The sequence below is a fragment of the Taudactylus pleione genome, unplaced genomic scaffold (assembly GCF_031769625.1).
Source record: "Taudactylus pleione unplaced genomic scaffold, aTauple2 ptg000093l, whole genome shotgun sequence".
In the NCBI taxonomy this organism is placed as follows: domain Eukaryota; kingdom Metazoa; phylum Chordata; class Amphibia; order Anura; family Myobatrachidae; genus Taudactylus; species Taudactylus pleione.
Window position 1 is genome coordinate 33,547,857 of NW_028284495.1, and position 144,179 is coordinate 33,692,035.

Below are 144,179 nucleotides of genomic sequence, written 5' to 3' on the forward strand. Positions count from 1 at the left end.
GAGCCCCCCCGCACATTATAAATACGCCCCTGCCCCCTGAGCTGTTTTGGCTGAGCCACTTCAGGGTATCACAATATAACACCTATTTCAGTGCTTTATATCACTTTTTTTGTTTGTTTATTATTCATGTAACATCTTTCACACATTTATCTCTCACCCCTGTAGCACTAATAATACAAAGTAGCTGCTCTCATTTATCTAATACACTTTAACACTTCACTTGCTTTCTTTCACTAGTGTGGTGTCTTGGGGTGGTTTGGTTGTGCTGGCTTGGGGGTGTCCCACACCCTAGACTTGAACCCATTGAATGTTAGTGACTTACCTAATGATGAGGTTACCTGGATGTGGTGTGTAAGCCGATAACTTTAATTTGATGCTAATTTATTAGAAATTTGTATAGTAATGTTTGTATAGTGCACCTACATTCTATTTGTGTATGTAATAAAAGTCTCAGTATGGTAGCACCTCTCATTACTTGTAGTTAGGGTGTGTAGTCTAGGGCCCCTCCCCTATATAACTTATAAAACCAATCAACAATCGCAAATATATAGAAAAACTCTTCTCTACAACAGCAGTGCAAACTCCCTTCAATACAAACACACTAATGCATGTGTTTTGGCAGTTTTGGGGCATATTTATTGGGGCATCGTGACAACACAGGAACATGTGTGAATTTGAACCAATCAGAAACGTTTTGCAAAGGTGTTGCAATTTGCGTTCAATTAGGTTGAGATTTGTTTTGCGCTTTAAAGTGCATCTGCCTTTTGAGGATTGTTGTGTGAGTTTTGGTGCAACCGGAAATTTGCGAATTCATGTGCGATTTTGGCCAATATGAGTGAACAAACACATGCCACAGTCATCGAATGCCAATATTAAGCCAGAGATGCTTCTTAGTAAATGTGTGATTTGTGGCGGAAACCTTACGGCGAAGAGCTGTGGTTAGTGATTGCACACCAACACGATTCTTAGTACATTTCCCGCTTTTATATAGCAGGCAATATATATAACATACAGTATGTAATAATAAAATAAACAGTCAATAGAGAATGAGCCTGATCGGCCTCGGTTGTGGTTAAAAAAAGTCCAGAAACCTGTATATTCTACTAATTGCTTTGCTTACCTGGTTACAGTATATAATGCTAGATGTACATGGGTCAATTTAGATAATTGAAGAATTGCATCAGGGGGGACAACAATTATTGTAGGTAGTGTCTGTACTGCCTGTGCAGCACAAGCTAATTCTGGTGTTAATTACACAGGATATCAGGTGGTAGTGATGATAAGTCCACAGACCTGATTATCCTAAATGAAACTAGCTAAATAAGCCAGAATATATGGTAGGTGTTTACCTGGGATGGTGTCCGTATTAATATGTGGTGCTTGAGTTCCCCTTCTCCCACAATCATGGTCTGGATAGCAGCGGCGATGGTCCTGCTGCTACTGCATTGATTCTGCCCATTGCCACTGTGTACCTCCTGGTTGCTGGACCACATTATGGAATGCACAGCTACTTCTGGTTCTATGTGCAGCTGTTTCCAGCATTCAGGGTCTCTGCAGTGTATAAGAGTCCTCCAACCAGTGGTTTCTCCTCCATTATCAGACCTCAAGACCTTTAGTTTTTGACTGGTTTGTGTCTCTACTAATCACTTATAATCAGCAATCTTGTTCATCACTTCACTTTTTTCTGTGATGAAGTAGATATGTGTCATTATTGTGAAATCATCGATGAATGTAATGAAGTATCTGTATCCATTAATTGTCCTAACCCCCATTGGACCTCACATATCCATATGCACCAGTTCCAGGGGTGCTTCAGCACTGCTTGATGATTTTGGAAATGGACAAAGTCTTTGCTTACATGTAATACAGTTTCAAAACATGGACTTTTCTGTTTTAGCCACTGATATTCCTGTAACCATTCTATCCAGGAGTTTCTGGACACTGTCATATCGAAGGTGACCCAATCTTCTGTGCCAGAGTTCTATAGACTATAGGGCATACAGATGTGTCCTTACACATCTTTGCTGCAGTCATGCCAAAAAGCCTCCCTCACCACACTGGTTCCCGTGAGACTCTGCTTCCGCCGGTCATCTTTTTTGCATCCGTTTTTACAGAAAATACGTCTAATGCTGGGCATACACTATACAATTATCTGTCAGATATCTGTCCAATCTGGCTGGTTGGAATGAAAATCTGGTAATGTATGGGAGCCAATGACAATCGAACATTAAATAAAACAAATTCAACCTATTTGAACTATCGTTTTTGTCTGTTTTACAGTGTTTAAAACCATATAATCGATTATCATTTGCTCCCATACATTACCAGGTTTTCATTCCAACCAGCCAGATTGGACAGATATCTGACAGATAATTGTGTAGTGTATGCCCAGCATAAGTCAAGGATTCACCAGCAGACTGTGCTGATTAATTTGATATGCAACACTTGTATATCTGCGTGCGAGTGAGTCTCTGAATCTGTATACAAAGTGCTACAATATAGCAGCGGCAGCTTTGTAATTCCAAGTTTTTTTGTGCTTCAAATATAGACAAAGGTGCACATAGATATACAAGAGACATCCCAAGCTAGCAGAATTGCACGGGACCTGGCAGCTTACTCATGCCAGGCAAATCACACTGCGTGGCGTATTGAGGCTGGATGTATGAGGACACATTTCTTCTCTATGCATAACACTGTTGTGTGTCAAGGACATATAACTGACGGCACCAGGTACCTGTAGCTATCACAGGTCCTCTTTTGTTCCAACAGTTTGTAGCTGCGCCTCCTAATTTAGCAAGGTAGCCAGTATAAATCTATCAATTTCACCTGCTCCCAATCACAGAATATTTAAAATTTTAAAGTTTTAGTCTTTGAAAACATAAGTTTGAATGAGCTAGTAACCATTAGGTATCTCAAGATCCTCTTATCTGCTAACCAATGCTCACTGCATGTGTGATGACTGGTAACTTCCAACACTTGCATACATCAGACTCTCAATTGGATTTTGGTATGGGATAGCTCTTATCTTCTCTATTTCATAATCTGTAGTTGGCAACATACTACTAGTTAGTTTTGTACTTTGGTTGACAGGAGTGTACACTGATTTTGCATCTGACATTCCATATTTCACTAGTGCAGTTTCAATATAGTTTTGCTGATTTATACTGATAGTTCCAACTTTTAGGGATATAGGGCCTGATTCAAAGCCGGACACTCTTTAAGAGCGCTCACTCTGAATCAGGGCTTTTTTTTTTGTTGCGGCCTGCTGGCCACTCGCTAAGCTGTGGGTGACCACCCACAGCTTTTGCGAGCGGCTAAGTGATGGTCACGATGGTCGCGACCATCGCGACCATCGGGGCTTGCGACAAGACCCTTGTGGTAGGGTCTTGTCCGTCGCAAGCCACAGGGAGCTTCCTGCTCTGACAGAGCAGGAAGCTCTCCACTGACATCACTGGTGATGTCAGTGGTGCCTCCCACAAACGGCAGGCGTTCCTTCGGGAACGCCTCTGTTTGTGTAGCCACCCCCCCTCCCCGCCTACAAAATGTGGCGAGCTGTCGATCAACATCGACAGCCACCCCTTTTGTAGTGAGTCCCGGAGCAAGAAAATTTCTCTCTCGCTCCGGGGCTTGCACATGCGCACGGCGTCTTTCAAAGTCCATTTCTAGCAACACAGTGTCTAGAATGATGTACCAACATCTGCCACTTTGTTTTAAGCCATATAAAGATTCTTAAGAAGGTATACTGTACTTTTCCTTCTGGAAATAAAGTTTTATCATAGAGCTCTGGTGGCTCCATAAAGATTTCTTCAGCTAGTTCACCATTAATATATGCTGAATCAAAATCTAGTTGGCATAATAGCAAGTCATATAGAGCCGATATACTGTAGCTATTATCAAACATAGGGTACTGTACCTTGCACCAGGGGAGATCACTTTACAGTAGTCAATTTAGGACCTTTAAGTAGATCCCTTTGGAAAATTCCTCACTATACCTTATACCCTTATGATATCAGTAGTTAATACAGTTGTATTTGACTCCAATGCTACTACCAGTAAATCAAATTCTTGGGTCAGGTTCTGCAACATAGCCATAGTGACCTCTTTGCCATTTACCTGGACTCCTGCACTTATTTCTGGGTGATGCACAACATCTTATCAATGTATTCATTCATATACTTGCACTCAGTTTTGTCCCATACAAAGTACATCTGAGATTTATTCTCCTCATAAGACCCTTATCTTAGATGTTTACAGGGCTAAGCATATGTCCTTTGCAGATGCCTTCCCATTAATGATGGAATATACTTGGTATTCTACAGCTACCCCAGTGGTTCCAATGGCTATATCCATGTCTTCAGGATATGGGTTGTTCCCTGGATCAATCATTACGTCCCACAGCATCTCACATTTTAACTGAATTTTTATAGCGATTTTTCAAGTTGAGTAATTTTCTGAGCCTTTCAATTTAATGAAGCTCTTAATTACACTTGAATAATAAATTTTCAACTTCAATTCAGAGTTCTAATCCCATTGAATGTGTAGTTCACAGCTGCAGCAGTGGGTCCATAACCTATTGGCATATGCCTACAAGTTGGTAGGTGCATAGTGTATGTAAACAAGGAGGTTAGTCCACACATTGATTTGACACCAGAGTAGGTTTTATTGAAGATTACAGGATACAAGTGATAGAAGATAAACAGCAGTCAATATGATAAGGCTTCTATCTCTCTTTGGCTAAGTACTGCACAGTTGTACAGCACTGTGATGCTTCAATAACACAGTGACAGGCTTGGACACATGCAAACTCTTTTATAGAGCCAAGTAAACAAGTATTGCACCTGCATGTCTGACACCACATATCTGAGTCTTGTGACTCTTGTGGCATTGAGGCCCACAAAATGAATATTTTATTTATTTTTTTTGTTTGGTGCTTGGCCATGTCCCCTGTCAGATCATGCCCCCTGCAGTACCTGGGCCTGGCACCACTCTTTCCAGCCCTGCATGGGTCAATATATAGGGGACACTCAAATTAATAACTAGCCTTCAGTCCCTCAACCTTTATGATCCCCTTCCTCTAATATATATATTTTACATTTCATACTCACCTGTACGATTTGAACATTGTACTGACACCAATAAGCTGTTTATTTCCAAAGCAACTGGAGTGACACATGTTGCCTATTACTGGGGTGGGGAATAACTCCAAGGACTGCTATGTAAATGGCATTTCCCAGAAATAGATTTTCCTTTGTGAGTGGAGTACTTGAATAATGTATATAGGGAGTGCAGCTTTGGAAGTTCTCTACTTTATATTTTATTTAGTTAGGCTCATTCTCTTTAGGCAAACTATGACCTACTACATATAAATTATTTTGATAAATCTGCCATAAAAAGACAAAATAACCTTATACTATTGATCAGTGGGCCTGATTCAGACCCGCTCGCGATTGCATAGTGCTCGCAAGCTGGTCAATGGCCGGGCAGTGCGCATGAGCGAGCCCCGGAACGAGAGAGAAATCACTCGCTCTGGGGCTCGCTGCAAGATGGGGCGGCTGTCGATGTTGATAGACAGCTCACCCTGTTTTGTAGGCGGGTCGGGGGGGGTGGCTGCACAAATGGAGGCGTTCCCTTAGGAATGCCTGCCGTTTGTGGGCGGCCTTACTGACATCACACGTGATGTCAGTAGTGAACTTCCTGCTCTATTAGAGCAGGAAGTTTACTGGGGCTTGCGATGGAACAGACCCTACCACAAGGGTCTCGTCACAAGCCCAATGATCGCGATAATCGCGACCATCGCCAGGCCATCCGATAAAGTTGTTGGTGGTCACCCACAGCTTAGCAAGTGGCCTGGAGGCCGGGGTAAAAAAAAAATGTCCCACCCTGATTCAGAGCTAGCGCTCGCAAATAGCTACCGCCTCTGAATCAGGGCCAGTGTTCTCAAGCTCCAAGCCTCAGTGAACCCTAACAGTGCATGTTTTTCATACTCTGTGCTGGATCACTGGTGTATTCATTACTGACACACATTTTATAACATTCACAGGTGGTACTAATTATTAACTCGCAATTCTGTGAGGAAATCAGGAAAAGATACACTGTTAGGGTTCTCTGAGGACTGGGTTGGGAGACACATACACTGTTAGGCAGCATGGGGCACGATTCTCCTCTGCTCAGTGACTGATCACATCTTATTACTATTTGGTATGCAAGCACTGGATCGCGATGTGGTATTGAATTCTTGTTTTTCTTATCACATAATTATACTGGAGGTAACCTATGGAATTCTAAAAACTTGAAGTAAGGATAATCACTTATATATCAGCACTCTGCAAAGGCACTTTGCATGAGCTCATTGACATTAAATTTTGTCATTATTACGCAATTTTTTTCCTACTTTTTGGTTACATACGATATATAGGGAATCGGGCAGGAAGTTTAAAGGATACTAAAACTACAGCGCGATTATCTTATCAAGGCACATTTTGTTCTATTTGTTGTATATACACAATTTAGAGTATTATGTTTATTACATTGGTTCATACTAAAATCATACACTAGAGGGCACCATATCTCTCCATCTCTACCTCTTGTTGCCTGCATTTTTTCTCTCTCTTTCCTCCTCTCTCACTTTAGTAATGTCCATACTTGTTCTCTTTCTTACTCTTTCTCTCTTTTGCCCCTCATCTTTCCCCTCATATCTCTGTTATCAGCACTTGATTTTATTTTATATTATCCTTAGCATGACCTTTATTATATTCATATTTCCTATTGTTCTTTTTGGGACAGCCTCACCTTTTCTGCTCTACAGAGTGTTTTTTTCTCCCTGTATGTGGCTTGTGCAGTGTGCCCTTTCCTCTCCTCTATACTGTTATACATATTTGGTTGTGGATAATACTGTGATGTTGTTATTGGGTGATCTTTCAAGAGATGTGGTATGTGATGCGTAAGAATGGTAAATACTTTCGTGCCCATTATGTTGCAGCTTCTAATTTTATTAGCAGAAAGCTTTGGCCATTTGAACATACTGTAGTATGATATCTAAATAAGGGACAACTGCTGTGTTACTCCACCGCTTCAAAAATTGTTACTTGTCTTTGTCCTCACTCATAATACAAGGTTTTAGTTTATGAATACATATGAATTTTTAAGGTATTATTATGCTGAAACATGTTCACATTGTGATTTATTATATTGCTTTGATTAATATTTTTATGAATATAAATATTTATGAATATCAATGTTTTATTTATTAAAGTATGTATTTTTATCATTGATAAGCTTTATTGCAATGTATACCTTTTCTTTATATACTACACTATGGCACTAACCATGTCCTCTGCGGGCTAAACACACCACCACTAATGGCTGGCCACAGTTCCCTAGTGCAGAGGTTCCCAAATGAGGTCCTAAAAGCACCCCAACAGCTCAGGTTTTAGAGATATCCATGGTTGAGTACAGGTGGTTAAATCAAATTGACTGAGGCACTAATTAAATGACCTGTGTAAAAGCATGGATATCCTTAAAACCTGGACTGTTAGGCTGCCTTGAGGACTGAGTTTGGGAACCTCTGCTCCACATCTGATCTGATGTAAGGGTACAACAAGATGATATAACATTTTATAAAAGCCACGGTATACTAATATGTGTTTATGTGAAGAATCAACATATGGTGCACAAAAAGTCCACCCGCATTTCCCTTTAAACTTTAGAAAATTGATATTACCTATTTATCACTTTAAAATGCATTGATCCAGGGATATTTCATGACATTTTTATATAATAAATATAAAGATTTGAATTTGGTTTTTATGTTATGTTAATTTAATATTTTCTTACCGATTGGTGTAGAAATACAGAATTGTTTATTTCTAACAATAAGTATACATTAATGTAAACAGATCACCAGGTATCAATTTACATCCAACCTGCCAAGCTATAATTCTAGAGTTCTGAGAAACTCACTGCTGGGGGTGTATTTAAATATATTGATTTGAATTTATTTAAAATCTGTAAAAATTAATGAACATCAATGTTGTGTTTCTGGGGCTAAATCACACATTTACTAAGACAATTTTTTATTTGTTTTTTTTAAGTATTAGTAAATGTGTGATTTAGCCCCAGAAATACAACATCGATGTTGATTGATTTGTATTGATTTTAAATTGATAAAAATGTAACTTTAGTAAATATATCCCCTGGTGCTTATTGCTTTCAATTTAATTGAATAATTAATGCTACAGAAGAGACAACACACCTCAATCGGGGCTTATCCTGACAGCTGGTTAAACTGCACAGCTTGCAGTGAAAAGTTTTAGGGTTTAGGCAGAGAAAGGAGAGTTGTTACCAGCCATCTAGACTAATGAATTCTGACACTTGCTGTACTTTGCCTATCAATATTAATGCTAATATAACTCCAAAGGACTATTCTGAAACTTCAGAAGTGTGCTCAGGTAAATCTTATATGTATTATGGGCAGGGGGGAAATTGCCTTTTTTATTATCTTCTCTTTAGTGACATTGAATTACATTTGGCTATGAAGTTCAAATTAGTTTTTTTTGTTGCTTCACATCAGCTGTATGTCTGGAAATGGCTTAAGAGATGAGGGTGCTTTTGGCCCACAAGGTAATGTTTGTGTTTGAAGTTCAAAGAAAAACTGCCCATTGAAGTCTATGGTTAAGCTCTTGGCAGTGTGCACATAGCATACAGCACATAGCACACACAATAAGTAAGCCAAGAGCGCTTGCAGCTACTGATTTCAGCTCTTATACTCGTACTCGCTTTCACCTAGAACTGTCTGCCCTATACTATAGTACTATAACCGCTTACTAAATATTTGCAGTTTGATTATTATAATTCACTCTAGTGTCTGACAATTGCCGAAGACAAAGATGACTCCTTTCAAGAACAGCCACTGCTATTGGCACATGAAAGCTGAAACTATAGTTTTGGCAAAGTAACAAACATGGACATTGGTTAGCTGCTTAATGCTCAAAAAAACATTTATTCATCTCTGTACATTTATTTTGGTAGTGTTACAGCCAAAGTCATTACTTTGTATATTGCAGCACTAGTATTTTTTTTTTCCCTTTGCACTTAGACGCTCTCTGTGATTGTCAGAAATACTTTTTAAATCTAATAGCCTGACATTTAAATGATTCTCAATTTAATTGGACTAATGTAATATAGCTATTTTTTTGAAGTGTGTAATCTTGGCAAAATACTGTTAGTCTTGTAACCAAATATTTCTCACTGTAGACCGTTTTTCTGTTCACGCAATGCATAACTGTGATTTAAAGATTAATTTGAAGTTAACTTGCTTCAATTTCTTATTAACTTTTGCTAATATGTTCCGTTTGCGAGAAATGTCGCGACAATACTGATAAACTAATGCTGGCTCTTCAATGATCTGTTTAAAAATATTATCTGCAATGTATACAAAGTGATGCATTTGCTTCATAGCACAGATTGCATCAAACTGAATGTTTAGTTTGTCTTTTAAGTTAAAATACAGGCATTGCAGTATGTTTCATTATTCATGTCACATCTTAGATCTTCTCAGCGTTGCTATCTGGAATTAATATTATAATCAGTGTCTTTCAGAGCAATCTAACCACTGAATCTAAATCTCAGTCCTTGCATTGCTGAATTTATATCTGTACTGTCCCTTGCATTGTGTAATCATGGTATAAAAGCAGTTTGAGTCCAAGGGGACATGTACAATTAATTTCAATATTCTTAAATCCAATGCATTTTCAGATCTCAATACTAGGCATAAGGTCTATATGACATGACCCTTTACTTTTTTCCAACTAAAGCAGTGGAGTTATATAAGAGGAGGGGGCCATGTACAATCTCAGTGCCCTCCAGTCTCTGTGGGTCCCCTGTAAGAAATCATGCTGCTGCACACGCTGAAGACTTTTTTTTTTTTTTAAAGTACCTGGTGATATCTGTCCCACTATCCCACCAGCCGGCCACAGTGTCCCCCATGGTGGGGGAGGAGGAAGCTGTTTGCAGCAAATTTATATTTTGCCCAGCTGTACCAAAACTCACATGCAAGGACAGGAGCTCTGAAAGCAGCTAGCCCAAGTGATGTGTTTGGAGTGAAGTGACTGTATCAGCAATCTCTTCACTCCTCTATCTGGACTCCTGTGCGCTTATGGCATGAGCGGTCTGTTGACACTTGTGCAGCAGCCAGGGCTGGCGTTACAATTAGGCAGCTGCCTATGGCCACTGCTGAATTAGACTACCATATAAACTTGAAGGATGTCTCTGATTGAGGCATCCTTCATCTACAATCTGCTCTCTAACTCAGTCCCGCCAGTCACATAGACTGAGACTATAAGCCTGTACTGTGACTCTAAACACAGACTGCGCTCCTGTCCCCTGCGAGATTCCTTCCCTCCACTTCCTGTTCCCTCACTCCCAGCCAGGCACAGAGTAGCTCTGCCCCCTAGAAGCAACAGAGACTGAGATGAGGAGCTGGCCTGTGCTGATTCATACTGGACAGTGACACACTGGTGGTAAGTGCCATGTGCCTGTGTCAGAAATGTCACCGACATCTGGGGGGAAGGGGGGGTGGGCAAAGTCTGGGCTTCACATTCCATAGCTTGGTAAATCTGGATAGTGCTGGAGGGATGCAGCACAGGAGTGCACTTCTTCCAATAGAAAGAAGAGTGAAGGGTCTCCGTAAGATCACCACTGATTGGTCCAAGGACTTGGGTGTACCTTGAGGGCCCTAGAGAAAAAAATGTGGAAGAGGCCCTATGAAATGGGTGTGGCCTAATGTGAAATGCCATACCCACAAGCCACTCCCCCCATTTTTCATGCTTGGGGCATGCCCACTGTTCCAGGAGATGATAGCCATGCCCCCCATCCCTCTCTCCAGTGAACAAGCACAGCAAGCATGTGAATCAGTATTTTCTTACCTAATTGATTTCTCTGCAGTGGGAAACCTCTGAAGAAATTGATCCTTGTTGGACAGGCAGTTTCTTGAGTCGGTATTCATTATTTATGCAGGAGATCACATGGTCTAGAAGCCGCCTGTTTCTGTAGCAATAAAGCCAATGTCATAAACATGGAACAGATGAGCTGATTCAGACCCACTCACTAGGATGCGTTCGCTCGTAGCTGACCAATTTCCACATTCTGTGCATGCATTGCAGTGCGCGAACCAGTGCGAGAGGTCGCTAAGCATTCGCTAGCTGCGAATAGACAGCCCAGCAGAGTGAGTGACAGGAGAAGTCAATTGTGGGTGGTGACGGGGGAGTGGAGGTGCAAACGCAGGCGTGCCTGAGCGTCTTATCGCCGTTTCAGAGGCATGCATAATTAACAGGCAGTGTCATAGTATATGTCACCTGGTTATATTTCACACTGAAGTGATCACTGTACTTGCGGTAGGGTAGGGTCTACCACAAGCCCTGCAATCGCATTCAATGTTTACGATGGTTGCATACACTTCCTGGAGATGACGTGTGCAAGACAGGCTGGTGGGCGCCTGCATATACAAAGCGATCGCAGGCCAAGACATAGTGGGCGTGCTAATGCCTTGCTGTGCAATCGCCTGCCTTGCTGGGTGTGTGCCAGATTTGCATATGCTAGGTGTGAGCGTACGCATCTAGCGAGCAGGTCTGAATGAGCTCCAGATGTTCACCAGATAATACATAGTAACAGAAGTTTTGGGGCAGCACAAAATGGGAGTTTCCTATATCAAACAATTTTATATTTAATAAAATATATTTGCTCATTTGGTACCATTTGCATCAGAATATGGTTTCATTAAAATTGTTATCATAGTGAAGATTTTCTTCTAATAGTACCAGCGTTCCTACCGTCCTATATGTGTGTCTCCAGCACCACCGCCTTGATGTGTCTCCAACCTATCCCCTCATGTGTTTCTTCAGCACTATCCCCATGCACCTCTCCAGCGCCACCCCCAATTCTCTCTGGCACCATCCACCTGTGTCTCCCCACAGTGCCATCCTCCAGCGTCTCCCGAGCACCATCATCCTGCGCCTCAGTGGCATCCTCCTGCCCTAGCACAGAATAGCCCTTCTTTCTCACACACAAATCATCTCTGCCCCTAGTATAGCAGACACCCATCCCAACAGACAGATCATCATCTCCCAAGCACCTAGTATAGCAGACCCCCCCCAGACAGATCATGTCCCGCATTGCTAGTATAGCATACCCCACTCCCTCCCCCACAGACAGATCATCTCTCCCTGGACTGCAGCCAGTGCCGATTGTCTCCTCTCCACTTTGCCCCCTCCCCAGGCTGTGAAATTAAACTTAAACTTGACACTTCACAGCCTGGGGAGTGAAGACAATTGGGCTAACAGACTGCCTGGGCAGCCCTCCACACCTGCCACAACTTACCTCCCTTGTGGTCACACCAACCGCCACTGTCACCCGTGGCCCATGCCACTTCACTTCTTCTTGACTCCTCCACGGCATATGATGCCGATGGCATGCTGGGCAGGGCTTAAATAGGCTGCCCCTGGCCTCTCTTCTTGCGAGAGAGGCTCAGGCACGGCCAGGCAGAACTTGCAGGCAGCCGGGTGCCTGTGAAAAAACACACAGTGAGTCTGTACAGGAGCTGATGGGTGACACAAATAAGTGGGTGGGGCCTCAATGGAAAAATGGCCCCACAACCAATTGGCCCACCAGGATTTCTCCAGCAGAATATAACTGCCAAAGACAGGGACAAGAGGGGTTGATTGGTTGTAAAATTAATAAAAAATTTTGATTCGGAAGTAAATTTATGAGGGAGGGGAGGCATTTACAAAAATATTTTACTCATTCACATCAGTCCTTGCCCCAGAAGAGTCATTGAGTGCCATGCCTGCTGCTGCCGGGAGTGGATTTTCATCCCAGAAGGGGACAAGGAAGACTACTAGTAGAGCTTTCCAAAACAATTGACTGTTAAATAATCATTTGCAAAGATTCAACTTTTTCCCCACCTGTACAGGGACTTTAAAAAAAACCTAGTTAGCGGCCTCCAAACTGCCGTTATACCCGCTGTCCCCTTAACTGGAGCAAATATGTGGACAAGAGGAACATATCAAATGCAAGATTTCAGATTTAAGGTTTGAGTCTTACGTTGTGTCTTTCTTGAGAATCCTTGAGCACCATGCCTGCTGTTGGGAGTGGATTGTCATCCCAGAAGGGAAGAAGTTATTTCTTCTTCCCAATGGACACAGATCTGAAAAGATGTAAAGTACTGTTGAAGAGCAAATTGTCAGCTCAAGTGGCACGTGATGCAGCAATGGCTTCTCATTCAGTTTCTCCAGCAAGTGCATCTGTTGAGCAAAAAAGAAACTTTCAAAACACCCACTGGTGTTGCAGATGAGTCAACACAACCAAGTTTTGACATCTGGTCAGGTCAGAATTGACTACAATTAATGATTCCTCTATTGTGACTCCATCTGATACAGTCAACATTCAAAGAATGGGTGAGGACTATTTAAAAAAATTTAATGATAGAATGCAAATGGGCATGTCAGACAGTCTGTTTGACTACTTGCAGGAAAAAAGAGCCCTTGCACAAACTGGCTTTGCTTTACTTGAGCTGCCCACCCTCCACCCTCCAGTGTGTACTCAGAAAGAGTTTTCAGCACAGCCGCGAACCTTGTCAGTGATTGGCCTATGAGGCTACTTCCCCAAAATGTGGAAAAGATGATGTTCATCAAAATTAATTACAAATTCCACGAGGAAGACCTTTACCAGCAATTAAGAAAAAAAAATAGAGGCGTCTGTAATGGAGGATTCCAGCGGGGAAGAATTAATATTGTGTGAAGAAGAGGATGTACACACTGTTGGGGATGATGATGATGATGACATTTGATGGATGTGCTGCAGATGACTTAACAGGGTGGAGGTTCCTATATGGTTAAGGTCCCTATCTCAATTTTCTACTAGTTTTGGCTTTACAAATGGTACAGATGCCTTCACAACTGTTGTCAGGATTTGGGTTAAAAAACTTCCACACCCAAGATGTGGCTTTTCTGGTCTTCTGCCCAGGTGTCACCCCAGCCTTTAACCCCAGTTTATATAGTTACCCCAGCCTATACCAGCACCCAAGCCTATATCGTCATCCCATCCTGTGTTGTGTATAAACTACAGCTGGCTCCCTGTTAGATTGGGGATTCATTGTCCACTTTAGTGGATGTGAGCTTCATTTTAGTCCATATCACCACACCCCCTACACGTCTTCTGACCTGGACTACAGGAGGAGCAGCTGCACTCTGGAATATGGTTGCAAGGAATTGCCCCTCTGACTATCTGAAATTCAGGTAGAGGGGCCATGGGTAGGGAGTAGGGACATCGGAGAACTCAGTTTTAGTGTTTTTTTTTTTTTTTTTTTTTTTTTAAAGCCATATCCTCTATTTTCACCTTTTTGAAATTATGTTTATGTGAATCTCAGCTGAGGCCTTTGTGATGTCATTATGTTTAATATATTATGCAAGTTATTTAGCACTTTGTTGTGGTCTTGTAGTTGGTATTATTGACTAATCATTTATTCATGATTGAGGAAAGAAGCAAAAGTTGCATTTTTTTATTGCTAACTTTGTGTTTATTAAATTGTAAAATTGTGATGTTTCCTATTAGTGTCACAATATTTTTTACGAACACACTGCATTTTCCATTTACAGTGTGACAATACTTTTTACAAATACACCCCTGCCCCTGGATGGACACAGCTCGAAACCACTGGATGGACACAGCTGCCACTGCCCCTGGATGAAAATGGCAACAGCAGTCCCTGGATGGACACAGTAACCCCTGGATGGACACAGCAGCCCCTCTCGGATGAAGCACAGCCCTGACAGCCCGGGACTCGGCAAGCAAATGGTGACTATCATGGTGGGGGAGGGACTTTTATACAATCCAAAACCCGCGAGAATCCGACACATCGGGATGATGATGTTTTGCCTCGCTTTGAGATCCGTGTCAGGTGGGAAAACCCGAGCTGGACTCAGATTTCGCCTCGAATCTGCAAGTTCGGGTGGGTCCGGTTCTCTGAGAACCAGACCTGCTCATCTCTAGTATCCATAGGTCCATTCCACTGATCTATACTGCACTTGAAATAACAACTTTGCTTAGTACTGTTTTTAATATATGATTTTGTTGTAACCCTACTTAGGGTTAAACCGGCAAATAGGTGATATGACTATATGAACTGTGTTAAGAATTTAAATAAGTATTATTATATTACCTATACTGTTTATTATTGCACCACAAATATGAATTATTATGTGTACTATACAAAACTAGCTGTTGTACTCGGTTTCCGCCGGGTAGACCTTTAGATATCTACTGTATCCATTTCCATCTCACCACTTCAATAACACATTAATCCTTCACCTCGGCAGTAAAGCATCACTGCTATAGTAAGACATTACCTTCCGTCATCTGTGTACTAACACATTCCACTCTCATCTCTGTAGTAACATATTACCCTCACTCACCCCAGTAGTAACTTATTCCTCCTCCCTCACCTCTGTAGTAACACGTTACCCCCGCTCACCCCTGTAGTAACCCAATTCCTTCCTTCAAGTAGTAACACTTTTGACATTCCCCTCTCTCACCTGTGTAGTAACACATTTTCCTCTTTCACCTCTGTGGAAACACATTTCCTTCCCTCACTATTCAAATAATGGGAGCCACACCAACTGCCGGTTATGTTTGGCAGCACTTAGGATGACAGTTAGTGTTTGCATATGAACTGTGCTATAGCCACAATAAGACAGTTAGGCAGGACATTGCACAGGGGGAGGAAACCATTTAGCTCTTTTCACCCCCTTAGGAGAAGAATTAAAAAAAAATTCCTTCTTAGTGGGCACCTACATCATGGAAGGAATATACTCCCTGCTTTTCATGTTTCTAGATCCAGGGGTTTGGGCTGGGTGTTGATGAACCACTCAGTCATTGAGGAAATTTGACTTTATTATAATGGCACATCCAAGAGCACCTAGGACTTCCGGCGTCTTCAACTGGCGGGCGCCAACCCGCCAAGGATTCCATTGTCTTCGCCTGATGGTTAATAAATTATAAAAAGCAATGAAATTCCATAGATATAAAACCTTAGAGTTTCACATCTCCCATTAAGGCTTCTAAGACATGATCTAAAATTTCTCAAAACATACTGAATTTCCTGCACTTGCACTAAAAAAAAGCAATGAAATTCCGATTCTTGTGGCTGACTCCTTAATGCACGGGTTCCTTGCGTAATACAGATATGGTATGCCATGACACCATGTGGTTAACTGCAGATCCAGAACTCTCAGAGAGTGAGATTGGCGTTACTCACAAAATGGTGAAGCTGCTAATTCACAGAATTGTTAGCTCATTGTAATACACACATGCAGTCTATGCTACTATGAGAGTCTATGAGGTCTGAGCAGATAATAGAGCTGCGCAAATGGGATAAGAGTGGTGTGGATGGTGGCGACAGATAGGCGCGGAGAGTGGGGAAGGTTAAGTAAAACAAATGGAGGGAAGCCAAAGTGATGCAGATGAGTTTTTAAAATAAAACAGTGGTGCGGTTGGGGGGGGACAGAGTGATGTAGATGGGGGCTACAGAGTGGACGCGGGAAGACACAGCAGCGTAGATGGGTAAAGACAGATTGGTGTGGAAATAGACTAGCACAAATGGGAGAACACACAATAGTATGAATTGGGGAATACAGATTGGTGCAGACGGGGGGACAGAGTGGTGTAGATGGACTATGTAAGATTGGAACAGATGAGGGGAAGACAGAGTGGTGTGGCTGGGGGAGAAAGCATTGGTGCAGATGGAAATAAACACAGTGGCATGGATGCAGGAAAACAGGGTGGTGCGGATGGGGAAAGACAGATTGGTGCGGATGAGGGAATACAAACTATCACAGTTGGGAGACCACACAGCAGTAGGGATTGGGGAAGATACAGCAGCATGGAGACATATAGGGGAAGAAAGTGTACATGCATAGACACAGTATGATAGTTTTAGCAATTAGGGAGCTGAATGTGTATCCTGAATGAGATGGATGTATGGAATGAGAAGGATGTTGGAAGTTGGAACCCAGTGGGAAGATTGAAGGCACTGAGTGGGATGTGTGTGCAACATAACTGCTCAGATCTCAGTAGCATAGACTGCATGTGTGTATTCCAATGAGCACACAATTCTGTGAATTACCAGCTCCATCATTGTGAGTGACAGCAATCTCATTCTGTGTTCATTATTTTTTTTAAGTTTAAGTGGCACAAATTCAGCAGGAAATTCTAGTTATGCAGCGATGGCTCTGGTGCCATTCCCGTGAAGCAGAGGCACTCAGTGAGACTTCACATAGGGGCAATAAATCACAGCACTACTCTGTTCTCTTTTGGCAACGTTTCAGTGTAAATAATCAAGACCTACAGACAATACATTCCTTAAATAATCTTCACCCTGTGTGCCTTCACCACACTGTTCCATCCTGGAGAGGGTCCGATGACGTCATCACTTGCTTGTGTTCATCATTAGTATAGCCCTGAAATTTGTGCTACATCTCTATTGGTTTTAGGTTACCTAGGTGATGGGTGTACACACCCCTTGGGATGACGGCCCGGTGTCGCCATCAACCCAAGGGGTGTGTACACCCATCACCTAGGTAACCTAAAACCAATAGAGATGTAGCAAAAATTTCAGGGCTATACTAATGATGAAACCAAGCAAGTGATGTAACATTTAAACAATCCAGGCTCAGAGTCTATACCAGATATATGTTGAGCCATGATCTAAAAGATAAATATGTAAGTCAGCCATATGCATCAAGGATACTATAACAGCTGGATATAAGGGAAACAAAAAAGGAGATCATAGAAAGCAAGACAATTAATTAATTTAATTCAAGCCCAATGGTTGAAGCGTCTGGAGGTTATGTATCCATCTCGACTAATGTTGGAGGAGGATGCGACCTCTGTCACCTCCTCTGATGCTGGGGGGGATCCAGTCTGTAATTTAGCAGTGGAAAGTAGCCAAACCATGTTTATAGTCGTGGAAATGCTTCGCGACCGGCTGATCAACTGGTCTTCCATCCATGGCAGTTCTAATTCTTGACCGGTGGAGCGCCATGCTCTCCTTTAGTTGGCTTGTACATTTTCCTATATACAGGAGTCTGCAAGGGCACCTAATATAGTATATTACATTACGGCTGGTAAACGTGAGGGGGTATTTAATGTAAAGTGTTTTTTTTTTTTTTGCCAGAGCGGGGGTGTACAAAGGTGTTGCCCGTCTCTAGATGGCTACAAGAAATCCAACCTATACATTTGTAATTGCCCATATTTTTAGTAAGGAAATGTTTAGGGGCTTGCTGCTTGTGTTGAGATACATCGTTATGTACAACCAGACCTTTGATGTTACAGCTCCTTTTATAGGCTGGTGTAATGTTGCTGTCCTAAAGCATCTTCAGGGAACGGTCGGTAGATAGGATGGGCCACAGTTGTCTGGCTGTTTATATGATATCATGAGAAGTATGGGAAAACTCCTGTATCCATAATAACTTGTTTTTATTAAATGTTTCCTTTACAGGATTGAGAGCTGCCGTTCTGAAAACCTTCAGTGCTTTCTCCTTAACATCTTTTAAGTAGTCTTGGATTATAGCCTCTGGTTAAGCGTCTTCTGGGTCACTGCAGATATGTACAATTCTCAGAAACTGAATACGGTAAGCCCTTTTTCAGGGCTGGCGGAAGAAAGCTATTTGCCTGCAAAAAGGTGTTTCTATCTGTGGCTTTAAAGTATATCGAAGACTTATTCTCTAGTTTTGTTCGCAAAAGCTGGGGGCCATGCATGACCCCATGGCACAACCAGATTTCTGGATAAAGCATTTACTATCAAATAAAAAATCATTTCTAGTTAATGTTAATTCCAATAGTGTGCTTAGTATCTATTGGTTTTAGGTAACCTAGGTAAGATATGTGTTGTCTGTATATATTCATGTCTTGATAAAAGGTGTGTGTGTATGTATGTATGTGTGTGTGTGTGTATGTATGTATGTATATATATATAAATTATATATATATTTTTTTATTAGAATAATGCGAAAAAGGGTGTTTTCACATTATTTTAGTTTAACTGAAATGTATTAAAGGGTTTTGGAGCAGGCTTTGTGAAAAACTAGTCCAGGCCTAAATCTCTATTGAAGAGCTTCTCCCAGGATGGGAGCCAAGCAAATGGTAGAGATGTTAGATGATGTGCTGCTGTTGGAAGAGCCGCTTGGGTCGGCACGGCATATTATGCATACTAGGTACTGTGAGCAAGCCGTCGCTATGGGTCTCGCTACAAAGGGGATGTGCTGTCGATGTTGAGTGACAGCACGCCCCCTTTGGTGGGCGTGCCGGGGGCGTTGCTGCCCAGATGGAGGCATTCCCATGGGAACGCCTACTGTCTGGGGCCGGCCCCACTGACATCACAAATGATGTCAGTGGGAGTGCTTTTGGCTCTGATAGAGCCAAAAGCACTCCAGGGCTTGCGACAGATGAGACCCTACCACAAGGGTCTCGTCACAAGCCTGATGGTCTTGACCATCGCGACCATCTTTTTGGCCGCTCGCTATAACTGTGGGTGGTCACCCACAGCTATGCAAGTGGCCAGGAGGCCGCTCTAAAAAAAGAGAGGGAGGGCACTGATTCAGAGCGAGCTCTCTGAAAGAGTGTCCGGCTCTGAATCAGGCCCAATGTCTGAGATAGCACCTGTATGGTGCGCTCTCGAATGAAAAATATAAAATATAACAAGTGTTTACAGTTGTGGCAGCATGAGGGGGATGCGTGGCTTAAAAGTGTGCATGTGACGCAAACTAGCATCACGAGCACAATACAGGAGAGTGCACGCCTCAGCATAGTGCGCACGTGCGGCAAGGTGGCATTTTGGAAGGTATTGCTAGGGGTTCACGCACACCACCACCACCCTATGCGGATGGAGATGTAGGTACAGTCAATGTAAAAACCCATAAAAATGTAACAAGTAACTTGTACCCTCTCTTGAGTAGTCACAAAGAAAATGTTTATGATGCAGATGATGAACCTGTTGTTATGTCTGCCATTTCCCATGCTGTACACATGTTAGATGCTCCATCACAACAAGCACGAGTGGTGGCCCCATCTTTATCATTGATAGTACAGGAAGTGTTAACATCCACTGCACCCGTAGTTGTTAACCATATATGTAGCATTAATAGACTAAATCCCGAGCCAGGTAACAAGGTCAAAAGTAGCAGTGCGGCCAGACTGCATCCCATCCGGACAATAACGGTTCCAAATGGAAATGCGGATGCGAACGGTGTAGTGCCCACAAGGGAGGTAGCAATGCATTGTCCTTGGACAAGAGCTGAGCTAAATTCCATAATGAATAATTTCCCTGTCCCTAAAAGGGAATTTGCGAAATGCCAAAGATTTTTTAAAAATGTGGGTAATACTCACGAGCTAACCAATAAAGATTGTCTTCCACACAATACCGAGGTGAAAAAGTTTATCACGGATTGCGTATTGGACGGAGATGGCCCCTTAACAGACGAGGGTAACCAAGGTAACATTACCAGCATAATTCAATTGGGTGTATATTTTCCAGTAGTAGTTAACTGGAGTAAAATTTTGACCATAAAACAAAAAGAGAGTGAATCTTCAGAGGATTACTGTAACCGAGCTCTGCAGGCTATCACCAAGTACACTGGGATAGAGGATATTAAAGATAGCATTCATCACAGGGGAATGATCATCACAGTACTTATGGATGGTCTAAAAGAGAATCTAAAGACCCGAGTTCAGACCTCAGTACCTGGCCGGAGAGGAGTTACTGTAGACACCCTCATAGAATCCGCTATTGAACATGATAAAAACATCCTCAAAAAGAGAGAGACCCAGAGCGAGAAGATAATGGCTGTTAGTACTCAAGCTCTAGAAGAATGAATGTAACAACGCAGCCACCAGACACACCTGCACCTGCACAGGTACATGCCCTCACCAATCCTGCACCACCGCAAACACAGCCCCACCCCACTTATCACACAGCCTCAAAACCCATACTATTCACAACCACCATATTACCTCAAAATCCTTATCCACACCCACAATCTTTCTCTACCACTCAACCCACACAGCAACCCATTCACCCACCCCACTCACGAAGGTGCTTTAACTGCAACCAAGTGGGATATGTAAGTAGGAACTGTAAGGTGAAGAAGGTAGGACCCCCAAACCAGGGAGTACCTGGATATCCACATAAGGGATATACACATAGTACAGGCAATTTCCAACAGTCACCAGCTCCAATTGTGGCCTTAAATGCTGTATTGGAGAGGGAGAGTCAACGCTAGGGGTCAGGTCATACCTGTACTCTACAGATAGTCAGGTTAACTGGAAGTACTAGGGAAGAACCGGTGACGATGGTTGATGTAGCTGGTACTAAACATCCTTTTCTTGTAGACACAGGGGTGACCAGATCAGTGATAAAATCTCCTGCTAATTTACAGGTGACCAGCGAGACCGTACCAGCAATGGGTGTAACGGGTAAAGTGCAACATTATCCTGTAACTAAACCCACAGAGCTTACGATCGGGCCATTGCATACCAGGTATTCTTTTCTCCTGGCAGCAGCAGCTCCTACTAACCTACTGGGAAGGGATTTGTTATGTAAAATGGGATGCATCATATATTGTACCCCTGATGGTATATTTCTAGATATCCCTGAGAAAGTTGCGCACAAAGTGAGGGATATGTTGTACACTCCCCAAAGGATAATGTATCACTCTACCGGTTCAGATAAAAATCTACCTCAGGTAGATCAAATGTTATCCCAATTTCCAGATTCACTTTGGACTAAGGATGGACAGGACACTGGATTAATGGCAAATGTAGCTCCTATAATGGTAAATCTAAAAAGTGGTAGTCAAGCTCCAAAAATTCCCCAGTACCCATTAAAACACAAGGTAGAGTTAGGGGTTTATCCCATAATTGAGCAATTATTACAGCAGGGAATTTTAGTCCATACAGCAAGTGTAGCCAACAGTCCCATCTTTCCTGTGAAGCAGAGTGGTGGGAGGGGTTATAGGCTGGTACAAGACCTTAGAGGGGTTAATAAGGTCGTAGAGAGCCAATGTCCCGTAGTGCCTAATCCAGCTGTCATTCTCATGCTGATCCCACCAAATGCAACACATTTCACTGTCATTGACCTATGTTCTGCTTTCTTCTCTGTACCTCTTTATCCTGACTGCCAGTACCTATTCACCTTTACATACAGGGGTGTACAATACACATGGACACGATTTCCCCAGGGTTTCATAGACAGCCCCAGTATCTTCCCCCAGGCCTTACACGACTGTTTATAATCTTTTCAACCTGCCAATGGATCTGTTCTAATACAATATGTGGATGATTTATTCATTTCTGTCATGTTTAAATTCTACTAAACTTTTATATCTTCATCTCTTGCAAACAGGACACAAGGTTGCTAAGGACAAACTACAGGCATGCCAGTCCAGGGTTAAATACTTGGCACATTGCCTAACCCAGGGGCTACGGCATCTGACAAATGACAGAATCCAAACCATACAGACCATGACACTGCCCGCAGAACCAACAGCAAATTCGTACCTTCTTGGGAATGTGTGGATACTGCAGAATGTGGATGCCAGATTTTTCTATTTTGACCTTGCCATTACAGGACTTAGTCTCTTCCTCAAAGCCCAATCGTGTCATACACACAGAGGAATCAGAGCAGGCTTTCCTTAATCTTAAGGATAGTGTACCTGCATTGGGAATACCTGATTATGAAAAACCTATTTTTGTATTGTACGGAAGCTGAGGGTTGTGCAGCAGGTGTCCTCACACAAAAACATGGTGATGCCAGTAGGCCCGTAGCATACTACAGTGCACAATTGGACACTGTGGCAAGATCACTCCCAACGTGTTTAAGAAGTGTAGGAGCAACTGCTCTATTGGTCAGTAAGAGTGAGGATGTGGTATTAGGCCATGATATGATTGTCTATACTCCCCATGCTGTATCTGCTTTGCTAAACTCTGCCCAAACCAGACAAGTCTCCTCAGCTAGGTTCACAAAATGAGAACTGGCTCTAATAGTACCGACAAACATCACCATAAAAAGGTGCAGTATGTTAAACCCAGCTACGTATTTACCATATGTGCAACATGATACACACAGGGTGGAGAGAGGTGAGTCGCTGGCGAAAGGTGAGTTCTGCAGGTATACTGATGCACATGATTGTATGGAATATCTGAATCAAACCTTTACTGCAAGACCTGACATACGGGATACAACTTTAGAAAATGTAGATGTGACATTTTACATGGATGGGAGTTGTCATAGACAAACTGACACTGGAGAGATATGTACAGGTTATGCTGTGGTAAATGACGAGGACGTTAAAGAAGCCAAACCTTTAGGCCCACCACAATCTGCCCAAGTGGCGGAACTGGTGGCATTAAGGAGAGCGTGTGAGTTAGCAAAAGGTAAATCTGCTAATATCTACACTGACTCTAGGTACGCCTTCGGGGTGGTACATGATTACGGCACTCTATAGCATCTGAGAAATTTTATGACGGCAGCAGGCATACCAATCGCACATTCCAGACATATAAAAGGACTACTGACAGCAATCCAATTGCCAGTGGCGGTAATTAAGTGTAAAGCCCATACATGTGAGGATGATCCGGTGTCACTGGGCAACAGGGCAGATGAAGCTGCAAAATGGGTTAAAAATGAATGTACCAACTGAACAAATTATGACTTTTCAAGCGACTGACATGCAAAATTTGTTTTTCCATCCAGGAAAAGGCAGTCTGGAAGTGGGCAAGAGTCCTCTGGACTCTGGAGAGATGGACAAAGTAAGCCAGTGGCTCCCAAGGCGTACTACTCAAGCCTGGCTGAGGCAGCACATGGTCTGACTCACCTGGGAAAGCAAGGTATGTGCAAATGGGGTGAGAGCATACTGATGTGCATCGGGTTTTTCTTCTCAAGTGGAGAATAGAGCAATGTCCTGTCTGACCTGCTTGAGGAAAAACATTGGGAAAACGATCCCTACCGAACCATCCCACATTCCTCCAAGTGACAGACCTTTTTAGGTAATACAAATTGATTTCATCCAATTACCACCCTGCAGGAATCTCAAGTATGTATTAGTGTGCATGCACTGATGTGTTTTCTAATTAGGTTGAGACATACTCAGCTGCCACTAATACTGCTGCGTTTACTGCCAAGAAAATTGTTCAGGAGTTTGTATGCAGATACCGTATCCCTAAAATTATTGAGAGTGATAGGGGTACTCATTTCACAGGTGATGTTTTCCAAAATATGTGTAAGCTGATGGGTATTAATAATAGACTTCGTACCCCCTACTGACCACAAGCCAGTGCCAAGGTGGAGAAGATGAACAGGACTATTAAAAACAAATTAAGTAAAATCATGTCGGAAACTGGACTGAATTGGCCAGAAGCACTACCACTTGTCCTTCATAGTATAGGGACAACTCCTAGATCCCCTCTCAATCTGTCCCCCTTTGAAATACTGTTTGGTAGACAACCTCATTTGATTATAAGCCCACAGGAGGACTTGAAAAGAAACAACGAGGTCACTGTAAGGTATCTTATAACAATGAGTAAACAGTTAAAACAGCAAGAGCAGAAACTGAAATTGTTGTCACATGATATGCCTGAGACAAACTGTCATGATGTTGAACCTGGAGAATTTGTTATAGTCAGAAATTTCTTGCATTCAGGTTGTTTGACTGATCGTTGGGAAGGTCCATATCAGGTGTTGCTGATGAGTACAACTTCATTGAAGGTGGTGGAGAGAGATAGCTGGGTCCATTCCACTCACTGTAAGAAGGTCAACCAACTGGTGGACAAACAAGGCGGATTTGAGGCAGATAACGTAGACCTGTCAATCGCGAGCCTGTTCTGGGAAGGTTAAAGGAATAAAGTGAGATACCTGAGATAAAGAAATTTGTAGATCAGTGTTTACAGCAATGGATTGGTCTGCTGTGGTTATCTTTGTGTTTTCTCCCAGAGTCCTCATTATCTTGGGTTGTTTCTGGATCTCTGGTTTCTGTGATGGAGGACAGAGAGGGGAGCTGATGGTGATATCAATGAAACAGAGTCGGGAGAAGGGGCAATACAGTCACAAGGGTGGTATCTTATCATACCCAGTACAGTAATTGTTAAGAGATCTGCTATTCTGGATACTTGGAGACAGTGTGAAGGTCTATCGTCTGAAGATTATTGTATGTACTAGTTTTGCGGGTCCTCAGTTGATCAGAATTGCATCCAGCAGTGCCAGCCTAAGTATAACCAGTATTTGTGTGGGTATCCTTTAGAGGATTATCATACAATGGTGGGCAAAGTTTTAAACCAAAGTGACTGTTGGGTGTGCTCTCATGTGCCCCAAGGATAGCATAATGTAGGATTAGTGCCATTCCCATTAAATGACTCTGAAATTTTAGAATTACAAAAAGGGAAGACACTGGATGGAAAATTCTTAACACCAAACCACCCCATTTTAAACTCCACAAGTACCAGGTAGATAAAACACTTTTATACACATCACCAACTCCAATGAACCAGGAAGTTGGGAGGTGACTGGGAATAATCAGACGATGACCTTCTTACTAAGAGCTGATCATGAGCCTATGAATAATGAACTGTTACGCACAATTAGGTTGGGTGGAAGACACTTCCGGTATAAATATACACTAAAACCAAAGAAATGGTTGGCAGAATACCAGAAGGGTACTGTGCCAGGGTGATACAACCAGAAACATGTATTAGCTAGATGGGAGAACCTGATGAGAGAGGATCATTTGTGAGGGAAATGTGTTGGATGATCATGATGCACTCTATTCCTTATGTTCTCCTGGATGATGTATATTTTATATGTGGAAGGAAAGCGTATAAGTAGCTCTCTCCGAGTTCCGAAGGTTTGTGTTATTTGGGAAGAGTACTTCCAGAGCTATTGACCCTTACACATGGTGAAATGCTTGGTATTCATAAAAACACACCATTGCCATCTCTTCACACACAGTATGAACACAGAGACAAAATAAATATGATACCTGGTGATGTACATAAAGCCACACAGTTAATTAGTGAGACAACTGGCTTTCAAGTTTTGGTAGCATTGGATCCCACCAGGATCGCTCGGCGTACACTAAATTTTAGATCTATCCAAGATCTTGCTAAATTAATAGATAATACCACCGAGATGTATGATGACACATTCAGGTACACAGGTAAGGAGTTGCAAGCTTACAAGAAATAATTAATGCAACATAGACTAGTGTTAAATTATTTAATAGCTGTCACTGGAGGGTATTGCGTAACTTTGGCCACCCAATTTGGTGTAAAATGCTGCACTTAAATTACAAATGATACCAGCGATCCCAAGGAGGTGATAGACCGGAAGAAGGATTAAATTCTGCAGCTAAAATGGGAATTTCGAAAGAACCATAATGCTTCAGTGGCTGAAGTAGAGGAGAAGATAGAGAAATGGGTTTATTGGTTGAACCCTGTGAAATGGTTCTCAGGTCTAGGAGAGTGGGTCCAGGAAATGATTGCGAGCATAGGTAAATTCCTCATCCTTATATTGGTTGTCATCTTAGTAATTGGCATATGTGTCAGGTGTGTTCCTAATGTGTTGAAATGCAGAAAGTGTAAAGATAAGGTGAATCAAATGAATGATGGTGGCCAGTAGTAACAATATGAATACTGAGGTAAATGTAGGACCGCATTACAACCCTGAACTAGAATGTACCATCATATAATGTATAAGATTTAGACATGCATGAAATATGTTCTTAAAATGTTATTTTAAACATCTTAAATAATGTAAGTCCCTATTCCCCCTCAAGACTTCCTTTATAGGATTGGTGCATCCCCACATCTTTCCCATGATCTCCCAAGATCCATGGTGTGCGTATAAGGGTAGTTTTATGTCCCCTCCTAGAGACCCATTATTGATTGTTTAAGAACCACCTTGCGCCATCCCATAATATAACATTAAATAATAGGTCATAATGTAAGCCTAAATTAATTTTAAAATCTGAGTATGATAGCATGTTTGCTATCAAAGGGTGGACTGTCAAAGCCGGATAATTGGCTAAGACAGAATCGTTTAAAATTAGATCTGTATGATGCCATGTTGCGAATGGCATTGAGACACCATTTTGCGACTGGCGCCCAGCACCATTTTAATCTCGCACATCATAAGTACATACGGCGATGCTATTATTTAGCGTTGTGCGATTCCCATGCAATAGAAAGATGTTAAAAGTCCTCATCATATAAATACAGTCACTAAAACATATAAAATGATCAACTCTGCAAAACACATACCATGGTGTACTCCACAAACAAGTAGTCGCACAATGCTAACTAGCGTCTTTTCCCAATACTTACACACTGTACACTTACATAAAAAGGTTCCCTAGCATTAATATTCAAGGTTTATTCAGTATTAGTTATGTTGTGAAATAAATGTTATTTGATATCTAAGGTTTAGTACATGGTAAGCATACCGTGTTTGGTGTCGTTCAGATCCACTGTGTCTTTGCAGATTTCCGCAACATGTGTCTGCAAACTATGGACCATAGAGAGTTAAACATTAAAATGTACTCTGTAATGTAGCCAGCTTAGATTTATTATGCAGCGGGAAAATTGACACAAAGGATTGTTGGAGGCTGGATTGTGACCATACGAACTGACCTATGAACTATACTGTAACAGAAGAACCAGGGAGAAGAACCAATGGAATCATGCCAAACTGTTCTATTGTATTACCTATTGTATTATATGTGTGAGCTCTCTGAAACTGGATCTCAGTCTTCTTGCTTTGCTGTTGACGGAAGTTTCTTCTTTGATACTGGGATCTGGGTCCAGAGCGCATGCGTATGTACCTTGGGTCTGTATGATTTATTTGCGCTAACTGTATTTAGATCACAGCGTGTAACTATCTGTTTTTATGTTGAATAATAACTTTTTGTGCTTTGGAACCACAATCAAAGTTTGAAAGCAATTATTTCTTGTGCGACTCAACGCTAAACAGCGCCAATTATTTTACAGTATACAGGTAGGTAGGAATCTGTGTTATATATATGCCACCATTCAAAAGTTTGGGGTCACCCAGACAATTTTGTTTTTTTACATGAAAACTGACTTTTATTTATCATATGAGTTGCAAAATGAACAGAACATAAAATCAAGACATTGGCAATGTTAGAAATAATAATTTTTATTTGAAATAATAATTTTGTCCTTCAAACTTTTGCTTTTGTCAAAGAATGCTCCTTTTGCAGAAATTACAGCATTGCAGACCTTTGGCATTCTAGCTGTTAATTTGTTAATTTGTTGAGGTAATCTGAAGAATTTTCACCCCAGGCTTCCTGAAGCATCTCTCACAAGTTGGATTGGCTTGATGGGCACTTCTTCCATACCATACAATCAAGCTGCTCCCACAACTGCTCAATGGGGTTGAGATCTGGTGACTGCGCTGGCCACTCCATTACAGACAGAATACCAGCTGCCTGCTTCTTCCCTAAATAGTTTTTGCATAATTTGTAGATGTGCTTTGGGTCATTGTCTTGTTGGAGGTGGAAATTGGCTCCAATCAAGCGCTGTCCACGGGGTATGGCATGGCTTTGCAAAGTGGAGTGATAGCCTTCCTTATTCAAAATCCCTTTTACCTTGTACAAATCTCCCACTTTACCAGCACCAAAGCAGCCCCAGACCATCACATTACCTCCACCATGCTTGACAGATGGTGTCAGGCACTCTTCCAGCATCTTTTCACTTGTTCTGCATCTCACAAATGCTCTTCATTGTGATCCAAACACCTCAAACTTTGATTTGTCTGTCCATAACACTTTTTTCCAATCTTCCCCTGTTCAATGTCTGTGTTCTTTTGCCCATATTAATCTTTTCCTTTTATTGGCCAGTCTCAGATATGGCTTTTTCTTTGCCACTCTGCCTAGAAGGCCAGCATCCCAGAGTCGCCTCTTCACTGTAGACGTTGACGCTGGTGTTTTGCTGGAACCATTTAATGAAACTCTCTAATGTACTTGTCTTCTTGCACAGTTGTGCATCGGGGCCTCCCACTTCTCTATCTAGTCTGGTTAGAACCTGTTTGTGCTGTTCTCTGAAGTGAGTAGTACACGCCGTTGTAGGAAATGTTCAGTTTCTTGGAAATTTCTCTCATGGAATAGCCTTCATTTCTAAGAACAAGAATAGACCATCGAGTTTCACATGAAAGTTCTCTTTTTCTGGCCATTTGGAGAGTATAATTGAATCCACAAATGTGATGCTCCAGATACTCAACTAGCTCAAAGGAAGGCCAGTTTTATAGCTTCTCTAACGAGCAAACCCTTTTTCAGCTGCGCTAACATAATTGTACAAGGGTTTTCAAGGGTTTTCTAATCATCCATTAGTCTTCTAACGCACTTAGAAAACTCAATGTACCATTAGACCACTGGAGTGATGGTTGCTGGAAATTGGCCTCTATACACCTATGTAGATACTCCTTTAAAAACCAGACATTTGCAGCTAGTATAGTCATTTACCACATTAACAATGTATAGAGTGTATTTCTGATTAATTCAATGTTATCTTCATTGAAAAAAAACAGAAATATCCTTATTTTTTAAAGAAAAGCACTGACCCCAAACTTTTGAATGGTTGTGTGTGTGTGTGTATAATATATATCTCAAACTACAGCTGCAGCTTAATTTTGTATATCACATCACCTGCATTAAGCTAAATTGTAGTACTATTCTGTGGAGGATATTCCCAAGTGCAATCATCACCTGCAGGGAGCGAACAAAACTATTATTTCATCAATCGTTGACAATTCTATATATATAATATACATCAACTTTCTTCACACAGTGATTTGTTCTGCTAACCAATTTCTCCATGTGAAACATGTAATGTGAAAGTAAAGGAGGATCTAGAAGTTCTGATAGCTGTTTATTTAAGGGTTAATACTTCAGGTGTCATATATTACATCTTTCTGGTCCTCAGTTTAAAGAAGCAAAACAAAAGCACAAAAACAAAGCAAAAAAAAGAAATATATATATATATTATTACATTGTTAGTGAAGGAAGCATATAAATAGATATTACATATTACAGGATAGGAGTCCTCATTCATATTAAAGTATGTAGTTTGAGTGTTATTTACTTCCATTTGGAAGTGTAGATATGTGCTTGTTGTTTGATGTTACATTGTCTAATTAATGTGACCATAATTTTTGTGTGATTATGCATTATTTCATTGTGCGTCCTCTGTGTAACCCTCTTTCATAGGATCTGCATACTGAAGCATTCCAGCCTAATAAAGTCTGAATTCTTTTGTGTCAGATATAAGTCATCAGTAGTCTCTGTCTGTTTTGGTAAATGGGGATAACTTTGGTGGAAGCTGATAGATAGATAGATATCTATCTCTATCACAGGGGCTCTGCACTCACCATAATAACTAACAATAATAATAATAAGCTTATTAAACAGTGGGGTTTTGGTTCATGAATCGATCAATGCATTTAAGCTTGCAGCCCCCGTCTTATTATTATTATTATTATTATTATTATTATTGTTAGTTATTATGGTGAGTGCAGAGCCCCTCTGATTTCTATTTAAACAATGTGGTCACATACCATGTTGCACCCCAAATCTAGGAATGGTGAGTGCCGTGGATTAGTGCTTTTTATAAAATATATATAATCGCTATCCGTCCGTCAGCTGAATCAACTCTGTTCTGCAGTCATTTCTGAAACTTGAATGCTTTTGGAGGCTATACTGATTTCTGTTCTGTAAGTCAGTCTGCTACTGATATACCCCATTCCAAACGATATGAGAATTCACCTGCCTGCACTGTCATTTACTCCTAATTTGCATAGTTTTCCAGGTTGTTGACAATGTAAAAAAATGAATGCTGCAGGTGTACTTCAATGCCAGGTATCCCAGCTAGTATATAATAAGCGAGAAAGTGTGTGTGTGTGTGTGTGTGTGTGTGTGTGTGTGTGTGTCTGTTGGCCAGAGTTTTGTACGAAGCTCCACAAAATTTGGCATGGTGATGTAGTTTTACCAGGAATAGGTTTTTGTCTATGTGTGAAGTTCATCAAGGTCATGGAGGTCTACATGGTGCTTACTATATAGGCCGCGGAGTATCTGATTAAAAATTTTTGTTTAAGCAAGTTTGCTCCGGATGTCTTCCAGGGCCTAAAAACTGCACTGATCTGAAGGCACAAGCTGATATTTACCAGTGGGGAGGTCCAATAGAAGAGCAGTGAGTCGGAGGATCAACTGTCACACTGTACCTGCAAAAGCAGTTGCTATTTTCATCCAAGCACATTTACATATGCCATGTTCTCCAATGTTGGTCTAGAGAGGTTTCTGCTCCGCAATGATTTCTGTTCTGCAATGATTTCTTAAACCGAAGTGATTTGGGAAGCTTCTGTATACTGATTTCTGTCCTGTAAATGAAGGCTGTAGATGGATTTAAGGTCCATTATTCAACACGGACAATGCCGTGTATTCCAGCTGGTATAAAATATTGCAGATTTTTGTGGTATTAAGCCTTTAGTAAATGAATACTGTATATATAGAGTTAGATTAATGGCCATCTTACAGTATTAGGAGGTTATTTTACTAGAACCTTTTGAGATATATCCACTATATTAATTTTCTTTCCTGCCCATAACACACAAATGTTACAAATCGCATAATTGTATGTTTAGTATTGAATATTTATTATTGTCTAAAATCTCTTGGCTGGGTGCACTCCAATTTTCTTCTTGCTGTGCTAAAGATGCTTAAGATTATCTTGTTAACCCCCTAAAATGAGGAAAGATAAAAGAATTATGGGAAATATTCCAATTGCACTGGTGACATGATATAAAATAGGATTCTCAAAACTGAAAGCAATGAAACTGCAAGGAGAATGGTTTTGTGAAATGAGTCAATAATACAGGCCATTTCACAACATACTTGGCTCTGTTCCTGAATGAAAGCACCAAAATTGAATGTTTTGATGAAATAAAATGACCTTTCAGATAGAGTGAAGGTCTGTTTAATAGAAAATAACAGTAATAATTTATCGAAAAAATATTGCTTCTGTCAGTGAGCTAAATATCATGTAATTCAATAGAATCTCTCTAACTTTTATCTTGTAATTTCTTATGAACATTACTTTTTTTTTTTTCCTACAAACTACGTATAAAGGAACTACAGTGAATCTCTTGACCACTGGACGGATTTTGATGGGGCTTTGACTATTCTATACAGCATTGGTCGAGGAAGGTTTAGGTGTATGAACTATTAATCTGTGATAAATGGGAGCTGAGCAGTGACTATCTTAGTGCAGCAAGTGACAGAAAACAAAATCTTGCATCAAGCTGCTGTATAGGAGCTGGCCAGGGTACTGATACAGCAAGAAAACATCTAAAACTGAGGTTTGGAATGAAGCAAGTCACAGAAAACACTGTTGTGTTGTGTGAGTGACTGCTGCTGCAGGGCCATGGCTGTGCTCTGATTGGCTCTCACTGTCTCAGAGAAACAATCAGAGATGTCAATGTGCCCTGTTGCTTAGCAGCAGCTGCCTAGAGATGTAAGGGAGTCAGGGACTGAGCACCATCATGTCTAAGGCAGACGGGGAGTGAGACAACCTCCAACAAACCCATGAAGATTACCTGATGCAGATACAGGGCCTGATTCTGCACTGATTGCAAGTCTGCAATCGCATGCACCCGCACATAGTGAAAATACGCACTATATCAAGACGTCCCAAGCTTATAAAGCTGCCCACTTCCGATTACATACATCCGCAAGTCAACAAAAATATCGGTAACATTGGACCCATACACAGAGTTGTGGGTGAGCTTGACATGCCTCACAACCTGCGGAGCTTCCTGTCACCATTCAGAGCTCTGGCTGTGTATGCCATTGCTGGGGCTTAATTATGCACACCCCTGTAAAGGCGTTTAAATGCACAGACACGCCTGCGTACCTTTGACCACCCCCCCCTCTACCCCCAAAAGGCACTTCCTGTCAATCATTTCTTTGTGTCGCTGCATGTCCACATACCTTGATCGCTGTGGCTGGCTTGCGCGCACACACACTGTGATGCATGAGCAGAACGCCAGTATTGACCAGTTGCGAGTGTCCGCAGCCTTGCAATCCAACCTGAATCAGACCCACTGTATTATTGGGAATTGAAAACAAAACATCGGAACACCATCAAATGAATTCCATTTGATGGTGGAAAACATCGGACCGCCACTATCAAATGGTAAAAACGCTGCCATCGGAACAAAAACATTGTTGGTTAGTAACCATCGGATTCAGATTTCCATACCTACGCTGAATGTGCAGACAGACTTCGGCCACCACTCTTCCATCATAAAGTACTCCCACTCCAGTGTGATGTTCCCAGTGAACAGGATGCACCTCGCATGGAAGTCAGTGCTGTTCTCGGACAGGGGCACCATAGTGAAGAAGCTCAACAGGACAACCAGGAAATACAGGGTACATTGCTCATCAACATGTTCAGCAGCTGGGGATGGGTGCGCATGGAGGCTGCAGAAATGTGCGTAGGTGCCCCAGCCTCAGGGACATGCTGCTGATAATGCTTACGGTAGCTGCGATACAAATCTCTCATCCATGACCCTCCTGCCTTTCATGGCACATCCCAGTGGCTGGGCCTCAGCCAGGTGCAGGGCAACAGCATTGGGGTTGTGATGCAGGGGGCAGGCATGAGAAGCATGGGGTAGTTGTGATATGCAGGGCCTAGAGATGAGACTGCTCCCGTGCGAAGCCGCGGTGGGTCGCTAGTTTTTTATAAATAGACAGCACTGCAGTAAATTGATTTTCTTATTGAATTGTTAGGCAGCATTCCCATGAATAATGCTACAGACTGAAAATGATTTCCTCTACCGTGAGTGGGTGACTTGCACTTCATTTAATACTACGCCTACAAAGCACCACTCCACAACTGCAAGATTTTATTGAATTCCATTTATATATAGTTATACATGTATTGTCTTATTTACAAACTAATCTATGATTTCTGTGCTATGCTGAGAGGCTACCTTTAATTTTTTTAAGGGGAAATGCAAATACCTTATGTATATTACATACATTGGAGTATTGTCCATTTGCATATTTTCAAGTCTGTGGAGCGACAGATGAAATTAGTTTGTCAACATTAATGTTGTCGACAGTCAAAATGTTGATAGTATTATATTGATAGGGTAATGCTGATATGGTTATATAGTTGTTCAAAGGATTTTAATTGTGTCGGCATTATAACTATAAACATGATGATTTACAATCATGATAAAGTTAGAATGCCGAAACAGTTAAAATAATTTTACATTACAAATATTTTGGCATTGTCCCATTGACATAATTATGATGATAATGGGACTGTCATCAGCATGAATGTTAGAAATACATATGTATCACGATGATTTGAGTTGGCACAGTGAAATGATAATGTGGAATTTTTCCTGTACATATATTTTTACAATCTCTTACTTGTCCCTATTCTTATAGAGCTGCAATGCTCCAGGCAATTTCATAATTTGATATAATCAGTCTGAAGCAGCGGTAGTAATGGCTGAACAGACGACCACTTGTTTGGAAGAGAGGCGGTGCTCTTTTCTTATATACCCTCAGCCAGAAGCACCTGCTTTTTCAGGCTATGCCAGCTGATCATAAAGTCTGTGATTATATATTATGACAAAACCTACCCACTGCGAAGTGTATATATTGTAAAAAGGAATGTAACTAAATCTGATTATGCTGTGTTTATGACTTAGCTCTTCTAAACGGGATGCAGGCAATATGTCGACATTTACAATGTTGACAATCATAATGTCAACATGGAACATGTCGACATGCTTGCAATGTCGACATTTAAAGTGTTGCCATTCCACAACGACCTGGAGGGTCAGTGTTAGGCTGCGGCAGTGGAGGATTGGGGTCCGGCTGCAGAAGGGTAGGGTTTGTGGTTAGCGATACTCACTGCCAGAACTTGCCGCTGGAGCAACTGGAAGTCACCGACAGGTGGCCGTTAGATCAGGAAGACCCTTCTGGAGCAGGTGTACCAGGTAAGTCACTGCTAGACCACCAGGAATTGTTTGTCATCATTTCACCAGTGTCTACAAGATGATTTGGAAACAAAGAAATTAGCGCGCCCACTCAGTATTAAATCAGAAAAACGGGAGGCTGCCAATTAGGGGTTAAACCAATTTCCCCCTTAGATAAATCTAATGCAGAAAATACAAATTTAGTGGTGCATAAGACCACTTCTCTACAAATAAAGGGTTATAATAGTACAGTATATATATGTAGAGCAGCTATACAAGTGCTTTTTATCCCAAGCAGGTTTTAAAATGACTAAGATTTCCAATTCCTATAATGGAACAAAAAAAAATATTATTACTATTATTTTTATGTAATTTATAATGTTTTTTTGTTTTTTTTAAATTGCATTATGAGTTCGAAATCGTAGTAACTTTAAAACCTGCTTGGGTTAAAGCACTACAAGATGAATGTCGACATGCTGTATGTCAACATTACAACCACATTGATATTATGAATGTCGACATGATGAATGTAAAAAAAATAAATAAATAATTTTACCGGACCCCTATTAAGCAAATATTTGTTTTTGAAAGGCTCTGTGAACAAGTGCAGCTTTATACAAGTGATGTGAAGCTTAATGCACTAATACAGTATATTCTAAGATTGTCAGCTGTGCTTCCAATCTTAAAGAGAGATAATGGTTCTCTCATATTGGGTGAATTAGTAATGACTTTTTCTCTTATCATACTGTGAGCTGTATAGCATTTTCCTTGTCAATACTGAAACTATACATTTTTTTAACTAAACCTCTTACTTCTAGGAGTACATGGCTGTTCTGAGACACTACGTGATTTATTAGAACTTCCATTCTTTGAAGAAGACCTTTCAGATGTGTATGAAAGTAAGTCAGACTGTATGTTTTAACTGCAATAGCTGAAGGCATTCATTGTCCTGTACCCTTATGAGATGTCATAGAACTACCTGTAACATTGGTTTTTAAATCCTCCAACATGCATTATTGATTTGAGCCATTCTGTGGTTTTGAAGTGAATGACTCCACTATTCACAATCACAACATCCACTGAATAGTTTTTAATAGTTCATACTTAAATGTTGCTCAATTTTGTTGTGAAGTTGGGTCTAACTTAGCTCATGTCTTCATGCATGGCTCATAAATATGTGGAAATAGTTTACTGAATTAATGGTTTTATAAGGCATAAAGATGAAACATATAAGTACATGAAACCCTTTGGGTTCTGCATTTTTTCAAAAAAGACGAGTAAAATGCTGCTCTTACCATTGTTATATACTAACCTGCTATTCATAACTGCATAAATACTTTTCTATTTATAACAAGTTAAGTTTATAATGTGTGATTTTATTTTCTTGTTTCAAGAGATAAATGCCTTTTTTTTTCCATACAGTACCCATGCACTATTGCATGGTTTCTTAAATCTATCATCTTTATAGTGAATTCAAATGCACATGTGAGAATTCTAAGCTAATTTGGTCTTGGTCAGAATATATACATTCCATTGCTACAGTATGTAGCACTTTGGTGAGCTGACAATGTACAGTATTAGACTTCATTGGTAACATTATTATAACAAATCACGTATTTGATAGCTTTGCCAGACCTTTTCAAATTGTCTCTTAGACCAATACTCATTGGCAGAAAAACATTGCAACCATTTATATTTCAGTCTTTGCATGCTACTTACAAAATGTTCTACAAAATTTGATATCCACTAGTAATTTTTTTTGTTTTAGTAAGTTTTCTGTTTTGAATTGTGAGCCTTTAAACACACTTACTTTTAATATGAAGTATATTTTAGTGCCAAAATTAGTGAATGTTACTTAACAAATTTATTGAATGCATAGCTATACTGATTGTTTATAAAACACAAACATACCAGTGCCAAACCCTGCATAATTAAATATAATATATAATTAATATTTATTCCAAGGTGCGTTGGTTCGCATGAAGGAGCTCATTCAGACCCGCTCGCTAGATGCTTTTGCTCGCTCCCAGCATATGCAAATCTAGCGCACGCCCAGCAAGGCAGGCGATCGTACGACAAGGCATTAGCACCACCACTATGTCTTGCAGTGCACTAAGAAGCTCATGCTTATTCTAGAAGTCAGATTCTAAAAATCTATATTTTGCCAGAGTTTAATATCAATCTATCTGATTGCTACACAACTGATCATTCCATCCTGTCATGACGAGGGCTGTGTTTGTTCAGGGCCAGCGAGCATTACCTGTTCAGACGCTGTGGCGGGGTCCCTCTGGTGGGGGCGAGGGCATCTGGAGGTAAGTGCTGCATACTTCGGGGTCACACAGACAGAGTTCTGAATGCAGGTGTCAGTTTGGGTCACTTTAGGCAGTGCTGCACCACGACATGGGCGTTGCCATCTTGGATTTCATCAGGTGACTCATTTCAGCCAATCCAGCCAGAGCATTATCAGGAATCCTTGCAACCATGCACTTCCTTTGGTATTTATGGGCTGCTGAGCAGTCCTTTCTTTACCAGTGCAATGTTAATCCCAGTGCAAGCTGGGTATTAGTTCTCTGTGCTCCCTTGCTGTTACCTGATCCTAGCTACTATCCACAGACCCTGCTTGCTCCAGACTCCAGCTACGCTTGTCAGACCTCTGTGAGACAGCAGTGCTTCTCCAGGCTACCACACCTAGGGGGGACTCCTGTTGACATCCGAACAGTCTGCGCTTCTCCCCAGTCAGCCAGTTACCAGTCGGCAGTACTCAGCATATCTGTCGGGTTTACCTCCGTCTGGGCTACCACCTGCCAGTGGGCCACTCATGAGTCATACCCCTCTGAAACCTGCATCCTTCCAGTACCAGCAATCTGCCCTAAAGACCTAGCTCCACTCCGGGTCCAAGTCCTAATTGCTCCCATGACACATATTGTGTGATCAAATTAAATTCCCTTACCTTTTATTTTATGCACTGATTTAATACTGCACAATAGTGTCTCAAATACACTTTTATTTTCCTTATCTCCAGTAGTTTTGGATTTATAAGTATTTAAAAATGAAAACTGCAAAGAATCCTAAATTTTACAATTTGAGCATACTAAAATCTGATTTTTCCCGGCTAGGAACAATTTTTGTTCAGAATATAACGGACTTTAATTTGATATAGCATATACCACAAAACGACTGTAGGTTTAAGGACTTCAATATTTCAAATTCACAGACTCAAACATGTTTACTGATTTCTGAAAAAAAAGGCTTCAAATTTTTTACAAATTTTACATTTCTTCCTTGATATGTTAAGATTGTCTATAGACTTCTCCATCGACTCTGCCCGCATAATATTTTCCTCCATGAAACTCATTGGACTGATGATGATAGAAATATTCTTTGTACCCAATGGATCAGAGAATGTATATCTTCCCCATACTCTAATAAAACCTTCTTTTTAACAGGAATCTGATGTACTCTATCCACAGGAAATACTTGGATCCAGATGGGTGGTTCATATTTGCTTGAATATTCCTTGCTTAATTTATATGTTCCTAATTTGCCTAACCAGTCTTTTTTTGCAGTGCTGTTACAAAAACTTCTGGAGTGCGAAGGACAGAGGACCTCATTCAGAGTCGGTCGAAGCGGCCGCATGGTCGTACGGAAAAAGGGGCCGGATATGCAAATGATTCCCTCGCAAGTCGCGTCCCTAAGTTTGGATCGGTAGTTGGCCGACCAAGGGGAGGAAGTGGTCGGAAGACAAAAAAATATGCCCCCTTCTCATACACATTGCACGTCATCTCCGGGTATATAAGGATTAATCGAGACCATCGGAACTGGTCGTAGAGTTTAAGGTTGACCATACCCTCTCTTAAGCTCTACGAACATGTCAGTGTAATAACCTCCCAGGTCACATGTGCCATGACGCTACTTTGTTAATTATGCACTCCCATAATCCGTATGCACTCCCATAAAACGCCGTTCGCGTAATCAGGCACGCCTGCATTCGGATCTCCACTCCCACGTTTTCAAGCACCTACCCCTGTTACCACCCACAAAAGCCTCCATCTGTCACTCAAACTACCGACCTGGCTGTGTTCAAGGAGAGAGACATTTCTGATCATAGCGGCTAGTTTGCGCACGCGCATTGCGAACTTTACGCATGCGCAGTATAGCGAACATCGGTGGCGTACGACCATGCGGCCGCAACGACCGACTCTGAATGAGGTCCAGAGTCTCATAGTAGACTTCAACACAGTTGCAGATCCATCCATGGACAGATCAGGGGTGAGTATTTAGAGACCTATGACTTACTGTGACACTATTTCTCTTTCTGTACACCCCTTAATTTACTAGACCCATGGCGACTTCACCACCCTTTACAAAAAAAATATTATTTTTACTCTCCCCCCTCACTCTACCCATTCCTGCATCAAATATTTCTTGGTTTCCCAACATCTCTTGCCCAGAGTCATACAGCTATCAAGTATACAGTATAATCATATCTTGTCATGCCCCATTACTTTTAACTTTTCAGTTGAGCCTGTCTCAATGTTATTCTAAATGTTAAAGTTTTCCAGTATACCTGATGATTTTAATTTACATCTTAAAAATACTTGCCATAATTATGTCGATGACAACCTAGACCAAACTGACAATTCACCAATATTTGGGGGGGCCTCTAAAACTGTCCTTAGAGAACATATTTTGTTGTATACTCACTTTAGATGTAAATTGTTCATGACAAACTTTAGGAACTTAGTAGTACTCTCACTATACTCTAACTCCTGCTCACAAAACTTCAAAACAATTACAGTTTATGATGCTTTCCTTACAGAACAGGCCCAAAAGAAGTATAATTACCAAAAGAATAAATGTCATAGATGGGGGAATAAACCGGGGAAACTTCTTGCAAATTTAATCAAAGGTCTCGAGACCAAGACCTGAGTCCATACCATAAATGCTTCTGGTACAGTAAGTTTACATATAGTGGCATAAGCTTAGCTTATGCCACAATATGTAAAGAATTTATGCATGTCTCTCACTGTTTATATGCTACAGACCCTTATAATCCAGATGAGGATTATACATTTTTAGAGGAATCTCTTCTCCCTAGGCTTTCTCCAGTCGAAAAGGAGTTTCTTGATGAACTTATCTCTGATGAGGAGGTCCTTTAAAGTCATTAAATCCTTACCTAATGGTAAAAGCCTTGGCCCAGTTGGCTTTGGCACAGAGTTTTATAAAATGGCTGGAGCTGAATTGGCTCAGACTTTAACAAAACTCTACAACTAACATCCTTACATCTGGAGAGATCCCACTTTTGTTCAATGAGGCTAAAATAATTGTGTTAGGGAAACCGGGCAAAGATCCTTCCCTCATCGGGTCCTATCGCCCTATCTTACTCTTTAATCAGGATTTCAAAATTCTAACCAAATTTATGGCGAATAAATTACAAACTTCTCTGCACCACCTGATCTCGCCTGTTCAGCATACACAGTCTGTACAGGGAATTCGTGTGGCAACTGCAGTCATTTTGCATACTGATCAACACAAATGGAGAGAGATTCTTGTTAATTTAGATGCAGAAAAAGCATTTGATAAAATAGCACTGTGCCATCTTTCTAGGGTGCTCCATTTCCAATGCTTTGGCCCTGTTTTCTGTTCCCTTGTACATACTCTCTATACTACACCCACCCATGGTACAGGTTATGGTTTACAATGTTAACTCTTATATCTTTTACTTAGAAATAGGCACCAAGCAAGGCTTCCCCCTCCCCCCCCTGTTTAACTTGGCACTCGACCCGCTTTTACAATATCTTATTTTCATGGCTACCAAGGTATATAGATAGGGAACTTTGTGTAATAGCCCTTGCTGATGACATGCTGCTTTTTACATCAAATCCTAGATGCTCTGTCCCCTTACTAACTACAACCATACATTGATTCTCTTTATTTGCTGGGTTTTCTATTAATTTCAACAAATAGCTAAACCTAGCTATGTTCGGGAGGGTGAGTTTGGGTTGAAATTATAGTTTTTCCTTTTCAGTGTGCATATACCCATATTACTTATCTGGGGATTGCATCATCCTTCTCATATTTGCACATATAATCTATGTCCAAATATTCATAAGATTCAATTGGAACTCAATCTGTGGCAAAGCCTTCATCTTATTCCAGGGATTAGCAAATGGGCTACTCATCTACTATCCCTCTCTCCTACTGATATCCTCATACTTTTCATTTCAACCTAAAGCTCATTCCAGCCAGTACCTATCAGGAAATGACATAAAAGTATTACACAGAGCTTATCTCTCCCTAAAAAAAATAAAAAAAAAATTAGACCTGATTGGTCTGTTTGAAAATGCCAGTTGCCCCAAATGCTTAACTATGGAGGTAGATCTTTGGTGCTGCTTTTGGTACTGCAAAAACTTTCAACAATTCTGAAAAGACTTGACTCACTATTGTAATGCCACTTTGGGGAAATCTTTATGCGGCACAGCGCCTTGGAGCAACCCGATGTCTCCAGGGTTGATAAAAAAGTTACTACTTCAGTTGGAAGGAAAGCTACCCTTCAACAATGGATCTATGATTCTACGCCCACTTTAGCCATGGTCACACCTAGACTCCTCTTTTTTTTATTTACCATGGACTGGCTAGAAACAACTCTGAATAAAGAGACCCTGACATCTACATTTGCATTAATGTTGGGGCAAATATATCCAGATGCTCCCATTGTCTACAAAACTAACTATTTGGCGTTGCTTCCAGCACACTTCATGGTTTTCTGATCAGCTACTGGTGGATGAAAACCCTATTACTCCCTAGCCATTCTTTAGACTACTTTTCTTTCCTGTCTTTATCCTTTTTCTATGCATATTTTCTTTTGACCATCCTTTTCCTTACCTCCTTTTTCTCTCATCCTTGATTTGTTCCATGGATAGATCAGCAACTCATAGGTCTCAGGTAAGCATCGGTTGTGCTGGTTATCTGTAATTCTATTTTGTGTTTTTTCTCCTTTTTTTTTTTTTTCTTTTATTATTGTATTGTGTTAATCAAGACTACTTGGCAGTCTTTAAAAAAAAATTTTTGGGTTGATGTAATGGGTTACATAACTACCCTTTTGCTTGATATATTCAATCTGCATATCCCACTTAAGATAGTCATGCAACTTTCTCTAGGACTATATTATTCTATATTTTTTAAAATAATAAATAAAAGTTTGGTTGGCTCTACCTTAAGGATTGTTCCCCTTCCATTTGTCCCTATATGTTTCTACCTGGTTCTATTTTTTTTCCTTGATTGTACAACATTGTTTTATACATTATGATACATATATTTCCATTGTACGATGCAGAGCCTTAATAAATATATCTTGTAAAAAAAATAGTTCATACCAAATTTCAAGTATAGGAGCTCCATGGGATCTTATATTTTTACCCATTTTATTTATAGTAACATGACATTTTCTGATTTTTGCAGCAAAATAAATATTGGCAATTATTTTGAGTTGATTACTTAATTTTGGCAGTTTTTTTATCTTCAGAAATTGGTTTCAATAAATGTTTTATCATTTAAGGGTGCATAATGCTTGAAGTTGACAATTGAATTTTTTTTTCGTTGAAAGTAAAATACAACCCTGAAAAATTGTTTGGTAGTATTCTAAATCACCATTGTTTTGACAAATTTGAAAACTGAAATATCCAGGGCTCTGGTTTCTGGTAGGCTATTGGCCTTGCATGTATTGACAATCCAGTGATTTGAAAATGCAGATACGTTGACCATAACAAGATATCCTATTCTGGCCATCATTTATCTAGTATAGTCTATTATTGGAAACTATAAAAAATGGTTAATTATCAGAATATCAATTTCTTTCATTTTTAGTGAAAACAAATTTAAGGATCAATAGACAAGAGGTAAAAATATCTTGGAAAAGAAGGAAAAAACATTCTAGAAAGTTCCTGTTCATCAAAAGACGATCTGAAACCTCAGCAATTATTATTGCTGAGAAGACGGATGCTGCACCAAAGAACTCTGGTGAGGAGCAGCAAGAAGTTCTGGATTATAGAAGTGCAGAAGATCAATCTATGATATCAGAGGAAGATAAACTATATGATTTAAAAACCAACTGGACAATAGAACAGGGTCAACGAGATCATTGTATATCTCCAGAATTCTCCTCCAATTTGCAAAATGCTGGAGATAGTAAGTATGTTCAAATTGTTACATTGAAAGATATGAAGCTCCCCATCAATGAAATAGTTGCTCTGGTAGCAGAGCAAACAAATTTGAAAACGGAATGCAATATAATTGAGCACAGTCTTGGAAATAAAGATGAGGGAAAACTTGACCTTATAAAAGACACAGAACAATTTATTAATAGAAAGGTGGATAGCCAAGGACGTGAAGATGTAAAAAAAGTTAAGCCTGCATCTACAGTGATATATGATTTACCACAAGAAATACAAATAAAAGTTTTAGAAGACAAGAACACAGAAACAATAGTGAAAGAAAAGATATTGCCAGATTTGCAGTGTTCTGGAGAAAATAGAAGAACCCGTCCAAATTATTTTGTTGCCATTCCAATAACTAATGACCAGGTAAGCATATTTTATATCAATTATTGTTTAGCTCTTACAACCTACTCAAAGTTCTGATTGTAAAGACTACTTTAGATTTAACTATAGTTAATGTTCTATTTGCACTTTGAAAATAGTACATGTAGTGTTTATAATTGTCCCTGATTTAATGTGCTGTTTGCCCAAATGAATCAGTCACATAAAACATTACAAAAAGAATAATAAATAGATTGAATATAATCAGCGCTTCAATATGTATTGATGCGGCATGAGGAAACAGGAGTGGTCTCAAACACTCCAATATATATTGATATAGAAAAGTGAAATGGTGTAACCCCCTTCCACACCACAAATGGGAAACATACACAGAAATTTTAATAAATAATGTTTTACGCAAAGTCCAAAGTTTTAAGATGGTTTTTCCACTGATTCATCCACAGTAATTCTTCTTACTCTTTCCTTCTCCTATCCTTGATAGGAATATCGGGCTCAAAAGCCACATCAAAGGGAAGAGACAAAATGGGCCTCTAATAGTGAAAAGTACCTTTTTAATTCCAACAAAAACACATAACCTAAAACATGAAGAAAATCTTCCACCATAAACAAATGTAATTAGAATGGCATACCAGATGCCAATGGTGCAGTTGCCCAACATCCGTAAGTGTATAGTTCTTATATACACAAAAAGAATGATTTCTTGTTGATATGGAAGAGCTTATTACTAAGGGTTACCACCCATGCAGGATGTCTCTGGACAGTCCGGAAATGAGAAGCTCTGTCTTGATTCTTGCTAATTCCAGGTGGGCATTGTCTGTTAATCCCACTGGGTGCAGTACTAGCAATAGCGCTTTCAGTGGCCAGGTTGATCCTCTCTGCTGCTCCACTTCCATTCCACACCATGGCTGCCTCATCTGAGTAATCCTTCTGGCTATAGGTGAAATTGATGTCATTGTGCAGTGGAAGGAGCCAGGTAGTTAGTATTGTACTGGATCTTCGGTGGTGAAGATAAGTAAGCCATGATGGGTCTGTGAGGACATTTGCAAAACCAATCTTTCCTTTAAACTCTGTGTGACAGTACTAAATTATTGGTTTGTAAAGTCCCTCTGGATGATAAGTTTAGAATAGATTTTCTTTGTATTTCATAGCTGAACTAAAGCAAGGATACGTACAGGGTGATCAGGTGTTTTTTAATTTTTATATTTTCATTTAGCCTACTTTTGGCCTTTTAGATTCCGTGAGCGATAAAAAACAACCAAACAAACACAAATGAGAACCTGCTGACTACACTGACCACTCCTAACCAACCCCAGCAACAATCACAGTACTCATGACTGCTGTACATGATCAGAGTATGGAAATGGTTCTCTATGATCAAATTAATATTTTACTTTATTTAAATATATTTTTTGTGTTTTATGAAGTATATAACCAAAAGAAAAATTACAAAATGCCTTTAAAAGGATCTCATTTGGACAAAATAGTATTAAGAATATATAATGCTTTATCTGCAGTACATGTGTGCAAAAACATTAAACTTGCCAATCAAAAAAACAAAGGATTAATTACAAAAAAAGTGCAACATATTGCAGTAGTAGAACATAATCCCCTATATGAACTCCAAAAGTTCTATAATGAATATTGAAATTGAAAAAATAAAAAATAAAAAATCTCCTGATTGCCAAGTTTTTTAAAATGTATTTTTCCACATTATGTAATATATTTTTAGCACCATCTGGTGGACAATTTTAATTTTTTTTTAAAAATTTTTTTCATCCATAACCCTATGTTCTTAATGAGGGGAAAAATGGAACTACAATATTTTCATTAAAAAAAGTGCAATAATAATCCAGCCACTATTTCTGTATGTATTCTCTAGCTAGTGAATATTTGAACAACCTGTTTAGTCTGTTAATGAGATTTAACTTTTTTAGTAACCTTTCATGAGTGTAGGTGAATACCATCACCCCAACTCTTCCCCCTGTTTTAATTAAAAGGTGAATATAATAGGTGATTTCCATTTTACTTTGCATTCCTCATTAAGGAAGTTAGTAGTCAATCTTCATTTGCTATTAGTAAATGTATTAATCATGTGTTTTAAATTCACTTAATTCAAATTGCACATACTCAGATGCTGGTAGTATCTGAGATGCAACGTCAACTAAAGCTGCATACACACACAACGATTATGTTACCAACGATTTTATGAACGATTTTCTGTCGATTATCTTTCAGATTTTTTAAAGTGTAATGAACGATTTTTATGAACTACAAACGATTTTTGCATATTCCCTTAATGAAAATCGTTCAGTTGACAAGTCTGACTGAACTACAAACGTGAACGCGCATGAACGATAATCATTCATCATTTGACTCAGAAAGTGAACGATTTTTTCAAACTATTATCGTTAAACGATATCGTTTAACGATAATCATTAAAAAAATCGTTGTGTGTGTGTATGCAGCTTAAGTAATGATTTGGATATAATACAATTGTGTTGACATGTTGAATGGTGGGCAGACCAATTATTTATTTCCAGTAATGTTTATAGTGCATACATGTTCCACAGTGCTTTACAGACAATATTTCCCCAATGGAGCTTACAATATAATTTTTTGCTACTATTAAAGTCCATTCATGTCTGGTGAGATGCATCATAATACTCAATAGCCCAATTGGATGATTTTCCTGTTAAATAACATTTCCTGTCCAAATCAATTAATTGCTGCTTTAGCATTGTTGCCTGTCAGAGCCTAGTCTTTTAAAAAAAAATTGGGGGGGGATTTGTCGGCAAATTTACCACGGTTTTAAATACTGCTGCTTGATAAATTTAGTGATTTCTATTCCATTCTTTGCATGGCCTAAAACATTGATGGTTCTTTGATAATTCTATACTAAACTGTTGTTTTTTTCCCCCTGGTTCTGGCCTTTGTTGCAAAATTGCTGAAAAACCAAACCCGCTGCCAAGTCAAATTTGTCCTAAGTTTCTTTGTATCCATTTTGCATCACAGTGGTTGTATGAATCACAGTATTGGTACCTTTGCTGCACCCTGAACTGTAACCACTTGTTACCACATTTCTTTTTCCAATCAAGGGCATAACTAGAGGGTTTGCCTCCCAGGGCAAGCTGGAAAAATGGCAACCCCCCATTTATGTGACCTGGGACTATATTGCCCAGGGTCACTTATAGCCTCTGGAACACGGGCCCAATGTCCGCCTATCAGTGCCACAGCCTAAGGCCTGATTACCCCACAGGCCTAGTGCCCAACAACCTGGTGGTCTTGGGAGGGGTTAACGTGATAGCCTCATAGAGGACCTACCTTTCAAGTGGGGCAGGTTGCAGTGGGGAGCTTAGCTAGCTCTTACTTTCCCACCACTGCAGCATTCTCCGGTCCTTAACTGCATTCTTCTGCTGCTGGCCCATCATGGCCAGTGGCGCCCCCCCAGAGTGCTTCTCTCTTGTGTGGTGTCTTCTAGCCTCTACCACGGCTGCAGAAGCTATTTGCATGATGTGCTCATCCTTTTCCCACCAGCACTGAACTGACTCTTCTGCCCAGTGGTGACTGATGTCATACACTGCGTGCGGAGCTGCCCATGATGCGACTCACCGTGATTGGATCTCCGCAGCCACTTTATATTGGCTGCCAGTCTGCGAGCCAATCATGCCAGTGCCAAATTCAAATTGTCACCGCTCTTCAATGGCAGCAGGTCTGTGAACTACACCCAGCTTGTGGCTGATGCCAAAAATCATCCGCCTTTGAACAGTCTGGTGAGATGTGGGGACACATCTCACCAGAATGCAGGACTTCCCACACCGGGATCAACACTTGATCCCAGCACTGGACATTGCCCTGGCTGACGGCGCCTCCCTCTGAGGAGCCTGTCAGATGGTGCCCCACACGCACCCCCCTCATTACGCTACTGCTTCCAAGTCTTCCTCTTCAGTACTTCTGTTCATTCTGGCACTTGGTTGTGAAACACATTACAGCTGTAACACTCCTTCTACTTTCACTTGAGCTTGGTAATTCGTGATCATTCTGTGAGACTTCTTGACTAACTCTGAGGCGTTTGGTAACTGTAATAGTTTGCTCCATTGAGCATCCTCACTATTCACAGCTGCAGAGGATCAGGCATTTGGTGGATTACTTTAACTTCTCTCAGAACATTGACACTCTTATCCATGATGTTAACATTTTACTACAGTACAATCTGTGTTGTTGCTTTTGTGTTTTGATCTAACATATTTAGGATGAGACTCAACTCTTTGCTTTCTGACCCCAGCTTGCTCCTGAGTGTGTCACTGGATTTGGTCTACTTGGCTTTTTAGTTAATGATTACTTATTTATGTGCTCTGTAGAGACTGTTTTATCTGCTTTTCTTTGCATCTTACCATAGTTGTTGCTAACTTAGTCCTGAGATGTTCACCATCTTTTAATAATTATTATTATTAATAATAATAATCATCACCACAAGGTGTGTACAAAGCCGTACAGGTAATACCAATGCAATTATACATCAGTACATAAGATTTTTATTAACAAAATGGATCAAATAAATGCAGGGTGGAGTGATGGGGGGGAAGTGAGGGGAAGGACACACTGTCTCATTATATCTAGTAATAGCAAGCAATGATTTGTGAGGGGGAGAAGTAAGTAGTATATTGTCACTGATCATATGATCAGTATATTGTCACTGATCATATGGCATACACAATATAAGTGTTCCTGGTGGGGTATGGGAGATCGGAACAAAGTCTCAATGGTGACAGGATTAGTAAAGGAAAAATAAATTCTAAGTCATCATGGTCAGGGCACTCTTCTCTTGTTCTAAGAGCTTCTGAAAACTTAAATCTGTATACTGTATTTGTAGTTTCTTGGATATTTGTTTTATTCACTCAATTTGGTGTTTTTAAACCTCTGCCAACCTCTCATTTATTATCTGTCCTTTCACAATTTCATACTTTATGGCTGACAATATCTCAAGCCCTGATTTCTCTCAGATGGCAGTAGGATAAAAGCTGTAAAGACCTTGTCATCGAATGGAAAGTTTAATCAAAAACAAGTGCATTGATTCAAATTGATAAAAGGTTTCAAACTACAGATTAGTTTAGAGGCAATAGGCAGCTATAAGTACAAGCATGGGTAAAATTCTAGTGAGTGCAGTTGCTATGGGACCTAGAGGCTTCAGGGCCTAACTTTGGGGCCTGGCTCTCCTGCATCCATGTTGTATAGTTGTCTACCAAGTTCCTGGAATTACCCAGTAATATATTGGGTCCGGCCCATTGTGTGGTGTGAATAGGGGGACTTCTTGGAACTCCTGTTGGTAGTGGTCTCTGTCTCTCTCTCAGTAAAGCTCCACACCGAAATGATACTCCCATTTTACCTTCATGGAAACAGACAATCAGTAAGCCAGGCATTGTCGTAGACTAGGCTTCTCTTTAAATACAGCCTTTGTGAAGTGAGCTGGGGAGTGGGAATTTAGATCAGAGATTAGCTGTCCCTTTCTGGGACAGTGTTACAAAATTAAAAAGATCTCCACTCAAAGTGGAGTTTCCTGCATTAGGAGGCTTCCCCCTCAGGAAAGAGCTGGTTGTTTACCACCCTCTTCTTTACACTCCCTGGAAACTGCAATCTTCTGATCCCTGATGGCTCTGCAGATGTGGGGCTGGCATGTAAAATACAAAAGCTGCCAATAGAGAGCGAGCACTTGGAAGCTTCACCATCTGCAAATAAGGTGAAATAAAAGGTCAATGGCATATGATAAGGTATGGCAGCCTAATTGGGTGATATTCCATTTTCAGTGTGTGTGTGTGTGTGTGTTATAATGGTAAGGGAGGTTTGTGTATTTGATTTCACAATTAAGATGGTGGATGTTATGTACTAAGGACATTGGAATGTTGCATTGGTAAAATGTACCCAATGACTTAGCTGGGCTCCGGAGCACCCTGTGCCAGCCCCACCCCCATAGTCCATGATGTCGCATAGAGGGGGAGGGGACAGGTAAGTGCAACACTGCACAGAGCATCCAAAGGACACTTTGAGTGGCTGCACAGACTGCTGTGTGCCTACCTGGAGCATCCAAAGTACGCTTTGGGCGGCACTGCAGCAGCAATACTGGCTGCACAGTGCCATTCTAGGCACCCTGCAAACCAGAAGCAAGGGCTGTGGGGCCATGACGGTGCCACTCCCAGAGCCCTGAGCTCTGTGCAGCACCACTGGTCACACATCCTAGTTACGACCCTGCACGGACCAACACAGACGATGAGAAATTTAGAGAGTATAGGTAGATTTGAGTAGAATCCTGCTAGTTACAAAACTGAAAAGGTGGATTGTACCACAAAGTTAAGATTTCTTATTTGTTTAAAAACACCAGAAAGATTGTTTCCTTTGGTTTACAGTAATTTCAGTAAAATCACTTTTTTATTGGCAATTTTTGGTTACATTTTATTTGATGTGTTTTACAGAGCAAAAATAATGACAAAGTTTAATGATAACAAACAAGGTATAATTTGTGTAAGTACTACAGAAAAAAAATCTGTGACATTGATGTTGGAATGTGACTAGCACAATCGTCAGAAAAGACCTCCGCACATGACCTCCGGCAGCAGTTTTCCTCTTTCTTCCTATCATTCTATGGAGGTTGTGAAGAACTATCAGACATACAGTATATAAAACCTGATTTTGTACTTGGTATCTTTTATTTTGTTTTTGTTTTCTATATCGCATGTATTTTTGAATAGTGGGTGCACTATATAGTACTATGCCCTTAAGAGGAGAGCTTAATCTTTGTGTCTCTTCTCCTTTTTTGGGGGGGAGGGGGAATTAATAGTATTGCGCATTGCTATTTTTTTTTTTTTTTTATAACTAGGATCATAGTAAATAGTATTTACTATAGTGTAGTATTTTAATTTTGCTAGGTTTAATGAACTTGTACTGTAGTATTTACAAAAATGTAACCTAATGAATGGGATGATGTCAAGAGTGATTATAATATACCACTTGGGGGTAAATTTACTAAAGGTCGATTTTTAATAGATCTAATCGATCAAAATCAATGTTGTGTTTCAGGGGCTAAATTGCACATTTACTAACACTTAAAAATCAATATTAAAAAATCCTCTTCTAGTAAATGTGATTTAGCCCCTGAAACACAACACTGATTTTTAGATCGTTTTGAAATCCAGTTAAAATTGACCTTTAGTAAATTTACCCCTTTCAGGTGAAGATATCTAATGGAGGTTCAGCTTTGCAAAAGTCCCAGTGTAGTGAGATGAAAGCAGGGCTAGATTAACATTGGGACGGATGGAGCTACAGCTCCAGGCCTCCACATAATAATAGGCCCATCATCAAGCAGCATCATGACAACCAGATAACAGAAAGCTACACAGTCTGCCATAAATCAAAGATTATTAAAATAGTTTTTCTAATTACCTCACAATATGATGCAATTTTTATACTTTTATGTATTTCGGGAGACATTTGAGCTGATATTGTAAGGTGTGTACATACCCACATGGCACTGGCCACATCCACACTGCGTTGGTCACACCTCCTCGCTTCTCATAATAGGCCTTTGGTAATTTTCAGCCCCAGGCCCATATGGCTCTTAATCTGGCCCTGGATGAAAGGCGTCAACATCCTTGTTTTATTTTATTTCCAAGGCTTGATTCAAGAGTGAACACTGCTGAAGAACACTGTTTACTTGGATTCAGAGTAAACAGTGCTTCAATGGAATAATTTTGAGCAACTTGGAGACCTATTTGCTCAGACCAGGTGGCCAGCACCTGTGTGTAACAAGTGGTGTTTGAATACGATATCTGTGAAACTTGCCTTAATTGCTACATAACCCCTTAATTATTTGTCACTAGCTAGCATACTGTACATGGAACAAAAGTCATATACTTAATCATTTTAATCTTTTATTTACATATTATACATTACTTATATGTTGCTAATACCTATTATTTAATTGCAAAGTAACCGGACCTTATAAAGACACCGTGTTGTACCCCTAGTTGTTGTAGTGGGCACAGATAAGTTAGATGTAAAATGGTACCTTACAACTGAGGCAGCAGCTTCAGCAGATCTTCATAATGTGACATCATTGGTAAATAGAATAATTAAGTAAATTTAATAAAGGTGGTAGGAAGACATCCAGGGCAGGTCACTGTATGAAAATAATGATCACCATACATATGACAGTAGATTGCAGCACAAAAGGCAATATAGTCATCGCAGTGTCTCTTACACACTTCTACAATAGCTCCAAAATAGTTTTCGGTAGCTCTCAAACAGTAGGGACATCTACTGTTAACAGCACTTTACCTCACTCACAGCATTTTAGGTACTCTGCTGTGGCTACCAGTGCTGACAGTCTCTGGCTCCACATCTCAGTTAGTGCATCTGCAGCGATCACTCAGCACTCCACCAGTGAATATTTGGTGGCTTTTGTCACCTCACCAATTTGGCGATAACACTCACTTTGCACAGGCTCTTGTCCCTCACAGCAGACTTACGGTGGCTCACCCCGCTCTGCACTCCACTCCTCAGCGTCTCCTGGTCTCAACTGCACAAGTGCAACCACAAACCCACTGTCCTGTTGCTGACTTGTGTCCGTTTTGGGCGTGTAACTGCTCCATCTGGTGGCAGACTCCTATAATGTCAGAGCCAGGGGAATCACAACTGTACAAGTAGCCATGTGTGCAGGGGTATAACTAGACCTTTGTAGGCCCCTTAGCAACATTTTGAAGGGGCCCTTTCTCAACGGGCTCCACCAGAGTGGGCATGCCTAGTGCTGCTCAGGGGGCCATGTTTACTGCTGCCTATCATGTTAATGCATTAACGTTCTGAAGTCCCATCTTTATATTCCTCAAATCACCATCATCTTCCAATACTGTATGGTCATCACTCCACATTATAATAACAAACAAAAACAATTAACCATAGTAGTGCCTAAGTTCATTTTATGCCCAACAGTAGTGCCCTGGATAATTTTATACACCATAGTAATGCTCCCTGTGTATAGTATGCTAAGCTGTGCCCTGGCCACAGTTTATAGTATGCACCCCCCATTCCTCCCATTTTAAATACAAACCCACTGTCCATACGTTCCATGTTTTTAATATTCATGAAGTGCTGGGAGCGCCTTTCCTAGCTGCATTTGCCACTGATGCTGATCAGATCTGGTAGCTAGGTAGGCAGTCCCCTACCAATGGCATCTACTATAGTTATGCCCCCGCATGTGGGACTTGTAACATTTGCTTGTTTTGGGAATCATCATCTCCCAATTGTGGACTTTAGATTTGCATGGAATGGCACATATTGTCTGTATAGGCACCTGATCTTTATCTATGCCAGCAACACTAATTAGAGACAAAAGAAACTACTACTTTGTGCTGCAAATGTTACGGTGGTTAATGAGCAATCTACAAACCTATGGGCTGTTTCACACACACCGGTTTTGTTTTTTAGCAGGCAATCCGTGCCTTTCACATGCAACAGCTTTGAGACGATTTTAATGTTGTGGTTTGTTTTCTTAATGTAGCAGGCATGCGCAGCAGCAGCTCTATTTAAGGATAATACTTGTTTATACACAATAATTGAAAAAAAAGTACTACAAATAAAAGTAATAATAAATATATATATGTGTGTGTGTATATGTGTGTGTATGTATATATATATATATATATATATATATATATATATATAATGTATGTGTGTGTGTATGTATGTATGTGTGTATATATAATATATATATATATATATAATATAAAATCTATTTCCTTGTCTCCCAACACATTGAAATCTTATTTTAATTCAAAGCAACCTGCTTGCCATGCCTTTCGAGTGGCATTTCTATCTTTATAAATATCTTGTGTTTTGTCCCATAAAACTGGTCTGGCTTCTAATGATATCAGCCTGTCAGTATCAATGTGAAAGTTGTCACTCATGTTGACACTCAGGTACCACAACACTTGGTAAAGATGGAGTTGTGGGCGGGTACAAGCTCAGAAAATCTGGTATGTGTGAAACCAAACATATCAACATGTACTTCACTGACTTGCAGCGAAGGCACGGCAGCCGTCTTTGTCAGTGGATATTCCTGGCTGTAAAATGGCGACTGTGCCATGTCCGTGCCATCTGAAAGGAGCCATCTATTTACATAGTTCACTAAAATTGGTACACAGGAAAAAAACTGCTGTTTTTGCCAGTTGGTCAAAACCGGTATGTATGAAATAACTTTCAGTTTAGTATTTCAAATGATATTCCGCAGGTTTTTGGACTGTTGCTATTTGTTGCATCTGGATATAGCAAAAACAATATTTATATTATCTACAATTTCTATAATCTCTGCATTCCTACATCAAAACCTAATTTATGGATTAAATATCTTAATTATTTTAGTTAAATGTTATAATTCACAACAAACGTGAAGAGAGAAAAATCCAAAATAGTTAATTTCTTGCAGCTGTCGAACATACCCCGTTTCAAAGAAAACGTAATAAGTAATTTTTAGATTCGGGCCCAGAGGTCAGGCTCTAACACAGTCTTTCTATTCATCAGTACTATTCATCAGTTTGGGTAAATATGTATGTAATGAAATACAGCAATAAAGGCTAGCAATCCCATCATTTTAGTGGCAATTCCTGTTACATTATTTCTAACACATATGGAACTTGTTCATTAACTTTACAAAACGAAGCACAACTAAGTGGTTGAAACTGCTTTGGCAGATGAATATGTAACCAATGGCCCAAAAAGTCTCAATTTTAATTAAGCTTAGATACAGAATAAAATTAAAGGAGGGATTTATAACAAATCTATTTATGAAGTGATGGAAATATTGGAAGAAATTGAAAAGCAGACACTGCAGAGCTTTTTTTTGGGGGGGAACTAATACATATGACCAAGCTCTTCTGTTCCACATGGCAATTGTAGACCATATTCCGGAAGAATGGAAGCATCCTGATAAATACCAGTCCGCACATCACCAGATTAATTGTATGTGTCCATTTTCTCCAGTGGAAGCCAGGTTGTGGAATATGGCCCTGATTCAGAGCCGGACGCTCTGACCAGAGCGCTCGCTCTGAATCAGGGCCCTCCTCCATGAAAATGGAGCATCCTCCTGGATGCTCGTATAGCTGTGGGTCACCACCCACAGCATATACGAGCGTCCAAAAAGATGGTCGCGATGGTCTTGACCATCGCGACCATCGGACTTGCGACGGAAACCCTGCGGTAGGGTTTCCCAGCCACAAGCCCTGGAGTGATTTTGGCTCTCAGAGCCAAAATCACTCCCACTGACATCACTAGTGATGTCAGTGGGGCCGGCTTCAGACGGTAGGCGTTCCCATGGGAACGCCTCTGTCTGGCAGGCACGCCCACCAAAGGGGGCGTGCTGTCACTCACCATCGACAGCACGCCCCCTTTGGTGTGAGACCCCGTCGCTCGCCGGGTCTCGCGCATGCGCACGACGGAGCTCCCTCCGTCGTGCGCATGCGCAGTGGGGAACATCGACCCACTTGCGAGCGTACTGCCGCTTGCGAGTGGGTCTGAATGACCCCCTATATGCCTTATAAAATTGAAACAGGCTGTGGAAGATCCTCTTGAAAAAATATGTTCCAGACTGTATGTGTAGGAAGTTGAGTGTTTCATATAAACTACATGCAATGTCAGGAGCAGCACTAAAGCCAGCATCTAGTCACCTGTATGGTTAGAATACAGCAGCATCCTCTTGTAGTTAGCTATATTGGAAAATAAAACTGAGGATGGAAATTGTAGACCTAATGTGATAAATCTAAAAAATGAAAAAGAGATGGGTGTTGGAAAAAGGATCTGCAGCACCTTGGACATTAAGTGCTATTAAATCTTATGGTTGAGTCAAGGAGTAGCCCCAACAGTGTAAGGCAGTTCAAGCTAAGCTTCTGGTTCAAAGTCTATTAAATGGTTCTAGGTGTGGTGTGCAGTATATAGCAAGCATATATATGATAGTTGAGTTCTGAATATCTTAAAACATGTATTAAGGTCGTGCGATGTTCTCTAATGCCTCTCCTTTCTATCTGATGAACAACTGTGGTCTGGATCTGGATTCCCCTGGCCTTTTGCTGCTTGTACAGTTGGCTTACTCTCTTGTATTGGCACAACCAACTGGGAATTGACAGTTCCCTCTGTTCATTTTGTAGCTATGTCTACTAATTTGGTAGTTGCTTCTGAATGGCAGCTCTTTATAGAGGACTGGCAGCCTGCTCTGTATTGTTGGCAGCTCCCTCTGTTGAATATATTATATATTTTGTAGCATACAGCTGTCTCTTTTAGATGCGCACCTCCTACTAATTAATGCAAGGGTTTTCAGTCTGTCCTGAGGACCCCAAAACAGTTCATGTCTTCCAAGTCACCTGTGGACCTTTAAAATGTAACAGTTGGTAATGCACCTGGGCAAGTTTGAGAACCACTGAATTAATGTATAGCCTTTTTTTTTCTCCCAGAATGCCTCTGTGCAAGATTTGGTTTCTACATTTGTGGCTAAATCTGTAGCACTTATTTCCACTGTACTTGCTCTCAAAGTGTTACGGTTATCCCCAATGACTGCAATGAACTGCATTTCTGTAGCTTCTTATGGCAAGACTTTAGTCACAGCAGTGGCTGCTCTTAATCACTTTTTAGACATACTATTGAGCTTTACATCCTCTCCTTTGGTGTCAGTATTTTCACTTTGCTGGGCTCTTTTGAAATTTTCTTAGCACTCAACATTGGACATTCCGGGAAGAATAGGTTTTAGCCTGTATAGCAGCATTGGACAGTCGATGGCTTCTTCTCCCGTCACTCAACTGATCAAGACCTGGCCCTACTACAGATGTGAGGGCAGGATCCGGGGTTACATGGGAAAACAGACTATTAAGCATTTTTATTAGTATGAACTTTAACTTTATGCCACTGTAGCATGAGCTTTTAAAGTTAACCATATACACTGCATTCCTGTTTCTCAGCCTGAGTGCTGATTAACGAGATCCAATTTAGCTTATCAAGTGGAAGCCAAAATGTTCACCACTCTGATTTTGCTACAATAAAACATAAAAATGTAAATTCCTACATCTTTTTGCTATATTAAAATTCTATTTCGAAGTTCCATCTGTCCAAATTCATTTTGATATTGATATTATTATGATGATGATTATTATTATTATTATTGGTTTATATGGCACCACAAGTTGTTCCGCAGTGCCTTACAAAGTACATAAAAAAGTGGCCAGCGACTTACAATACAGTGTAGGACAAGGACATGGATAATATACATTGCTACATTAGCGCCCATTACACCCAAATAGCAACAGCATAAGCAAGCACTTGGTTGTGTTAGGTGCACTAGTGGGGAGTAAGAAGTAGATGAAAATAAAGAAAAGTACAAGAAGGTAAAGTGCCCAGCTCGGAAGAGCTTTCATTCAAAAAGAGAGTGGTAGACAAATAGCTGTGACGCAGTTGGGGTAGACAAGGAGGAAGGAGCATGTAGCAGCAGGTTAGAATGAGAGCTGGAATCCTTTGATGAAGTAGTGGGTCTTGAGAGCCCATTTGAAGGATTGTAGAGAGGTGGAGAGTCTGATGGGGAGAGGGAGATAGTTCCAAAGGTGGGGAGCAGCACGGGCAAAATCTTGGAGGTGGGAGGAAGTAATCAGTTGGCATGAGAGGTGACATGCATTTGTTGAAGGAAGAGGGCGGCCGGGAAAGTGAAGGGAGATCTGGTCAGAGATGTAAATGGGAGAGATTTCAACAATCTTCTCTAAAATTCAAGTCTAATCTTGCTATGAGCCTAGAATAGAAGAGGACGTCATCCCGCCTACGTTCTTCTGCAATAGTGCTCACTAGAATGACTCTTTTCAACTCCATGAGAGAGAATAGAATTGATGTTTTCTATCTTAACTACGAACTCTAAGTTAGATGGCCTCTTAGCTTCATGGAAAGATGGGGCAGACATGATATCAAGAGGTTTTCAAAAGTGGACTTCCTAACAAGGAATTATGTATTATTCCTAGTAATGGAGTTGTGACCACAAGCTTGGAAAATTCTACTCCCATTTGCTTTGTTTCCAATACACATAGTAGTAAATTATTTTATCACCTTATAACATGCAATTTGTGTTTTTTGAAAAAAAATAATTAAATGTACATTTTATATTGCAAAATGTTTTTCTTTGCTACTGTAGGTTTTGGATATAATCGAAGATGTTCAAGAACACATTGTTTTGAAGGAACCAAAGCTGTTAAGAGCACTTATACCGGCTGAGAAAGTACATCTCACAATTTTAGTGGCTCATTTAAATAGTGAAACTGACATTAGAAGGTAAAGAGAATACCAATAATTGGATGAGCATTAAATCACTGTTCAGTATATAATGTCTGACATATTTGAGAAAGTGTAACATTTGCTTGAGAGGTGGGGCATGCTATACAATATAAATAAGAAAAATCTAAGATATATAGTATAAATTATTAACAATTGCCCCTTTCTAGGAGACAATGAGATGGTGTGGGATACAAGAAGGTAGACTGCATGATTTGGGTGAAAAGGTGCACAAACTGGATAAAGTGCAAAAGAGTAAAGATGGAAAAAAAAAGGAAAAGTGAAAGACGAAGAAGTAGAAGAAAGGAAGAGAGAGAAAATAAAAAGTTGATAAGGAAAGAAAAGCTAAGGAGGTTGAAGTAAAAGTGGTGACTGATCTATATAGAAATGAAGTAGTCAGAGTGGAAGGTCAGAGATGGTGTGTAGTTGGATGTAGGAGATGGAGGTTGTTTTTGGAGAGGGGATTGATAGTGGGTATCATATGATGTGTTGATGTACATGAATATTTGTAAGGTGATCCTAAGTTATTTTGAATATCTAAGAAAAGAAGAATTGTGTAAAGTATATAATATAGAAACTAATATAAATGGATATACAGTATAAAACAAATTATTTGAATAGTTGAATTAAAAAAAAAAGTAAAATCTTGATATCCCATGATTATATAGATAACAGAGTAAATATTAAAAAAGTAAGCAAACTCTATCTGTGGTGGTGAGCAGTTGTGACATTGGGTAACTAATTCCAGAATATGTCTCTAGAATTTAGCTAGGTGTGGTCTTAGCATTTAGCAGCCTTCTTCCCCTTCAAGCTGAATTTACTCGCCAGTGTTGTGCATTCAATAGTACTGTAGATTCTTTTTCTGAGATGTGTGCTGAAACCAGAAACACAACTGAGTCAAATGCCAAATCTGCACAGAACACTGTGTACACGGGTGAAATACAGGTACTAGAGCTTATCTAGGTATACTGTGCCAATATTCAATTAGTCTTTGGCAAACCAGGATTTGCACTTGGCAAGACCATTATTTATGGTTAATGCCATTACATGTTTTACAGATATACATTCTGTTTGGTGGGGGTTAAACCTGAGGCATTATGCTGGTCTTTGTATGAGTCAGACAATGGGGTATTACTTTAGGCAGTTTAGCCAATGGAGAGTCATTAGGGGAGGGGTTTGGTGAAGAGACTCTGTATTAGGGACTGTGCTTCTGACTGAGGTCTCCTCTTCAAGACATACCCACGTTTATGTTTGTTTTCTTTGTTACTGGGTGGCAGGAGCATCTGATCCAAAATAAGCTGTGCTAAGATTGATATACTCTACTTCAAGTTCTCAGTATGGCTGGCATAGATAGTAACTGGGGTTCAGCAATACCACTTATACCAGGTGGGCCATTCATTAGACCTTAGATGTTGAGCGGGGCAGCCACAGCATTGCCCACCCAAGCAGCACTGTGAGTGTAGGTGAAAGTAAAGTTCTTGGCTTCTAGGGACTGCATCGTCTGCAGATCCTAGAAGAACATTGACTGGTGGGGAGACTTGCACATGTGCACCCCCCATGACTTCCAGGACTGTATAACAGCATTGTAGGCCCTGGCAAAGCAATGCACTGGAGCCCCTTCCCTCCCATTCACAGGAATAAAAATGTATTGTCTTTATTGGTTCTTTCCACAAAATCAATGTTTAAAAACAAACAAAAAAACTGCTGATGCTGCTGGGGATGTATACAGAGATATTTAACATGAGGCTTTAGTCCGGGATCCAGCTCACCACAGATCTGAAACTTTAGGAGCACCAATGCATACTATAGTTATATTGAATGATACTCCTATATTGTACATGAACCAGTGGGGATAGTCTATATAATGTAAGGTTGAATCTTACATTATATAAACTATAAACGGAAAGGTACAGTACAGCACAGGTCCGAAGAATTAATAAAATAGTGACGAAAACCAACAAATATTGTAAGTTTAGTGTTCCTTATACAGGGAATACTAAATGACGTGGATGGCGGAGGTCACTAGAGTCAATTATAAGTTTAATTGTGGAGCTAGGAAAGCACATCTGTGCCTGGCCCCGAGCTACGACATCTGTGCCCTGATCTAGCCGTAGCGCAGATGTAAAGCGGAGAGCCGAGAGCAAGATTAGAGTGTGGAGGTGCTACGTGAGGTGCTGGAGATCCACACCTGGTCCGGAGCTGAGCCGTCGGGGAGCTGACGGCTTGAGAGGAGAGGACGCTGGGGAACGCTGCAGCATGTCTAGTCAGAAGACTAGTGCTGAATAAGAGAATTAAACATATCTTGAAGGTTTTGTCCATCATAAGTGCTATCTCCTTACTGATAGAGAAACGCAGGCTACATAGACTGACATACCAATATGATACCTACCTTGTGAGACGTTTCCCTACATTACCCAGGCTGCCTGGCAAATGGGGCATAGTGAAAGGTGGACATCCCCCCCACGTGTGAATTTCACTCATAATATACCTCAACCTCTCCAGAGTGTCCCTTGTCCAGTTAAACAGAAGTAAATGGCATGTTGGCCCGGCCACTTGTGTACCCTATGAAAGTGTACATCTACAGAAGACCGTGAGTGAAGAAATTGACTTGAGTAAAATCTGCATCTCTTGTCTAAAGCATATATTAATGGATACCTAGCACCATTTAGTGCTGACAGACAGGACAGGACAGGGCCCCTGTACTAAAGAACTGCTAACTTCAGTGAATGCATTTGCAAACAGTTGCCAGTTACATGTTACAACTAAACAGGATTACAAAGGAAGAAAAGAAATTGTCCAATGTGGTGCACTGAGCAATATCATCATTAATACATAACATTTATATTAATAATTAAATAATGTAATTAGCAAAAATAGGATAAATGTCAGAATGTTGTGTCAAAGCTTGGAAAAGATGTGATTTAAAAATTGGCATTTTTTTAAATCGCATCTTTTCCAAACTTCAAAACAACATTCTGACTTTTATTCTATTTTCGCTAATAACTTTTATATTAATAATTAAATAGTGTAATGGATTAATGATGATATTGCTTAGTGCACCTGGACACATTGGACTCTGCTTCCTTTGTAATCCTGTTTAATTATGACACATGTCCGTGGAAGCACCCCCGATTTTTTTGGTACATAAAATTGAATGGGGGATGTATTTATTTGATCATATTTGATTACTGAACTTTCTTGTGCGACTAGGGATCACATAACATTTGTGAATCAGTTACATCATGGGTTCCCAACCACGGTCCTCAAGGCACACTAACAGTCCAGATTTTAAGGATCGCCATACTTGAGCACAGGTGACTTAATTAGTACCTCAGTTACTTTGATTTAACCATCTGTGCTAAAGCATGGGTATCACTAAAACCAGGACTGTTGGTGTGCCTTGAGGACCGAGGTTGGGAATCACTGAGTTACATATTTTATCTGCTGATGCATTATTGAGAGTTAAATCCAGTGATTTTTCCTGACCATGTGATTACTTGTTAAAGGACAGGTTACTGTGCCTTACACTCTGCATAGCCCCAGGTTTTTAAAATCTTTATATTTTCCGTGGGATTGGAACATTCGCCAAAAGCATCACCAGCAGTTTTATTGATATATATGCATATATATACTTTCACGCACTCAAAAGTTCGGGACACTTATCCTGTGCACAGTTGTATACCAAATCAAGGTATAAATAGTGGGGGGATACCTACCACTAGTGCTAGTGAGCTATTCTTATGGGAGTGTCAATGTTGGGGTACTTTCAATTACATCAGTAACATTCCCAGCAATATTGCGTAGTTATTTATGGTATGCTAATATTTTTGTGACCGTGTTGAACAGATGTGGTTATCTACTCTTGAAATGTTTTGAGAATGCCATGCTAAAGAAAAGGAATGTTATATTATTGAGTGTTGTTGCTAATTTATCCTTGCTAGTAAAGAGATACTGTTGTTCTTGGACGGTAATATATCCATTGGAATTGTGAAAGAGTCTGCTTGCTTCTCCGACAGCAAGAGAAACGAGCCAGACTGCGTAGACAACCTCAGATCACAGGTAAATAATTTGCAACAATTAATTGTAGGAGTTCCATGTATACTACTGACTGGTATCTATCCAGCCACTTGTGTAGCGCATTTAAATTTTTCATCCCCGTTATAAAGATGCGTGTCCACATGTGAGGCTTGGCCATGAGATTGGCCAGACCACACACGGGGCTTGGCCATGAATTTGGCCAGACTTGAACCTAGGTAACGTGACCTAGTCCAACACTAAACACAAAACTCTGAAATGAGCAGGTGAAAATCACATATCAAAATAGAGCAGTTATAAACTTTTGAAAACGCATATAACCTTCAGCCTCTAAAAGCAATATTAGTGTAAATTTACAATGCATAATGTGCTAGCAGAAATCCTTGTGTGCTTCTTGTCAAACGTCTCAGAAGAGGAGAAACTGGTAACTCTACCAACTCAGGAGGTGGGTGGTCCGCTGCCGGCTCTTCATCCTGCATGGAACACCATGGAGTAGGGACTACTGCCCAACACGCATGTATCAGCATGTCTAAGGGATTATTTGGGAGTCCCATTGATGTCGGGCTATCTCCCTCTTGACTTTAAACAAAAGTTCTTTGTGTATCTTCCATGTCAGTACTGGAGTGAAGACATCATTTGAGTTGGTCCCATTGAATCAATTGCGGACATCTGCTGTACTCTCTTGTGATGCGGTACACCACTACCTCAGACCACAATTCCTCAGTGATGATGGACGGCCTAGATTCCCATTTCGAGTCCAATTTACTATGCAGTCAATTATTTCTCGAGTACTCTACTTCCTACTGGTAGCAGATCCGCATGACCATCACTGTTGTAGTTCTTTTTTTGAAGTTCTCTCACCAGATCCATGCATTGATCGACAATCGCTTTCACTTTTAGATGAGATTGATGTTCGCGCACCCAGGACGTCTCCAGATGCAATGAGTGTGGGTCGTCTTCAGGGACGCCAAATTGAAGGTCAGCCGGGAGTCTTCCTGGGCGTCCAAATAGTAAGTAGTATGGGGAATAGCCTGTTGACCCATGACATATGTTTATTGTATATGAAAATTAGCTCCGTGAGTAGGATAGGCCAGTCAAGTCTCTGCGATGGTGGCACAACCCTCAACATAATGATAAGGGTTTTGTTCATATGTTCACACACCCCATTCCCTTGCGGGTGAAAAGTAGTTGTTCGTAGGTTTTTTTACAGCCGTACAAGTCACACAATTCTTTAAATATTTGAGACTCGAAAGATGGTCCTTGATCAGTAAGTACATTGAGCGGATACCCATAAGGATGGATGAAGGCCTGCCAGAATAGATCTGCTGTAGTCTTAGCTGACAGATCCTGGACTGGTAAGACCACTGCAATTTTAGTATAGTGGTCTATGATGGTGAGGGCATAGTTGTCTTTGGTGCTGTTAGTCTCCAATTTCACGTGGTCGATTGATACGATCTCCAGCGGCTGTTGACTTATGATGGGATGAAGTGGTGCCTTCTGTCCTGATCTTGCAGGTTGTCATACCGCACAACATCAGCAGGACCTACACCAATTCTCCACATCTTGGTTAAGTTTGTGCCAGTAAAACCTCTTCCTCAGGTTGGTGTCTGATTCTGTCCACCAAAGTGACCGGAGTGATCATGGTATGCCTGCAATATAGCGTCAACCCTTGTCCTTAGCCAATTCCCATCATGCGACTAAATTAGTCTTTCAGTCGACTTAGGTGAGGACATGTAAGCTGCCACCAGACCCACTTCTCTGTAGTTACATCCCCTTGTAACTCCATCGCAGTCAAAGTCGTGCCATGTTGCTTGAGGGGTCTTAGGCAGATGTTGAAATTGGGTATCTCTGCTTGCTCCCAGTGGTCAACTTCTTCTGCCTCACTGTCTTGTGCAGGCAATTGAGAAAGAACATCCACATTAACATTGCTGCGACCACTTCTGTACTTTACCCGTAACTGGAAATTGGCTAAGCATGATGCCCACCTCTGTTCCAGGGCTCCCAGCCAGGTGATGGCCTGGTGAGCGAGGGGATTACAATCTGTGAATGCCACAAATGGGGCTGCAGTGAGGTAATCTTTGAATTTTTCAGTCACAGCCCACACAAGGGCCAGGAATTCGAGTTTAAATGTGCTATAGTTGGTGTTTTTTTCTGTTGGCTGTAAGCACCAGCTGGCATAAGCAATGACACGTTCTTGTCCGTATTGAACCTGGGCGAGAACTACTCCTAAACCCGTTTTCTGGCATTGGTGTACAGGTGGAAGGGCCAACTATGATCTGGATAGTGCCAGTAAGAGCTCTTCCGTTTTTGGTGAGCGTCTGTCCATTCAATGGGCAACTTCTTACTGTATTCATCTTTGGATATAACGTAGATGAGCTCCATCAGTGGGTTAGCTATTTTAGTGAAATCCTGGATCAATCTGCGGTAATACCCAGCAAATCCCAGGAACCGGCGTACGTCCTTCACTGTCTTTGGGATGGGTCATTTCCGCACCGACTTGATCTTCTCAGGGTCGGGTGCCACGCCACTGGCACTTACAATGTGGCCAAGGTATTGAACCCGAGGCTTCAGAAGGTTACACTTGGAAGGTTTGAGCTTGAGTCCGTACTTCGCAAATTGCTGGAACACTTCTTGCAAGTGTTGGATGATATCTTTTCAGAACACTGCCTTGACCATCTCCAAGTAGAGGAGGATGATTTAAAAATGTCAGTGCCCTAGGCAATGCTCCATAACCCTCTGGAATGTTGCAGGTACATTATACAGGCCAAAGGTTATGCAGATGAACTCGTATAGTCCCATTGGTGTGGTGAACATTGTCTTTTCTCTATCAGCTTCAGCCATCAGTATTTGGCAATAGCCGCTTGTCAAATCCAGGGTCACAAAATACTTAGCGGACTTGAGGGTGGTAAGGGACTCCTCAATACAGGGTAAGTGATATGCATCCCAATGCGTGATGTTTAACTTTCTGTAGTTTTATGCAAAAAACCAGTAGCTCATCCTTCTTCTGAACCAACACCATCGGCGCTGCCCACGGGCTATGGATGACCCCGCTCATCTTCATATCCTCCAGTATTTGCCTAACTGGTTGATATAATGCTGGAGCCAATGGAAAATGTTTCTCCTTGATAGGCGCATTCCCCATCAGGATTTGGTGTTGTATGTCCTTGACTGATCCCAATTCAGCTGGGCTTTTACTAAAGGATTCCTCATTCTCCCTTGCTACTTGCAGGATCCCTTGCTTACGTTCCCCTGGGGTTTCATCATCCCCTATTTGGATCTTGTTCCACTCTCCAAGTCACTGGTTGCTACCGTGGTATGTTGTTCCACCCGTGAGGTCGGGTGCATTATATCCTGGAATGTAGTCCACAATAGTTTTGGCTAATGGTTGTTTCCGATAGAGCTTTACAGAGTGGTTATGGTGGTTCAGGAACCTTACTGGCACTCTTCCATTTTCAATGCCCACTAACGCACTCTCCACTACCTTATCATGTCTAGCAGAGAACAGGCATGACTCAATTAGGGATTCATATTTCTGGTCATCAGGCCACAATGGACTTTACCCCACAGTATCATTTAAGAATTTGGCTGCAATTTTTCAGGTTTCCCACCAGTTAATCGTACTTTCCCAATTTCTCCAGTGTTCTGTGTAAATCTTTGGTGTCCTTGCAGTATCTTGATCATCTTCTGGAAGACTCATTGGATCTGCAAAGCAACTTTCTCCAATTACCTCCTCAAGGTTGCCACCAATTCCTCAGGGCATCTTTGTAGTATATTCATCTAACAGGGTCTTCCCAATCTGTACGTCTGCTTGCCAATAGCCAACACTTGAGATCTCTAGGACATTGCTGGCAATAAGTTGGAGCCAGGTGGGTGGTGGTGATAACGGGGCATCCCCGCACTGTTGTCGGAGGTTGGAGAGTTGTATTGTGGTGATTTGCAATCCCATGTCTAGCACAGCAATTGCAATTGATGGTGACTGGAATTGTCGGACATTGTCCAATGTACAGGGCCCACCATTTTTCCGGATCTGGGTCTAATCCATTTGTCTCCACCCCCTGAGGTTCTGCCCCCATCCTCAGGGTACTGGAGTATAAATGTTTGGCATAATTGCAGTTTCTCGCCACGTGGCCTACTCCCTGGCAGTCTACAAATTGGATGTCCCTGCCCATCGAATTGATCCTAGGGTCGCCTTCCAGACCCCCTGGATGGATTCCACCACTCCCTGGCTGATCTTCCCTGCTCCGGTTTCACTCATAGTAGGTGCTTGGTCACTCGACTTATTCCATATTTCTCGTTGCAGTTCTGCCATCCCTGTGGTCAGATCCTCCATTTGTAGTGGTTCTATAGACAGTCTGACTGTTGTACCGCTATATCTTTACTTTTGGTCAGTCTTTCAGGACTGGAGGACATAACCCCCTGTGAGCGCAAATGCTCATGGTTCCCCTCCGACTTATGAGCATCCCTTCTATACATCGGAAGACACGGGGCTCTGAATTAGTATGGCAACGTGATTGGATTGATCTGTGCCATTGGGGCGGGTGGTTGTCCTACTCCGCTGTTTTCCCCATTAGGCGCCCCTCCTACTGCGGGCTGTTCTTGCGACATCCTCTCTGTGATCAACTCTTCTCTTACTTACACCTCCGAATCCTGTTTGGTTTGGCATCCAAAATTTTAAATGTGCTACACAAGTTGCTGGATAGGCACCGGTCAGTAGTATACGTGAATATCCTACAATGAATTTTGCAAATTCTTTACCTGTGGTTTGAGGTTGTCTACACAGTCTCGTACATTTCTCTTGCTGTCGGAGAAGTAAGTAGGGTTGATCTGGCACAAGAACTAAGCAGACTCTTTTTCACAATTCCACTGGATTTCTTACCGTCTACGAAGAATACAATGCTATCTCTTTACTAGCAAGGATAAATTAGCAACAACACTCAATAATATAACATTACTTTTCTTTAGCATGGCATTCTCAAAACATTTCAAGAGTACATAATAGGGGTGAGCGGGTTCGGATTTCTGAAATTCGAACCCCCCCCCCGAGCTCCCCCGATCCGAGGCCAATCTGAGTCAGGCTCGACTTTTCCCACCTGACTCTGATCTGAAATCGAGGCAAAACGTCATCATACCTCCTTTCCGGGTCTCACGGGTTTTGGATTCTATATAAGGTACCCGCGTCTGTGCCATTTTCTCACTCTGTGGACAGTGAAGAGGAAGGGTGGGAGTTAGGGCTGGCTGGGCTGTGTAGTGTGCAGTGCAGTGTAGTGTAGTGTTGTGCTGTGCTGCTGTTGTCCATAGGGGCTGTGTCCACTCCTCCAAAGTCCATAGGGGCTGGCTGGGCTGTGTTGTGCAGTCAGTTGTCCATAGGGGCTGTGTCCACTCCAAAGTCCCGTGCAGTGTCCCAGTCATAAAGGGGTGCTGTAGTGTTGTCCAGGGGGTGCTCTGTCCATCAGGGGTGCTCCCCCCAAGTGCAAAAAAATATATTTTTTTTCTGTGTTCGTGAATTGTGTGCGCAGTAGCCGCACGTGCATCAACAAAGTAGCGCCAAGCGTGTGCCAGTGTCATAAGTAAAGGGCCAGCTGGCTAGACCGTTAAATGGTGCTGTAACCCCCAAAGTGCACTCCAAACAAAATAAAAAATAATTTTCTGTGTTTGTGAATTGTGTGCACTGTGGCTGCACGTGCATCAACAAAGGAGCAGCGCCAAATGTGCGCCTGTGTCCCATAAGTCTGTTAAAGGATGATGTAACCCCCAAAGTGAACTCCACAAAAAATAAACAATTCTTTTTTTTTTCTGTGTTTGTGTGCGAAATGTATGCGCAGTAGCTGCACGTGCATCAACACAGCAGCAGCGCCAAGCGTGCGCCTGTCTCATAAGTCAAGGGCCGGTTTGGACATCTGGTCCAGACTGAAGGACGTGCCAACAATTTCTGACATGTCTACTGACACTGCATATGATACTGTCACCACTGACAGAATGGCGGAGGAATTATTATCTGTGTTTGTGAATTGTGTGCACTGTGGCTGCACGTGCATCAACAAAGGAGCAGCGCCAAGCGTGCGTCTGTGTCATAAGTAAAGGGCCGGCTGGCTTGTCCGTTAAAGGGTGCTGTAACCCCCAAAGTGCACTCCAAAAAAAAAAATCTTTTTTTTTCCTGTCTTTGTGAATTGTGTGGGCTGTAGCCACACCTGCATCCTCAAAGCAGCAGCGACAAGCATGCGTCTGTCTGTTAAAGGATTACATCGGTGACCACATCCAAGGGATGTCAGACTGTCCGTACCTGTACTGGCAGGGAAAAGTGGCAATTTGGAGGCCCCTGTACAAACTGGCTCTATTTTACCTGAGTTGCCCCCCCTCCAGTGTGTACTCCAAAAGAGTGTTTAGTGCAGCCGGGAACCTTGTCAGCGAATGGCGTAGGAGGTTGCTTCCACAAAATGTGGAGAAGATGATGAATGAATTATCAACTCTTCCAGGGAGACCAGCCTCCAGAACGTGGATTCCAGCGGGGACGAATTAATACTCTGTGAGGATGAGGATGTACACAACACTGAAGAGGGTGAGGAATCGGTGAATGAGGAGGATGAGGATGACATCTTGCCTCCATAGAGCCAGTTTGTGCAGGGACAGATTAATTGCCAGCTTGTTTTGTGGGGGCCCAAACGAACCAATCATTTCAGCCACAGTCATGTGGCAGACCCTGGCGCTGAAATTATTGGTTTGTTAAAGTGTGCATGTCCTGTTTATACAACATAAGGGTGGATGGGAGGGTCCAAGGACAATTCCATCTTGCACCACTTTTTTTTCTTTGCATTATGTACTGTTTGGGGCCTAGTTTTTCAAACTGCCATCCTGTCTGCCACTGCAGTGTCACTCCTAGATGGGCCACGTGTTTGTGCCGCCCACTCGTGTCGCTTAGCATAGTCATCCAGCTACCTCGGTGCAACCTTTTGGACATAAAAACACTATTGTGAGGTGTTCAGAATAGACTGGAAATGAGTGGAAATTAAGGTTTTTGAGGTTAATAATAGCATAGGAGCAGAAAAACCCACAAATGCTGTGATTTAAGCTGTGTATTTTTAAAAAAAAAAATACAGATCCAAAACACAAAACCCAGAACCCAGAACCCAAAACACGGAAGGTGGTTTTGGCAAAACCAATCCAGATCCAAAACACGAAGAAAGATCCAGATCCAAAACCAAAACAACACTGTCACAAAATATTAGCATACCATAAATAACTACACAATATTGCTGGGAATGTTATCGATGTCACTGAAAGTACCCCAACATTAACCTCTCCGATAAGAATGGCTCAGTAGCACTAGTGGTAGGTACCTCCACACTTTACCAAATTATACCTTGACTCATATATTCCGCTTAGATACCTATCGAAGTGTCCCAAACTTGTGTGTGTGTGTGTGTGTGTGTGTGTGTGTGTGTATATGTATATATATATATATATATATATGTATATATATATATGTATATATATATATATATATATATATATATATATATATATAATGTATGTGTGTGTGTGATATATGTTGGGTATGGTTCGGCACTCAATATTCTTCCAATTGTAAAATACCTGGGTGCTCGCACAAAGCATAATACAAAAATCCAAGGTGTGCTGTCACAAGGCAGGACAGACCACAGCGCATCACTCCAGGGTTTCAAATATAGCAAAGTTTATTCAACGTTTCAAGGCCCTGCCGGCCCCGTTGTCAGGAAAACAAACACACTTATACATACAACGGACATTTACCTATATACCCCACCCGATCAGAGAAGAAGTGAAGTGCTGCTCCACAGTCGCGTTGGCGTGTCCGGAGGGCGCGGGTTGCCCGGTGATGACGTCACCCGTCTCACCTCTGGCGGTTGTCAAGACAACCTAAGATGCTACTGTGGCTGGGTGCTGACATTAGTTACAGCAGCACCCAGGGTCCACGATCGCGTGACCAAAGGGCACGGGTTCTCCTGGGGAAGACATGCCCCGACTCACCTCCGGAGGTTGGTATACCAACCTAAGATGTTCCTGCGGCTGTGGAGAGTCTATAGAAAAAAGTAAACAGAAATAAAATAGAGAGACTCCCGGAAATCCCATATACAATCACCATGTGCACATGAAAAGGTCATAGAGTTAGTATGTTGCAGAAAAAAACCTACTAAAGTGAGAGAGAAATAATAGAAATATACTTAAATACATAACTTTCATGTGATACATAACAATGAAGCACATAGAGAGCAAGTTTGAAAAAAACAAATAATAACTCCACAAACACAATCATAACCAATAGTACCTAAAAACTAAATAAAATGCACATATGAATAAAACTGCTGTTGATGCTTTTGGCAAATGTTCCAATCCCGCTAGGCAGAGTGTAAGGCACAGTAACCTGTCTTTTAGCAAGTAATCACATCTCAATAATGCATCAGCAGATGAAATGTGTAAGTGCAAACTGTCTGCAAATACATCCACTGAAGTTAGCAGTTCTTTTTAAGTACAGTGGCCCACTTCCTGTCTGTCACCACTAAATGGTGCTAGATCTCCATTAATATATGCTTTAGGCGAGATGTAGATTTTACTCAAGTCCATTTCTTCATTCACTGTCTTCTGTAGATGCACACTTTCATAGGGTACTCAAGTGGCCAGGTCAACATGCCATTTACTTGTGTTTAACTGGACAAGGGACACTGTGGAGGGGTTGAAGTATATTATGAGTGAAATTCACACGTGGCGGGGGGATGTCCTATTTTCACTATGCTATATTTACTAGGCAGCCTGGGTAATGTAAGGAAACTGCTCACAAGGCAGGTATCATATTGATATGTCAGTCTATGTAGCCTGCAATCCTCTATCTCAGTAGGGAGATATCCTGAAGGTTATGTGCATCATAAGTGCTAGGTGAACTCTTACTTGGCACCAGTCTTCTGACTAGACAGGCTGCAGCGTTCCTCAGCATCCTCTCATCTCAGGGTGTCAGCTCCAGACCAAGTGTGGATCTCCCATACCTCACATGGCACCCCCACAGTCTCCTCTCGCCCGCAGCTCTCTGCTTTACATTTGCACTCTAGAACAGGGCACAGAAGTCGCAGCTCAAGCCAGGCACAGACATGCACTCTGACTGTGGCAGGACTCGGACCGGTTCACTGCACGGATGCTCAAACTCTCTCTTCTCTCTCCTGCCACGCTGCACTCCTCTCTCCTCACACGCCATCTCCTTCCGCATGGCCCACACGTACATCTGCCCTTCTCCTGTCACTCATCCCGGCAATCCAATGTGCGGGGCCATGATTAACATAATAGGTGGGGTAAGTTAGGGAGCCGGGTCCTCCGCACATACATCTAGGCAGAGCCGTAACTAGACTTTTTGGTGCTCTGTGCCAGAAAGAGCATTGGTGCCTCCCTCATTTTTCAAAGGGACATAATGCACCCAAAAAAGGGCCATGGCTTCATGGGGAAGGGCCAGGGAAGAGATAGGAGAGGCCAGGAGATACTGGGGAGTAAGAAATAAGAGGAAGCTACAAGCAAGAATGATAATAAACAGAAATTTGACAGGCCCAAACAGCGCCTCCTGACCTGTGGTACCCTGTGCGATGGCACCGGTCGCACTACCCTAGCTACGGCCCTGCATCTTGGGATGGGCAGAACGATTCACTGCACTGAGTTGAGCCACATGGCTCAACTCCGAGAAGTGCCTTGGGACACTGCTCTTTAGAGCTGTAGGAAGCAGAAGTGCCAACGATTGAGTGAGTCGCTGAAAGCTCCACCCCCCACAGCCGAGTACTACAGCTCAAGGTTCTGCACTGACTCTCCTGAGTCAGTGCACTCCCCAGAGCCCTGGCAGTAGTAGCACAACTCAAGGCTTAATTTATTAACGAGTTTATCACTCAAAACTAGTGATAAATTTCACTTTTTATGATAAATGGTGCTCCAGCCAATCAGCTCCCAACTGTCATCTGTTAGAAAAATGACAGTTTGGAGCTGATTGGCTGGAGCACCATTTTTCATAAAAAGTTAAATTTATCACAAGTTTTGAGTGATAAACTCATTTATAAATGAGGCTGTCAGTGAGTTGCTGACAGCTCTGCCCCTCGCAGCCCAGCACAAGCTTCTGCACTGACTCTTTTGAGTCAGTGCACTCCCCCGAGCCCTGGCAGTAGCTGCATGACTCAGAGTGAGTCGTTGATGGCTCCACCCCCTACCCTCTGATCTGACTCAGTGCAGAAGTATGATCAGGTAGGATCAGCAGTGGTGGGGGGGCAGAGCTGCCACTCACTCTAGCTCCCACTGACAGAGAGGCTAGAGAGGTGGGTGTCTCGACACACCAAACGCTGATTATCATTCTAACATCTGAATGATTCGAGTCAGTGTGTTGAGACACTCACTCACTAGCCATCTCTACATACATCACCACTCCTGCATTCCCCATATAGATATATGTATAGTTCACCAGGTGCCTGTCCCAGGAAGCATCGGGTTCCACACATCTGTACTACAAGCTTGTTCATGAGCTGTTACAGCTATTACTACTATTACTGCTGACATATTTTTGTCAATCTGATATTACCATTGGCTTCTATTACTGAGTACTATTAGTGATCACTGGTCCCTGGATGCAGGTTAGTGGTCTCTCTCTCTCTCTTTTTTTTTTCCTATTGCAGTGATCAGGTTGTGGACTATTTAGACCACACAGATCATCACAGGGCCCAGCTTTGCTCTGCCTGTCAGAGCAGAGCAGAAGTCTGGGAACTGGGGTGAAAGCCCCAATAATGCAATCTGAAGGTGGTGTTATTATCACGGAGCCTCCCTGGTATTATTTCACAATATATTTTTAGTAAATCTTATCAGATTACATTTCCCATTTACAAGTATGGGAAATGCGATCTGCTTACTAAAAAAAATGTGAATTGAAGGGACTGGAGTAGTTTTTCACGAAAAGTACTCCAATTGCCCTTTTAACCACTTAACTGACGTGGTCATATGGGATGCGAACGCAGCCAGCTGTGCTTCAGTTGTGCAACCGCGCCACTCTGCAGTGTTTTTGTAGAGAAAATTTGTTGCACACGTGTGGAGAACAGATCTCTTCTGACTCCCCGGATTCTCCTGCAGACCCCTCAATTTCTGACCGGTTTTGCTAGAAAAATCGTCGGTTAAGTGGTTAACAAATTTGCAATATTAAGATGATATGAATACACCTGTTTTCACATTATTTTAATGAAAATGTTAATAAATATCCCCCTAGCACTGTAGAGAGGACCCAGCAAACAAGAATTTAATTACGATTTAGAAGGAGAGGACTGTGCTGGGATAATAGGGTAGAGTTAAGACCGTAGGGTCTGAGTTGAGATTGGGATTAGTAACTGATGGTACACAGAGGGTTTAGTATCAGATGGGTGTAAGATACTGTAGCTAATATCATTATTACTTCTAATTATGTTTTATTAAATATTTATAAAGGAATGTTGGAAATGATGTGTGTGCAGGTGTTGATTTTGCAGAGTTATGTAGGCACACACCAGCAGAAGACTCATATTTTTAACAACCCAGTTACTTAACCAGTGGTATTGATTTATTGATGGATAGCAGGTTCAGTCATGCTCACTGTTACATGCACACTAGCGATGAAGCAGAGTGGGTTTCTATACAGCTTACCAGCCAGTGAGTGTATACTACAAATGGATAGAAGTACAGGGTGCTGGAACAGTATTAAATGCAGGTATTAACCAGGTTCTCTTTAGGAGCTAAGTAGGAGACTTCGTTCTCCCACCATGTCACTCTTACACAGTACACAGAAAAAACAAGTTGGATCCTTTACATGCTCTGTAATGAGCTCGGCAGCCATCTTGGACCAGGGCATGAAGCTTTCCTGGAAGGACAGGAAGATTGGTGCCTGCACAATAGCACACTCTTCTTTCAACATAGAAACTTTGTTCTCTTTCTGTATGTAATTATAAAATAAACTGTGTCCTGTTTCAGCAGAGCATTATTTTTAATTAAAGACACTTTGTACTGCAGCTAGGTAAGATATAAATGGAAAGGGAATGCTTGTTATGTTTTGTGCCTTTATTAAAGCAGTATTTCAAACAGTATAACTGATACCAAAATAACCTTCAACTCATAAAAATGTAATATTTTTTATGACAAATGGAATACACATTAGTTGATGATACTAGTATAAAGAAAGAAACAATAATATAGTGTAAAATTTTTTAAATTTTATCTTATTTCTCGTGAGAGACGGATGTACAATCACCCTTCAGAAGTGAGTCATAGACGTTAGACACAATTTTCACCGTGGTCCTATGGTAGTTGCAGAGTGCAACAATGATCTTGTCAATGTGGTCGATAATTCACTCCAGATAGTCATATACTTCGATGGGGAATTAAATGCAAGAGGCTTCGTGGTGAATATCTATGTACCCAATACAAGGTCCTACACATTTATGTAGTATACTCACCTTGAATGGGATGTGATGTGGGCCACCATTGATATTCTCCACTCCATTTTGCATTATTTTTTTTCTGAACAATAAATTTATTTCATGTGTTTGCTCTTGAGGTGGGTGCATAATAACATATATGTATGTGTGTGTGTGTATGTGTGTGTATGTGTGTGTATATGTATGTGTGTGTGTATGTGTGTGTATATATATATATATATATATATATATATATATATATATAGGGCTGCCATCAGAAATCGTGTGGCCCGGGACTCACAAAATAGGCAGGGCCCCCCCACCTCACCGTGTTTCTGCAACTCTAGCCCTGCAGTGTCTCCCTACCCAGCACCCCTCTGTCTCTATTCTGCCCCCTACAGCCCACAGACATTTACCTTCTCCTGTATCTTCTGGCTGTTCCTCCTCGCGCTGCAGCCGGATCCTCTGTCAGTGGTGCGGTGTGCATGATGTAATGGTGTCATGCGTGCCTTGCCTCAATAAAAAAAAATGAAAACTTTATTGTACCAGTTGCAATCCCCCCACATTTCACTCTCTCTCAGCGATCCCCCCACATTCCCCATCTCAATGACACCCCATACTTTCCCCTCTCTCAATGATCCCCTCCACATTCCCCTCTCTCTCCCAGCAATCCCCCCTACATTACCCTCTGTCAGTGACCCCCCCACACACATACACTCTCCCCTCTGTCTGTCAGTGACCCCCCACACATTCACCTCTGTCTGTCAGTAACCCCCCCCACACACACTCCCCTCTGTCAGTGACCCCCCCACACACACTCCCCTCTGTCAGTGACCCCCCACACACACACTCCCCTCTGTCTGTCAGTGCCCCCCCCAAACAGACACACACACACACACACCCTCCGTTTGCCAGTGCCACACCACAGATTCCCCTCTGTCTGTCAATTCCCCCCCCACACACATTCCCTTCTATCTTACAGTGCCCCTCCAGACACAGACATTCCCCTCTGTCTGTAAGTGCCCCCCCCAGACATTTCCCTCTGTATCATTGCCCCCCTCCCCCCTGTCTCTCAGTGGTGCCCCTCCCCAATTAACTTACCTCTGTCAGTGTCCTGAGAGGCCCTCCGGCTCACTTCCGTCTGATGCAAGGGGCTTGACTTGCAGAGAGTCCGTGTGGGCAGACTGGTGAGTCACACTGCTCTCTCAGGCATATGCTGTCTCTGAGCTGCTCTGTCTGTGCTCATTGTCAGGTTGCTGGTCTGGAAGAGGGGCCAGCCACCAGGAAGTAAAGGAGGCTATGCTTGCTCATTAATCACTGTCAGTGACAGATGCCCGACGCTGCGGTGCGGATCCTCAGTGAGAAGGATCTGTTACATGCCAGGGGAATACCTGCGGGCCATTACTCCCAAGGGGCACCTGCTGCATGACTGGTAGGTCTGTCCCTGTACGGGCCCCCCTTGCTGCCCGGGACTCCAGACCCAGCAGTCCCCCCCTGTTGGCGGCCCTGTATATATATATATATTAGTGTCCACACTCACTCCATCATTTTCATACTGTAGTTAGCTCAGGTGCCACATCAATGCCCTATTGTCTAGGGCTTAATATAGTGTCCAGAAAGAAGTGCACTCGCCAGTGTTGAAGTAAATAATGTCTTCTTTTAATGCAATAAGATCAAACACAGTCAGCCATCGACGTTTCAAACCTCACCCGGATCTTTGTCAAGATACTCCCACCCTGACCCCTAATGCCCTATATATACCCAGATGTATATTACTGACACACCCCCTAATCAGAAACGCATACATCCCAATTTAAAAACAGTGTCAAATACCAAATATACATTGGTTAGATCACATTTGCATACTAATGGGTATATTTACTAAAGTGTGGGTTTTTAGAAGTGGAGATGTTGCCCATAGCAACCAATCAGATTGTAGTTATTATCATCTAGAAGGAGCTGGATGAATGTTAAGTAGAAGCTGATTGGTTGCTATGTGCAACATCTCCACTTCTAAAAACCCGCACTTTAGTAAATATACTCCTAAGTATGTGTCTACAGACCAGCTCCACTCCTGATCTACCTCTCCTTTAGATGCTGCCTGCACATGGAACACAGCCTCAGCCACACTTCCTGACCCAAAGCAGGAAGTCAGCAGTCAGCTGATCACATTTTGTGCAGCGCACGCTCCAGTGTCTGTCTCCAGGCACTGACACGCACATCATTTCCAGTCTCCATAGACCAATAGCTACAAGATCAAACACTGAAGCAGGGGAGAGACAGCTTCAATCACCTTGTTGGTCTGAGGTAACATGATCGCTGCCTCTGATGAGTGCATGTATGATAGTATATATAATATAATGTGTATTTAGTAATCAGAAAAAAATAAGCAAGTTTGGATTCAAAATAATTTTGGTACCAACTAATCTACCAACTCATCATCTATATAATACCAACTGACATCGGATTTTTAGAATATCCAAGGCCCACATCACATCCCATTTAAGGTGAGTATACTACATAAATGTGTAGGATGTTGTATTGAGTACAATGATCTGCACCATGGAGGCTTGTTGCATTTATTTCCCCATGCTAAATATATGACGATCTGTAGTGAATTACCAACCATTTTGACTAGATCATTGTTGCTCTCCGCAACCACAGTAGGCGTAGGACCACGGTGAAAATAGTGTCCAACATCTGTTACTCACGTCTGAAGGGTGATTGTACATCTGTCTCTCACAAGAAATAAGATATTTACGTTTTTACACTATATTATTGTTTCTTTCTTTCACATATCCTTGAGAATAAATACCAGAAAGCTTTAACAACGAATAGATCAAGTAAGCGCTGAAACCACCCTTTAACTTCACATATTTTTCCCAAGGGGCCTTGTTGGCTACTACTGTTCCTGGCTGCACATCTAGATCTATCATCAGATCTTACAGGGAACGTAGAGCCAGTCACACACATCTGTTACTAGTATAAAGACAAATTGACTCTCCTTAAAATATCTGTTCAATTTCTCTTTTCTAGAGCTGTCTCTGCCTTAATGGAAAGCAAGAGGAAGGTGGAGGATCTCTTGCAAGGTGAACAGCTTGTACTACCTCTTCATGGAATTGGTCATTTCAATAACCAAGTTATCTACATAAAGATTACAGAGCAAGCACAAGTAATACTCTCCAAAATTGCAGGTAAAATGTATAGTTATCCATGTGTAAATGTGTATATATAAAAGTCATTTTAAGTATTTGCTGAGATCCTGCAAGTTAATCATACTGTAGCTTTGAAAATGTCCTTACTTTACACTGCAGATGTGATTTGCTGCACTGAAGGAGCCCTCAATGACCTCCTATTGTACATTTATTTTTACTTTAGGCATGCAAAAAATCCCTCACAAATACAAAATATGCAGTTCTTTTGTAACAAACAGCTGTATTTTTGTGACTATGATTTGAAGCTAAGCTGTGCCCACTTGACAACTCTAAACATTGTACGCACATTTTAACACTTTCATTGCTGAGGCTTTTAACACCCCACGTGGTGTGAGTACAGTATATTTTGGCTCTTTTTGGGCTAGTCTCATTCCAACATAAATTCAATATGGTAGTTTCTAAATGACAGCCCTGTTCTATTGTATTCTAACATGTGTTTTGACTGTGGTTTGGCGGCGGGTTTGCTTTCTGCAAATTTACTAAGGCCAAAACCACTGCAAAACCGCCACCAAACCCCCGGGGTTTAGAATAGAATAGAAACCACCACCAAACCTCCGGGGTTTACAATAGAATAGAAACCGCCGTCAAACCGCCCCTTAGTAAATTTTGCCCTTTGTATTATCAGAAAATACCATTATTATTTTTTTATACTTCCTCACATGTCAAAGAAAATATACCAAATATAGCCAGGATAAAGGGGATCTAGGCATTAGAACGCCCCTTCCCAATCTCTGTACTATTTAAAGCTTTCTATAGTGTTGGCTGTCATTTCCTGATCAGAACAAGGTTAAAAATGGGAATCTACCCTCTTTCAAATTAGTGTCCCCTCAAGAGTGTAGATATCAGGATGGTGGGAATTTGGGTAGGTTAAATGCCCTCAATTCATCGGTCATCTCCACTAGTATATCTGTAGTGCATGGTGATATTGCCTGATGATGGCACTGATGGCCACAAAATAACTACCAAGAGGGCACACAGCTTAAAAGAGGGAACTCCCATCTTTTACACCAGAAAGTCCCAGATTCTCTTGGTGTCAGATGTCGTAATTTTGGTTCCCCTCATTGTCAGACTTTTTACAATAGTGTGTAAAGTAATGTCATCAAGTTCCAACACCAACCTTGCTTCTTGTGGTGGAAAGCAGCAGGGTGGACTTGCAGGCAAGTTCCCCCTACTCTATGAACTTCTGCAATGACTTGTTCTTCCTGCTGTTGATGTATATGAATAGGACATGTCACACCTATTCTTAGTAAGGGGTTAAAACAAGTACTCCATATTATTTTATCAGTTTAACTCCTGCGGGTTCTCTGAAGGTTATACTTCAATGAACCTACAAAGTCAGATGTGAAACAAGGTATCAGTATACCCATAGAAAATGTTTGGAGAGAACCTTGCGATGCCTGTCCTTTTTCTCTCCAAAGGCCACCTCTAACCTCTTCTGAGTATGCGCAGTGCAGACACAATGAAGACCAAAACGGCCATGGGAAAGTGATCTAGTATAGTATTGCCGGCCATCATAGTGCTTGGTTCCTGCAGTGCTTTTGATTCCACCACTGGATATAGTCTAATGCTTTGGACGCACAACCCTTTCTAGTCTGAGGTCTGTGTTGGGACAGCATTTTTTTGAAGGGGCCACAATAAATCTTTACTTGTTTAAACATGTAAAATACATACAATTTACTAGTGAAAAAGGCCTTGCATCATTGTTAAAAAGACCATATAGAGACAGAAGTGCTGCAAAGTAGAATGTGCCACCACCAGTGGTGTGGCCATCCCATATAGCATTCCCTTTTTCCCCCTGTAGCAACACATTTTCTTACCTCTGCAGCCTCATCACCACAAACCCATAGCATCTCGTTCTCCTGTACTGTCACTGTACTCTCAAGTGCCAGTAGTGGTGCCACCAAACAGATGCAATCCTGAGGCTTTTTGATAATTGAGCTCCCTGAGACATTTGATTTAGGAAATGTGTTTTGTTTTTTTGCTTCATGGTCACAGTGTGGCTCTGGCTATGGGAATAAAAATTATTTATAAAAAATTCTTTAAAACGCAACAGAAACCAGAAATCATTTGCTAGCAGCAATTTTTTTAAATACAAGCCATTGCTAATTTTTTTGTCAGAACATTTTTATATATTCCATAATGCAATGCATCGTTTTAAAAATCAGTCTCTAGATCCATTAAAAAAATATACATACCTGGGCTAGAAGTTGTGTCTCTGTTTGTCTTTCAGAGCAGTGAGGGAAAATGCTTGGTGGCAATCTAGCAATATAATTATTACATTATCGAGACTGGAAACTTTACAGTCACTCATCTGCAAAGACTGATACATTGCAGCTAATTTGATTGGCTGCCATACTACCTGTCACAGACATGTCTCTGTCGAATCCCATACTGATGAGTTATTTCCACCCCTCTCCCCTGTGTATGGTGCAAAATAAAAATAATGAAGAGAAATCTTTTGAGGAAGGCAAAAAAACCCACACCACTAGGATATTGGCCCAGTCTGGGGCTCCCACCAGATGGCCACATATAATGAGGGCCATAGGTTGTTCATTACTGGTCTAATAAAAATATTTCACCATCATGAGAACCCTATGTTAGAAATATCTGTTTTGGAAAGTTCCCAAATTTAATTTAATTATTTCCTTCTACATACTACTTAGATTAGCCCTATTTGTTTAAAAAAAAATGAGGATGGAGCCCGCTCATTATAATTGGGGCTTTATACATATAGATGTAGCAAGTGTTAAAGCAAATAATTTCAATAGCAATTTAATCTTACTGGTCTAATGAGCTGATTGTGCCTTGCAATAAGCATACTTTACATACACATATGGTGATTGGTCACCTGGTGGACTCTTACTACTACATGTTACAAAATGGCAGGAGTTAGTGTTTCTAGCCTCTAGCACATGCAGGCAGTTCATTTTGTGTGTTTGCTTATTGATGTTCAATTTAATTACCATTACAGTAGTATAGAATGTACTAAAGTGTAAGTTTTTTATTGTGTAGTGTGTTATTGTAGTCAATGTCATGTGCTTGAGGTTTAGCTGAAGGGCACAGCAGGAGACCTGACCCAGGACCTCTTGTCTGTTGCTGCCTGAAAGACACTTGGGGGGCCTGTTTAACGCTATTGCTGATCACTGCTAAGATTTGCCTTTGGTATTGCTGATTAGCAGCGATGAACAATACAAATCCGTAATGGGAGGAGCTGAGAGATTCTCAGCGATTTTGTTGGGCCAGTGTTTGCAGGTGTACACATGCATGAGCTTTGGGATTTCAGTTCACAAACGTTGGAAATTTAAAATAAGATTTAAAAATGTATTCTGAAAATTAAAAATCTTGCCATCGAAAATGGTTTATTCAAATCAATATATTTTTTAACTTTCAGCTTCTGACCTGTTTGGTTCTCAAAGAGATTCTTGTACATTGTGATGTTACTTGTTACGTCACTTTTGTTCAAGAAATAAACATGTCATCCTTGTAGCGTCATGAGTTAGTTAAGGTCATGTAGAAACACCTGCCACTCATGGATTCAACCTCTATTGGTCCACACATGTCAGTATGTACTAGCTCCAGTGGCACTTGTGCTCTGGATACGGACTTAAGAAAGGTGCAATGTGTCTGCTTACCCTTCACACAGCTCTCACATGCTGGTCTTTCAGGATTGTCCTCTGACATTCCAGTCACCATACCACTCTGAAGCTTCTGTACTCAGTCATAGCCTAGATGCCCCAATCGACTGTGCCATAGTTACATTGATTGGTTGGATTCTTCAGTGACCACTGCATGGCACTCCACAATGTCAAGGGTATACAGTTGTTGGTACTGGGTAGATGTGGCAATAACAATCCCTCTTTGGTTGTACACAATGCACCGACCATTTGAAAACTGAACTCTGTATTTTCTCCACTCTAGAATACTCACAGCAATCAGATTTGTTCTTGGGTTAGGTACAATAGGACATCTTCCATTCAGTGACAACTGCCCTGCCTCTCACTCCTAAGCATACTGTAATTGTCTTAACATGAGCAGGATATATGACCCTTCTTTCCATACCTTTACTCTTGTTCACTCACTTTGCAGTGTTATACTCATATTATAAGCTGTATCTTTTCTGTGGATTACTAAATAAACCTGTGATTCCACCACTTAGCCAATTGTCCCCATAGCTATGTTTACATCTTCAGGATTTGGATTGTCACCAGGGGTACTAGTGACCTTTCACATTTTTCTTACTTAAACTGCATCTCTATGGAAAACTTCCATGTACAGTAGATTTCAGCACTGGTCAGTTTTTCAAAAGACATGCTGCTACTTGCAGTGTTCATTTCTATCATACAGATAAATTCTGGTCTTTCTGTATAACTCATATTCTCTTATGTGTCATCTGCGACTTTGTTGATCTTAGCATCAGCATATACCATACCAGGGGTATCTGAACTTTCGGAAGCCGGGTTCATGCATGGTGATGGTCTTGGAACAGATCCCAGTGGTGTTAGCCTTGTGATTAGAGAGATCTTTAATCTGGGGAAGATGGTAACTGCTAAAACATGGTTACTGGGTCCATAATCTATTTGCAGAGATGATGGTGGTAGTGTAAACTGTCACAATGATGCACATGCAGCATTTTCTTAGAGCAGTATTGTAGTTCTTCAGATGAATTGAGTATAATATAACTGACCAGTGTGTGTGAGTCATGTTGATTAGATGAATAATGCAGTAGTTGATGATGGTGCTGGTCAGTCCACATGTGGTATGCTTAACCAGTTCTTAATTTATTATATATCAGGTAGAAAAGATAGCATTTGACACAAGGAATTACACAGGTGTTACAACGGTAGATGTAATGTACTGTTTGTGTCAGCCTGGAGCTCAAGGTATTGCTAGGCATTATAGTGCACCAGGCATGATCACGGTTCTAAAACTGGTGTATAGTAGGACTGGTGGTCTAGTGGACAATAGTGGGGTGTAGTATACTTGTGTGCATACAGTAGGCATTTTGGTGGTGAGAGTCTCCCGGTCGGACTTGTCCTTATTGACGCCAGGGAGTAAAGATTAGTGGAGACACCTCACATGCTCGTAATGCCTGTCAGAGGTCATACCTCTCCTTTTTGAGTCCTGGCTAGTGACTACCAACTCTCTCCTACCTGGATAGTGCTGGAGGGATTCAGTGCATGAAAATTCAAACTAAAGATGTTGCTCCTAAGAGAAGGTATGTGGAAATGTATACACAAGGCTAAGCCTGACCCACTAGAATGGTGTAATTATTATGCCTACTGCAGCTCCTCTCAGTGGTAGGGTTGCTGCAACCAAAATGTTTGTAACAGAAAAATATAGGTAAGGGATGAGTGCAAAAAGATCGCGCTGACTACAGATTGGCATGTGATACACAGATAAATACCCACAGATAAAGTTGCCGGCTGGCACCTCCACACAGTGGTCTGAACATGGAGAATATTGAAAAATCCCCTGCACAAGCACTGCGGGACAAATGTCACAGAAGCGCTGTGGGGCCACAATATCGTGAGTAATCTAGGCTCCAGGAGCCCTCCCCTGAGTCTTGATAATTGTTAATCTGTTGCTACTGCATGTTGTCTTGGGTTATAACACTGACTAAAAAAAGATACAAGGTAATCGATTCCCAACACCTTACAGGAATACAAAAGGTTCTCACTATGGAGACCAGGATCCTGCATTAATCACATTACCCACTCGGAGAGATCTCTCACGGTGATAATTACTATACCAGACTACATATTTTAGTAATAATCTATAAAAACATTAGATATTTATTATTCACTTTTCTATGTTGAGCTTTCTATGTGTAAATTTATTTTTACATTTGACTCATTCCACTTTTTATTTTCTCATTTTTGTATTTTATTATCAGTTTTATCATTACGTACATGTGATATTTTAATTAAGGTATAGGAATAAATATTGTTAATTTTATTCAATCTAATCCTGACCCAGTCACAGAGGAATGGACTGGGAAAGACCAGAAAGCTCAGAGTAAAATATCTGTGTAGATGATGATCAGAATGAGTATAAAAGTAACTGACACTGCAAGAGAAATGTGGGATGTGCTGCAGAAAGTGCGTGAGATAATGAATGTAATCATTAAGCTATATTTAATAAGCAAGTTGTACCAGACTAACATGCTTAAAGGCCAGCACCTGCAAGATTATATGTGCTCTCAAAATGGTTGAATGTTTGTGCTGCATAGGACGAAAAAAAAATGAGTCCGCGGTACTATAACTATACAGCTAGTAATCAATATCATATAGATGGAAAAAATTTTTAAATAATGGGCAGTATATAAAAACACAGTATAAAATTTATTAGACACTAGAATATCACATATAATAAAGGCATATTAAACAATTTAAAATAAACAACAAAAAATAATAAAACACTGAAAGACAAAAAAAAATATATAAACTGTTACACTGTTATTAAAAATGGCAATATGACTAGTCGCTGTGAAAACACAGCAATAAGGAACGGAAGAGCTATACCCTATACCAGAGCTTATCACAAATTCAAGTTGATATAAATTACTAAGGCTAATAGTTTTAGCAGCTTGGCTAATTGGATAGCATAAATCCTTTGTTTTTAGTAGAGTATCAGATGCTAAATTGTAGAATCGTTCAATAGTTCCAGGTTTTAAAGATACTCGTCAGTAACAGTGTAACACTGTGATCACAGGCACTAGTAAATAATCCAAGCTGTGTTGGCGTGACTTGCACTCAAAAGAATATTTGTGTAGATGCACATGTATCTACCAGACTGTGACTTCCCAGTTAAATGTCAATATAGTAGTGGAAGAATGGACACCGTTTCCAATCACAGATACTTAGGCCCGTATTCTATTTGGAGCGAAAAGCCGTTTTCACGTGTTTTTCGCGGGTGACGTCATTTTCGCCTGTTTTGGTTTTACCCCGCATTCAATTTGAAGGACTTTCCACCGAGGCGGAAAGTCAATGCAATGTACCAGGCGAAAAAGTTTCGCCTATGAATAGCAGACGGAAAAAAGTGCACAATTGGGGTTTTGGGGTGAACGATGCGGCAACCCCTGTGCAGCCTTCATACAGTCCCCCAAAGGTAAACTGTGTCACATTTTTTAAAATAAACACTTAAGGACCCCTCAAAAAATTACTTTGGAAAAGGGGGCAAATAAAAAAAAAAGTTGGGGTACAAAGTTAAAAACTAGCGAACTTGACTCTGGGGAGATCCCCAAGTATGCCCCAAGTGTTTTTTTTTTATTGCAGGTGTTTGCGGCAGGTGGATTTTTCATGATTTTTACAACTACACTTTAGCAACTTTTAAATATGCTGACCCCCATTTTCAAGTACCCCAAATTTGCTGGGAATAGTTATTTTCAGAAAAAAATACTCAATACTATTCTGCACCACATATTGAAAAACACTATTTAGCAGCTATTGAGCCCGTTTAAAAACTCCAAATACCATGAGCAAGCCAAATTGGGGGTAACCATAGCTAACCCCCATGTCAGAGCATCTTTTGAGGGGTGTCAGACTGATTTCCCCAAATCTGAGAGCACTTTCCGCCTGTTTCAGTTTTGCAGGGTGCCGTTTTTGCGTACTTTCATATTGAATACGGGGTAAAGCTTGCACGCGCACGATACTTTTCGCCTGCCAAACAGGCAAAGTAGGCGGAAAGTCCGGGCCGCGGCTCAGCTCATATTGAATATGGCTCCTAGTCAGCAACCACTGAGCACGGCGGAGAAGCAAAGCTGCAGCCACATGCGGGTCTATAATAGCTGTATCCACATTCTCACAGCATGGGCTGTGTGTACTCACGTGCTGAAGACACAGCGATACCGGGGCCCCCCTCTCTGTGTTCCAGTGTCTCGTGTGTTTGAGCCGGGATGATAGTGCAGCCAAGCCGGGTGCTAATGGTGTACAGCAGACATCAGTGGAGTCACGTTCCAATACAGCAAAGCAACAGTGTATCCAGTACGCTGAGACATCGGAACACACTTTTCTAATTGTTTGTTTATTATTTGTCATTTTAATTCTTTCTCATTTCATTAACACTTATTGAGTTATCTTTACACATCTATTCTTTACACTTCACTATCACCTTTTTCCCCTTTCCGTGTGATTCCCTGGGGATGGTCCTTGGCTGGAATTTTTTTGGGTACCTTGCTTCTCGGACGTGAACCCCTTAATGTTAGGAATGCCAGTATAGAGGAGCCTTGACGATGGCCTGGCGCTTATTCATATAGTTGCAAATGTATGTAACTAATACTTCTGAATCTCTATTATGTAGGATTTAAGTATTTTTTGTTGATATTGCTGCAGTGAGCTGGAGGGAATATTTTTTTTTCTCTGTGGTTCAGTGTAAACCCTGCCCTTTACAAGCACCTGTGCTATGTCATTAAGCTGATATGAGCAACCACCATACTTTTTGTTTGCACCTCCTATTTTAACCAGTTCCTGTAAGCAACCCATGACCTGAACAACGTGTTGCTACCCAGGATAGTTCTAGGCCCCAGGTTTACTCCTGTATACTGTAATTGTGTCATCTGTGACTCTGGGCTTCATTTAGTAACGAGTTTTGTCACCAAAACGAGTGATAAATTTCACTGTGTGTGATAAATGATGCTCCAGCCAATCAGCTCCCAACTGTCAACTGTTAGAAAAATGACAGTTGGGAGCTGATTGGCTGGAACACTATTTATCATACACAGTGAAATTTATCACTAATTTTGGTGATAAAACTCGTTACTAAATGGGGGCCTCTATCTGCTACTTCGTAGATTCTCACTATTTAACATCTGCGCAGAGCATAGAAGCCTTGCTGTATACAGCTGCTTCTTCTACTCCAGTCAGCCAGTGAGTTTGCAACTTCCAGCTTTCCACCTGCCGCTGTGTAGCATCACCTGTCAGTGCCGCAGCTTCCATGCTGCATACAGACCTGCCTTCCATCTGCTGCTGTGTTCCATTACCTGTAGCACTGCATTGTCCACACTGCATTCAGACCTGCTCCAACCACTTTGTTTCAGCCAGCATGTATATTGCTTTCCATCTGCTGCTGTGTACCATCACCTATTGGCGCAACAGCTTCCACACTGCATAGCATCTTGTTACACCTCAGTGCAGAGCCAGTAAGAACAGCCACAGTCTTCATTCCGTCATACCACTGGGACAGTGCATGCAAGTACTTATACTGTTTTACTCTATGCTCAGTGGTTGTCCAGGTTATCAGGTTATACTGTTGTGCTGACCTTGTATTGGTTTCCCTTCACTGTGTGCTATTGCCTTTGGCTGGTACAGAGAAGGGTGCTGGTTCCAAGGCTAGGGTTCAGTGTGCAGTATATGGTCTGTACACTGAGGTGTCCAGTAAGCTGTATTACTTATCCTGATTCTCAGTTTCTGAGTTGCTCACTGGTTCCAGTTCCAGGTCTTGAGTTAGAGCAGTACCAGAGTTAGTTTCTGCAAGTTGTACTCTGACTACAAGAGACTCCAATTCCTGGATTGAGTTCTGATTTCCTATCTACCAGTACTATACTATTCTGAGTTCTGGGGGGGCACCCTTGTCCCTGGGGTATATTCCTGGTCTTACTGGCTTTCACAGGTCACTAGACAAGGAGTCACCCAGTAGACCTGGTCTGTTCTCTCCAGTTCCAGTCCAGTATCCATGCATATCACAAGTTTGTGGTTCCTACCCTGTCACTAGTGTACCAAAGCTCCTGTTCATACCCATGAGCCAAAGTATCATCAAGCAACCTAGTTTCCTATGCACGTCAGTCATACTTAAGAGTCCCGAGTCGGATCTACCCAGACTGAGACAGTTAAAATATTAGTCCTTTGGTGATTGCATCGCCCAATAGGGTTCTTCTGATCCCTTACTGGCAGGCTATTTGCTCCACTGATCCATCCAAATGTATTGTGTTAGCAATAACTGTCAATACACTGTAGACTCTTTACCAGGACAGCTTGGAATCAGAGGTGCTCTCCCGGTGGGAAAATTCCTTTTACATCTGATACATCTGTTATTAATCCAAAAAGTGGTGATGACAATGATACTTAATGGGCAGTAAATCCGATCATTCATAAATGGGCGACCAAGTTACTTTTAGTTGCTAAATAGAAGAGGCATGTGTTGCTGCTCTCATGCAGTGACAGGTACAAAAAAGGGGCCTATTTGGTGTTCCACTGCACAGAAAAGAGGGACATCTAGTACGCAGGGTGCACCCTACAGAAGTGTTGTCCCAGTAACATGGACATTGCTGTACTCTTATACTTCCTATTTCTACAGGTTTAAGTGGAATGTTCTCTCTGACCGGAATGTTGATAGGTTATGTCCTGCTCACTCTTGCTCGGCACAACAGAATAGTAGTGAGCAGGTGCCATACTGAGGCATGCAGCAGTGCAAATATGTTTTTGGGAGAGATGAGGAGTTGGAAAGGACCTAACTTTTCAGAGCTGTATTAAACATGCCATTGGAAGGCATTGCCACACATTCATTGTGATGCAGTCATGATCTCACAGAGAGGTTCTCATTACTGTAATTGGGTAGGAGGTATGATTAGTGTATACTAGTAGTCATAGAATATACATTCAAAGTTGGATTCTGTCAGGAGAACAACTATCACGCATGTTCACTTCAGATTGGTTCAATGGTGTCCTCTGGTGGCAGAATAAGAGTAATGTGTGTAAATAAAAACTGGTAATTGAAACTTGACATCGAGAAACTATGGTAACGTGATGCAATAGGTTTCTTTAAAGATTCAATTCACACTGCACACATTAAGTTGTACTGTGTCAAATATTGCTTTAATGCTTGCTATATCTGTATATCAGTTTCATGACATTTTGATGTTTAATGATCGCTTTCAAGACGCACTTGGTATTAGAAGTATAATCACCACCACCTCTCAGGGCAGGGAAAACAAATCCTATTTGCAGGGAGCAAAGGGGCTCTTAAATCCCATATTTAACATTGACAATCCTTGTAAATGTATCATCTTCACCATCTTATTTATAAATCACATTTTTTGCATGAGGGCCTACAATGAGGAGCACAACACTGCCTAGCCTGAATTTACTTAGGAGAAGCTGGGAAAATAGCTGGCTTTCCTATGAGAACATACCAAATATTGTAACCCATTGTGATGTGCTAGTACCATGAGCTCTGAATGAGATTGGGTGAGGTTGTTGCTTTATTTGTGATTGGTTGTACTCTGCAAGCCTTAATATTATGTGACACTTCTTTTTAATAATCCTTTACATTATTGCATACCTCCCCATTATTCTATTTAGGGCATTGAACATATGTGGAATATCAAAAGGTTTATTTTGTTGATAGATGCAGTGATACGAAGTTTCACAGATGTGGGTGTGGACATTACTGGCAGTAAAGACTTTAAGCCACATCTAACTTTTCTGAAGCTCTCAAAAGCTCCATCTCTTCGACGAAAGGTACAGTATGTCGAATTATATTTACATACTATGTGTATATAAATCTAACTTGTCTACTTTTGAAAAAGCATTTCAGGGAAATTGTGAAAGCAACGCCTATGAGTGCGGCGGTAAGTGGGCGTGTTCTGATATATCTTCGATATGTGCCATAACATTGACTGACATCCAAATGTAAATGAGCCCCAAAGCAGTTAGTAAGATCTACTTGTTGATGAAAACACAATGATACTTCTCAGAAAATGCATGTAGCCGTAGGGATCATTGTGCCTTATAACCAATGCAGGGAAATAATACTAATGATCCCATTTAAATGTATATATCTCTGGAGTTTTTGTTATATAACCGCTTCATAAAGGGGGTAAGAGGAAATCAGGGAGATTGCTACTATTTCAGGGAGTCTCCCTGACAATGAGGAATAGTTGGCTAGTATGATATAAATGAGATACTGTACATGTGTTAATGATTTGTTTTGAATATATATTGATGTAAATGTGTACAGCAAGGTTTGTACATATAATAAGTGTATGTATGTGTATTCTGTGGGAATGATATACTGTATGCTGTTTTTCCTAATGTAAGTCAGGGGTAATAAAACTAATTGGAGACAGCCCAGGCAGTGGAAATAAATATTTCATAGCATGCACCAAGCGGAGCGTTTTGGCAACACACCATAGGCTGCTCTTTAAAGATTAATGATATTTCTATTTCTCCTCTGCACTCTGTAACACAAGCTGTAGGAATTCCACCTTACACATAAATGTTTTTCATTGCTCCTTCAAAACTTACACATGACCACCGCCTCAGGAGACTCTAAGTGGATGTAGACTGTAATGTTCCACCTCCCGGCTACATTGCACATGAAATTGTCCGAACAGTAATGAACATACAGTAAAGACATTGCAAAAATCTATCTGTATTTCCTTTATCAATTTCCTGTTTGGGCCTAAAAAATGTCAGACCTGGGCTGATCAGTCTAGTGGTGGTTGACATTTTGGCAGGGGGACCCCATTCCGAGTGCCCCCTGTTATGTCACCTGCCCTGGCTAGTGCCATTAGTGAAAATTCCCCTCCCCCCCCCCCCAAACACACACACACAAAGTGTGAAAACTGCAGATTTGGTAGGTTTTTAGTGGGATAGGGGCTTAGAAACCGGTGGGCATTGACGGAAGTTTTAAAACCTCGTGCCCTATTGTGGAATAATGCAGGTATGCGTGCTCCCGATATCTATGGTATTCAACTAAAAAAAAATGCACACTGGGTTTTCAGCACTGAAACCCCTGTGAAGTGAGAGAAGAGGAAAAACTTATACTTACTGGTCTGTTGGTCTCCGGCTCCCGGTCATTTCCCTTCCATATTTTCACTGGGGAGGGGGCTGAAGGGAGCCGAGGGGGCTGCTGGGAGATGTAGTTCTGGGGGTGCTCTCACACACAAGGGACACACACACACTTACATACACTTACACAACATACTCTGCTGCTGCAGGAGACTGGGTCCTGACACTGGAGGAACAAAACAGCTCTTCGAAAGGTGAGTATTTACTAACTGAATAAGCTAATTAGAAACTTCCAATTGCTTAATCAGTCATTAGGAAGGGTGCCGCCGGGGTCCCAGAGCATTTCACGACCATTATTTCCTAAAAATATGGATTTTAGGAAAAATTGGTGGTCCTCTAGAGGTGTGCAAAAAAAAAACCCCACCTGGCACTAGAAAAATAAAAAAACCAGCGTCTAATTGAATAACAAGAATATCGCACCTGCAGGTGTGGGATTTTTGCTATTCCCGCACCTAATGCGCCTATATACTAACAGATAATCACGATTTTTATCTCCATGTATAGAACATTTTTGACTGATTTGCCAATACATTTTGGCCCGGGCACCAGAGTGTTACATAGTTAGCCAGTGTCATTGGCTGGCAGCAACAAATGTACGGGAAGCTTTTGCCATGCGTAACATGGCTTTGCAGGTTCACACATGGGCAGCACACTGGAACCTCCACACAGGCTTCAAGTTTCACTTTCCACAAAAAAGGGGGAAATTAAAATATATATATAAAAGGTTAAAATAAATAAATGAGAATAATAGAATATATATTTCTTATATTTTGAAAAAGGTTTTATTTCAGTAATAAAGCATTTCTTCCAGAACATTTTGCTGACTTGCATGGGGAAGCCTTCTCCAGAGAGCCCCAGTGAAAGCTGTCACCAGTGATGCCTAACTGTAGCTATTACACAGGGCCGCAAGTAGATGTGTGCAAGTGGTGTCGCCACGCAAGTACTAGTGTGCAAGTGGTGTTGCAGCACACTAGCACAATTGCCACTCAGTGACACCTGTATTTGGCTTGCAGAGTGCCTGGAATGGCACCATGCAGCCTAGAGAGTGAAGCAGAGTATGCATCCTTAGCATGCTCTGGGTGCTCAACTTCTTCATGGCCTGGCGGCCCTGTTCCTTATCATTTTGTTTTGATGTTACATGTGCAGAAGAGGGGCAGGCTCAGAGGGCTTGGCAAATAGACCTATATATCAGGTTTTCCTGTATTCTTGAATGGTTGCTTTATAATTTTGGCTCACACTTATTAATCTTAACAAGATAGTTCAATCATAGAAGAAACACATTTTGCTTTAAGTGTATACGTTGCCTTCGAGGGGTATATTTACTAAAGTGTGCATTTTAGAAATGGAGATGTTGCCCATAGCAACCAATCAGATTCTACTTAACAATTAACTAGCACTTTCTAGAAAGTAATAGCTAGAATCTGGTTGCTATGGGCAACATTTCAGCTTCTAAAAACTCACTTTAGTAAATATACTGTACCCCTGAGAGCAGGCCCGGCGACAGGAGGGGACTAGGGGCACAGCCGTACTGGGCCCCTAGATTCTAGGGGTCCTGGAGTGGCCCAGAGACAAACTGAGATGTAACTGCTGCCTGCTCTGCATGTATGGGCCCCGTTACTGCATGGTCCATGGTGTAATGTCCGGCGGTGCAGCAGGTGAATTGCATCGGGGCTTGTGGTAATGAGGGGGCCTGCAGCGGTATTGAGATCAGTACTGTAATGAGTCTGGCTGACTCATTACTGTACACTGCTGCAGGCAATAACAGAGAAGGAGGAAGCGGTCCAACCCTCCTCCTCCCCTTCCCTCCTGTCTCCTCCCCCTCGTTTCCCTCCCATCTCCTCCTCTCCCCACTGTAGTGTTTATTTTCTCTTTGCGCCTCTTACCTTCTCTCTGACGCTGGTGTTGCCAGGTGCCCGACGTCACAATCTAGTGACCGACCCCGGCGCAAAATGATGATCAAAGGAGTCTGGCCTGTGTTCCTAGGTTTGGTATCGTGGCTAGACGAGACCTTACAGTCAGGCATGCGGTCCTGCATCCTCCTGTGGAAGATGCCTGCTTGGTGACAGGTCAGTTCCTTACTTTTTTCATTCATTTTTCTCTCTCGCTCCCCCCCTCTCATCTCTCTCTCTCTCTCTCTTTCTCTCTCTCCTCCACCCTCCTCCCTCCCCCAGGGGGGGGGCTACAAAAAGTGTGTGTACCGGGCCCCATTACTTCTGTTGCCGGCCCTGCCTGAGAGAGAAAATAAAGTAAAGTCCTTAATTGAAAATAAGTGTGCACATTCTGGGGGGGGGACAATGCGGTCACACAGAACTGTTCTGTCTGTTAAGTTAAGGTGCGTACACACGGGACGATTAACATGCTCGATATGCACGATGTCATTCATTTAGTAAATTTTTTTGGTCCCTTCCAACCCACCAATGGCCTGCGATGCGCGGGCAGGTACCGATGATAACAATATCATCCAGCGCCCGTGCATGCAGGTGAACCTGGTCGATATCGACCAGGTTGCTATAGGGATCCACGCTTGTTGATCGTGGGTCATTGGCCGTCGTTGGTGGTGTGCTGCATGATCGATATCGATCATCCAGCACACCCAGGAGATCATTCAGCAATATTGTTATCTCTGACGGTCGTCCCGTGTGTATGCACAATTAGACTACAGACTGAGTCGCACATACAGGGAAGGTAAACTTGTTTTAAATGGATCTCTCACACCTAGCATGTGGCTGGTGCACGTTCCAATGCTAGTGATGATGGCCGTGGCTTTAGCCATATGGAAACCTGCATTAGCATGAGGTAGTAACTCAGGCTTCTATGGCATCACGCAAGCACAGCCACTGTGCATCTGACTCAGAATCAGCCCCTTTATCAAGTTAAGGCTGAAGACCAGAACACAAATGTGTAATGCACACTAGGCTTATCCTTTCGATCTCATAAGTAACATTTTCTCTTCTGCTGAATACACAATTGAAACTCCTAATTATTCTAGGTTTATTTAACTTGTATGGGAGATTGGAGAAAAATGAAATTATTGTACACACAAACTGACAAATCAGCCATAAAACACTTCTTACTGTGTCTACAACTGATTGAAACACAACTAAATCTAAATCCTATATGCATCCGTTAATTTTAATTCAATATTTCAAAGCAATGTCCCCCTCCATTTTCATTTATATTTAAAGAAGTTGATTAATTCAATGTGTTCAAATGAGTGAAAGCTTGTGATCAGACTGTGGACTTTTTAAATTTATTTTGCTCCTCAATTGCTGTACAGGATACTTGTTAAAAATAATGTAAAACATTTATTTACAGTATTTATAAGTAGCTATAGTGGCGCCATCTAGTGACCACTGACCATTTTTCTTAACTTTGTTATTGTAAGAAGAACTGTTTCAGTATTTAGGAATAGTACCTTTTATCTGGTTGAAAAGATAATTTGCTATTAGTCCTTGCAAAGGTATTGCCAACTGCTACAGTAATCTACTTTTTGTAATATTACATTTGGGCTGCTGCTAATTTATCTTACATAGGCAATTAGAAATTCCTATAAAGAATCTCAAGTTTAGTCATTCTGTTGCATTTTCGTAATTCAGTTAGATGGTAAATGTGAATTTGAGGCATCTGCCTGTAGTCTCTTCTAATTAATATATACGAATATTCCATTTTAATGATTGTCATCTATAAATCATTCTCTTGAACCATGAAGCTCAAAGTCATTTAGAGGGATGGAGCTGTTGATAGTTAGCTGTAACTAGAAAATAATGACTTGCAGTATATAGAGAGTTGCATTAGATTATGTGCTTCAATAATAAATTATCAAATGTTTTATAAACAAATGCAAAAATCTTTTGTACATTATTTGTCTTGAAGGTTAATTATGCTTGGTCCGTGTCACTGAACGTGTCTCTGCCATTTCATCTTGGATGTCATCTCGCCACCTCAAACTTAATATATCCAAAACAAAATTGATTATATTTCCACCGGCCAATAGTAGTTACCAACCTGATATCTCTATTACTGTTGACAACTCGACAATCAGCCCCACCTCACAAGCTCGCTGCCTAGTTATCATCCTTGACTCTGAACTGTCTTTTGTTCCCTTCATTCAATCTGTCTCTAAATCCTGTTACATACAACTAAAAGACATAGCCAAAATTTGACCATATCTTACACAAGACACTGCAAAAACTGTAATACATGCACTCATTATTTCCCGCATTGACTATTGCAATAGTCTCCTTATTGGTCTTCCCAAGCTCCCCACTACAAACCATTTTGAATGCAGCTGCAAGGCTGATCTTTCTCACCAAACGTTCAGTGTCTGCTGATTCACTCTGTCAGTCCCTCCATTGATTACCGGTCTTCTACCGTATTCAATTTAAAATACATACACTTACACATAACGCTATTAACCAAACCACACCAACATACACCTCTTCACTTATATCAAAATATCTTCCAACCCGACTTCTCCGCTCTGCACAAGATCTGGTCTCTCATCTCCGCGCATTACTTGTTCCCATGCACGGTTACAGGACTTTTTTCGGGCTGCACCCACCCTGTGGAACGCCCTCCCATGCACAATAAGACTTTCCACTAGTTTCCAAACATTCAAGCGTTCTCTGAAAACTCACCTCTTCAGACAAGCTTATCAGATTCCATGACTGCCCACCTAACCTTTTATAGCTTCCCTATCTAACTCCCTTCTTATAGTAAACACCTATCACATCTTCTTTCTTCAATTTATCATCCTCCTAACCCTAGGCCAACTTTCCAGTGTGATTGGATTATACAGTCCACCAAGAACATCTGCAATCGGGCTGAATCAATTTGCTATATGTAGCACCTATCCTTGTGTATCAACACCTATTTCCCTATAGATTGTAAGCTTGTGAGTAGGGCCCTCTTACCTTCATGTATGTCTTTTACGTATGTCTGTCTTTTACAACCCAGTAAAATGTTAATGTTGATTCAAATTGTAAAGCGCAACAGAATTTGCTACGCTATATAAGTAACTGTTAATAATAATAATAATAATAATAATGTGTTCACAATAGAAATATATTAAGGGACCTATTCATCATCACTTATGGGCCTGTTACACTTGCAGAAACGCTAGTTTTCCACATGTTTTATCTAACGGACCCATTCATTAGGGGCAGAGGCGCCGAGAGGAAGGGGGAGCGGGTATTAATTGCCCGGACTTGCTGGAGGGGCTCAACGGGGGCCCGGGTCCGGCCCATGCTCCCCCTCCCTCTTAAGTCACAGCAGCCCAGCACAATCGAGACTGCTCGTGGCTGCTAAAGCAGCAGCCGGATCAGTCTACTATGCCTATGGGGGGAGCGTCAGTGGTTCAGGTGACTAAAAGAAAAAAAAATCCATATCATGAAACCTCAAAATTACATAAGAACATATAGTATGAAACGCAAAACACAATAACCTAGACAAAGAACATTACACATAATAAGGACTAATACTAGCATTTAGCTACCTTGCCAAGGGTTGCCCTAGCCCAACCCCCCCTATAGGGACTCTGACACATGATCTATTATGATATATATATAAGTGATGTCAGACTATGCCCTCCTGTCTTAAAAGTGGCAAGCCACTGGTTGATCAGACTCTCTACCATTCAGGGCCAATCAAATGCTGTAGCAGATCGATGCAAAGCATACATGCCGACTTTTCAATACTCCTCCCCGGGAGAAGCCTGGTGAGGAGATGCAGGTGGGCGGAGTTGGAGGTTGGACTGGGTGAGTCATGTCATTAAGCCCTGCCCTCGTGGGAAGTCACTGACCTTTAAATAGGGGGAGGGGCTAAATGATGCAATTATCATAGAATTGCATCATTAGGCCCCGCCCACCACATACAGACCCGCCGATCACTGGTTATATTCTCCACATTCCTAGTGAAGTGGGCAGAAAGCAGGAGAAGTGCCTACCCTTCTGGGGGTGCAGTGGGTTACCCGAAAAATCTGGAGCCTCCCGGGAGGGTAAGCATGTATGATGCAAAGCCATATGGTTTGTCCCGCATAATAAAGACACAGAGGCATATTATTTTATACTGAAAATTACATGTGTCGTGGTACATGTGAGTACATGTTTGATATCAAATTCTTTAAAGCAATGTGGATGTTTACATTTCTTACTAGCTACAAGATAGCTACAAGTGACAAGATAGCTACAAGTGTGTGTATGTATGTATGTATGTATATATATATATATATATATATATATATATATATATATATAAATTCAAAATGGCACGTGGCACTCAGAGACTTATAAATCCATAAACCCCTAAATAAATGGTGAGGGTTTATGGCATTATAAGTCTCTGAGTGCCGCCTGTCATTTTGGATTATATGCACTAGGATATTTCACCCCATGAGGAGGGCACCGGAGCCAGTTGGGCAGTGAGCCCTAAGATAACAGTGTGCCGGAGGAACATTTGCTTATGTGTGTATGTATGTGTGTGTATATATGTGTGTGTGTGTATATATATATGTGTGTGTGTATATATATATATATATATATATATATATATATATATTATATATTCTCTCTCTCTCTCTCTCTCTCTCTCTCTCTCTATAACAAATTTATGTAACCCCCGAAGCACAACTAGCATTGGTCTTTTCACTGCCGGGCCTAGTTGCCAAAATACAGGGGACAATCGACATAGGGGTCCCCTGTATTTGGTGAAACCAGCCTTGGGCTCGGATCCGATGCTGGGTCTGCAAATACAGGGGAAAAATGAGTGGAACCAGCACTAGACCCTTTCTAGTTGGGGGGTAGTGCCACAGCCAGGGGAGCCCTTTCACCGGGTCCCCCGGCCAAAGCATTACTCCTGACCACTAGTCAGCCCAGGCCTGGGGAGCTAAGGCCCCCCAATAAAGGGGTCCCTCTACTGGGCATCCCATGCCTAGGCTGATAGCCCGGAGCTATCAATGGCACCCCTGGGAAATGGGTGCCAGGTTGATTGTGTAAGGTGACCCCTTCCTCAAAAGCACAACCAGCCCTGGGGTTTACACTGACGGTCCTTGTTGTGAAAATACAGGGGACAGACAGCATAGTGGTCCCCTGTATTTAAGCACTACCAGTACTGGGCTAGTCAGAACCAGTCCTGCTTGCCAAAATACAGGGGACAAATGATGTAGGGGTCCCCCATATTTTGCACAACCAGCAAATACTTGTGTATTGCACGGAAAGTAGCCCCCTAAAAGGGCTGACTTACTTCCCCACCGAGTCAGAATACCACAATACGGGATTTGAACTGTTTTCAAGAACTTTTATCCTACTTATATGATCTAACTCTTTTAATAAACACATTGGACCTATATCCATTGTTTGTCCTCTGTCCCTACACCACTCATTGACCCAATACTCCCTTACACATATACACACACCTGAATACATAGGGTCAATACCAAAGAGCATACTTGCCAATACCCCCACCCCCCTTCCCCCCCACCTACCTCCCTCTCTGCAAAACACCAGACTGAAGCACATGTGGTATAACCTTCTATATATAGATTCCTCCGTGGGACATCCCTACCCTCACAGTGCCGCATTAGTTGCCCTCTCATACCCCTCTTTCCTCACATACCCCTATCCCCATTTTTCACTATTTCTGTGAAGCGCAGATCACCACCCTATACGAGCTCCCCGCTGTCAGCCGCCAGACTCCTCACACTAGGGAGCACGGGCTCCATCTCTTTATAAGATACCGGACTCCAGATCACTCCCTCTTCTTTCAGCCATTTCTCAGGGCCAAATCAACTCTAACTGACCCCTTTCTCCAGCTGTCACTTTCTCTCAGTCCCTGTGCACAGTCTGTAGAACTAGACCTAACCAGTTTTAGGCAGCCAGAACCTTCTGGTATCTTCTGAGCTCATGCCACTGTAGTTCAGTCAATTGCTAGGTACCAAGACACCATTACATACCTATTATACATAGGGATGTGCAGGCTCGGTTCTACTCGGTTCCGTTTGGTTTTTTTTCCCCGAATCTTATTGGGTTTCAGCTGTCACAAGTTTTAGCCAATAAGCTTCGGTAAAAAAAAACGAACGGAACCGAGTAGAACCGAATTAATATCATCCTATGTGTAAACAGCACGTTTACAATACACACAGATTGGAATAACACAGTACCTTTATTTTATACACATATGCTACTTTTCCTTTAACCTTATAACATAAGCCCTATCTCCATTCGCAATAGTAAATTGGAGTTACATTTCAGTATGTGTGTGTGTGTGTGTGTGTGTGTGTGTGTGTGTGTATGTATATATATATGTGTAGGGTGTAGGATTCCACTGTAAATTACGAACGAGCAACAGGCAGCAGGGACAGAGCTGGTTTTAAATATATGGAGAAAAAAAATGACGTGAGGTACCCCGTATATTTAAAACCAGCCCTGGACCCTTTCTAATGGGGGACTCATGCCACAGCCAGGGGTGCCCTTTCACCGGGCCCCCCAGCCGCAGCATCAGCCCTGACCGTTAGTCAGCCCAGGCCAGGGATCCCTGGGGAGTATGGGACTCCCCCAATAAGGGCGTCACCCTCTCCAGGGTACCCCTAGCCTAGGCTGATAGCCCGGGGCTATCCCCACCACCCCTGGGTGGTGGGTGGCGGGTTGATAGTGTAAGGTGTAGTGTAAAAATTAATTTTTCATCATTGTCTTTACAGTGGAACTACAGGTCCCAGCAAGCCTCCCCCGCATGCTCTCCAGGGCAACCCAGGCCCAGGCTATCCCCAGCACCCCTGGAGCGGTGGACTGGTTTTGAAAAGCCTGGTGCTGGTTGTGCTTATTACAGGGAACCACTTTGTCATTTGTCCCCTGTGTTTAGCACAACCAGTACTGGGTCTCCCTTAGCCCAGTGCTGGTTGCCTTTTTGGGGAGGTAGAGCCACGCCTTTTTTTTATTTTTTATCACAGAAGCATAGATGGGTCTCACTGATCCCATCCATGCTTCTGTGTTTATTTATACACAGATGCTAGTATCATGGATCTTTCAGCTCTGAGCCTGCATCTGTCTGCTGTTACTTCCCCGGTTGCTTCCCCCTCCACAACTAACACCCCGGGTCCCGGCCTGCTGCCCCCCTGGGTTCCTGCCATAACTTAAAGCTGCTTCCTCCCCCCGAGCCCATCTGCCGCTACCACCTGCACTGACCTGTCATCTTGGTGCACCCAAGTGAAGCCACAGTAAGAACACCTGATAGACGCTTATACTGAGGCTGTGTTGAAACTTCCTATCTCTATAATGGCTGATTCATGAGGTAATAGTTTAAAACTGTAACTTTCTAATTTACCTAAACCCCAGAAGCACCTACCATTGAACAATAGTTACCTAATAAAACAAACCCCAAGTCTAATTTTGCCCCCTACCCTTAGTTATGCCTTCCCAAAAATCCATCATAGAAAACAGCAGAAAAGTAGTCCTAATTGAGTGTCAGAAAAAACTGACAGTTGGAAATTTAGATAACTCTCAAGTCCTAATTTTCTATGTTTTGCCCTGAAATTTGGCATGCAGCACCGAGCAAAATTTCTGCCAGCCAATGCCAAATTTCAGCCCGGTACCCAAGATTTTGAGGTGTAGCCCCTTAAACACCATGCCCCCTCCCTCCAGAATTCTCTATGGGAGAATTACATTTTTTAGGGGACCCCTATGTCGTTTGTCCCCTGTATTTTGGTAACCAAGACTGGCTCTCATTTAGTCTGGTGCTGGTTGTGCTTTATACAGGGAACCCCTACGTTGTTTGTCTCCTGTGTTTAGCACAACCAGCACTGGGGCTCCAAAGCTCGATGCTGGTTGTCCTGTGGGGGCACGTCTTTTTTTTTTTTTTTCTATATTACACATTCATTTTTTTAAACAATGCATTAATGGATCTCACTGATATGTCCATCATCTGTGTCTTATTGAATTGATTTTCTCAGGTGCATGCCCAGAACCAGTGAGTCCCTCTGTCGCCCGCTGATGCTTCTGTGCACGGCCCTGTTGCTGCCACTTCTCCACACCCCTGCTGCTGCCACTGCCCCACACACCTGAAGCCTGCCCCCACAGCCGTTTCTCCCTCTGCACCCTTAAAACACCTCCTGTGTGCTGTCTGCTCCTCCACCCGTGTTAATGACCTATTTGTTGTCCTACTGCCCTGCAGGTGGCCCGCTTTACTCGTCAAAACTCTGATGGTTAATAAATTATAAAAAAAGCTATGAAATTCCATAGACAACCTTACGGTTTCACATGTCCCATTAAGGCTGCTTAGACATGATCTGAAAATTCACAAAACCTACTGAATTTGTGCCACACAAACTTCAAAAAGCAGTAAAATTATGATAATTAAGGCTGACGCTTTATTGGATGTGTTCCTTGCTTAATACAGATATGGTATGCCCTGACACCATGTGGTTAACTGCAGATTCAGCACTCTCACAGAGTGAGATTGCTGTCACTCACAAAATGGTGGAGCTGCTAACTCACAGAATTGTGTGCTCATTGGAATACAAAAATGCAGTCTATGTAACTGAGGTCTGAGCAGAATATAGAGCTGCACTAATGAGATCAGAGTATGGTGGATGGGGGAGAAGACAGGGCATTGTGGATGGGGCAGACAGAAAGGCGTGCAGAGGGGAAGATAAGCAGTACAGATGGGGGCAAGCCAAATTGATGCAGATGGGTTGAAAACAGTGGTGCACATCGGGGGGAGACAGAGTGGCATGGTTTGGGGGAACAGAGCAACATGAGTGGGGAATACAGAGTAGCATGGATGCAGGAAGACAGAGCAGCACAGATGGGTAAAGACAGGTTGGTGCTAATGAGGAATACAGACTAGCACAATAGGAGAACACACAACAATAGGGATTGGGGAAGACAGATTGGTGCGGTTGGGAGGGACAGAGTGGTGCAGATGGAGGAAGACTGAGTGGCAGAGATGAGGGGAAGACAGAGTGATGTGGCTGGGGCAAGGCAAACTGCAAATGGAAATAAACACAGTGGCATGGATGCAGGAAGACAGGGCGGTGCACATGGGGAAAGACAAATTGGTGTGGATCAGGGAATGCAGACTAGCACAGTTGGGAGAACACACAGCTGTAGGGATTGGGAAAGTTTTAGCAGCATGGAGGTGAAGATCGTGTACATGTATAGACAGAGTATGATCGTTTTAGCAATTGGGAAGCTGAATTTGTATAATGAATGAGATGGATGTATGGAGTGAGAAGGATGTTCGAAATTTTTGTGCTAAAATAACGTTTTTTAGGACATTTTTTGTGCTAAAATAACGTTTTTAAGGACATTTTTTGTGCTAAAATAATGTTTTTAAGGACATTTTCCTTAAATAATGTTATTTTAGTATTCATGAAGCCACTTAGCACAGGAGATATCACTGATATCTGATTGCTAAGCTCCCCTGCGTTAATTTTCACACTCCCCATATATTAGTATGGGGATATGGAAATTATGGTATTCATCAAATTCCGAAAATTATGTATTTTCGGAATTTGATGGAGTTACTATTCGCCACTGTGTGGTGGTGAATAGCAGGACAGACCTACCTGCTTCCAGCTGTGCAGGTCCCCCGGCGTCTCCCTCCGGCGCTCTGATGCGTCCTCTGGCTCCGTCTGCAATGCTGACATTGTGTTCTACCAGCAAAACACAATAAAGTTTAGAATTTTTTATTTTTTTTCTAAACCTGCACTGTGTGCTGCTGGGAGACCACTTGATAGACCAGCAGGACAGAGGCGCTGCAGCGGGCAGGTAAGTGCGGGACGGGGGGAGGTGAGCAGAGGAGGGAGAGGGGGTTGGGGGGGCGCACACACACCTACCGCAGCCGTAAGTAGTGCTGCACATGCGCCGGGTTTACGATTGTAACAGCGCATGTGCAGCACGGATTTCATTTGCGGTAAATTAGAGCAGGCAGGGAAAACTATCTATTTCCAGAAAAGCTGTCATAGCAAAAATTACAGCTTTTCAGAATAGATAGTTGTAGGGAGGAGGAATGATGAATTCCTCCGGTAATTAGGTAGAACTCCATACGAATTCTAAACCTAATTACCTCCCTCAATATTTCAGGTATGATGAATAAGCCCCTCTATGGGAAGATTGTGGGCACTGAGTGGGATGATTGTGCCACATAACTGCTCAGACCTCAGTTGCATAGACTGCAGGTGTGTATTCCAATGAGCACACAATTCTGTGAATTAGCAGCTCCACCATTTTGTGAGTGACAGCACTCTCACTCTCACTCTTTGAGAGTGCTGAATCTGCAGTTAACCACATGGTGTCAGGGCATACCATATCTGTTTTACGCAAGGAACACTTCCATTAAGGCATCAGCCTTAATGATCGTAATTTCATTGCTTTTTGAAGTTTGTGTGGCACAAATTCAGTAGGTTTTGTGAATTTTCAGATCACGTCTAAGCAGCCTTAATGGGACATGTGAAACCGTAAGGCTTTTTGTCTATGGAAAATATATATGTGTGTGTGTGTGTGTGTGTGTGTGTGTGTGTGTGTGTGCATGCTATATCTACATACATATCTGAGGACAAACAGATGTGTCCTCATACATCTAGCTTAAATATGCCAATGAGCTGCCAGGTCTCGTACAACTCTGCTAGTGCTGAGAGTCTATTGCTTGAAAATAGGATGTGACTAAGATGCACCAGGAGACTGCACTGATTAATTTGATATGTGACACTTATATATCTGTGCGCAGTGTAATAGCATGCAGAAGCATGTTGTTACACTGTATCCGGCCCACGTATTGGATTTCTGTGGAGAACATCGAGGGACATAAAGGTGAGTATTGGATCTTTTTTTACAGGTAATTGGATGGGATACTTTATGTTGACAAGGGGACATGAACATCTGGAAACAGGTGAGTATGTGTAAGTATGTTTATGGATGCATTAAAGCTTTATTTTCACAGTGTGTTGTGTATTTTATTAACCTTTTCTTTACAGGTGAACTACAGGTACCAGTGGGCCCTTAATTCCCCGCATGCTGGTACTTTTGGTTCTCCAAGTACCAGCATGCGGGGGATGCTTGCTGGGACCTGTAGTTCCACTGTAAAGACAATGATGAAAAATCAAATTTTTACACTACACCTTACACTATCAACCGACCACCCACCACCCAGGGGTGGCGGGGATAGCCCCGGGCTATCAGCCTAGGCCAGGGGTGCCCTGGAGAGGGTGACACCTTTTATTGGGGGAGTCCCATACTCCCCAGGGATCCCTGGCCTGGGCTGACTAACGGTCAGGGCTGATGCTGCGGCTGGGGGGCCCGGTGAAAGGGCACCCCTGGCTGTGGCATGAGTCCCCCATTAGAAAGGGTCCAGGGCTGGTTTTAAATATACGGGGTACCTCACGTCATTTTTTTTCTCCATATATTTAAAACCAGCTCTTTCCCTGCTGCCTGTTGCTCGTTCGTAATTTACAGTGGAACCCTACACATTTTTTTTCCCCTGTAAATTAAGAACCAGGACAGCCTGGCAAGCCCGGGGCTGGTTAGTCTTTTTGGGAGGGACCTCACATAATTTTTTTTCAGATTATACCTATTTTCACCATTTACAGAAAGAAACATACACAAATCACAATGATTTGTGTATGTTTCTGACCATCTCGCAGATCAGGGGGTTGAGAGTTTGAAAAGTGATTTTGAGAGTTTGCTCCTATCTCACCTGAACTTGACATACCGATTTTTGGTAAATTTGAGAGATGTATGTTTTTGGTGAAAAGTACTTCTGATTTGGCCTGATTGGTATCTCACCCGAGTTTTACAAGTGGGATGAGAGAAATCTCTCTTTAACTTACCCAACTTTGCCTTTAGTAAATTTGCAAGCAGTAAAAAAATGAATAAATCACCTGAGATGGTCATCTCGACCTATCTCAAATCTTAGTAAATTTACCCCCAAGTGTCCTTTGTTTATTAACAAACATATACAAAACAACATGATCTTTTAAAAACATCTGATCATATTGGCTACGGCTAATGCTGTCACCTAGTTCCAGCAAGAAAATTCATTCAATTAAAGCATACGTGGTTGTACAACCAGCGGGAGAAAAAATATTGGTACTTGTGTACTTTACGGACTCATTGTAGAGATAACCCAATTAATGTTTTAAATGGTACTTGTGTACTTTACGTACACAGGTACTGAAAGTCATCCACACCTAAAGAAAAAGTTGTCCCCTCGCGGTCTCACTGCGCTCGCCATGCTTCCGGCTCGGTGGCTCGCTACGCTTTCCACAAGTTATATGCCCTCTTGGATGGTAGGGAATGACGCTGGACACTGGCTGATGACGTCAGGGTCCTCACTCATTATTGTTATCAATCATGGTAATGGTCTAAATCACCTTCACGGAAAGGATCCTGACGTCATCAGCCAGTGGCCAGCATCATTCCCTACCATCTAAGTGGGCATAGAGGAGGACTATAACCTTGTAGCAAGCCACCGAGCCCAAAGCGTGGCAAGCGGACAACTTTCTTCTTTAGGTGGGAACAACTTTCGGTACTTGTGTACGTAAAGTACACAAGTACCATTTAAAACATTCATTGGGTTCTCTCTGCAATGAGTCCATAAAGTACACAAGTACTGAAATATTCAATAAATACTGAAGTCAAAATACATAACAATGTGACTAAATGTTGCCAAAGGTGTTATAATGCATAATTAGAAAAAATCATTCAAATTATGCTGATCATTTAGGCCCCTAGGTTTCACAGTGTTTTACCCCTCTTAAAACATGATCTAATGTTAGTGTGTTTAAGACTGAAGAGTTCTCTGTCTTTCTGTATGATTGGCCAAATATCCCTGCTGGTATTCTGAATTTTATTATGTGCCGTGGTATATGTGGAAACCCGTGGAAATGTTATTATTCTTAATCAAGATGGTAACATCCAAAAAGGATATTTTTCCTCCAGACTTGCTTGATAGGTGAATTTTATGGGATGGATCTTGCATGTTAATATTCTCCATTAGATCTAGAAATTCCCCATAACTCCCTCTCCATAAATGCATCACATCATCAATATAGTGTCTGGAAAAAAAGGATTCTACCCCTGGTATTCCTATTAAAGAAAAACATTTTTTCCATGCTGGCCATACAGGCATTGGCATACATAAGTGCCACGTGTGTTCCCATGGCACACTCCATGTTCTGCAGAAAATACTTTCCATTAAAGACAAAATAGTTCCTCCTAAGCAACACATCCAAAAGTGTCAGGAAAAAATCAAAACAGGGCCCTTGTAAAGATCATTGTTAATTAATAACTCCCAACAGCCTCCACTCCCCCTTCATGAAGGATGTTCGTATAAAGACTTATATCCACAGCCAGGTGTTGGGAAGTAATTCTTCCAATTCATCTAGACATAAAAGGAGATCCGTGGTGTCTTTAAGGTATGTAACACCTGACTGTACACTTGGCTGTGGGTAATGGTCTAGATATTTTGAGATATTACTATATTACTAGTCCCTTGCAGAGACTATCGGACATCCCGGAGGAGCAGACAAGCTCTTGTGAATGTTCGGTAATGAATAAAGTAAATCAAAGATCTCTTTTTCAATAATACCACCATTAAGAGCCACAACCAGCAGATTATCTACCTCTATTTTGTAATGGTCCAAAGGTTCTTCATTCAATAGCTTGTATACTTCTGTATTAAATACAGTAGTTGACTATATAAATCTCTTCACAATATTTAGTGACATCCAGAACCACTATACCACCCCCTTGTCAGCTGCTCTAACAACTATATCATTGTAGGAAATTAGATTTTTGAGTGCTTTCCATTCATCCAGATTCAAATTGTTTCTGTAGGGGGTGGGATATTCCTGACTCTGTGACCATTGCGTCCAAGGTCTTCATGTAACTCTGAACTGCGACATTATTTAAGGGAGGATCAAATGTAGATTTCTGTTTGAAAGGACCATGCATCCCAGGAGTAACAGAGGGACATTTATTATCAAAGAATGCTCTCAATTTCAATTGTCTGTTCAAGTAATGGTGGTCAATATTCCATTCTAAGGAATTGAAAGCATTCGTTGGAACATAGCCTAATCCTCTATATAAAACTCCTATCTCTGCTGGAGTCAAAATTTGTTGTGATAAATTGTATATTAAGTTGGTTTCTTCTGACTCCTGCCTCCTTTTCCGGAACCTCTGCCCCCCCCCCTTCTAGTGTACCTCCTATGGCCCCAAATCCTGCGTGGGTTTTCATCCCTAAAGGGGGCTTCAGTCATGTTGTTCTGATGTTCTGGATGTTACTGAATTCATCACCAGATGACGTAGGTAATTCCCCTGAGGATTGTTCAACTCCAGTTGCTCTATATTTAACTCTGCCAAATTTGCGTCTATCATAAGTTGCAGACTGCGGACCTCCCAACAGCCATCTGTACACTTTCATCTCATCATAGTCCTTGTTGGCAGTGTCAAACTTTTGCTTTTTAAATGCCACTAAATCTTTCTTGTAGGAATCCACCTGTTGTTGAAGTTCTCCATACCAGTCACGTTTGGTCTTGTAAGAGCAGAGTTTTGTTCTCAATTTCATAATCTGCAACTTTCTGTCTCATGAGGGTTAGTTCTCTCGCTGATTCCTCTACAACAAGGGTCATTCGGTCCAATGAGCACTTATTAAGTATGACTATCCATTGCCACACAAACTCTTTGTTATAACGCATTATAGTGGGTGTGTTCCATACCCTGAATCCCCTTGGTATCTTCTTCTCCCTGATGTATTCAGATATTGTGATGCCATGGAGTAAGAAATCTGTCTCTTTTTTTTCTTGTATTTCAGCAACATACTGTATATTTCATCTGAAGTAATCTCTCCCACGGTATAATTTAATCTTTCCTTGAAAAGAACTGCTTCAGTTTCACTTTCAGAGAAACTTAAAGTTTCTCCTATTGGACCTCTGTCCATGTAAATCCACTTGCTTCATCCATATTGCTGATCCACCTGGCAGTGTTCCAATAGTCCAATATGTCAGTGTAATACGCTTCAGGTACCGAGTCCCTATGTACCTGTTATAGCTCTCTGTGTCAAATAAGTAGAAATTTTTTCCCAAAAAGGCATATAGCATATAGCCATATGAGTAGAGATTTAGACCTGATGATGGATAAGTTTAGATGCAGAGGATATTCTGAAAAACCTTGCCTTCAGCACGCAAGAAGGTGGATTTGATTTCTAGATCAGAAGCCCTTAAAAGTAAAACATTGAGGGATTCACCAGATACTCTGAATTGTGTACACACATATACCACGGCACATAATAACATTCGGAATACCAGCAGGGATATTTGGCCAGTCATACAGAAAGACAGAGAACTCTTCAGTTAAAACATGATCTAATCTTAGTGTGTTTAAGAGAGGGGTAAAAATATAAGAGACTGGGTGGTCCATTCAGATGTTACTGTACCTATGAGAGTCCTTCAGTTTTCCTATATACACTTTTGAGCAAGGACATGTGATAGCGTACACAATGACTAGGAAAAAATTAGAGGCTTGTGCTCAATCAGTCAGAAAGGCTGTGAGTCCAATTTTCTAGGGTACCATTACTTTATTCATTACTGAAGATTCACAAGAGCTTGACTGCTCCTCTGGGACATCTGATAGTCTCTGCAAGGGACTCGTTATATAGTAACATCTCGAAATATCTAGACCAGATCTGTAGTGTAGGTAAATTTTACAAGTTTATTCAAGCTATTATGGTGATCCATAATGTCTGTAAACGATTGTACATTACCTCCCCCCACAATTAATAAATTATCGATAAAATGCTAAAATGTTTTTAGCGATCTCTGGATTATCGAAAAAAACCTCATGTTCAACTGAAAACATATAAGCACAGCCCGATAGTTGTAAGTGAAATGCCCTGTCGAACGTGAATTATGAGTCAGTACTAGTTTGAGTAATTGCATAAACAACTCTATACACTGTCCTTTGTAAAGTGGATTATTAAAAATTCACTTCTTAGTAGCTTGCAACCCATCCATGTGAGGGATGCACATATATAAGCTGCATACATCAACTGAACATGGCGCACAATCTGAAGGAAAATCAGGTGAATTAGCCAATGAAACCAACAACTGTTAATATCTTTCAGGAACGTATCCCTGGCCTGCGCACACGAGTTGCAATAAGACATCCAAATATGTGGAAATAGACTGATTATAATGAGTCACGGGCAGCGATTATCGGGCGCCCAGGTGGCTTGACAGTATCTTTATGTATCTTTGGTATCAGATACAACAGGGGTTTTTATAGGAAACTTAACCTCAAGCGCTTTCTGCTGGAATCATCCCCTGTGTGCAGGCCATATCTAGCAAAGAGTCTAATTCCTTTTTAAATATACAGGTGGGATCCTGGGCTAACTTTTTGAAGGTGGAAGTGTCACTAAGCTGTTTAGCAGCCTCATCTTTTATAGTCCTGTAGGTTAAGGACCACAATAGCTCCTCCTTTATCCGCTTGGCAGAACACTATATCATAATAGGTAGTCAGGGCTGATCGCTCATCTATACTGAGGTTCCAAAACTCCATTCTGGCATGCGTTCCGAAGTATGCAGATGGATGAAGTTAGATATTTGTTTGAATTTTTGTGCACAGTAAGTTTGTTTAATATGTACGTCATGGTGTGCTTTATGTTTATATGTATTATTGATAAGCCCACTGTGTTCATTATGGTTTTATTTAGTTTTAATGATTGGTTAATTAATTGGTACACAGGTGCTTATCATAATGAAGAGTGCAATAGGTATTTATAGCCTACCTTTTGGCCACAATATTTGAACAGTCCTTGAGAAAGATGTGCAGACACCGAAACTGTATTGTTGGACAGTCTCATGATCACCCAGGTTGGACATTCTATGGATTTCTGACTGCGGATAAGTAATACTATTGCTTTGCATCAAAATGGCTGTTTATACCATTTTTATGATGGTTTGATTAAAGCTTTTTTGCTTTTATGCAGGTGTGCTGGACCCTGATGAGAGAGCTGCTTATGTTTTCCATTTTGCATGGACTTCATAATATGAATATATCACCAGCACCTGTTATTGTAATTAAAGTGGACGTGTGCAATTTATGCAAGTTTGTGTGTTTATTTATAATAATAATATTTTATATTTACAAACATATATACAAGTAATCGGAGGATCTATAATCAATCAGAGGCTCTGCACTCACCATAATAAAGCATAGGGATTTGTATATGTATATACGTGTATATGTATGTGTATATATATATATATATATATATATATAAATATGCGTGTGCGTTAAATTACTTATTGATACTTTTCTAGTAATGCATTTAATTATGTTGTAAAAGCAAAAAATCTCATCTACAGATGCGTCCTCATACATGTAGTGTTCATATGCCATATGGCATGAGATGCCCAGCGCTAGCTGAGCTCCTCTGAGCGATGCAATATACCATCTTTTTCTTTAAATTGTGATTCATTTTTGCATCGCAGATGCAGCAACACATCACAGAAAGTGTACTATAGATGCTGGGTTGCAACTTTTACGGCACACTGTAAGATTTTGTTTTAAAACCTATACCTGTACCAAGTTGCAGATGAAGCATGTGAGAAAATCTGTGACTGCTGCATCATGGCATTTTGTATACAGACTGACACACTTCCACACAGATATAATGTACAAATGTCGCACATCAAATTGATCAGTGCAAGCTAGCAATGTACTGTAGTTTTGTCATTCCTAGTTGCTTTATTAATGTAAATAAGACGCACAGTTTGAGCTTAATGATGCTCGGCACAACAGACTCGTCTGGAACCTTTCACGGCAAGAGAGGGGCTATTTGCTGCGAATATATATATATATATATATATATATTTTGCAGGAAATTAGTTTAGAGACAATTTGAGCTGGGTTCAAGGTTGTTCAAAAAGTCACAAACCTGTTCAACATTTGTTGAGCCTATTATTTTTTTTTTGCATTCATCATGGCTGTAAGATGTGTGAAGATCTAGACGTATGGTAAAGGGGTTTTTGACTGTTAGAATTCTTTTTACCAATTTAAATTAATTTCCAGAATATAGGTTGAACCACAAACTGACCCCAATTCAATTGCTCCGGTTCAATTTCAATTTTGATCTTGCTTGAAATAAAGTAGAATGATATATTGTGAGTATTGTCTAACCGCTAATTAAATAGTTATATGTTACATGGAAACGGATATTATTAGGATAGGAAGTGAGGAAATAGTATATTTCTGCACTTTTATAAAGTGTATGTGTTATTTTTATCCATTTTATCACACGTTCTTGCTATTTAAAACCTTCCTGGATGCTTCACACTTAGTGTCTGAAAGAACCTGGTGGTTTGATGTGAAACACCCCACAGGGTTTTGATTTTCTTTTCCTGTTCAATAAGCTTTTGTTACATAACCGTATAATTTCACTCTTTTACAGTGAACATGTCTTCCATCTTTCTTTATATGACTAGGGTGGACTTTTAACCCTTTTAGTGACAGTGATTTTTAGGTAACACAATGTTTTATTATTCTATAAAAAATTTTTCTCACTATACAAAATTGAGAAATCTATTTCAGTAATATCAGTCATATCAGGATAGCATACATTATATAGCAATTGGTTGTGTGTGTAAATGTTTGTTTTTAAGGATACGTTTTTCTATTTGTTTTGCTATGAATATGTAGTATGGAATAATATAAGTTATGTCAACAATTTTTTTGCAATTCTTTGATATTTACGTACATAAATGGTTAGTTAAAACTATTTTGTGCCATTAAATTAATTTCCAAAATTCAGCCACAAGCTTTTGGTAAAATGTGTATAAACCAATGGAGTTATTGACTAGTCTAATGACAGTCATTGCACTAGTCTATTCAAAGATAATTGCTGATTAAATAGGTACAGTAGAAGAACAACATCACACACCTTCACAGTGGTGAACTGGTTTAATTTTGTATAAATGAGTAGATTCAAAAACATGTCAATAGAGACTTCAAAAAGAAAAAATCAATATAATAACAATTTTTATAAAGTATAAATTGAACATTATGCAATGATATATATATATATATATATATATATATATATATATTAATCCTATGTAATTAATCATTGTACAAAGATAACGATCACTAAAACATTTTTATACATGTAATATTAACAGTCTACAGCAGGAATGTCAAACTCAAATACCAACAGGGCCGAATATTCAAGGTCTAAGAGTGTGTGGGCCGCAAGAAAAAAAAAGACGTCTTGTATGCAATTTTGAAAGGGTTATTATTAATAAAAAACAATGCAATGCCCCGTGTATTAGAGCCCCTTATGCAATGCCACTGTAGTTGTGCCCATTATGCAATCTGCCCTGTATAAGAGCACCTTATGCAATGCACCCTGTTTTAGAGCCATTTGAGCAGTGCCCCCAGTGTTGTCCATTATGCAGTGTTCCCAGTATTGTCCATTATGCAGTGTTCCCAGTAGTGTCCCTTATGCAGTGTCCCCAGTAATGCCTTATGCAGTGCCCCTTATGCAATGCCCCCTGTATTAGAGCCACTTATGCAGTGCCACCAGTAGTGCCCCTTATGCAGTGCCTCCAGTAATGCCCCTTATGCAATGCCCCCTGTATTGGAGCCCCTTACACAGTACCCCCAGTAGTGCACATTATGCAGTGTCCCTTATGTTGTGCCCCCAGTAATGCCTCTCATACAGTGCCCCTTATGCAGTGCCCCCCATAATGGCCCTTGTGCTGTGTCCCCTCCCAGTAGAGAACAGGTCCCACTCCTCTGTGTAGTACTTACCTCTCTCATATCTCTTCACGCTGGACGCCAGGCACCGCTCCCACATAGACTCAGCTGCTGACTGCATCTAACTAGGCTCCTCATCGCTGGTGATGTCATGACGTCATCCATGCACCCGCAAACTGAATCACTGGGAACTCTGGCCTCTGAAGCAATCAGAGGTCTCTGATCGCTTCAGAGACCAGCATTCCAAGTTTTAAATAGAGTAAACACAAATATTATGAAGCACAGTCACCCCTGCCACAAGGTCCGATTGCGGCAGTGGTGACTAAACCGCATAATATATGTATTTGGGCCAACACTGTTGCGTGGCATAAAATGTCTATTTGGACCGCGAGTTTGACATGCCTGGTCTACAGGATATTCCCCCTAATTTAAACAATACTTTAATTTTAATTGGAAGTGTGATCCATAGGCAGTACCCGCTGATGTTTTATAAATACTCACCACAGATGTCTGTGAGAGATTACATTTGCCTCATTCTGAGATCCAAACTTTGCAGGAAGATATCGAGCCAAAACTGAACTGTTGATTTCCAATTAATTAGAAGTAATCTAGACAAAGATCATAGTTACGGTAGTACAACTACTTTCCAATGGTTTGCTGATTTTTTTAACTGATTGCACCAGTTCTTTTGAGAACATGACAATAAACCCTAGCACTTAAACCCCTTCCTAGGTGTTTTGCTAGACTCTGAACTGTCCTTTGTTCCTAATTTTCAATTTGAATTAAATTCCTGTTACATAATGAAAAATAAGCCTTTCCAGAATATGCACACAGCAAAAGCTTGTATTCATGCACTCATATCTACACTGCAATTCCCTTCTCACTAGTCATTGACTAATCAAACTTTCACTACCACACAGGGCAATACAGAGGGCATTAAGCACAAGGCAGAGGATGTGGCATGACTGCTGCCCGAGAGGAATCTGTGTCCAGCTTGTGGGGTGTCTGGAAAGACGCCATGCTTTCCAGTCATTGATCTTCCTTCTCCTTATATATGACTTCATAATGTCATTTGTGCTGTGGGTGTCAGCTCAGAGCACAGAGACACCCTGATATTGCAATGCTTCTACATTGTACGTAGAATGCATAAAATGTTGTTCTACTGTTGATCCACTGTAGTAGTCACTACATTATTTGCATCAACAGAAATCATGGGACCCAGACCCTGTGTATTCTCTGCAGACAAGAACCTCTGAAGGAGTTGTTTCTCCCTGGGTAGATGGTGACTTTAGTCTGTATACATGTTAGAGATCACATGGTCTGGAAGATGCCAGTTAGCATAGGAATATAATCAATGTCATTATCATATAGCAGTGTCCCTCCAGCCCTCCCCTACCACCTTCTGTCTTCCTGCCATGGCTTCTCTGAGTAATGTCCTGACGTCATGCATGCTGTGCCACAATAAACAAAAAACGTTATTGCACTGGCCACTGCCGGTGCAGTAAAGCAGCTACAGCAGCTCCCTGGACAGATCCTGTTGCTGGCGCACTGCTGATCACTACAGAAGTGCAGGCAATGGTTAGATCTAGTTAATTTGTGGGGCTCCGAGGCCCCCTGGAACCTTGGGCCTGGTACAGCTGTGCCCCTAGTCCCCCACTATTGTGGACCACTATGCAATCTTTAAAAAATATGACAAAATAAATTAATAATGTTGACACTAGAATGTCGATATGGTTCATGGTGTCAAAAAGCGCCATGTTGCATCCTCCGAATGTCAACATTCTCAGAATGCTGATGGTTAGATTTAGGCACCGCCGTGAGGGAAAGTGTTTAGGCACAAAGGGGAGGTTAAGGTTAAGCTGTGAGGGAAGGTTAGGGTTAGACACTAGGGGAAGAATTAGGGTCAGGGGGCGAATACCTGCCCAAACCTCCGCTCCGTCAGATGTCTGCACAGGAAGTGACTGTCGCATGTCTACCAGGAGCCACACTGGAGCCGCTGCAGCCATCAGGACCATATTAGTGACATCTGGGCCACCAGGGACATTAGGTCATCATTGTAACATGTCAACATGTCATCTGTATATACATGATAAATATTGACATGATCACATTTTAACCAAGTCAACATTCTTATGTCAACCTGATGATGCATATCAACATCATAATTGTTAACCTAACATACCACACCCAGGAGCAACTTCCCCTACAGTCCAGCAATAACAGTCTGGCATACCATACCCAACCCTGTATATTAATTGAATATATTGATGCATATATTTGATTGCTGTATCATTAGAGATATTTCAGAGTATTTCAACCTCCTGAGAACAAAAACTCAGATACCTCCTAAAAGCAGGTTTTAGGAATACTATTTCAGTTACATCATACCAATTGGAAACAATTAAAGCTGGCACATTATTGACAATCATCTATTACAGATAAGCCAATTTAATAAATTCTGGAAATTTTTGTCTGTTTTATTGTAATAACTGTAAAGCAGGGGTAGCCAAACTCTGTCCTCGAGAGCTACTAACAGTTCACGTTTTCCAGACCACCCAACAGATGAACAGGTGTATTCATTACTCACTAACCCATTTGAAAAGATCCACAGGTGGAGCTAATTATTTCACTTGTGATTCTGTGAGGAGACCTGGAAAACATGCACTGGGTAGAATTTTCGGACCAGGTATGGCTACCCCTGCTGTAAAGTATTCATTTCTGACCGCGCGCAATAAACCCCATACCTCTGGACATTTTTTGTCTATGATCTATTGCAGACAGCATTTAGCTGTAAACATACAATCGATAGCCTTCCATACAGTCAATATATGTGTTCTTTCATCTTTTATACTGTACTCCCCCTCTTTTAAAATGTAACTAGTAAAGGTTATGTTTTAATTGTTTAAATTCCTCACCTAAATCTACCTATTTTGAGCTTTGGCTTATCCATTTGTGCTGCCTTTCTCTCCCTGTGTAATACCAAAAGTACAGATTGTCCAGTAATTCTGCAGCAGGATATAAAACAACAAATTGTTTCTCCTTAAAAACTGTGTTCTAAAATACAGTGGGGGGGGGAATGTTTACTAAGCAGCAGGTTTTTAGAAGTGGAGATGTTGCCCATAGCAGCCAATCAGTTTCTCGATATTACATTCTAGAGGTGCTAGATAAATGTTAATTAGAATCTCATTGGTTGCTATGGGCAACATCTCCACTTCTTAAAACCCGCACTTTAGTAAATATACTGCTCAGTGTTTTAAAATACAGTATAGCGTGTCTGAGTCAGTAAGGATCACTATAGCGGCCAGCGGGTGGGGATGGCACCCGGCACGTTTTAAAACAGCCTAGCAGAAACACTACAGTAATTACTGTGCTAACATTAACATGTCAAGCTTACATTTGGAGTAATTTGCTATTCTGTTTTAGGGGCTCAGGAAAATTTGTAGTGATCTATATAAGGAGTATGAAGATTGCTTGTTTGGAATTGAACTCATTAGTAGAATTGATCTGTGCTCAATGCACAAAAAGAACAAGCTGTCTGGCTACTACTATTGTGAGAGCTCTGTACTTCTAGACACAGTCAGGCCACAAGAGGTGAAGGGGTCCATCATAGAAAATAAGGAAGATACTAATGAACCTATAACAGGTGTAGAGCCTCCTGCAGACTGCTGTAATGCATCTTCCCTAGCAAACGATGCTGAGACAATTATTTTAGACGTTCCTAATGAAGTAACCATAAGTAGTGAAAGAGAAATCAAACAGACGGAGGGGCAGCCTGAAGCCTTACACGCTAATATGGAAGAACAAAACCTGATATGTTTCCAGCAGAACCAATAGCATCAACAGCTGTGTATGATGGACCTGAAAAGAAAAACTGACAGAGAAAAAAATAGCTGCCAAAGAAATGTCTGCATGGCTTAAGAAAGCAGAGAACAAGATGAAATTGAGCATTATGCTGAAATAGTTTCCAGAGTGTAGTAGTTCAGTGGTAGGTAATGAGACCATATCAGGAGATGCATTGCTGCGGTCAGTGAGAAATATAGATTGTCAGCTATGATAAACATTTGAGCAGTGCATGTTGCTCCCTGAAGTATCACACAGCCAGATGGCAAGCTTTCTTAATCAAGACCTCTCAAATATAGAATTGGTAAAACTGGGATCATATAAAGAACCAACTAAATTAAATAGATTTTCCTTGGACTGAAGACTAGATTATGTTCCTGCCTATGAACACATGGGAATATTGTTTTTTATTTGCACTATATATTATATTGCTGTCACCTGGGAACTGGAAATGTTCTTTTCAACAAATGGCTATTTGCTGTATTTCACTAATAAGTTGTTAAATCAGCGAAGTGTTTTGGTTGTTAAATGCAATGCTATGTACTATAGAAGAGTTACTGCAAAGAAGAATCTTCAAAACCCCGAGCAGATGGTCTGACAGCTCAAAATAAAAGCAGCAGGGGTAGATGTCACCCCCTAGGGTTGGCTAAAACTGATGGTGGCAAAATATGCAAAAAAACAACATATTGATTGTTTTTTTTTCTCTGTTGTTGTTTTATGTGTATTTTGCACAACTGTATTATGTGTTTATTATAATTTTGCAACATTTCATTGCAGTAGTTTGCCTATATTTTCCTCACGATTTATTTGTATGTAAATGTCCTCTCTTTTGTTAAATTCTATACATGGAAATCATAATGAATGCTAGTTTTGAAAAGTATGTAATACTTGCTATTTTCTTTATGAAATAAATGAATCATATTTGTGACACATATATGTTCTTTTATGATGAAGAACAGTGTTTTGAAGTTATAGTTATGTATATAAAAAAGTTAATGTTCAAGTATATGGTTTAAATAAATACATAGTTAAAATGAAAGTTAAGTTAATTGATTTGGATCTTCTGAACTAGTTTATAATGTCATGTTTAATATTCTGCAGAAATTCCGTCCATTATACATTGAAGACAAATACTGGTTGAAAAAATTAGGAAAAGATATGCGCAATTGACATAGCAAATACCGATGGTTTCCCAAAAATATGGTTTAATTAATGACAAGTTACTTTAAAACATTTGTAAATGGATACAGCTTAAAAATAAACAAAGTAACAAAGTTTTTTTTTTAAATTAAATTTGTAAAAATCTCAAAAAAACTTTTTACGTTGTCATTATGGGGTATTGTGTTTAGAATTTTGAGACAAAAATTAATTTATTCCATTTTGGAATAAGGCTGTAACATAACAAAATGTGGAAAAAGTGAAGTGCTGTGAATACTTTCCAGATGCACTGTATATTAGTGTAAGTTGACCCACAATGCTGTCCCTACTGCTCAAGCAAAAACTCCACCTGGAACATGCGGTGATTAGCTTTTAGCACTTTCCCCAATATAGTAAAAAACATAAATTAGTGCAATAAATATTTTCTCACTGGTTGTACACCATCATTTGGGAGGGAGCAGACATTTAATGTTGCCAATAAAGCTCCCTAAGGGAGGTTATAAACATCTTAAAGATTTAATGCAAAGTAAGAAGAATCTCTGATGTGGCTACTAGTGATTTTATCATAGGTCTGTAAATAGAAACCAAGAATTTGTGCCACAGGCTGAAGAATAGACCATGTGGCTAATATAATTGACTAGCCAGATAGATCTAGCAACACTTTGTGCATTTTGGATAAAATGTATATGATAGGACAAAAAGGATGCTCCAATTTCTGAAACTTACTCAAGTGTTCATACATCCACAAGATTGTGCCAATTCAATTAACCTATCAACCTCACCCTTGATATTTTATATTGGATTAAATGAGACTTTGGTGTTTGTAGTGTCTGTGAAGCAATCCTTTGCAAGAGGAAGCAAGTACTGTTTGACTGCTTCCATCCAGTTGCACAGTGGATCACTGAAGCCATGACAACTATGCTAGTATTAGATCTGAATCTAATATCTGCCATTAATGCATCTGGCTTCAGACAGTAAATTGAGGTCATGTGTCCCTGCTACCAAATTCCATCTCAATCCCATTTTACCAGAGTAGTGATTCCCCTCCTGTAACCTAATTCTTGGCCTACAAAATGCCATTGTACCCACTATCCACTTAACCACAGATATGTGGACAATGGTACTGGTCAAACTAAATATTACATCACTGTGATAGGCCACTGGATAGGTGTACCACCTTCATCAGCGGCATCTAACACACAACATCAGCTCATTCACAGGCAGGGTATTCTCTGTATCACCGACTTCACAAAGAGGTATACTGGTGTCAACCTGTTAGAAAGACTCATGGATAAACTACCCCACTAGGACTCTCCTTGGGATTTGTCACTTCTGATTATGCATTTTTGGCATTCAGCAACCGCATGTAGAAGATTGCAGCAGTTGCAAGAATAGTGCAATTTGCCACCATCTGAAGCAGGAGGTATTAACCAGGGGTGTGCACCGGCCACTTTTCGTGTTTTGTGTTTTGGTTTTGGATCTGGATCTTTCTTCTTGTTTTGGATCTGGATTGGTTTTGCCAAAAGCACCCTTCCGTGTTTTGGGTTCTGGGTTTTGTGTTTTGGATCTGTATTTTTTTGAAAAAAAGCATAAAAACAGCTAAAATCACAGAATTTGTAGGTTTTTCTGCTCCTATGCTATTATTAACCTCAATAACCTTAATTTCCACTCATTTCCAGTCTATTCTGAACACCTCACACCTCACAATAGTGTTTTTATGTCCAAAAGGTTGCACCGAGGTAGCTGGATGACTATGCTAAGCGACACGAGTGGGCGGCACAAACACGTGACCCATCTAGGCGTGATACTGCAGTGGCAGACAGGATGGCAGTTTGAAAAACTAGGCCCCAAACTGTACATAATGCAAAGAAAAAAAAGAGGTGCAAGATGGAATTGTCCTTGGGCCCTCCCACCCACCCTTATGTTGTATAAACAGGACATGCACACTTTAACAAATCAATCATTTCAGCGCCAGGGTCTGCCACACAACTGTGGCTGAAATGATTGGTTCGTTTGGGCCCCCACAAAACAAGCTGGCAATTAATCTGTCCCTGCACAAACTGGCTCTACGGAGGCAAGATGTCATCCTCATCCTCATCCTCCTCATCCACTGATTCCTCACCCTCTTCAGTGTGTACATCCTCATCCTCACAAAGTATTAACTCGTCCCCACTTGAATCCACCACCACAGGTCCCTCTGTACGTTCTGGAGGCTGGTCTCCCTGGAAGAGCTGATAATTCATTTTGATGAACATCATCTTCTCCACATTCTGTGGAAGCAACCTCCTACGCCTTTCGCTGACAAGGTTCCCGGCTGCACTAAACACACTTTCGGAGTACACACTGGAGGGGGGGCAACTCAGGTAAAATAGAGCCAGTTTGTACAGGGGCCTCCAAATTGCCTCTTTTTCCTGCCAGTACAGGTATGGACTGTCTGACATGCCTACTTGGATGCTGTCACCGATGTATTCCTCCACCATTCTGTCAATGGTGACAGTATCATATGCAGTGACAGTAGACATGTCAGAAATTGCTGCCAGGTCCTTCAGTCCGGACAAGATGTCCAAACTTGGTCCTGCCTGCCCTGCATCACCGCCAGCGGGTTGCTTAGGATACCTAAGTTTTTTCCTGGCAGCCCCAGTTGCGGGAGAAAATGAAGAAGGAGCTGTTGACGTGTCACGTTCTGCTTCAGCTGACAGTGTGTTCACCAGCAGGTCTTTGCACCTCTGCAGGCTTGTGTCGGCCGGAAAGAGAGACACCACATAGGCTTTAAACCTAGGATCGAGCACGGTGGCCAAAATGTAGTGGTCTGATTTCAACAGATTGACCACCCTGGAATCCTGGCAAAGCGAATGAAGGGCTTCATCCACAAGTCCCACATGCCGAGCAGAATCGCTCCGTCTTAGCTCCTCCTTCACTTTCTCCAGCTGCTTCTGCAAAAGCCTGATGAGGGGAATGACCTGACTCAAGCTGGCAGTGTCTGAACTGACTTCACGTGTGGCAAGTTCGAAGGGCTGGAGAACCTTGCACAACACGGAAATCATTCTCCACTGCGCTTGAGTCAGGTGCATACCCCCTCCTTTGCCTATGTCATAGGTGGATGTATAGGCTTGTATGGCCTTTTGCTGCTCCTCCATCCTCTGAAGCATATAGAGGGTTGAGTTCCACCGCGTCACAACCTCTTGCTTCAGGTGATGGCGGGGCAGGTTCAAGAGTGTTTGCTGGCGCTCCAGTCTTCGGCACGCAGACGCTGAATGGCGAAAGTGGGCAGAAATTTTTCGGGCCACCCAATGCGTCTCCTGCACGCCCCTGTCGCTTTTCAGAAAATTCTGCACCACCAAGTTTATTGTGTGAGCAAAACATGGGACGTGCTGGAATTTGCGCAGATTTAATGCCCGCACAATATTGGTGGCGTTGTCAGATATCACAAATCCCCAGGAGAGTCTAAGTGGGGTAAGCCACAGGGAGATGATTTCCCTCAGTTTCTCTAAGAGGTTGTCGGCGGTGTGCCTCTTACTGAAACTGGTGATACACAGTGTAGCCTGCCTTGGAACGAGCTGGTGTTTCTGAGATGCTGCTACTGGTGACGCTGCTGCTGTTGCTGCGTAAGGTGATACATCTACCCAGTGGGCTGTCACAGTCATATAGTCCTTAGTCTGCCCTGTTCCACTTGTCCACATGTCCGTGGTTAAGTGGACATTGTGTTCAACGGCATTTTTCAGGACACTGAGGACACTTTTTCTGACGTTTCTGTACAGTCTCGGTATCGCCTGCCTAGTGAAGTGGAATCTAGATGGGATTTGGAACCGGGGACACACTACCTCCATCAATTGTCTAAATCCCACTGCACTAATGGCGGATACCAGATGCACGTCTAACACCAACATAGCAGTCAAGGCCTCAGTTATACGTTTTGCTTCAGGATGACTGCTGTCGTACTTCATCCTCCTCGCTAAGGACTGTTGGAGGGTCAATTGTTTAGTAAAAGTAATGGTGTTCCTACTTCCTCTCTGGGATGATGAACGACTCCCAGCAGCAGCAACAGCAGCAGCGGCAGCAGGAGGCATAGCAATGCAGGATCCTCCGGAGGAATCCCGGATAGGAGAGTCAGTCATGCCAGTGACATGGCCTGCAGGACTACTTCCGATCCTGACTAAGGAGGAAATTGACGAGGAGGGAGTTGACGACGGTGTGGTTTGCAGGCGCTTGGATACAACAGGACAACGGGATTTAGGTGTCCCTGGACTGCTTACGGTCTTAGCCAAAGTTTCTGAACTTGACAGTAACTTTTTATGAACACGCTGCAGGTGCCGTATAAGGGAGGATGTTCCTAGGTGGTTGACGTCCCTACCCCTACTTATTTCACCTTTACATATGGTACATATGGCAAGACAGTTGTTGTCCGGATTTGGATAGAAATATTGCCAGACCAAAGAGGTGGAATGTTTGGTCTTCTGCCCAGGCATGACCGTGATGGGTTTTTTCATCCCACGGACAACAACTGTCTCCCCCAGAGCCTGATTTAAACAAACCACATCACCATCAGAATCCTCCTCGCCAACTTCCTCCTCAGCGCCAGCTACACCAGTATCCTCATCCTGTTGTACTTCAACAGTGACATCTTCAATTTGCATATCAGCAAGTGGACTGTGGGTGCTCCTTTCAGCACTTGCAGGGGGCGTGCAAATGGTGGAAAGATCCACCTCTTCCCGTCCAGTGCTGGGAAGGTCAGCATCGCAACCACCACCACACTTGGACTCTCCTTGGGGATTTGTGATATCTTCTTAGAAAGCACAGTTCTTCGCTGTGCTTTTGCCAGCTTAACTCTTTTGATTTTTTTAGTGGGAGGAGGGCTTCCATCGTCATGTGAAGCTGAACCACTAGTCATGAACATACTAGGGATCGACCTTAGCCGTTCCTTGCAACTCCGTGTCGTAAATGGCATATTGGCAAGTTTACGTTTCTCTTCAGCTGATTTAAATGTTTTTTTCAAGGTCATTTTCCTGAACTTTGTCATTTGGGATTGTATGTGGCTTCTACTATGACATTGGGCATCGGCCTTGGCAGACGACGTTGATGGCATGTTATTGTCTATGTCATGACTAGTGGCAGCAGCTTCAGCACTAAGAGGAAGTGGTTCTTGATCTTTCTCTATTTTATTTTTATCGGAGAAAGTTTGGTCCTCCATTTATGTTATATCGATTTGATATATACGTGCGGCTAAACACAGAAAATATTTTTTTATTTTTGCTCGAGAGTAGTGCACTTTGTGGGTTACACCAGCCTTTAAGAAATGAGCCAGCCAGCTCTTTACTTATGGGACACAGGTGCACGCTTGGCGCTGCTCCTTTGTTGATGCAGGTGCGGCTACCCCGCACACAATTCACAAACACAGAAAATATATTTTTTTTTGGTTTGGAGTGTACTTTGGGGGTTACAGCACCCTTTAACGGTCAAGCCAGCCGGCCCTTTACTTATGACACAGGCGTATGCTTGGCACTACTTTGTTGATGCACGTGCGGCTACTGCGCACACAATTCACAAACACAGAAAATATATATTTTTTTGATTTGGACTGGAGTGTACTTTGGGGGTTACAGCACCCTTTAATGGTCAAGCCAGCCGGCCCTTTACTTATGACACAGGCGAACGCTTGGCACTACTTTGTTGATGCACGTGCGGCTACTGCGCACACAATTCACAAACACAGAAAATAATTTTTTTTTTTGGTTTGGAGTGTACTTTGGGGGTTACAGCACCCTTTAACGGTCAAGCCAGCCGGCCCTTTACTTATGACACAGGCGCACGCTTGGCACTACATTGTTGATGCACGTGCTGCTACTGTGCACACAATTAACAAACACACAAAAAATATAATTTTTTTAGCACTTGGGGGGAGCACCCCTGATGGACAGAGCACCCCCTCGACATCACTACAGCACCCCTTTAGGACTGGGACACTGCACAGGACTTTGGAGTGGACACAGCCCCTATGGAGAACTGACTGCACAACACAGTCCAGCCAGCCCCTATGGACTTTGAAGTAGTGGACACAGCCCCTATTAACAACAGCAGCACAGCACAACACAGCCAGCCCCTATGGACTTTGAAGTAGTGGGCAACAGCAGCACAGTGCAGCACAGCACAGCACAACACTACTCTGCACTACACTACACTACACTATACAGCCCAGCCAGCCCTAACTCCCACCCTCCCTCCTCACTGTCCACAGCCGAGTGAGAAAATGGCGCCGACGCGGGTACCTTATATAGGATCCAAAACCCGCGAGACTCGGAAGGCGGGATGATGACGTTTTGCCTCGATTTCAGATCCGAGTCAGGCGGGAAAAGTCGAGCCTGACTCGGATCAGCCTCAGATTGGGGGGGCTCGGGGGGGTTCGGATTTCAGAAATCCGAACCCGCTCACCCCTAGTATTAACCAGGTGGAATTTCACCCTTTTATATGCTTCAACGAATGGAGGAACAGCATAGAGCCATCCAAACCTATACAAGCCATAACATAGGGAAAGGAGGGGGGCATGTACCTTAGTCCAGCACAGTGGAGAATACTTTCCATTTTACTGTATGCAAGATTGTGAAACAGTTTGAATTAGTAAGCTATGAAGTAAAGTGAAGTGATCTCCCCCAGTAAATCCCAAACAGCATGGATTTACTGGGGGGAGATCATGTCAAACAAATCGTTTTGACTGGGTGACTAAGGAAATAGATAAAGGAGGGGCCATAGATATAGCTTATCTAGACTTTAGTAAGGCTTTTGACACTGTTCCACATTGCGGACTGTTAAATAAACTGGAAAGCATGGGATTGGATACAAAGATAGTTGAATGGATAAGATCATGGCTGCAGGATAGGAAACAGAGAGTTGTAGTAAATGAAGTGCAATCTCAAGAGGGAAATGTTATCAGTGGAGTACCTCAGGGATCTGTACTTGTACCAGTGCTTTTTTATATCTTTATTTGTGACATTGAAAATGGTATTGAAGGGAAACTATGCCTTTTTCAGATGACACAAAGGTATGCAACAGGGTAGACACACCAGGAGGGGTAAAACAAATGAATGATGATCTACTTAGACTAGGAATGGTCAAGAACATGGCAACTACAGTTTAATGCTAAAAAATGCAAGATCATGCACTCGGGTCTCAAAAATCCAAAGGCTAAATATAGTATTAATGGCACTATACTGGAAACTACTGATGAGGAAAGGGATCGAGGAGTCACTATTTCAGGTGACTTAAAGGCAAGCAAACATTGTAACAAAGCAATGAGGAAGGCAAGTCAGATGCTTGGTTGCATAGGGAGAGGAATCCGTAGCAGAAAGAAAGAAGTGATAATACAACTGTATAGGTCATTGGTACACCCTAATCTCAAATACTGTGTTCAGTTCTGAAGGCCATATCTCCAGAAGGATATTAATAGATTGGAGACTGTACAAAGAAGAGCAACTAAAACGGTGCAAGGTCTACACCACAAAATGTACCAGGAAAGACTATAAAATATCTTAAAATGTTTAGTTTGGAGCAGAGAAGGGAAAGGGGGGGTACATAATAGAAATGTTCAAATATATAAAGGTTTTAACAAGGTAAAGGAAGGAGACATTCTTCAAAGAAAGACAAGTATTAGAACAAGAGGACATGTTCTGAAACTAGAGGGTGGTAGGTTCAGGGGAAATTTGAGGAAACATTACTTCACAGAAAGGGTAGTGGACAAGTGGCATAGCCTCCCATCAGAAGTGGTAGAGGCTAAGACAGTAGATAATTTAAACATGCATGGGATAGACCTAAGGATATCCTTCATAAGAAGTAAGGATCAGTAAGGGTTGAAATAACAATATGTTTAAAAATGGGGCAGGCTAGATGGGCCCAGTGGTTCTTAACTGCCGTCAAATTCTATGTTTCTATGTTTTAAGTGAGTTCAAATGCTGCCAGCCTCAAGCGATTCCCATAAAGTACTGGAAAAACATCTAGAGAAACTGGAGGAGGAGATAAAATGAAGAGATTCCGCTAGGTATGTGGGACTTGTAGATCAAGTTCTTTATTAGCTTCACCAGGACCAGAGTTATCAACATCTTCAAATTGGATCACTACATTTTGTTGACCATGCTTGATCATAGGTTTAAGTTCTTTCCAAATGACACAGATTGTAAGAGATGCAGAGCTCCTTGTGGGCAAGTTGTTAGCTCAAGTGGCACATGCCATGATGAAGTCTCCTGCTTAAGTTTCTCTTGCAACTGCTGCTGCCAAGAAAAAACTGACCTTTCCCAAAAGACCCAATGGTGATGAGGATAAGTCAACTCACTGCACCAGAGTGAAACAACACTTTGACATCTGGTCAGGCCTAAAAGAATTGTCCAAAATTAGTGACACCTCTGCAGTGACTCAATCTAATACTGTAATCATCAATAGAATGGTGGAGGATTGTTTTAATGACCATTTACAAAAAAGCATGTCAGAGAGTCCCTTTGAATACTTGGAGGAAAAAAAAGCTAATAAACTTACAAAAAACTTTGGCGCTGAGTTTGTGATAGTGTCTTTATCTAATTGGTTGATTCAACTTATAGTTACAGCTGCAAAGCATTCACTTTGAGCTTGTGAATACTCAAAAAGACAAAAACTGACACAAAGTATAGAACAAATGGATTCTGCGCTTGTTATACTTTCTCCAAATAAATTGTAAAATGGCAGAAATTAATACCAGTCAGGACTCAGTTATGTCATTTTATTGGATTAAATGAATTATTTTGTTTATTTATATAAGGAATATTTTATTGTGAAGCAAATTATGTAAATAAAGTATTACTATACATGTTGAAAATGTATCCAGTGTCTTTCATTTGTTAGTAAACTGTAGCGCTACTTTGCAAAGATTGATATGTATTTGGAAATCCCATGAAACAGTATTGAATGGCTTAACTCCTGTCAATCTGCCATCAATTAAATCACAGGATCTCAAACTCTGTCCTCAGGACCCCAAACAGTGCATGTTTTCCAGGTCTCCTCACAAATGAAACAATTTGCTCCACCAGTGGAACTTTTTAAAATGTGTTAGTGAGTAATGAATACACCTGAGCTCCTGCTGGGTGACCTGGAAAATATGACCTGTGTGGGGTCCTGAGGACCGAGTTTGAGAACCTCTCAATTAAATGATTGAATGGATTTTGATTCACAGGGAATCTATAAGTACCGCTGTGTTGTAATACGAATCAATAGCAGATGTCTGCAAAGTTCTGGGTATATGACATATAATTTCCAGACTTGTGTGTATATAGCCCCTCTTTTTTGGGAATTTCCCCAGGGATCTAAATGACAGCTACTAGAGATCAGCGCTGTCTTAGGTTGCTCAGTCCACTGCTCTCAGGTGACTGACAGTGCTCTGCAGGCTGGTGCTCTACCTAGCAATCTCTGCGCTGTCCTGGATCAATCAGCCTGTGTTGTTTCAGACTGCTGACAGCGTGCTGCAGAGAAGGCACAGAGAGAGGGCTCACAATAAATCGGCTGCAGCTTAGCTTTTCACCATTCACCTTTCAAGGTCCACTAGACACTGGATTATCAACTGAGTAATGTCCCAAATGCAGGTGCTCTGATGCATTTTGCCCCTGAACAAGGGGGACTTTTTCAAAGAGTAATATTACAATACTCTGATTGTCCTAATACGCAGTACAATGTGTAATTCAATTGGCCAATCCAAAATTGTTCATTTAGTATTTTCAAGTGTGATGTCTATTTTACCTGTTGTAATCGATTTCTGACTCAATCCATGAGTATAAAAATTTTCAGATACTTAATTTCTAGAGATGAGCGGGTTCAGATCTCAGAGATCTGAACCCACCCGAACTTAGAGATCCAGGGTGAGAACCGAACGTTCGTTTGGTTCCCCCGCCACCCCAGATCTCAAACCAAGGCAAAACCCTCAGACAAAATCTCGCGGCTCTGTGCCAGTTTACTCCGGCTGTGGAGAGTGAACAGTGAGGGTGGGTAGTGTGGGGCTGGTGCTGTCTGCTGTGTCCATCTGGGCTGGTGCTGTCTGCTGTGTCCATCTGGGCTGGTAGCATACTGCCAGTGTCGTCAATCACTACTGCCTCAGTCAGGGGTGCTCTGGACCCCAAGTTGTGGACCAAAAAAAAAAATCTATATCATTAAAAAGTGTATTTTTGTGTGTGTGTGCGTTAGCCACAATTTGGAAACACTATTGCTGCTTGCTTGGTGACTCTTCTGCAAAACCACAGTGAATATGGAGGGCAGTCACATGACAGGAGAGCAAGAACCACATCTTGTAGCTGCCGGCAGCAGTCATGATGATGCAAGGCCGTCAACGTCCTCGTACTCTATGAAGGCCAATGCCCCAAGGCTTAAGTCAGGCCATGAACATGGAAAAGCAACTTCTTTTACTTTATTAAAGAAAAAAAAATCTAAAGCCAAGTTGACTTTAGATAAACAAAAAATTGGTAATACTGTATGGCATTCACTTCATGAATTGGCAAGGAAAGGATAAGGCCTTTGCCTTCATTTATGACTGGTGGTTCTAGTCATGATGGCCCTTCTGCGTGCTGTAGTAGTGGTGGTACTATAAAAAAATTAAAGTTATTAAGAAGAAAACGAGTAAGACAGTTCCGGCAGAACCATCTGTGTGCTCTGAGAAATCAAAATCACAAATCCCTGAGGAGAGTGCAAGTGTGTCTGCGGTTGCCATGTGTGAACCAGACCTTTCAAATAGTGTACTTGAGGACCCTCCTTCCAACATTTGTGTGCCTTACGTAAATGTGGGGAAGGGCAGTCAATATATTGCTGACGTAGTCATCGAGGATGCTTCTGTGGAATTGCACATGGAGGATGAGGAGGATATTTCGGTAGTTTCCACTAAGGATGATGAGGATGTTGACGCCAAGGATGTTGTTTGTGTCAGTTGTTGCCCATGGTATGAAAAAGCCCATTGATGTTGTCATGCCGGGGCAAAAGACAAAAAAATCCACTTCTCACATGTGGAATTATTTCCACCCAAATCCGAAAAACAGTTGTCAAGCCATCTGTAACCGATGCCAAGCAAGAGTGAGTAGAGGTAAGGACCTTAACCATCTAGGAACCTCCTCCTTGTTACGTCACTTGGAGCGCATTCATCAAATTCCAAAGTGTATGCCGCCAAGTTCCAAAACTAAATATGTAACAATCAGTCCAGTGTCACCTACCTGCTCCCTCTCTGTGGGATCCAAGCACCTTTGATCTCCACCACCAACACCTGCATCATCAACATCCTCATTTGTCATTGGAAGGAGTCCTGCTGCATCCAATGTTATAAGCATGATTGACTCCTTCCCTATCTGTGATTCCTCAGAAGGATCCTTGATGACTACGCCTGTTGCTGCTGCTGCTGTTGCTGTTAGTGGATCTTCATCCCAAAAGGGGATCAGGAGGAAGACTACTTGTAGTACTGTAACCAAACAATTAACTGGCAAACAAGTATGACAGCAGTCACCCAGTTGCACAGCGGATTACTGATGCCATAACAGCTATGCTGTCAGTATCCGCCATTAATGCAGTGGGTTTTAGAGAGTCCTGTGTCCACACTACCAGATCCCTTCTAGATTCCACTTTGCTAGAGCAGCAATTCCCAGTCTGTACAAGGACATAAAAAAACCTTATTAATGTCCTCTGAAATGCCGTTGTACCCACTGTCCACTTGACCACTGATATGTGGACAAGTGGGACAGGGCAAACTAAAGATTACATGACTGTGACAGCCCACTGGGTAGGTGTATTATCTACAACTACAGCAGCATCTGCCAAATGCCAGCTGATTCAGAGGCAGTCTACTCTTTGTATAACTGGTTTCACTAAGAGGCACCACTGAGAACCTCTTAGAAAAACTCAGGGAAATCATTGCAAAATGGCTTACCCCACTTGGACTATCCTTGGGATTTGTGATTTCTGACAATGCCACCAATATTATGACAGCATTACATCTGGGCGAAATCCAACACATCCCATGTTTTGCTCACACAATTAATTTGGTGGCGCAACATTTTTTAAAAAAATGACAGGGGTGTGCAGGAGATGCTCTCGGTGGCCCAGAAAATTTCAGGACATTTTCGACATTCAGCAACTGCTTGTCAAAGATTGCATGACCAGCAGATACTGTTGAATTTGCCCTGCCATCAGCTGAAGCAAGAGGTAGTAACTAGGTGGAATTCTACAATCTATATGCTTCAGCGGATAGAGGAGCAGCAAAAGGCCATCCAGGGCTACACAATGGCCTATGACATAGGCCGTGGAGTGGGAATGCACCTTACTCAAGTGCAGTGGAGAATAATTTCCATGTTGTGCAAGGTTCTCAAACCCTTTGAACTTGCCACACGTGAAGTTAGTTCAGACAGTGCCAGCTTGACTAAGGCCCCTCATCAGACTTTTGCAAAAACAGCTGGAGAATCTGAAGGAGGAGCTGAAACGGAGCGATTCCGCTAAGTATGTTGGACTGGTGGATCAAGCCCTTGATTTGCTTCGCAAGGATCCAAGGGTCGTCAATCTTTTGAAATCAGATCAATATATTTTGGCGACCATACTTGATCCTAGGTTTAAGTCATACCTTGTGTCTTTGTTTTCCAATGGACAAAAATCTGAAAAGATGCAAAGAGCTGTTGGTAAAAAAAATTGTCAGCTGAAGCGGAAAGTGACACACCATCTTCTCCTACTTCAGTTTCTGCGGCTGCCAGAAAAAAATCTAAATTTTCCCTACAGAATCCCTGTTGGTCATGCAGATCAGTCACCAATAAATGACGTCTGGTCGGTCCCTGTCTGAACTTCCTACTAATAGTGACTATGTCTGATACAGTCACCATTCACAGAATGGTGGATGACTATTTTAGGGATAACATCTAAATAGACATGTCAGACAGTCCCTTTCAGTACTGGCAGGAAAAAGAGGCAATTTGGAGGCCCATACACAAACTGGCTTTGTATTACTTAAGTTACCCTCCCTCCAGTGTGTACTCTGAAAGTTTTCAGTGCAGCTGGCAACCTAGTCAGTGATCGGCATAGGAGGTTACTTCCTCAAGATGATGTTCATTAAAATTAATTATATATTCCACGAGGCAGACCTCGACCAACAATTACATAAAAAAAATACAGAGGCACCTATGGTGGATTCCAGCAGGGACAAATTTATATTGTGTGAAGAGGAGGATGTACACACTGATGTGGATGAAAAGGACGAGGATGATGACATCTGATGTTGTAATGTAAAGCCAGTTTGTGTATGGGATCATTTCCATGTCCATGCACTTTGGCAGCTAGTTTTATGAGGGTCCAAACAAACCAATAATTTCAGCCACAATTGGCAGTCCCTGTTGCTGAAATGATTGGTTTGTTAAACTGTGAATGTCCTATTTCATATTCAACATAAGGGTAGGTGGGAGGGTCCAAGCACTATTCCATCTTACACCTCTTTTCTCAGCATTATGTGCTGTTTGTGGCACTGCTGCCTGGCATTTTGAATTTGATTGTATGCCCCTTTCATTTTTGAAAAATGGCCACATGTTAGTGCCACCCACTCACTTAGTTTAGTCAGCCAGCTAGCTGGATGCAACATTATGGCCCTATGCCTAACCTAGATGAAAAAATAAATATTGTGAGCTGTGTGGTGAACAAAATTGAATGCAAATGACTGGGCATAAATGTTATTAAGGTTAATAATACTGTAGGAACAAAAACAGGTCTAAATTATGTGGTTTTTCCTGTTTTTATAATTTTTTAAAAAAAGATCCAGATCCAAATCCAAAATTAAAACACGCAAGGGTGGTTTTGCAAAACCATATCCAGATCCAAAACATGAAGGAGATACAGATCCAAAAATGAAAACAACGCCAAAGTACGGGGATCGCGCACATCCCTATTAATTTCCGCTATAACATAGATTTATAATCACAGAATAAAACTGGCAAGAATGAATTTAACAATAATATATAAACATACATAAAACTCAATTCGTGACTGATAATAAAGTGAAATATTCACATACACATTGCAGAATAATAAATCTAAAACTACAAAATACTATATATATTTATATATATATATATATATATATATAAAAAAGAAAAAACTTTTTTTTTCACATTTCTGACTCCAAATCTTCCCCCTCCATGGAACGATCTCCTAATCCTTAGATCATCATATTAACACTCGAACCTCTACTCTATTTGACCTCTTTGAATTCTATAGAGAACTTAGAGAAATAGTCACGATCCTACTGAATAAAAAAAATATATATATATAATAAAATTAGTGTGGCTAGGAATCTATCTCCTGACCCATGGATAACTCTACCACTAATCTAACCTCAACTCTAAATGAGTTATGGGATCATATGAATAAATTGTGTATATAGAAAAACATTTTTATTAATACTGTATATACCATAATAAGATATTTGTAACTAATAAATATATCAATTCCTAGATGTGTTCTAGGGTGATGTCGAATTCATGTGTGAAATCGGTAATAATGCAACTAGATATCACTGCCTATACTGAGTTATACTAGTACGGGTCTTATACAGTTGACATAACTCAGTATAGGCAGTGATATCTAGTTGCACAGAAACTGATGTCTGCAAATAAAGAGCGATTAAGTATGATGCCAAACATGACATGTCTATTGTATTCTGAACCTTGGATCTCTTTTACATGCATCTTACATCATATTTATTAACACATAATACCTTTAATAACTCTAGTTCTTAGCTATAATGTGTGGGAACCATTTTATATGTACAGTATGTGTTCTCATTTGTGCGTCTGTGTGTGGAATTTGCATAGGCACATCTGTGTATGTGTTTGTGTGTGGAATTCACCCCGGCACGCAGTAGCATGCCAGTCACATTGCTATCAGACAAAGGACGATAGCATCGATAGATATTAATTGTCATAATGATCTCATCCAATCATCTGACTTCAACAGTCCACCCTTTGATAGCAAACATAACACTATCCTATTCTATTCTTAACCTATGTAGTCAGGCATAATAAATTATTATCTAATGTTCTATACGGTATGACACAATTTGTTCTATGACCCATCAATAGTGCACCTCAGGACAGGGTAAAACAACCCTTATACACACTCAGCGGATCTATAGGGGACCATTGGTAGGATGTGGGACCTCATCTAACCTATAAAGGAAGTTTGGGGGGAATTGAAACTACATTATCTATGATGTTTAATATAACATTTACGATATATATTATTATACATGACTAAGCCTATTCACATTTTATTATCTGATGGTACATTCAATTTCAGGATCATAATGCAGTTCTTTATCGACCTTAATATCTATACTACCACTAGTCGCCACCATCATGATTTCATTTTCACTGTTTACCTTCGTGGTATGTTTTCCACACTTCAACACAGTAGGAACACATCTGAAACATAAACCAATTACTAGAATGACAACAAGTATAAGAATAAGGAGCTTACCTACACTAGCAATCATTTCCTGGGCCCACTGTCTTAGACCGGAGAACTATTTTATAGGGTTCAACCATGAGAACCATTCCTCTACCTCTTCCTTAGTCTCATACAGTGAGAAATTATGATTCTTACGAAATTCCCATTTCAGTTGTAGGATTTCATCCATTCCCAGGTCTATCACTTCTTTGGCGTCATTAGTATTATTGGTGTGTATGTGCAACATTTGACACCAAATTGGGTAGCCAAAGTCACACAATATCCACCAGTAACAGATGTCAGGTAGTTTAACACTAGCCTATGTTGTACCAACTCATTTTAATATGCTTGCAGCTCCTTACCCATATACCTGAAGGTGTCATCGGACATCTCTGTGATATTGTCTATTAATTTAGCCAGGTCCTGGATATATCTAAAATTTAAAGTTCCCCGAGTGATCCTGGTGGGATCTAATGCTACCAAAATTTGGAAACCAGTTGTTTCACTAATCAACTGTGTGGCTATATGTTCTTCACCAGGGATCATATTTCTTTTGTTACGATGTTCGTACTGCATGTGTATGTATGGAGGTGGTGTGGTTTTATGGATGCCAATCATTTTGTCATGTGTAAGGGTCATTACCTCTGGGACAAATTTATCTATAAAACATAAACCCTTGATAACCAAGAATAAGTCCTTCTTCCACAAACCTAGTATACATTATCTGGGAGGACATAAGGTATAATATCACATAAAGTTTTAACAAATCTACCTATGCCTATTGTCCCCATCTGCTCAAGACACGTTTAAGCCTGAATAACATTTCGACAATAACCCATAGGAACTTTTCCAATACATACCACATTCGGTCTGTTCCTGTGTCCTCGTCTCTGGGGTTCATCACTACTAGTGTGGCAAGCCATTGTCTGATCCAATAAGTCTGCTTCCCAATTCTCCAGTCTTTCTATGTATGATATGCTTAAGCAAAGACCGATCTATGGAGTATTGGTGAAGCTTTAAACTAGGGGACCTGGTGATGTTATACTTCCTGTTTAGGGACCTCCCTCCCTGTAATTCAAAGACGTCAGAGAAATGTAATGGGAATGGTACTAATCCTACATTATGTTGTCCCTGAGGCACATGAGTGCACACCCAACATTCAGTCTGGTTTAAGACCTTACCCACTAAGGAATGGTAATCCCCTAAAGGATGCCCACCCAAATACAGATTACTCTTGGACTGGTATTGTTGGATGCATTTCTCATCAACTAGGGATCCACAGTACTCACAGATGCAATAGTCCTCAGACAATAGCCGCTCACACTGTCTCCGAGTTCCATGGCTAAGAGATCTCTTAATAATCCCTGAACTGAGTTTGACAGTGTGTTGCCCTGATCGTTCTATCGTTCTCTCCTCTGACTTTTCTCTATCGACATTACTATTGGCCTCCCTCTCCATCATCTGTCCTCTGTCACAGAAATAGAAAATCCTGAAACAAATAAAAATGAGAAGAACCCTGGATCAAGAAAAAGAAACAAATCGCCACTCCATTGCTGGGATAGTAGTCTGTACACGTCTCTGGCTCAGGTGTTTTCACTGCAGTCTCTAGTTCTCCCGGAACAGGTTCACAATCGACAGGTCCATGTTGTCTGTCTCGACTTCGCCTTGTACCTCCTTCGGGTGGTTGACTTTTCAGCAGTAAGTGGAATGGACCCAGGTATCTCTTTCTGCTACTTTCACGGAAGTGGTACTTGTCATCAACACCTGGTAAGGACCTTCCCACCGGTTTGTTAAACAACCTGAGCGTAAGAAATTTCAGATCATAACCTATTCTCCAGGTTCAACATCATGACAATTTGTTTCTGGCATACCAGGTAACAACATTTTGAGTTTCTGTTGCTGTTGTTTCAGTTGTCTGCTCATTTTTATAAGATATTGCACAGTAACCTCATTATTGCACTTCAAATCATCCTGTGGACCTATGATCAAATGAGGTTGCCTTCCAAACAGTATCTCAAAGGGGGACAGATTAAGAGGAGGTCTGGGAGTGGTTCTGATGCTATGGAGGACGAGCAGTAAGGCTTCTGACCACCCTAATCCAGTTTCAGCCATGATCTTACTCAGTTTATAATTAATGGTACCGTTCACTCTCTCCACCTTCACACTGGCTTGTGGTCGGTAGGGGGTGTGAAGTCTACTATTGATTCCCATAAGTTTACACATGTTCTGGAAAACATCACCAGTGAAATGAGTACCCCTATCACTATGATTCTAGGGATAACCGTATCTGCATACAAACTCCTGAACAATCTTCTTAACAGTAAAAACAGCAGTTTTAGTGGCAGCTGTATATGCCTCTACCCAATTAGAAAATACATCAGTACAAACTAATATAAACTTGAGATTCCTGCAAAGTGGAAATTTGATTAAGTCAATTTGTATTATCTGAAAAGGTCCATCCTTGGATGGATATGGGATGGCTTGGTTCATATTGTCTTTCCGACATTTTTCCTCAAACAAATCAGACAGGACATTGCCCTTTTTCCCGCTTGAGAGGAAAAGCCTGGTGCACACCAATATGCTCGGACAAACTTGCACATACCTTCTTTTCCCAGGTGAGTCAGACCATGTGCTGCCTCAGCCAGGCTTGGGTAGTATGCTCTGGGAGCCACAGGCCTACCTTGTCCATCTCTCCAGAGTACAGAGGACTCTTGACCACATCCCGTCAATCTCCAGACCACCTTTTCCTGTAGGAAACACAAATCTTGCATTTCAATTAATTTCTGTGTGTTTATTGTCTGGAAGACCATCACTTTGTTAGTTGGTATATTTATACGTAACCCTGCTGCCCATTTGGCAGCTTCATCTGCTCTATGATTGCCCATCGACACTGGGTCTTCTTCGCATGTGTGGGCTTTGCATTTGATGATCGCTACTGCTTTTTGTAACTGGATTGCTGTCAGAAGTCCTTTTATGTGTTGTGGATGTGCTACTGGTGTGCCTGCTGCTGTCATAAAGTTCCTAAGACACCAAATAGCACCAAAATCATGTACTACCCTGAAGGCATACCTAGAGTCAGTGTATATATTAGTTGATTTACCTTCTGCCAACTCACATGCTCTCCTTAATGCCACTAGTTCAGCCACCTGGGCTGAGTGAGGTGGACCAAGAGGTTCAGCTTCTGTAACATCCTCATCATCTACAACAGCATAACCACTGCATAGTTCTCCTGTGTCTGTCTATCTATGACAACTCCCATCTGTGAAAAACATCAAATCTACATCTTCTAATGGTTTGTCACGTATGTCTGGTCTTGCAGTAAAGGTCTGGTTCAGATATTCCATACAATCATGTGTATCAGCATACCTGCAAAACTCTCCTCCAACCAGAAACTCACCTCCTTCCACCCTTTGTCTATCTTGAGGGAAATAATAGGATAAGTATGTTGCTGGATTTAAAGTATTGCACCTTTTAATGGTGATGTTTGCAGGTGCCATCAGAGCTAATTCCCATTTTGTGAACCTTACTGAAGAGAAATGTCTGGTTTGGGCTGAATTCAACAAAGCAGATACTGCATGTGGTGTATAGACAATTGTATCATGCCCTAATACTACGTCCTCACTCTTATTTACTAGAAGAGCAGTTGCAGCTGCACTTCTTAAACACATTGGGAGTGATCTTGCCACAGTGTCCAATTGTGCACTGTAGTATGCTACAGGTCTGCTAGCATCATGATGTTTCTGTGTAAGGACACCTGCTGCACAGCCCTCAGCTTCTGTATAATATAACTCAAAGGTTTTTTCATAATCTGGTATTCCCAAGGCAGGTGCTCTCGTCAGACTATCCTTGAGGTAAAGGAAAGCCTGCTCTGTTTCCTCAGTGTGTGTGACACAGTCGGGTTTTGAGGATGAGACTAAGTCCTGCAATGGTAATGCCAAAATAGAAAAACCTTGGATCCACGTCCTGCAATATCCACACATCCCCAAGAAGGTATGAATCTGCTACTGGTTTTGTGGCAGTGTCATGGTCTGTATGACCTGAATTCTGTCCGTTGTCAAGTGTCTTAGCCCCTGGGTTAGACAGTGTCCCAAGTATTTGACCTTAGTCTGGCATGGCTGTAATTTGTTCTTTGCAACCTTGTGCCTTGTTTGTGTCTGGTTCAGATATTCCATACAATCATGTGTATCAGCATACCTGCAAAACTCTCCTCCAACCAGAAACTCACCTCCTTCCACCCTTTGTGTATCTCGAGGCATATATGGGAAGTATGTTGCTGGATTTAATGTATTGCACCTTTTAATGGTGATATTTGTAGGTGCCATCAGAGCTAATTCCCATTTTGTGAACCTTGCTGAAGAGACATGTCTGGTTTGGGCTGAATTCAACAAAGCAGATACTGCATGTGGTGTATAGACAATTGTATCATGCCCTAATACTATGTCCTCACTCTTATTTACTAGAAGAGCAGTTGCAGCTGCACTTCTTAAACACATCGGGAGTGATCTTGCCACAGTGTCCAATTGTGCACTGTAGTATGCTACAGGTCTGCTAGCATCATGATGTTTCTGTGTAAGGACACCTGCTGCACAACCCTCAGCTTCTGTACAATAAAACTCAGAGGTTTTTTCATAATCTGGTATTCCCAAGGCAGGTGCTCTTGTCAGACTATCCTTAAGGTTAAGGAAAGCCTGATCTGTTTCCTCAGTGTGTGTGACACGGTCGGGTTTTGAGGATGAGACTAAGTCCTGTAATGGTAATGCCAAAATAGAAAAACCTGGGATCCACGTCCTGCAATATCCACACATCCCCAAGAAGGTATGAATCTGCTGCTGGTTTTGTGGCAGTGTCATGGTCTGTATGGCCTGAATTCTGTCCGTTGTCAAGTGTCTTAGCCCCTGGGTTAGACAGTGTCCCAAGTATTTGACCTTAGTCTGGCATGGCTGTAATTTGTTCTTTGCAACCTTGTGCCTTGTTTGTGAAAGATGAAGCAACAACAATTTAGTATCATTTAAACATGACATAAATGAATCAGAGCACAACAACAAATCATCTATGTGTTGAATTAGTGTAAGGCCTGGGAGAAAATACTGGGGCTATCTATGAAGCCCTGGGGAAATTGTGTCCTTGTATATTGTACTCCTCTGTAGGAGAATTCAAATAGATATTGACAGTCAGGGTGAAGAGGGACAGAGAAAAAAAGCAGAACATAAATCAATGACAGTGAAATGAGTAGCAGACAGTGGAATCTGCTCATTGATGACAGCTGGATTGGGCACTACGGTGAATTGGCTTTCAACATCTTTGTTAATTCCTCTAAGGTCCTGTACTAATCTATAGAACCTCTCCCCACTCTTCTTCACTGGAAAAATGGGACTATTGGCTAAACTTGCTGTACAAATTAAAATCCCTTGTTGCAATAACCTCTCAATTATGGGATATACCCCTAACTCCATCTCCTGCTTTAATGGATACTGAGGGATTTTTGGAGCCTGTCTACCACTCTTCAAGTTAACCATCATGGGAGCTACATTTGCTATCAATCCAGTGTCTTGTCCATCTTTGGTCCAGAGGGAACCTGGTATTTGCAATAACATATTTTACCTGAGATGGACTTTGTTCTACAACAGCAGAGTGCAGCATTAACCTTTGTGGTGTGTCTAATATATCCTGTACCTCATGTGCAAAGTTCTCTGGTATATCTAGGAATATACCATCAGGGGTACAGTATATGACACATCCCATTTTACACAGCAAATCCCTTCCCAGCAGGTTAGTAGGATCTGCCGTTGCCAGGAGAGAGGAATGCTTGGTGTGCAGCAGCCCGATAGTAACCTCTGCAGATTTGGTTAAAGGGTAATGCCGTACTCTCCCCATTACTCCCATTGCTGATATGGTCTTGTTAGTAACATGTAAATTAAATGGATAATTTATTACCGATCTGGTCGGCCCTGTATCTACAAGAAAAGTATGTTTAGTACCAGATATATCAACGGTCATTGTAGGTTCTTCCCTAGTATTCTCAGTTAACCTGACTGGTTGTAGACTACAGGTATGATCTGAACCTAGCACTGACTATCACTCTCCAGCATAGCGTGTGCTGTCACTACGTGAGCGGGTAATTGTTGGAACTTTCCTGAATCTTGTGAGTGTCCTCTCTGTGAGTATCTGTGTTCCCTTATTAGGTGGCCCCCAGGTTCCAGCTTTACAGTGCTTTTTTATGTGTCCTTCTTTGTTGCAATTAAAACACCTTACTGTATAACTTCATTGTTGGTATGTGTTGTAAGTTTGTGACTGTGTAGGTAATCCCTCTAGAGTCTGAATGCTCACTGTCATTAACCTCTCACTCTGTGTCTCTTCTTCCTGAATATATTCTTATCATGTTCTAAAGCAGATTCCCTAAGTGCATCTACAGTGATTCCTCTCCAATTAGGTAGAGAAGTTTGTACCCTGGTCTTTAGGTTATCTTTAAGACCATCCATTAGTACTGTAACAGCTACTTCCCTGTGGTGTACATCATCCTTTATGTCTGGTATCCCTGTGTACTGAGTTATTGTTAGCAGCACACTGGCAAAATACTCTGCTGCAGGTTCACTATCTTTTTGTTTGATGGTAAAGATTTTACTTCAGTTCATTACCACTGGAAAGTATATGGCCAGCTGTGTGATTATTCACTTTATATTTACATGATTATCCTCATCCGGATCCATCCTCTTCCAATATACAATCTGCAATAAACTTTTGTACATCAGTATTGGAAGGAAGACAGGCCCTGAATGCCCCTCGCCAATCTTTATTAGTTGGCTCATGAGCATTACCTAAATCTTTAACGAATATCTGACATTTAGCCAACTCTTTCCTAGGATCTGGGAAATCTGACATAATTGAATGCAATTCTGCTCTTGTCCATGGACAGTGCATTGCTACATTCCTTATAGGAACTATACCATCTTTGCCCGGTTTCCCATTGGGAACTGCTTTTGTATGGACAGGATGTATACCTACCACAGCACTATGTTCAGGATTAATTACTGGATTTATTGTTTCGGTACTATTGATGTTCCCTCTTCTACCACGTTCTCCACTACTCTCACCAATTTCAACTGCTGTCCCCGCTGGTTGGATTGCTCCTTTTCCTTGTCTCTTTGGAACATCTAGCATATGAACAGCTTGGGCAATGGCTGAAAGAACAAAGGGTTCATCATTTTCTTCAACAACATTTTCCTTAAGGTGACTTAATACAGGATATAAGTTACTTGTTACAATTTTTTTGTTTTTGGTATCGGCTGTACTTTCACCTGTGGTCGCATAGGGCGGCGGAGGTGCGCATGCGCTCTCTTCTTTATGCGTGGTAACGCTACCTTGCAGCGTTACCATGCATAAAGAATGCCGCTATGTAGCATACTCATGCCACAAAGTATGCCGCAAAGTAGCATACTCACGCCACAAAGTATGCTACTTTGTGGCATGAGTATGCTACTTTGTGACATGCTACTTTGCCACGTGAGTACGCTATTTTGCCACGTGTTCCCCTCGTGCTGCCACAATTTTAAACAGTCATTGTATTTTACCCTTTTCTTTAATGATTTGACTAAACATTACTTAATACCTCCAAATCGAAACTGCCAACCTTGGAAAAGGTCTCATACATCCTGTAATAATCTTGAGCCATATGCCGTAGCATATGCAACATACTTTGCATACATTATATACTGATGTGCCCAGCTATAATGTGGCATCACAGCACTATCTCTCACGCCACGTATGGCGCGCCACACACCACGCCATGAGTCGCGCCACAAAGAAAGTTTATTAGTGAAAAAAGTCATTACGTGTAATACAACATTTTGCCCACCAGATGTCACTTTTCCTAAACTACATAGCGCATGCGTCAGATTTCATTAAGTGTAATACAACTTTTTGACCACCAGGTGTCACTTTCCAATGTACCGTACGGTATGTTCTGTATCACCGGCCGATGATTGTTTGACAGAAGCTTAGACATTAGACTTTACAAACTACAGAACTCTATTAATGGGTGAAGCGTGTGGCCTAGCAGTCTAATGCCTAGTCTCACTGCTTCTCCTCTCTTCTTGTTCCGTGGGTTCGAGACCTTGAAAATACAGTATGTTTTTTTAATTTATTTTTTAAATCTTCACTTAAAATATTCAGTATTCAATACAGTACATGTGGAGCGCATGTCTGCCCAGTGCTTCGGGAGTCAAACAGCAAAACTAGGATTTTTATTATTGTACATACAGTACTGTACCTTAGAATGCAAACTTGCGTCAATGCCGGCGCTGACATGAACGCGGACATTATAGTTATTTATTATGACCATCAAGTGGCAATGGGCCCTGTTAAAGAAACTGGTTTCTGTATATCAAACTGACTGCGCGTTTAAACCGCAAAATTGCATCAATGTCTGCGTGTGCCCAGTGGTCGGATTTTAATCACAATGGAATGTGTGCCCCATGTCCAGTGGAGCCAAGCCATACATTAAGTAGCGCTATTTTATGGCGCATACCCAGTTGTCTGTATTGCCAACAGGTTGAATTTTCACACTAGTGCCATTCTGCACTGTCCGAGACTTACAGTACCGCACAGTATACACAATAGTAAATTCATTACTACAGTACATAAGGTGCTACAGTAGTGGACTAACAGCAGTTTGTAGGGCAGATGCAGAGCGCAAACTTGCGTCAATTAAAATGCTGTCTTAGACTTGGTAACATTATTAATTTAATATGTTTAGTAACTGATAGTTGACTGTGTATAAGAGAGGGGTCTCTATAGTACAAACTGACTCGGCGTTTAAACCGCAAAATTGCGTCACTGTCTGCGCGTGCCCAGTGGTCGGATTTTAATCACAATGGAATGTGTGCCCCATGTCCAGTGGAGCCAAGCCATACATTAAGTAGCGCTATTTTATGGCGCATACCCAGTTGTCTGTATTGCCAACAGTACTGTTGAATTTTCACACTAGTGCCATTCTGCACTGTCCGAGACTTACAGTAGTGCACAGTATACACAATAGTAAATTCATTACTACAGTACATAAGGTGCTACAGTAGTGGACTAACAGCAGTTTGTAGGGCAGATGTAGAGCGCAAACTTGCGTCAATGAAAATGCTGTCTTAGACTTGGTAACATTATTAATTTAATATGTTTAGTAACTGATAGTTGACTGTGTATAAGAGAGGGGTCTCTCTAGTAGAAACTGACTCGGCATTTAAACCGCAAAATTGCGTCAACTGTCAGCACAGTTTGCGTTGTGGTAACTTATAGCCAGTTCTGATGGGTTACGGTACAAATAGGATCTCTGGCTTGTGCCCAGTGGCGGGGTTGCAATGCATTGCCAGTGGTGCTGCGCCATAGCCATACCCTTGTAGCGCTATGGCTATGTACTGTACGCCATGGTGTACAGTATGGAATATCATACTGTACAGTACCAGGTCATGATTCACACACAGTGAAAGTGTGTTATTATTACACTGACTGTGTAATAATAATATTACAAATAAAAAGTGTAACCTTGACTGTCTAATAATAATGAAAAGCTTCATTATTAAGCTTCCTGGTTTCGAACCCAGGTTGTACAGACGTCTGCAATGTAGAAGTACGATTTCTTACCTCTACGCTACAGACGCCTGAGTACTGTACGTCATCGTATGGTACTGTAGATGTCACATAAAGTACTGTAGAGGACTAGGAGAGACTTGTGAGCAAGGTCTTAGGTATTTCGTCTTGCTTACACTTCTCTCCTTATGTTCGAGACCTTTATAATTGAATGGATTTTTTTAATGTTCACTATAGTACTGTAGTTCAGTCTTGTTATCCAACCCTTACAAAAATCAATCTATTGTACTGTATATGTGCCCAGCTACAGTACTGTAGTTTGTTGCTCCATACGGTACGCCATACAGTATACAGCATTGTTGCGCACTACACTGTGGCGTATTGAGTCTCATAGCACTGCGCATGCCCAGTTGTCTGTATTATACGGTACTTATAACTGTAGTTGTAAGTACAATATGGTAGACATTGTAGTGATTCCCTGACTCTGAACTACAGTACAGTAGATGCAGTAGTCTAGGGGGCTAATGCCTAGCCCTACTGCATCTACCATTTTCTTGTCCCGCTGGTTCGAGACTTTTAAAGTACATACTTTATACGGTAATTTTATTTTATTTTAAATCTTCACTAATACAGTACATTATCCAGAAATTCTGGTATTTCTATGCCACAGTACTTTGACCAAAAAGTCTAACCTTGTTAATAAAAAGTGTAACCTTTCAAGCTTCGAACCCGCAAAAGGGTTGTACAGGCAGCGTAATGTATTAGTTTGATTATTTACCATTACACTACAGCCGCCTGCAATACCAAGTTTGCACCTGGCTTGAGTGTTTCCTACAATACTGTACGTCATCGTATCTCAGGTGCATGCCCAGATCTACTGTATACCCATTTAGCGTCTTTTTTTTTTTACTAAACTCAGTACATTTTATATATTAGGGGGTAAATGTACTAAGATGGTAGTGCTATTAAGTGATTTTGCCCATAGCAACCAATCTGATTCCAGGTATTACTGTACAGTATCTTCTAGAAGGTGCTACTGTAGATAAATGCTAAGTACAGTAGAATCTGATTGGATGCTATGGGCAACATACAGTACAGTAACTTCTTAAATAGAACTCCCATCTTAGTAAATTTACCCCTACAAGTTTAACTTTTTCCCCACAATTTTTTTTCTTCCACCCCCCAAAATGAAAGTGAATTTTTAGTGTGTTCTGAATTTTTTTTAAAAAAAACTTACGCAATTTACAGTACCTTTAGGGGACGTTGAAGGCTTCCCGCAACATTGCACCCCAATTCACGAAATTTTTCCACCTGCTATTCATACAGTAGGCAAAACTTTTTTACATACTGTCTTACTGTACATTGCATTGACTTCCCGCCTACAGTAGGCAGAAAAGCTTTCAAATTGAATACAGCGATAATTTCACGCCTGACAAAATGACGTAATCATGCAGTACAAACACCAATTGTATAAATTAATGACAATTTTTATTTAACCTACAGTAACATGCTTTACAGAGGGGGGGGACTTCTTTAGCCCTACTGGGGGACCGAGGACTACACAAAAAGAGTTGGCTTTTAATTTAAAATCATCACTGGCACCTTTGGCCTCAGATTCAGAGTTTCACCTATACCAGGTGCAGACTCTACCGTGCATCAGAGTGCAACATAATATAACATAAAAAAAAAAATACATGAAACAAGACAGTATTTGGGTGCCCCAGATGGAGGTGAACACCAGCTGTGTGAATACGATAACAGAGCACTAACATTACCAAAAATCTCACCTTATCCTGATGTTGAAGGGACCGCCGCTCTAACCATACAGTAGAAGCCTGTCTCTCAATTCACGGTGCACCCACTACTGTATGTCTGCAACTATGGATGTGGATGTTGAAGCAGCCACTACTATTGTAGTGTATATGAACTAAAGGAACCTGAAAACTTGAAACATCT

General features: G+C 41.4%; 1 protein-coding gene across 2 annotated transcripts; it reads left to right on the plus strand.

Annotated features, from left to right (window-relative positions):
* Positions 1-7,529: 7,529 nt before the first annotated feature.
* LOC148526938 (uncharacterized) lies at positions 7,530-116,820 on the plus strand. 2 transcript variants are annotated; one of them, XM_088469810.1, is made up of 7 exons: positions 7,530-7,585; positions 35,917-35,997; positions 42,965-43,680; positions 57,854-57,990; positions 77,487-77,644; positions 89,006-89,118; positions 115,614-116,820. In XM_088469810.1, coding segments are annotated over exons 2-7 (1,536 nt in total). In that variant the 5' UTR covers positions 7,530-7,585; positions 35,917-35,996; the 3' UTR covers positions 116,025-116,820. The 2 variants fall into 2 exon arrangements, with proteins under 2 accessions (XP_088325936.1, XP_088325935.1); XM_088469809.1 differs by lacking the exon at positions 7,530-7,585 and adding an exon at positions 8,319-8,447.
* The last annotated feature ends 27,359 nt before the right edge of the window (positions 116,821-144,179 follow it).

What these genes read in the sequence shown, in the direction of transcription:
- LOC148526938 (XM_088469809.1), top strand. Translation starts at nt 8,357, where the DNA reads ATGAATTCTGACACTTGCTGTACTTTGCCTATCAATATTAATGCTAAT. An exon ending in TTCCAATAACTAATGACCAG is followed by an intron (nt 43,681 to 57,853) that starts GTAAGCATATTT and finishes TTGCTACTGTAG; the next exon opens with GTTTTGGATATAATCGAAGA. An exon ending in CTCCATCTCTTCGACGAAAG is followed by an intron (nt 89,119 to 115,613) that starts GTACAGTATGTC and finishes ATTCTGTTTTAG; the next exon opens with GGGCTCAGGAAAATTTGTAG.